This window comes from Lepidochelys kempii, chromosome 20 (genome assembly GCF_965140265.1).
Source record: "Lepidochelys kempii isolate rLepKem1 chromosome 20, rLepKem1.hap2, whole genome shotgun sequence".
Classification (NCBI taxonomy): domain Eukaryota; kingdom Metazoa; phylum Chordata; order Testudines; family Cheloniidae; genus Lepidochelys; species Lepidochelys kempii.
Window position 1 is genome coordinate 20,651,883 of NC_133275.1, and position 126,986 is coordinate 20,778,868.

The following is a 126,986-nucleotide window of genomic DNA, read 5'->3' on the forward strand; positions in this document are numbered from 1 at the left end:
ACAAGCCCATTCTTTCTATCCCAGCATCCTGAACCGCTGTCGCTCCGTGACCCCGACCCAACCCGCACTGTACTGGCTCCAGCTCTATCCCTGGGGGGGCCATGTCTGGAGCTGGGGCTCTGCAGGGCACTGTCCCGTAACCTGCTGGTGCCACTGACTTGATCATCTCCCGCCCTGGGGGGCAGTAAGTAGGGTATTCTGAGGCTCTAAAAGCAGCCGAGCCCCCACCTCCGGGGGGCGGGGGGTGGAGGGGGGTGGGCCAGTGTCGCTCAGGGGGAGCTGGGATGGCTCCTGCACCAGTTTTGTATAGGAAAACTTCCTGCCGTACCTTGGGCCAGATCCCCAGCTGGTGTAAACTGGTGTCACTCCATTGGTGTCATTGGGGCCAGATCCCCAGGTGGTGAAAATCAGATGTTTGCAGTTGGCGCCTAGTTGATTTACACCAGCTGAGCTCTGGCCCATTTGTACAGCACCTCTTGTGGCTGCTGTCAGAGGCGCGGCTTGGCTCTAGTCTGTTTCCAGGTGAGGGAGGGGAGTGGGTTTAGCAGCTAGATGGGGGCTGGGAGTCAGGATGCCTGGGTTCTTTTTCCAGCTCTGGGAGGGGAGAGGGGTCTAGTGGTTAGAGTGGGGCGGGCTGGCAGTCAGGACACCTGGGTTATTTTCCTAGCTCTGGGAGGGGAGTGGGATCTAGTGCTTAGAGATGGAGGGGGAGGGCTGGGAGCAGGACTCCTGGGTTCCAGTATCCGTTTTGGCACAGTCTTGCTGCATGACCTCAGAACAGGTCTCTTCACCATCAGTTAACTGGGATACCCTGACCTGCCCCTCGCGGGGCCAGGCAGGAGTCATGACTAGCCCCTAGTGGTGTGAGGTAGCATCTGATTGTTCCTGGGGACAGACCCTTCAGCCCCATGGTTTATTGGGCGCCCTTGTGCATGGGGCTGTACAAACAGATGCAAAGCCTGGTCCTTGCACTCAGCACTGTCAGGTCCAGGGCAGGAAAGGGCATCTGGAGTTGTGAATTGAAGCACTTCACAGAGATTAATGAACAGATGGGGCAACTGAGGCACAGAGAGGGGAAGGGACTGGCTCAAGGTCACATAGCAAGTCAGAGACAGGCAGAACCCAGGAGTCCTGACCCCCAGTCCTTCCCCACACACACACACCCTCAAACCACTAGACCACACTCCCCGCCCAGAGCTGGGCACTGAGCCCAGGAGTCCTGACCCCCATTCCTGTCTGCAGAGAATGACTGAGGGGCAGGAGACGGGAGGGGTTGCTTAGTGACTTGCCCCTACTGGGACCCACTACAGACCAGCGACCGGTTAGGCCTGACCGGGCCATTCTCAACTGGCTCAGTGCCCCCGACAGGCTCCAAGGGGTAGTGGCTGGGCCAGCCACATAGTGACTCTCCCCATCCCGCAGCTGCCAGGATGCCGCGCTCTTTCCTGGTGAGAAGCAAGAGGGGCCCAAACCACTCAGGGCAGCGACCGGAGGGGCTTGGCGGTGAGTGGGAGCAGGGGGAAGGGGTGAGCTGGGGCAGCAGGTGAGGGGAACGAGTTCCCTCAAAGGGAGAATGCGCGGGAGGGGGCAGGGGAATGGAAGGGGGCAGGCAAGGGAAGAAGGGCACCCGCTACTGGAGAGCAAGGGAGGGGCAGGGAATGGGAAGGGTGGGGCTGGGTGAATGTGGCGAGAACCCCCAAACCTCCCCACCCCATGAGCTCACCTGGAGGCCGGGGGTTTGCCTGCCCTGCCCTGCCCAGCCCAGGGTTGGGGGTGGAGGGGAGGCTTAGAGAATCTCACCAGCAAATCCTCCTTCCAGACCCAGCCTGGGGAGCACCCCGAGCAGGGCCGGCGCTGGCCTGGCCCCCCGAGTTGGGGCAGGGGGCAGAGGAAGGGAGCAGAGCCCATCCCAGGACCTTGGCAAACTGGGGGGTGCAGGATAGGGATGGGGCAACCAGCCAGGCACGGCGCAGCCCCCCCTCCGAAATGGACTTCAGCCAGAGCTGGGCCTGTCGGCCCCTGCCAGGTAACCCCACAACCAGCCCCATCCTCCCCTGGGGGAGCCTCTCCCAATCCCACACCAGCCCATCACCCCCAGCCTCCCAGCTTCCCTCTCCAGGTGCAATTCCCATCCCCCTCTCAGCCCCATCTGGCCTTGCTCTGGGGGGCCGTGGCAGGCAGGTGGCCAGCTCTGCGATGGGGCCACCTGCCCCACTGGGAACTGGACTGAGACCCACCTAACCTCATCTTACATAACAGCAACTACCCATGTCCCATTCCCCACCCTCTGAGCCAGCCAGTCCCCTACCCTGGGGCCGGAGTGGAGCCGGCGCCCCCTGGAGGGGAAAGGCCCCATGTCCCAATCACTGGCCCACTGAGCCAGCTGGAGCCGGCGCCCCCTGGAGGAGAAAGGCCCCATGTCCCAATCACTGGCCCACTGAGCCAGCTGGAGCCGGCGCCCCCTGGAGGGGAAAGGCCCCATGTCCCAATCACTGGCCCACTGAGCCAGCTGGAGCCGGCGCCCCCTGGAGGGGAAAGGCCCCATGTCCCAATCACTGGCCCACTGAGCCAGCTGGAGCCGGCGCCCCCTGGAGGGGAAAGGCCCCATGTCCCAATCACTGGCCCACTGAGCCAGCTGGAGCCGGCGCCCCCTGGAGGGGAAAGGCTGCATGGCCCAGTCCCTCACTTGCTGTTTCCCCGTAGGCGTGAGCAGCCCCCCAGATGTGTCATTCAAGCCCTTCTGGAGCAGCTATCGCAGCCCTGAGCTGAAGCAGCTGGTGCAGAGCGTCCTGCCGCCGGCTCTGTGCTCCAGGAGGGAGCTGGGAGGGGACGCCGAGGAGCCCTCTGGCCTCTTGGGATCTCTCCTGCTCCTCTCCAAGCCACCACACAGGTGCAGCTGCTGTGACAAGGTAACGGCCCCCCCACCCCCAAAGGACTGGGCTGAGGCCTTCGCCCTGCTGACCCTGGGAGCTAAGGCCTCCCCGCGTGCTCCAGCCCCGGAGCTCCAACCCTCTCCAGCGCTTGGCCTCCCCTCAGGGCTGCCAGCAATGGGGCTGTTTGGAGGCTCCTGCCCCTGGGAACTGGGTGAAGAACCCTTCCCACCTCACTTCATGCGGGCACCACTCCCTGCCACTGCCAGCTCGGGCGGGATCAGATCCAGCGCCCCCTAGAGGGGAAAGGCCCCATGTCCCATTCCCTGCCCCCTGAGCCAACTAGTCCCACCCTGGGGCAAGATGGGAGCTGGCACCCCCTAGAGGGGAAAGGCCCCATGTCCCATTCACAACCCCCACCTTTAAACAGAGCTGAGTGAAGCCCCCTCCCCATGCCCAGCCTGGTGCTGCCCAGCATGGGGCTACGCTTCCCCTGTGCAGCTGGGCGGGGGTCTCTGGGGCAGGCACAAGTGGCAGAGTGGCCTAGTGGACAAAACACCAGACTGGGACTTGGGGACCAGGGTTCTCTGATCTGCTTGGGTAAGTTCCTCCCCCCCCCACTCTGTGCCTCAGTTTACCCTTCCACCCTGTGTCTGTTTAGGGTGTGACCAGGGAGTGTAGCACTCTGTGCAGGCCTAGTGTGATGCCGGCTCTGTCCCTGTAGGGGGTGCTAGGTGCTGCCACGCTGTGTGGTGGAAACTCGCCCTGCTTGGGTGGAGGGGGCTGGTAGGTAAGCGAGCCCCGTCCCTGCCAGGGGCTGCCCCGTGGGCCCCTTTCCCCAGTGTCAGATCACAAAGCAGGTGGGAGGGGGGGAATTGTGAGGTTTCCGGGTCAGACTCATGAGAAGGTGGCTGTAGAACAAAGGCAGGTGAACCAGGCTGGCCCCAACAAATGTCCAGGCACTGGAGGGGCTAGGTTCAGTCACTGCCCGGATGAATTTGGGGTGGTCTCAGCCCCACCCTACATGGCCACCATCAATTCCAGCTTGTACATTTGGGGCAGGCTCCCCCTATTGACCCCCTTTCTCTCCCCACCCCCAGGGCCTCCCTGCAGCTCAGCGGCTAGGCAGCCACCTGAAATGCTCAACGCTCTGCAGCCCCATGGCCCCGTGGGGGATGTGTGGACACCCAGGCAGCCTGCAGCACCAGCCTGCCCCTCCCTGCCCGGGCAAAGGGAAGCCAGAGGTGGGTGAGGCCTGGGGGGGAGGGTGGATGGTGATATACAAATGGGGGTTTCGAGGTGGATCTTTTGCAGCAGTGGGAGGTGTTGGGGGCCTGGATGGGCATCCATTTGGGCAGGGGGCAGCCATGGGTCTAACATGGTGGGGGGTGAAGGCAGGGCTATACAGGGGAGGCCACTGGAGGAGACCGGGGGGTTGCTGCAGATCCCAAAAATCCCCCCCCCCCCCCGCTAGGCCCCAGCTGATGGGTTTCCCTGCAGGTGAGGAGTTTCCCCTGCCGGATCTGCGGGAAGCAGTTCAAGCGCTCATCCACACTCTCCACCCACTTGCTCATCCACTCGGACACGCGCCCCTTCCCCTGCCCCTTCTGCGGGAAACGCTTCCACCAGAAATCCGACATGAAGAAACACACCTTCATCCACACCGGTGAGGGGCAGCCGGCTTGGACTCCCCAGGACAGGGGGCATTGGCAGAGATTTGGGGGAGACCCTACAGCTGGGACAGCAGGGGCTGTGGGTCAGGACTGGGGGCCACCAGCAGAGCTGTTGGGGAGCCCAGGGCTGGGACAGCGGGGAGCTGTGGCTTGGGAATTAGGGGTACCAGCGCCCAGGAGTGGGACAGCAGTGGGCTGCGGGTGAGACTTGGGGGGCACCAGCAGAGCTGGTGGGAGCCCAGGGCTGGGACAGCAGGGGCTGCAGGCCGGGATCTGCAGCCGGACTGAACAGCGGGACATTTGATGCACTTGCCTCCATGTCCCGCCCTGCACAAACTGGTCCCTCCCGCCTGCTCCAGCTCCCACCCTCCGCAACTCCCTGGAGCAACAGCAGCACCTGGGGGCCTGATCAGGGAAGGGCAGGTGAAGGGGGTCACGGGGCTGCAAGCATCGACCCCATGCCCGTACTGCAGCCCAAGCAGGATCCAGGCTGTGCTGGGCCTGTGGCTGTATAGGGGGAGGGGGGTGCATGGGCCCGTGGCCGGCTGGGTAGGTGGGGGCCCTGCTACTCTAGGGTCCTTCCAGTCCTGCAGGACCCTGGGTGAGTTTTGGGGCTCTCTGCTGAGGCCTGAGGGATCCTGGCCCCTCCTGCAGCACCCACACCTAACCTCTCTCCCTCTCCCCGCAGGTGAGAAGCCTCACAAATGCCAGGTGTGTGGCAAAGCCTTCAGCCAGAGCTCCAACCTCATCACCCACAGCCGCAAGCACTCCGGGCACAAGCCCTTCGCCTGCTCCCTCTGCCCCAAGGGCTTCCAGCGCAAGGTGGACCTCCGGCGCCACCAGGAGACCCACGGGCTCTTCCACAGCCCCGGGGGTGGCCAGGCACTGGGTGCCCTCCGCTAGGGGCCAGACAGGTGGGGTCTGGGACACCCGGCCTGCAGGGGGAGCTGTAGAGGCCAGAGGAGAAAGCCCAGAGCTGAGGGGGGCTCCTAGATCATCCCCCAAGCTGCCATCGCACCCCACCCCCCCTCACCTGGCAGGTGCTGCTGGGCCCCACAGCCACCACGTGACGGAGCCGGCAGAAGGACTCAGTTGCCTGCCCTTCGTGACCCCCTCGTGCCAGCCAGACCTTCGGTCCCCCTATAGCTGAAGGTGGGCACAGTAGGACAGTCAGGGGCACTGTCTGGGGCAAGGGGGGAGCACCAGCCTGGTTTGGCTCCTGGCATGAGCATCTCCCCTGGGGGCTGGGATGGGAGAGAGGGAGGGCTGAGCTGTGGGGCTGTGGCCCCCGACGCAGGGGAGAGATGTGAGCCGGGCTCTGCCCTGCGCCCCAGTAAGCAGAGATGGCTCCTTGGCCCATCGCTGTAACCCTCCCCCGGCTGCCGGCGGAGAATTAAAGGACGTGAGTGGAAAGCAGCCTGCGTCCCAGCCCCTGGCAGCAGCGACGCCGCGAACAACACCACACGGGCAGCACCGGCCCATCCTCCACGGTCACGTTTATACCCAGAAAGCGTGAACGCTCCCCGCAGCCGGCAAAGAACCAGCCAGTGCCGCAGTCCCAATGCCGTGGGGCCTGCTGCTCACAGGGAGGGGGCCCTCCGGGCCAGGTGGAGAGGCCCTTCCCCCAGTGGCCACCCTGGCTGTGCTGAGCAGAGTCCGATTGGCTGCTGATCCTGGGAGCCACAGGGCCGGGTGCCTGCAGGAGGTGATGGTGATGGTGGGACCAGTGCCAGAGTGTCCCCACGAGCACGGACAGGGAGGCCCCTGTGAGCTGCCAGAGGGAGACAGATAGATGGGTCAGTGGGGGCGCCCCCCCCATCCACCCCCATGCTCCACCATTCACCACAGCTCAACTCATCCCCCACAGCTCAACAGCCCGCCCTGCGGCAGGGAATCCCACCCAGGCTGGGGGATCTCCAAACACCCGGCCCCACCCAGGGCTGGGGCCCCATCTCCGCACTGACGGTATCTCCTTCCTCCACGGGTGGGCGGGGGGGTATTTCCCAGGCAGCCCCCACAGGGGGGTTGAGCTGCAGCGTGCACTTTTCAGTCCCTAGTGCGTGCTCTGCCCCACTGCATTGCCTCCCCCCAGCTCTGCCCCCAGTGCATCCCCTGCTCCCAACCCTCCCCCGTGCTCCCATAACTGTGCCTCATTCACCATGAGTCACACTCGAGATCCTGGGAATTGGGGGGGGGGGGGGCTGAGAGTCCTGCCACCCCCCGTACCTGGGTCTCTGAGCGCCTAGAGCAGGGGGGCGCAGACCGCAGCAGCATCAGGTGCCGGCAACGCGGGGGGCACAGCTGGGGCTGAGGGACTTGGAGGTGGCACTTCAGCAGGATCTGGAACAAGCCGGGTGTTAGAAACCCCGGCCTGGGAGTGCAACGGGGGGGCGGCTGGTGGGACACCACCCAGCCCAGCCCCGGGCAGGAACGGCCAGGGATCACCGTACAAGGGAGCCACAGCTTGGGGATCCCTATCAGGGCAGCCCACCCCTGCACCCTGGATAATACTGGGCACTAGCTAGGTGGCCACTTGGCGCCTGCTGCTGCCCCCTGCTGGGCAGAGAGGGGCCTGCTGGCAGTGGCAGCTCTAGAATAATTGCCCATCTCCAGCACCTAGCTGCCTCCATTACTGTAGTAGCTGCCCCAGAACAATCTTTACCATATTTACCCTCATAACACCCCCCCCATACTATAGGGCATCTGCTATTAGCTTCCTAGTATAGATGGGGAAACTGAGGCACTTTTTTTTTTTAAAGTGACTTGCCCAAGCTCACCCAGGGAAGCTGTGCCAGAGCAGTGACTTGAACCCTAGCCTCTCACATCCAGGCTATTGCCCAGACTGCTGCACCACCCTGCCTAGCCCGCCATCACTGAGAAGGGAGAGTTAGCAAGGAAACCAGAGGGACTGCAGCCCTTCCCATGCCCCGGGGTCTGCCTGGCAGCCATGCTGGTGTCTCTGGATTGTTCTCATTCACTGTAGAACCATCAAATCCCTCCCTGAACCCTGCTAAACTCCCAGCTTCACAGCGCCCTTGTGGCAAGAAGTTCAACCAGCTCATAGCAAGGAACAAGGATTACCCCCCCCCCCATGTCAAGACTGAATCCCACCCTTCAAGTGTCATCTGCTGCCTGGATTCATCTCATGCTGCCTCTGCCACCCCCCCCATTAGCTACAGCCATCCAGTTTTATTTGACGCCAGCTAAACCTTTAGACCTTGTGGCAGGGAGTCCCGCAGGCTATCGGTGTAACTTGGCACAAGACAGAGCGCCTGGGGGAAGCTTCACTAGAAGGAAAGGCCCTGGTGTGAATCCTGTGGTCAGGACAAGGCCGTCAGAGCTTAGGAGAAAGGGCTGGGACTGGCAGTGTGCCAAGGGGAACATAACTTAAGGGTGTTTTAGGGAAGAGGGCTAGGAATCAGTAACCCTTTGACATGCTGACTCCCAGCCTGCTCTAACCATTAGCCCCACAGGAGTCCTGGCTCTCAGCCTCTCCCTGCTCTAACCCACTAGATGCCACTCCCCACCCAGGGCTGGAACAGAACCCAGGAGTTCTAGCTCCAAGACCCCCTCCCCCATCCCCTCCCAGAGTTAAGGGGCCTTTTCCCTGGGGCTCCAGGGATGCTGGTAGCTTTAGACTCCAGGATACAGAGAGGGATTCCCCTGGTTCCCCTCCACATGCATGTGACACATGACAAGCCCACCCCGACTCCTAAATGTATTGGTTAGGATATGGCCCAGCTGGGAGGGGGGGGTGGTACATGGATGGCAACTGGATCAATGGGGACACCATCCATCTGACCCCCACCTCAACCGACGGCCCCTCCTACCTGTTCTGGAGTGAATGAGCCAGAGCCCCCCAGTGAGAGAGACACCAATGACGAAAGCTGAGAAGACGATGCCCACCACAGTGGGCAGCTCCAGGCCCTGGGGCAGGGGGGCTGTGGGGAACGGGGAGAGTGAGCAGATGCAGAGCCAGTGCTGGGGGGGAGGGGGGGGTGGAACCCAGGAGTCCAGGCTCCCAGACTCCTCCTCCACCTGCTCTCACCCAGTAGACCCCAACCCCCTCCCAGAGCAGGGAATAGAACCCAGGAATCCTGATTCCCAGCATGCCCTCTGTTCCCACTGAAACCAAGGAGAACTATGTGCTCTCACCAGCTTGCAAGGCAAGTGGGACAGCAGGGGGCTTAGGGGGTGATATGAAGGGGGCATCTCTTACCAGGGGGTGTCTCTCCCTTCAGCACCTTCCCCCTCCTGCCAGCCGGAGGAAAGGGCACCAGAAAGGGATCTGCTGGGAGAGGACAAGGAAGCCAGAAACACTTTGAGAGAAGGATGGAGACAGCCCCTGATCTCCTCCAGGGGGTGCTCTCCCCTGGCTGTTAGTGTTGACCGTCCCCAATACCCCAGCATGGCACTAGGGGGTACTGTGCAGCTGGGAGCAGGAGTTCAGTGAGGAGCGCTCTCCCCTGGCTCAGTGCTCATCCCAATGCCCCAGCCCAATACTAGGGGGCGCTGTGCAGCAGGGAGCAGGGCAGGGGCTCAGTAGGGGGCGCTCTCCCCTCGCAGTCAAGTGCTGACCCCAATGCCCCAGCCCAGTGCTAGGGGGTGCTGCACTGCAGGGTGATTGCATCAGGGCCTTGGTGTGTTGCAGTCTCTCTGCCTGCTCCCATAACCAGCCCCCAACCCGTCCAGGTCTCACCTGTTCCTGGGGTGGGTTTGGTGGCTCTGCCCAGGCTCCCCGCTGTTACGATGATGGGCTTGGTGAAGGTGTGCTGGAACCGCCCGCTGCCCGGCTCCCCCACACGGCTGCTGGTGCATGCCCCGGCCTGGGGCCCACACTGAAACTGACAAGGCTCAGACAGGCACCTCCTCCCAGTACTGGATGCTCACCTCACCACCCTCACCCCCCAAACTTTCCCAGTCTCAGCACCAGCCCCTCCCTCCACCGCACGGTTCCTAGCCCTGGGATCCCACCCCCTTCTTGAGGCCAGCCACGCTTGTCTGAATTTTTATAGATTGACATTGATTTGTCAGAGAGAAAGTCAGACCCCGCAGCTGCCTGCCAGGGATCACAACTGTGACCTGGACCCCAAACTCCTCCCAGAGGCTGGGGATGGAAGCCAGGGGGCCTGACCCGGTAAACACTGGACTCCATTCTCCTCCCAGAGCAGCCCCTGCAGCGTTGAACCCACAGGCAGAGTTGGCCCCCTGTGGCACCCCCCCAGCAGGGACCATTGTATTGTCCTGGGGGACTCAGCCCCTCCCCTCCAGCCACCAGCCCATCCAGGTGTTTCCAGCATTGCCTGCAGCCCAGGGTAGAAATCCAGCCTGGGGGACAACCCCTGGAGGCCAGGGTAGAACTGGGGCCACTTCCCTCTGCCATCTGAGCTAAAGGAGACACTCCCCCGCCTTTGCTGCAGCAGTAGCTGGGCTTTTATCCTCCCCGTGGCCTGCAGGCTAGAGCCACATGCACTGGAGCAGGCTGGAGCAGGGGTGGCATCCGGCAGCACGGTACAGACCTGAGGGAGGGCGCCCCCATAGGCCCCAGCCTGGCCCTGGGGCTCCTGGGCGCAGAGGGCCAGGCGGCAGTGCAGGAATTGGATGGAGTCATTGTAGAGGGGCCGGAGCAGGAAGCTGAGGCGCTGTAGCTCCTGGGAGCCAGAGGGCGGTGCCTGGCCTGCAGCCCCCTTGTAGGGTGGGTGCAGGGAGACGTCGGGGTGAGCCGGGCAGCCCCCCCGCACCAGGATGTAGGGGGAGTCCAGCGAGGAGGAGGAGCTCGGCGAGAGGAAGCAGAGGCGGATGCTGAAGCTGAGCCAGGGGTCGAAGGCAGCCAGAGCAGCCTGCACAGAGGGTTGAGATCAGGAGGGGAGGGGACAGGACACCTCAGGCCAGCTGGGTCCCACTCCACAAACATGATCTCACCCCCAAGCATGGAACCCAGGAGTCCTGGCACCCATTCCCGGTCTAATCCCTGATCCTGCTCCCCTCCCAGAACTGGGGATAGAACCCAGGAGTCCTGACACCCAGACCCCCTGCTCTAACACCACCAATCTGACCTCCTGCCAGATTAATATTGTAACTTTCTCCACAGCTTCTGCCCCAGAGGCTGGAGCAACCCCCCTGTGGGTGTGGAAGGGGCCTGGGGAAGAGAACCCCACAGCTCCAGCAGGTTAACCAGCCTGGTGGGGCGGGGGGAGACCTGGCTAGCACAGCCCCTCAGAGCTCTGCCCTTCCCAAGGTGATGGGGCACTGGGCAAAGCCCCAGGCCTGCTGGGGCAGAGGGGAGGGAGATCCCAGTGCCATGGGGCTGGATGGTGCCTCCCTCCCCCTCAGTTACTTCCACAAAGACGCGGCTGTTGGCCGACACCGTGCAGGGTCCCTGGGCCTTGGTGAAGGCCTCCGAGCTGTAGACCTCCAGGCTGAGCAGGACACGGCCCAGGTGGAAGGGAAGATCCAGGATGGGCTTGGCAGAGCGGGACGGCTGGCTCAGGCTTGGGGAGGAGCAGGAGAACTGTGGGAAAGGAGCGGAGGGTGTGAGGGATGTAGGGGACATGGGGACCAGCCCCCAGAACTCCAGCCCTAGAGACTCCCCAGTTAGCCCTGTCTTCCCAAGCCCTAGGACACCTCTCCTACCAAGGCCCTCCATCTCCCCACAGCTGCTGCCTGGTCCCCACTGAGCCAGGAGCCGTTGGGAGCCAGAAAGCCCCATCCCAGCTCAAGGGGGCTCAGAGTGGGCCCAGCATGCTTCCCCACTTTGAGCTGCTCCCAATAGTTTTGGACGGAATCCGCCAATCCCAGGTCCTCCCCCACTGAAAGGGCCTGAGGGACCTGCCCCACAGCAGCACCAGAACTGCCCAGCCAAAGACGCCTCCCCTCCCCCCTTGCCCACCTCAATGGACTCCGAGCTATCTTCAGCCTGTCTCGCCGGGAGTGGGGAACCCCCAAGCGCTACCCCTGGCCCGCTGCCCCGGAGCACCACCTGGGGGGAGGGGTGGGGAGCAATTGGCACAATCAGAAACATGAGAGCGTCAGACGAGGCCCCATTAACCCCAGCCTTCCCGTTCCCAGTCGTCCACACTTCTCCCGCTCCTCCAGCCCCATCCAGCCCCCATTGACCCTGTCCTGGTCCCCTCGACTCCCTTAACACACTATCCCCTTTGCAGACCCCCAGACACTTTCACTTCACATCTACCCCCTCCCATTCACACTCAGCCCCTCATTGTCCCCTCTATACCACAGCTCACCGCGTTCTGGTACCGCACGATGCCCGAGGTGGGGCCTAGGGCTGGGATGCGCAGGGCGCCGCAGCCGGCCAGGGAGGACTCCAGCAGGAAGTGGGTGCCATTGGACTGGGCGGCACAGCTGGGGTCCCGCAGGGTCACTCGGGCTGGGGAGAGTCTGGCAGCCTGGCCGAGGCAGGTGAGGGAGACTATGAGACTGATACAGCCGGCACTGACTGCGAGCGGTGAGCGCCCCCTGCTGAGCCCCCACCTGACTCCCAGCAGCACAGCGCCCCCTAGTGCCGCACTGGGGCCAGCACTGATTGTGAGGTGAGAGCGCCCCCTGCTGAGCCCCCACGGAACTCCCTGCAGCACAGCGCCCCCTAGCACTGCACTGGGGCCAGCACTGATTGTGAGGGCAGAGCACCCCCTACTGAGCCCCCACCTGACTCCCTGCAGCACAGCGCCCCCTAGCACTGCACTGGGGCCAGCACTGATTGTGAGGTGAGCGCGCCCCCTGCTGAGCCGCACCTACACTCCCTGCAGCACAGCGCCCCCTAGTGCCACTCTGGGGCCAGCACTGATTGTGAGGGCAGAGCGCCCCCTGCTGAGCCCCCACGGAACTCACTGCAGCACAGCGCCCCCTAGTGCCGCACTGAAGGAATTGTTTACACAAGGGAATTCCTCACCTGGAGCATGTCCTTGTTGACATGAGCTACCACCCTCTCGCTCAGACACGCCACAGACAGAGCTCCCGCCAGCCCCACAGCGCTCCTGCCTCCTGGCGCCGCTCGGCTCCTTTCCCAGATCATTGGGGAGATCTTGGCTGGTCTAGGGGGTGGAATGGAGGGGTGGGGAGCCTTGGGGTCCCCTAGCAGGAGAAAACAGAGTGAGGGGGTAGAGGGGAAGAAGGAAACAGGGCCAATGTGGGTTGAATAGGGCTGAAGAACAGGGTGAGGGGATGTGTGTGAGAGAGAGAGAGCGAGCGAGCGAGCAACTCTGCCTCCTGCTGGCTGGATTGAGAACTGCCCAGCTCTATGTCCTAGTCCCCCATATTTCTCCCCTTTCACCATGGCACTGGGGATTGGGATGTGACGGTGCCCTGGGAAGGACAGACATGCCAGGCGTGAGGGCATCATCTGGGGCATGAGCCTCTCCAACCACTGGGGGCCACCAAGGGTCTGGCTGTGCCTCGGGAGCGGGGGCCACAGGGCAGAACTGCAGCTCCCCCTGCACTGGGGGCAGGGCAGGGTCTGAGTCAGGAGGGCCCCCTAATGGCCCTCTCGTGGCATTGCACCCTGTGCCCATTCCCTGCCCCCGAAGGAGTCACCTACCATCCAGCCCCACGATGACCAGGAACCTATTCACCTGCTCGGCCTCCGTGTAAGATGTGACCCCAGGCAGCCCCTGCTCCATTGCCCAGGCCATGGGGTCGCTGGCATAGGCCAGGCCCAGGGACATGCTGCTGCTCAGAGCCAGGTCTGGTTCTGGTTCTGTGCAGCTGACCGAGACCTTGTGGGATGCCTGTAAGGAAAGGGAGGGCAGGGCAGAGTGACAGAGCCCAAGGCCAACCCGGACCGTGCTCCACCTCAGGGTGATCAGGCTGAGGCTGGAGCAGGGCATCATGGGCAATGCTATACCAAGGAGCAACTCCAGGTGAACAAGGTGTCGGCACAAGGAGGGGCTGGGGAGTTCCAGAGGGGGGCAACTCCACCCCAGCCACGGAGTCAGGAGTTAGAGGGCTCGGAACCAGCGGAGCCGGGCTGGGCACCAGGACTCCTGGGTTCACCATGGCAACAGGGGGGCACCAGGCCAGAGGGGGTTGAGGCCGGGAGGAGAAGCCGTATCAGAGGTTAAAGGTCATGAGGGCTCAGAAGATGTCGGGGGGGGGGGCATCAGGCCAAAGGGTCAGGGTCATGGGGGAGAGACTGATGGTGGGGAGGGGTCAGGGGGAGCAGCCTCTGTGCATGGGGGGGCTGTTCCTGGCCCCTGTAACCCCTCTCCCATCCCCAGGGAGCCCCTCTCTTACCAGGACTCGCAGTCGCCCAGCCACGTGGTGGATTCGGACCAGCCAGCTGATGGCGCCCTCGCTCTTCAGCACCACGATCAGCTCCAGCCGGGGGGAGCAGCAGCCTTGGGGCGCTTGGAGCTCCACAGTGAGATGTGCTGGGGGCCTGGAGACACGGCAGGACCCCCCGACCCCAACATCAGCTAGGCTGGGCATTTCCTGCCATGGGGCTGAGCAGCAACAGGGGTGGAGAGCCCTCCAGCTCTGCCAGTGGCCCTCTATTTTGACCCAAAGCCCCCTCTGTCCTTGTTGTGGGCTCCCCCCCACCCCCCAGCTTTGCTGGTGCCCCTCAATCCTGATGCGCAGCTGCCCTCCCCTCCCCCGCTATCCCAGCCCTGGGCTCCCCACTGCCCCCCAGCTCTGTTGGTGCCCCTCAATCCCGACCCACAGCCCCCCACTATTCCAGCCCCGGAAGATGCTCTGATATACGGTTCATACCGGGGCCTGGTTCCTTTGGAGAGGATGACGTGAACTTCGGGGTCCCATGGGGGGTCAGAGGTCAGGCAGCCCCGCAAGGGCCGTGGTTGGACGTCAGAGGCAAAGTGGGTCGGGGAGAGGAAGTTCCTGAGAGGTTTGCAGGCACCTGGCGAGACCCCATCTGGTAGCGAGAATGCAGAGGGGCTGGGGAGGTTGCAGGGTTAACCCCGGAGGTCCCTTAAGGAATGCAGGATTCCTAGGGTAGATCCCCCAATATCTCCCTGGGATTCCCTCCCTCAGGTACATGGGGCTGAGGTCCAATCCCCAAGGTCCCCTCCCGCACTGACATGGAGTCCAATCCCCAGCCCCCTGGGTCCCCTCCCCCCATGGACATGAGGATCAGAGTCCAAGCTCCCCAGGGTCCCCTCCCCCCATTGACACAGGGGTCCAATCCCCAGCCACCCTGAATCCCTCCCCCCATTGACACGGGGGTTCAATCCCCAGCCCCCCTGGGTTTCCTCCCGCTATTGACACAGGGGTCCAATCCCCAGCCCCCCTGGGTTTCTTCCCGCTATTGACATGAGGATCTGATCCCCAGCCACCCTGAATCCCTCCCCCCATTGACACAGGGGTCCAATCCCCAGCCCCCCTGGGTTTCCTCCCGCTATTGACATGAGGATCTGATCCCCAGCCACCCTGAATCCCTCCCCACACTGACACGGGGGTTCAATCCCCAGCCCCCCATACCATCTCCCAGCCGCACATAGACCGTGTTGACGCCCCAATACGCAGCCAGGGAGCTGACCCCGCCGTGCTCCTCATGCGCCCAGCGCAGGAGCCCTCGGGGGGTCTGGGGCAGCCGGGTCTCAATGACAGAGACACCCCCCAGGGCCGAGACTCTGGAGCCCGGGGAGACCTGTAGGGGGGGCATAAAGGTAAGAGGTCACCTGGGGAATGGACATCCCATCCCCCAGTGGGGTGCCACATACCCCCCACTCCCACCACAGCTCCCCATCGCTCCCAGCCCCCACAGGACTCCTGGGTTCCTCACACCTCCTAGCCCCAGGGCTAACTGTCGAGGGGAGGATCCTCCAACCATCAATACCTCGGCCTCCCAACCTGGGCCCCTATCCCCACTGCCCCTGGCCAGAACCCCCCAACCCCTGCTGCTCCTGGGCCTGAGAGCCCCTCTCCCACCCAGCCCTGCTCCACCCACCCCACTCCTCTCGCTGCCCCTGGGCCCAAACTCCTCTGCCTCCAAATGCTCCCAGGTCCCCAGCCCCCACCCTGCCCTTCTGCACCCACTGTCCCATCCAGGGACCCTGCTCCAGCTCCAGTAAAGAGAAGTGACCTCCAGCCCCCCCTTCCCACCCCTCCACCACTCCCACTGCCTGCCTCCACCCCCACTGCTCACCTGCCCCTGCCACAGCTACCTCCAGCCCCCCACCATCCACCACAGCCCTCCCCATTTTCAATTGCTGGCCCCACACTTCCCCCCACACCTGTGCCAGCTCCACTCCCCACCTGCCCCAAGCCTCCCAGGCTTCCTCCACTCTCACTGCTTGCCCCACCCTCCCCCAGCTGCCCCGATGTCCCTGCCCTCCCCTCCCAGCCCTCCTACCCCCCTTCCCCTCCCACAGGCACCCTCACCCAAGCCCCATAGCTGCCCCTACCCTCACCTGGAAGGTCCATTGCTCCCCAAGAGCCACTTGGGCCGTTTGGAGGCTCCAGACCACGGGCGCTTGGGAGCTGAGCACAAAGATAGGGGCTCTGCCGTGGGGCGCTGGGCCCAGTTCTAGGCTCACCTAGGAGGGAGCAAAGGACCCTGCATTAGGAGCTTCAGACACATAGGGGAGGGGGCAAGGCCATGGGGCTGGGGGTGCAGGGAAAGGTGTGGGGGCTGTGGGGAAGGGGAGGTGTGGGAGGCACAGGGCAGGCATGTGGCCGGCTGAGGGGCTGGGGCACCAAAAAGAGTGGGAGGGGTGGCTATAGGGAGGCACAGTGTGGTGGGGGCAGGGGGTGAGGCAGTGGGGTTGGGGGAAGGGGCGTGGTGGGAGCACAGGCCATGGGGTTGGGATGGGGATGGCAGGGACAGGAAGCAGGACTATGTAGCTGGGGGCTGGGGACAGGATTGGGGCAGGGGGCATGGAGCACAGACTGGAGGGGAGGCATGTGGGATGCAGGGCAGGGGACAAGGCTGTGGGGTACAGAGTGGAGGGGCAGGAGGCAGGGTGGGAGTACAAGATGAAGGGCAGGAAGTGAGAGGGTAGGGCAGAGGGAACGGGGCAGGGTGGGGGTACAGGGTGGGGGCAGGAGGCACAAGTTGGAGGGAAGGGGGCCAGGGGGTGGAGCGGAGGGCAGGAGTGAGAGTTGTGGGAGAGGCAGGGTGGAGAGCAGAGTGAGGGGGTGGGGCAGAGAAAAGGGGCAGGTTGGGGGGCACAGGGTGGAGGGCTGGGAGTGAGGAGGTGTGAGAGGGCCAAGGTAGAGAGTGAGGGGGTGGGGCAGAGGGAAGGGGCAACTTGGGGCACACAGGGTGAAGGACAGAGACCAGGAAGATGGACGGAAGGGGGCAGGGTGGAGCGCAGGGGGTGAGACGGTGGAATTGGGGGAGGGAGCAGGAAGAGGGCACAGGATGGAGGGCAGGGGGTAAGGGGGATGAGGTGGGGGGCCCAGGGTGAAGCTGGAAGACGACAGGGAAGGGACACTCCCTCCCACCTACCTGCTTGGCCCCCATCCTCCCCGCTAGCCCCCGCAGGATGAGCACGTGCACCTCCCGGCCCGAGGCCGAGCGCCCCCGGCTGGCACAACCCGTGCCTGCACGGATCCGCTCCCAGAAGCCCAGCACAGGGTGGTGAGCGGACAGCGGGCGAGCCTGGCACAGGGCCCAGTGCCAGGCGGCTGTAGAGGAGAGAGAAAGGGCCCTGGTCAGCAGGAGCCAGACAAAGGAGTGCAGTTCCCAAAGTGGGGGCAGCTGGTCTGTGCCTGGAAGGGGAACCTCCTGCCCGCCCAGAAATGGCAGGGTGGTCTAATGGTTAGAGGATGGGGGCTCGCAGCCAGGACTCCTGGGTTCTATCCTTGGCTTTGGGAGTGGAGTGGGGGCTAGTGCAGGGGTTCTCAAACTGGGGGACCGTGAGCCCTCAGAAGGTTACAGGGAGGTTGCAAGCTGTCAGTTCCATAGGGCTCACAACCCCTACTAAATTACCCTCCTTTTTAATGCATAAGGGGGGGGGGGTCACACTCGGAGGCTTGCTGTGTGAAAGGGATCACCAATACAGAGTTTGAAAACCACTGGTCTAGTGGTTAGGGTGGAAGTAGGGCACTGGGACACACATTGACCATTTGATGACACCCCCTCTCCCTCCATCCATCTCCCAGTGGGGGCCTGACTGGCCTCCCCATTCCCCCGGCACCCACCTGCCGACTGGCCCCACAGCAGCAGCAGCAGGATCGGGCTCCAAGCTGCCATCCCCTGCAATCCCGGTGTGCAGGACTTCCCGATCTGACCAGGGGATGCGGCGGGGTGATCCTAGGCAGAGAGAAAGAGAAAACTGTAGTGAGTGCCGGGGGTGCTCCAGGGTGAGGGAGGGGTTTCTGGGACCCAGAATAGAGGGGGCTGTGGTGGTGGGGGGCCATGGGGTTTCAGGGCAAGAGAAGGGGAAGTCCAGGGGCCCAGTCATTCAGTGTCTGGGATGCAGCATGTACCTCCTCCATCCTCACACGACTTGGTCAGTGTTACTCCCTGGCTGAGACTAGGGATCCTCCTCACCCAAGAATCCAGACAGGGGATGGGGAAGTATGTGACACAAGGACGGACACACCCCAGGAGTGCTCCCCCCAAGTAGCATGGGGGGGCTGCTTCAGGGCAATAATGAGATTTCCCTCCTAGTATTTAGACACCTCCCCCTAGGAAGGGTGTCCCACTATCCTCCCCCCTACCTCTTCCTGCTTAGCAGGAGACCTGTATCCCCTGCTCCCAGACTCCTTCCCCCTCCTGCCAGGTTACCCAGTTTGGGATGGGGTGGGGTGGGGAAGGTTTACCTACAAGATTGATGCATCTCAGAGCATTTTAAAGAGATTAATTTTGCCTCCCAACTCCCCAGGTTTGCCTTTATTGCTATTTTATAGATAGGGAAACTGAGGCACAAGAGGGTAAGATATGCCCACGGTCCCACTGATTTCCAGCCTCCTGCTCTAACCACTGGACTCCATCTCCCTTTCCAGAGGATGGTAAAGAACCAAGGAATCTGGACTCCCACGCCCCCCTGCTCTAACCACTATACCCCACTCCCCTCCCAGAGCCCAGAATAGAACCCAGGAGTCCTGGCTCCCAGTGCCTCTTCAGGCTTGTTCCATATAGAAACATTCCCCACTCCTTCCTCCCCATTCCCAGCTACCCCTGCCCCTCACTGACATGCCAAGGGACTGACTTGTCCCTGGGGTACCTCTTCTGGGACTGCCACACAGTCTGATCCGGTGTCAGCTGGATCCAGGACAGACGCAAAGTTGGGAGGGGATCAGACTCCAATCCAGCCCCCGCTCACATCCAGCCAGATCCCCATGGAACAGGGTCATGGCAAACCCTACTCACGAGCAGGCTGCCAGGGCACCTTTACCTTGCAGCAGCGTTGATTGCAGAACAGCAAAGAGGCTTGGGAGGGGGGGGCGGTTCTGGGAGCCAGGACTCTTGGGTTCCAGGTGGTTGTGGGCGCAGGCTGCAAAGGGATCTTGGCTCTTTTATGCCAGTCCAGAAAGCAGTGGGTCCCTGGGGCTTAGAGGCCCATGGCCATCGGGTCCCTTTGCTCTGGCTGGATTCATTGCTCCCTGCAGGGAAGTTAAAAATAATTGGAAGAATACAAATAATCTGGGTCAATGGGAGGTTTAAAAATAACAACTCCTCAGGGTCAGGTTACCAGAGAGCAGGGGAGGGGAGAGATTAGACTCCCAACGGTTTTTAAGGGAATCGCACCCAAGAATCCTGCATCCCAACCCTCTCCTCCCAGAAATGGGCACAAAACCCAGGAGTCCTGCATCCCAGCCCCCTCCCCACCACTCAAAAAGATGCCAGTCCCTGGTAGGGCACAGACAGAGAGATGCTCTTTATCAACAAAGTGAACCCCCTCCCGTTGTTGATGTGCCGTACCCCAGAGCTGGACGCAACCTCCCACCTTTGGTCTCCCCGGCGTTACTCCGCCCATCTGTAACCAGGCAAGCAGGGGGTGAACGTCTGGCAGGGCTGAGCCCTGTTGCACTCATGTGGCCCTAGCTGTTGAGCGCCAGGAGGTGGGAGATACCGATCTCCTCCCATGGGGGCCAGGAAGAAAAGAAAACCAGCTGCCCAAGGGGGGAGTTTGGGTCGCCCCAGAGATGGATGGATTTATGATTAATGCAGGCAGGGTGGGAGAGGCGCTGGGTTCTAGGCCTTGCGCTAACCCCCAGGCAGCCAAACCCTGGGTCGCTGTGACTCGCTGCCACCCACACGGCAGGGGTGAGGGGAAGGGCTGCAAGGTGGAACACAGGTAATTTGCAGCTGCTTTCATGGATCACTGGCTAGGACAATGAAACAACAGCTGGACTGGAGAGTGGAGATACCCACACCCCTTCCCAGCAGCCTGGGCCTAACATGTCTGCTTCACCCGCCCAGGGCATCCTCCAGGGCTTGCTCACTGACACCAGCCCAACAAGGCAGAGATGTGTTACCCCCAGAAGAGGAAAATGAGGCACAGGGTTCAAAGGCCTTGGTCGAGGTCACACAGCCAGTCCTGGCTCAATCCCTGTCTCACGGTTGTTGTGTTAATCTAGATGGAATAGAAGGTCCCAAAGAATGAAAGATGTTAACGTGACCCTGTCCCTATTTGACATTAAGGTTTGGGGTTTGGTAACCAGAGCCATCAGCCTGCTTAGTCCCCCAGCAAACAGCCCATTAAACACCCCTTTGCCCTCTTATTAAAGACGCAGAAGAGAAAGAAAAGTGGGTAATGCATTTGCACATTAAACACATGCAAGAGGGGAGAGAAGATGCAAGGGATGCAGCTTCTCCTTCTGCCGTTGACTCTCACTTGCCACCTCCCTGCTGGAGAAACAGCGGCACACAGGGACTGATCAGCCACTCTGAGACCTGGCAAACTTGTACCAGCGCTGGGCTGTTTAGGGCATTGCAAAATATACAGTCTTTGCCGGCTCTGCCAGAAGGCATCAGGAGGGAAGAGAAGAAGGTAGGGAAGGAAAAGGACCCATGGAGGGGAGGGGGGGCAGGTGAAGAAATAGTCTCACATCCCAGGTGGGGTCGGGCTTTAGCCGGAGTCAGTGCAGGTGGTGATGTTGTCTGGGTCACTCTCTCTGGCCCTCTTTGGAGCAGGACAAGGAAGGCCCAGTCGTGTCCCGGTGCATCTCAGGCAGGGGTGGTAGCCATGATGATGAAGTTTGCTCCTTCCCCTCAGCACTTGTTGCACTCTGACTCCCACTTCCACAACCGTATTTCCCCCCAAAATCGCTTTTTTTAAGGACCCCCAAAGGGAGACAGCCCATCCCTTCAGGATTTTGTTCCCCAACTAAGCCTCATTTCTGACATACCAATTTTTACTTCATTGACATCTGGTCCCACACTCCCGTAGTTTACTGGGCATGATCATAACACAGTCCTTGAGTGGTATCAGGAGGTTTTTTTGTTTGGACTAATTCTGTCTGTCTGTCTCCCTTTTGCATCTTTTCCCACCAGCCTTTGTTGTTATAGGTTGTTGTGACACTTTATGAACTTTTATCCACTTCCCAGTTAGACTCCCAAGAGCGGTAGGCCCAATTATTACTACACTGTTAGGACCCCGCCCCCACTCAGAGCTGGAAATAGGACCCAGGAGTCCTGGTTCAATCTCCTCACTACTAGACCACACTGCCCTCCCAGAGTCCTCTCTGCTAGCCTATTCCCCCCTGCTCTAAACACTAGATCCCCCCACCCACCCAGAGCAGAGAGTAGAACTCAGGAGTTCTGACCCCCAGCCCTGTGCTTTAGCGTCGACTGTCCCCTGCTGCTCTCCAGACCCTGTTGCTTCTAATTTTTGGCCCCAGAAGTTGTTTTGTTAAAGACAGGGATTTTCAAACCTGGCAGGAACAATAATAAAACTCGGATTTTTATTAAAAGCTTCCCTGCAGTGTCAGGAACCCAATCACTAACCATTCTATCCTCAGTAACCCCTGTGCTGCGGCCCTACCCCCAACACTCCACACAGCCTCACCCCCCCCCCACGATACCCCCCGTAACCCCTGCATGGCCCCATTGCTATCAAGGGTAATGCACAAGGGCAACTGACAGGAGTGGACTCCAGCTCACTCTCCTGTAGCTACACTGGCTCCGCAGTTTGTTTGTCACTCTAAGCAGCAGATTTGGCTCCAATGCACGCATGGGCAGGAGCCCAGTTGGGTGTTAGAAAGGGTCATTTCTGCTGTCTCATTTGTGCACAGAACCACATTGACACAGAGGTTAAAACTAGATGGGAGAGAAGGAAATGAGCCGGCCTCTCCCTCTGGAGCCTGGATTGACCAGTAACACCCTTCTGTTGTGCGTCCCTCTGCCAAAGCCAGTCCAGTCCCGCTGCATCTAGAACAAGTCTGGGGGTGTCAAGCTTCAGCTACTGTCAGTTGGGCAAATCTCAAATTCGGGGCATTCAGTATCTCAGGGAAGCAGGAGGGGAAAAGAACTATCCAGTACAGGGAGCAAGGGCTCCATCCATCTCTGTTCGCAGCACCTAGGGGATGAGGCGGGGTTCTGTTTCCTGCATCAGGATAGATGCTGAAGCCTCTGGAATAGGAAATCATTTACCAGGGTAATGCAGGAGGTAGAATTCACAGAGGTTAAAGCCAGAAAGGACGGTTACATTATCTGGTCTGACCTCCTGTATAGCAGAAGCCATTGCGTTTCACGCATTTACCGCTGAACCCAAGAACTTGTTTGGCTAATGCACCTGACAGCAAGGCAGCCAGTCTGGATTTGAAAGCTTTGGGAGCTGGAGAATCCACCTCTTCCCTAGGAGTTTGTAATACTGATCAATCTCCCTCCCCGTTAAAAACCTGCCTTATTTCTATTTGGAATTTGACCGGCTTTAACTTCCAGCCATTGGTTCTTGTTTGATCTTTCAGCACTAGACTAACGGGCCCATTACAGCCCAGGAGGTTATGCCATAAACAAGACACTGTTTGCTTTTCTTTTTGGTGAGCTAACCGGGCTCTTAAACCGTTTCACCGAACAGCATTATTTTCCACTCCTCAGATCGCTTTGGGGGCTCTTCTCTGCACCCCCTCCAATTTTAAGATGTAGACACCAGCATTGAAGCCTGCAGCTACGGAGGAAGACAGTTTGGGACAATTTTAAAATTATGGATGTTTTCCCAGGGCTGTTTAAGGACCCAATCCTGATTGGGACTAAGTGCTGGATCGGGCCCCGATGAACAGACTGCATTTAACTCCTCCAGCAAAACAAGCCTTTGCAAAAAAGCAATTCAGCTAAACCCCTCTCAAGGCTGCTCCACCCACCTCTGCTGCTCAGCAGCTGCTGCCACTGACTAAAAGCTTAGGGCTCTTGACAACTGAAACCCTGCTGTCACACTGTCTGCACAACACGGACATTTTTCCCGCTCCGATGCTGCCTGACAAGGGAGGCCTCGGCCGACAGCACAGCGAGAGGCAGACACCCAGGAAAATCTTAAAAGAATCTGTTTGCGAAGGGCTTTTCGTAGGATAGATGTGGCTTGTTCAGGGCACGGCTCCCCTTTGGGAATGTAAAGAATTTTCAAAAGTACACAAGCCCCCAGCAGCTTCCACTGTGACACTTCTGGGTGCCCCCACTTGTGGGGGAAACTGGCCCCAACTGTGGATGCTTTTTGAAGTGCCAAGCAACTCCCTTTAACAAGAATGATCAGCATCATTCCCTGCACACGCCCAATTTGGCAAGAGAGAAATTGAGGCACACTTACCTAGAACCACACAGCGATGCACAGCCAGGAGTCTTACCTCAAAATCTTGGGCTCTATCAACTGACCCATCCATCCCTTCGGAGAGACCCAAACAAGCTAAAACCTGTAGTGCTGAAACTCTCAGGATTTTGTCAGGATCCTTGCAATATCTGGTGCTTTTCTTAAAGCCCCAGCTCCAGCAGTCAGGTGATTTGAGTGAGAATCTGAGTTTTCATTTAAAAAAAAAACGTTTCTGGTCCTTGTGATTGAGGAGAAAAAGCTTGAAAATGTGACCTCCTGCTGGCTCAAAACCCAGAAGGCAAATCCCCCCACCCCCTTTTATTATTAAACACAACCAACCCCTCTTGATTTTTAAACCAATCGCCTCATTTTTCAAGCCTGACTCATGCTTTTTGAACTCTTGAGGTTGGTAAGACTGAAACTGAGGACAGAGCAGCCAAGTGACTTACCTACAGTGGCACTGTGATGCAGACCCTGGAATAGAACCCAGGAGTCCTGGCTCTCAATCCCATGCCCTAGCAACTGGCTCCTCCATTCCTTTAGGAAGAGGCGTGAGAATGGTAAAAATTGTACATTTAAATCCATCGAATCACAGACACCCACACAAACAAAAAACCCCAACCAAACAAAAAAGTCACTGGAAAGGTAAATTCTAAATGATTATTTTTGCACAAATTTCTGTGTTAATTAGCATGTAATTATTTTTTAAACAAATCAGTTGGAAGCCCCACTCTCACAGGTAACAGAAAATTATTTTGTTTCATGAACAGAGCTGTCATTTTAATAGACAACGGGGGTCCTCGGAAAGAGAACAATTTCTGAAAATGTAGCAAAAAACTATGTACCTGCCTCAGACATTGTGTAAAAATGGTTTCCTGTTTTAGCACTTTATCAGATCTGACCTTTAATTCAACTCACCTCTCCAGATATAGTTTTATTTTTAAACCCAGAGGAAGAACATTATCAATTCCCTGGTGAATAGGCTTTAGTCTTTCCAAAGAAACATAAAACCAAGGTCCTTGCTTAGGGTCAGTAAGGAGCTCCTGGCGCTATCCTACTCAAGATTCAGTTAATCCTGATGTCTGGGTTAATTCCAATATGAGTAAATTACCTTCTGTCACCCTAATCCCCACCCCCTTCCATTTTCAAATCAAGCCATGATTCTTCACCTTTTGACTTGCATACAGTTGCTATGCAACTGTTAAACAGCTGCAGCACCCCACACAGAGGGGGCTGCATTTCAGCACTGCATGAGTGATTCCTGTGTGCCATTGAACAGCTGCTGTATCTCAGCTGAGAGGTGGCTGCATTTCAGGGCTGCCCATTGTGCGGCATTGCCGTGTGCCATTAAAAAGTTGTGGTATCTCACCCAGACGTGGCTGCATTTCACTGCTGGGCAAGGAGATCACTATGGATTCAGAGTAACAGCCGTGGGAAGAAAGCGGTTGTAGAAACAGAAGGTTTCATACTGGAGACATTTGCTGAGTGGAAAGAGACAACCATTTAGGGAAAAGAATTTTTTATTTTCAAGCTTCTAAGAGGGTTTCTACAAACAACAGAGTAAAAAAAAAAACTATTAAAATATGCAACAATTTCCTTTTAAAATATTTTGTGGGTTTTTTGTTCTCTCTCTCTTTTTATTTTAAATCCAAGAAACCCACTGAGATTAACAAGACCAGCTTGGTTGGTAGCAGAGGGACAACAAGCTTGACATGTCGTCTGGATTACGACTGAGGGAGAAAAGGGGACTAAGAACCAGTAAAGTTACTACAGGCAACTTGGGAGAGCCAAGTAAGATGCCCATGCTCAGGAATAACACACACAATTCGTGAAAATGTCAACATGATTCCTGAATTTGGAAGGGAGAGAGCGCTCCTTCCAAGCTTGGGACTGGTGTTCCACAGGTCTATTAACCCAACGGGCTCCATCAGTTAAGAACATAAGAACAGCCATACTAGGTCAGATCAATGGTCCATCTAGCCCAGTACCCTGTCTTCTGACAGTGGGCCGTGTCTTCAGTAAGAAACAAGGTGTGTTCTTAATCCATGTTAGGTAAGATTCCCAGGGAAGACAAAGCACTGTGTAGTTTTCACACAAACCAGAAGATCGAGGTGACCCCTCAATCTGCCAACAAGTGTGAAAACTATAAACTGCTGGCACCTTATTTAACATGGGTTAAGACACCTGGTTTCCTAGGGAAGATGCAGCCTTCCAGAGGGAAGTTTAGCAAAAGATACTTTTTTAACAAAATCTGCGCAGGAAACTCCTCCCTTCCACTGCTCCTTTGACGCAGATTCGCCCTTTTGAAAGTCACGAAGCACACTTAAAAGTTGCAAAAAGGGGAATGAACGTTGCACAACCCAATGCTGCAGGCTCAGAGTTTGCCTCCTTCAAGATAATGGGATTTAGGAAAGAATTCAGCGTCGCATAAATAGCAAGCCATCATAACCCCCCCCCCCCCCGACACACACACACACACACACAGAAACTGATCTCGTCACAAGGCCTAGGCTCCTTGTAAGAATGGAACCCAGTCATCCTGACTCCCAATCATCCTGCTCTAACCACTAGATGCCATTTTCCTCCCAGAGCTGGGAACAGAACCCAGGAATCCTGACTCCTAGTCACCCCTACTGCAATCACTACAGCCCAGACCTGGGGATAGAAGCCAAGAGTCCTGACTCCAGACACCCCCTGCTCTAACCAGTAGACCCCATTATCCTCCCAAAACTCAAAACAGAACCCAGGAGTCCTGACTCCTAGTGCTCCCTTGCTCTACCCACTAGACCCCACTCCCCACCCAGAGCTGGGAACAGAACCTAGGAGTCCTGACTCCTAGTTCACATAGGGGTCAAGTGTGACTTTTGTGATTCTGAGGCCTTACGCCAGCACTGTGAGCGGAGATCAGCTTCATACCTGAGAACATTCCTCTACTCAGCCAACAGGAGGCGCAGTTTAACTTTCCTTACCCTGTCAAGGGGGTGGGGGGTGGAGGGGAAGCGGGTGGAGAAATTTACACTGGACAAAATCCAAGGCAGCTTTAATAAACCAGGCGATGCCTTGAAAATGCCATGGTGCCCCTTTCTTTGCCCCACCCCATTAAAATCTTTAAATGCTTTGGCATTGCTAACACATTTAGCTGCTACAAAATGAAACAAAACAAAACCAAAAAACCCACCCCAACCCCTATTTTAATGGCTTTTTTTCAAACACTGGTGTAATATTAAATCGCAGTGTAAAAAACCCAGCATTATTAATACACTACCAAAAAAGCCCTGAACATATGCTGGGCTTGCCAGAGAATGGAAGTGGGAGCCGGTGTTTCCTGCCTCAAGTAAAGATGGGGGAAACCCATCACAACCCCTAGCCCCCTCTCCCATGGCCTAAATGCTGGATTCTGGCTCTCAGCATTCATTACAATCCCAACTTGGGGACGTAATTCTCCCTGCTTAGATACCCTTCTCATTGATTGCACTGTTTGCTAAAGGTGATGGCTCCTCCTCTGGCCCCTCCCACACATCCTGGCCACACCCACACACCCCAGCTACTTCTACTTCCACACTCTTGCTCCTCCCACTCAGTGCTAATCCCTGCTGTCCTCTATACCTGCTACCACTGTCTCCTGGCCCTCATTCGCCGCAAGCCAGACCCAGAGCCCATCACACTCAGTGGGAGGCTGGCTCCCCGATAACTCCCCTCCCCCTTCTTCTGAGCTGTCAGCCTGTAAGCCTCTCAGAGAGTTTCCAAGGTGGGAAGCAGATCCCACGTTGCATTCAAGCGCCCCCACATCCATTCATGGCACTCTAGGAAAATCTTTTAAGAGGCAAAGATTTTTGGCTCCCAGCTATGATAATCGTTTCTTTAAAATGTCACTGCAGAGTGAGAGAATAAAAGGAAACCATCTGACTTTATTTGTAGAGCTGCCAAATCACATGAGAGGAAATCTCTCTCCCGAGTTTATGGATGGCTCAATTCTCCCCAATAAAATGCCACCGCCTACTCCTCACTCCACATACCAGCTCTAAGCAGAGAGAGAGAGAGAGAGAGAGCGAGCGCGCGGTAGATAAATATCAATATATCCCACAGAAAGGAAAGGAAAGGGGGAAGATTTAAAAAAAAAAATACAATACATTTAAAGGACACACAAAACGCACGCAAAAAGTTTCTGCTGGCCAATAAATAATTTGTAAGGTTTGGATTTCCTGCAATTACTGAGAGTGAAGAGGGAAGGGCAAAGGGATATTTGAGCAAACTTAAAGCTAAACAGCTGGCCAGTGAGAATCCTGGTGTAGCTGTAACATTAATGGTAAAGGGTGGATTTCGATGCAAGAATCAGCCAGCTCTGCAAGAAACTTAAAGACACAGATTGGTGGTGCCCCCTGTACCCTGAATTGATTTTTGCTGTCGTGATCTAGGACTGCCAGTCACTCTGCTTCCAGACCTCTCTATTCAACTTTGGCCAAATGACACCTTTTTAAAAGACAACGGATTCAATTTTCAAAAGTGCCTAAACTCCATTTTCAAATGTGCCCAAGGAGCCCATTTACCTTCAATGATGACGAGGCCTCCAAGTGCCTAAATCACTTTTGAAAATAAGACTTAGGTTCCTGGGTTATTTAGGGGCTTTTGAAAATTAGACCCAAGGTTTTTTCTTTTCAATTTTTTTGGTGGCTACTAAAAGGTATAAAGCCAGTAGCCCCACCTTGGGGAAACTACTAAAGCTTATTAGATTCAAGTCAGCTCTCCAAGAATCAAGACAGATGAGTGACCGAATGTACAAGCGATCAAAAGCTAAAGTCTCTTTCCATATAAGATAGAAGTTACGCCTATTAGGTTTTAACATGCGAATTTATAATAATAATATAATATAATATATAGATAATATAGTGAAATGCTAATACCTAGAATATAATTGTCTATCCAGCTATTCTCTGCCCTACCTTTGGCATGAATTTTTTTGTTTGTTTTTTGTTTTCTTTAAAATCCCCAGTTGAATGCATGCACACACCTGCACACACCCACACACCCACACCCTCCCACACGCACACACAGAAAAAATATAATAAAATAAGAGCAGATGTCAGATCTGCGATTAAAAAACACGTAACCACCCGAATTAAAATAATATTAACAGAGATTTGTTCTAAATTAAAACATAAAAAAATAATTTAAAAAAATGCAATAAAACTGCATTTTTCCACCCTCCCCCCAATCCTGGCAATTCTTCTTCTCCTTGAAAAAACATCCCAACGTTTAAACTATTGAAAAAGCCTTTGTCGTCCACCCACCCACCCCATCCCTACCCATGGGGTCTGTGTTCAATTTAGGTTATATCACTGTGGGAATGTCAGAAACACTGAGTGAAAAGTGGGGCTGTTTCCCCTTAAGAGGCAGGGCCTGATCTCAGCTGAAGTGAAAGGGACTGGGACTGTGCCCCCTACCGGTCAGAGATTCTAAGATGACTGGAAGCAATTTTGCAAACTCTTAAAAAGAAAAGGAGGACTTGTGGCACCTTAGAGACTAACCAATTTATTTGAGCATAAGCTTTCGTGAGCTACAGCTCACTTCATACTCCTTTTCTTTTTGCGAATACAGACTAACGCGGTTGTTACTCTGTAACTTGCAAACTCTTAGGTTACAACCCCTCATTGGAAGCCAGTACTTTCGCAAACCCCTGCCCGCTACCAAACTGTGATGCCTTTCCAAAATCCTGGATCCGATCCAGTCTCAGCACTTAGCCGATAACTGCTTTGATCTAGCAACCCTCACTCAAGACACCAGTTCAGCACGGCCCTGCACAAAACCAGCAAGAGCCAAGCATGCAGTGAACTGCTCTGCGGAAGAGAGGCCCATATTAACAGCCCAGTTGAAATCACACACATTAATGAGGCAGGGTCAGCCCCAATGGTAGAGTTGGAAGGATCAGATTCTAACTGGGGCATTGGAGTGGGGTTCAGGAGGCCTGGGTTCTACTCCTGGCTCTGCCACTGGCCCTCAGTTTCCCCACCCACCTTTTGGCTATTTAGACTGTGAGATCTTCAGGACAGGGACCGTCTCTCGCTGTGTGTCTGTGCAGCATCCAGCAAACAGGCCCCTGAACCTGAGAGCCAAGGGACTCCTTTGAAAAGACCTGCCTTAAAGGCCACATTTCCTTAAAGGGCTCAGCTCTCATGTCAGCACTGAAGTGAAACATCTGGGTTTTCAGAAGGTCTCAGCACCCAACAGCATCCACGGAACAAGTGGTCATGTCAGGTAAGTGCCTACACAGGTGCACTGATGAAGACTTGGCCCTGGTTTTGGGGAGCTGAGCACATGAAAAAATCTGACTCTGAGTAGTTAAAAATCAAAGACAGATTCCACCAGATCCTGGCTGGTGTAAATTGGTGTCACTCCACTGCAGTCAATGAGGAAAATCTCCAGCTGGTGTAAATGGCCATCATTCCATTAGAGTCAATGGGAACAGATCCCCCACTGGTGTAAATCAGCATCACTCCACTGAAGTCAATAGAGTGACGCTGATTTTCAGTAGCTGAGGATCAGGTCAGTGTTGTCAAGCCTGTATTTTTATTGCAATATTTGGTATCTTAAAGCTCTCAGCTCCTGGAGTCCTGTGATTACAGGAGAATCTCCGCTTTCCTTTAGTTATTAGCCCTAGAAAAGCTTGAAAGTGAGACCCCTGCTAAAGGCTCAAAAGCCAGAAGGTAAATGAAAAGAAACCCAAAATGATCAGCTGATTTTTAAGCTAATCTCATGATTTTGAAGGGCCTGATTCATGTCTTTTGAACATTAGGGGTTGAGACAATAGTGGACTCTGGCTCTCTGTCGGCTGAAATTCACATTCAATCAAATCCTTGCACGTCTAATGTCACTAGGTTGAAGACTTCTTGGGCTACCTGGTAAATACTGACCATCAGCATCTGTCGGGTGGAGCCAACCCACTGCTGTGGCTGTTAATCAAACAGAGCAAGAGGGGTTTGAACAGCAACAAGAATCCAACCTGAAAACTTCTGCCTCTTCGGATCTGGCGGCTGTTTTCCGGGTGGTCATCAAATTCGAAGCGCACCTGGGGAGTGATTTACAGCCTCTTAAGGCAACTGCACCAGTTCCTCGAGAGATGATCTTGCAGCACGGGCAGCATTTGCTGCTCTGCTGTTCATGGTCCTGCTCGGATCCCGCCGAAAAGCTCTCTCTGCCATAGGATCAGCCTAGATGCTTCATTGGATACACAGGCACAGAATTCCTAAATGCTGGATCTGGAGACGATCAGCCACGCCAGAGGGTATCACCAGTTGGATACGCCAAAGAGCCAGATTCCTTGCGCTGACACTGCTCTGTGGCAGCTTCCTGCTAATGCATTTTAAACCATTTCCCCAAGAGTCAATCGCAATTACTTCTCCACTAATCCCTTCTCTGCTTCTGCTCACCATCTCCACTTTATCCTACCATCCAAAGGCACATTCCCCCACATTCCGTCCCCGCTGCTCTGCCCTGCACGGGCTGCATTTCACTTGGCGCTCTAACCCGAACCTCTGATTCTCGCCTCTGCTCTCCACCCATCCCAACGTGCCTTGCCAAGCTGCCGGAAACCCCCACTGAACCAGTAGAAGGCTGCGTGCTGGGCCTCCCGATCCTTACCCACTTGCAATCTACTTCCCTTTTGGCTACTCGTAGACTATTGGGCAAGATGGGACTATCAGGCCACCTGGCAGAGCCTAACCCAGGGATTCCTGCATCCAGCCCACTGACTTGTGGTTGGGCTTGAGGGCGTTGTTTAGATGGACGTGCAGCCTGCAATTAGAAACTCCAAGGGGTGGAGCTCTTACCTCAGCCCTTGGCAAACTGTTCTACTGGTTAATCCCCATCCCCGTTAAAAAGGTGGGCCTTGAGTTCCAGGTGGAATTTGTCAGCTCCCAGCCGTTCTATCCCGTTCTGCCTTTGTCTGCTAGATTAAAGAGCCCTCTGGTTTGAGAAATCTGCTCCCTGAATAGGTACTTATAGACCATGGTCAACCACCTCTTAAATCTTCTTTTCATTAAGTTAATGAGACTCAGCTGTTTACGCCTTCCCTTCAGTGTGGATAACATGCTGGATTCTCCAGAGGATATTTGCATTGTAAAATTCCACCTCTTCTGCTACAAAGGGCCCATCCAGGGCACTCCAGTTCCACAGTAGATGGACCTCCAGCCAACATGTCCTGTCTGGTCCATGAAAATCCTCTTCCCTCCTTTTAATGCTCTCCTACTAGGCAACACCCTCAACAGCTTTCTCTTGACATCAAAAACAAATGCATCCCCTTGGCGGAGCGGCCTTTGCTTGGGTCTCTTGGGAACATGTGGCAAATGGCATGGAAGAGGTTATGTGCATCATAGGGAAAGGTAGCTCCAGGGGCAGGTACAACCAGTGTCCAATAACCTTCCTGGGAGTCCCTGCAACATGCTAGTGCCAGGGAGTGACGGATACTGGCCAAATTGCTGTACTGAGTACCCCACTTAACTCTCTCTTCCGTCACTCAAACCCACAACTTGAAATATCAGCTGCCATGGTAAGTGGTTTGATTGTCACTGACTGACACTGGGCCAAGAGTTAGAGCAAGGCACAAGCGCCTCCCAACCCGTGGAGGGTAAAACATGGCTTTACATTCCACAGCTTCCTACGGGGGTCCTGCTGGGTTCCCCTATAAAACTCTGCTCCCTGCCCCGGTTTAATCTCCCTTTTGCACAGTCCTCTCTGGCCTAGTTTGCACTTCAACTTTTGAAACTTCTTCACTAAGCCGAGACTGCAGGCCCAGCGCTACCTGTTCGGCCTCCAAACCGAAGCATCCCTAAAACTCACCGCCATCCCCAACATACTTTGCTTCCAAGTTCACCAACAGCCTCCCCGCACTTTCCTAGTTACAGTAACAAATCCCTCCGACCTTCTGTGCCAGAAATCCTCTCTCTCGTTTTCCCTCAACAATGCTCCCTCCAGGCCCGCCTTTCGCTGTCATCCCAATCTCTCTTGTCTGCCTGAGACTTCAAGTCCTTGAGGCTAGAGAACTAGTTCCCTTTATGTCTTGTAACGCATCACCACACCAATCAGCAGCAGCTTCTGAAAGGGCCACCAGAAGGCTCTCTCCTTTCGCCCTGGGCCTAGCACAGGGCAGTAGAGTTGGGACCCTGCTGAGTCTATTCTGTATCCACACTGGAACAAAGTTCTCACTGTTCAGACTGAGGGCCTCTTCCACATTTAAAAACAGAACAAGCCAAAATCTATAGCTCTTAGGACTTAGATTCCTGAGGATACAGCTGGTCCCATAATTTCCACCTGCAGCTAGGAAATTCTATGCCAACTGCATTGTGAGGATGAGTTAAACTGTATTGATCTAACTGCAGGATGCGCTTGCAAATGTCCACTCCAGTGATTGCCGGCAATGGTGACTCTTAGCAGGAGAGATGTGAGGGGAAATAGACTGGCAGGACCAGATTCAACACCAACAACTCCTTAATGCCTCCCAAGGGCTATTTTCTTTGCAAGGATGGAGCAGCGCAGGCTTGGAAGTGCTGTGCTTTTCTGCAGTGCCATGCCAGAGGCTTCAGATCCTCAGAGCGGTGGAATGGCTGTGGCTGATGGGTTCTGCGGGAAGTCTTCGCTAAGTCCTCTGTGAAGAGATGGGAGGCGGTAGCAAAGGAGGGCTTGGGCGAGGGCTAATCTTCAGGGCATCTAGAAAGCCACCTGGAAATGGCCACATGTGGTATCCTGCACTGCGTTTACAGCTTCTTTGACAACCTTTCTGATTTAGCTTCATGTGTCGGAAGCTGAGGGCTCCCTTCGTTCCCTGTGCCAGCTGCTCTGAGCTCCTCCTCTGTTTTTTTAACAGCTATCCACCACTGAGGAACCAAACAGCTGTAAGCTCTCCCTGGAGACCCAAGGAGGAGACATGTCCCCCACCCCCGCCCCCGCCATAAGGCAGAGGGGCACCTCTTCCTCCCACCCCAACAGTCTGACAGGTTTCCTTGCTGCCACGTTAGTGCGGGGGTGTCTCTCCCATCCAGCTCCCATTTGTGGGGAAAGAGGGGCTCTGCGATGTATTGTGCCAGAACTTGCATTTGGGTTTGAAGATCCTTCCTACCTCCCTATCCTGCTGACCTTGTGGGGACAGCAGAATGCTCTGTTCCTGATGCCCGAGATAAAGCAGGCACTTTGCTGGTCTCTGCTCATCCTCCTGCCCTGGATGCTCTCTGGATCCTCCCCTTGCAGAGCCAGGCCAGCAATCCCATACCCACCCAATATACACACTTTCCTTTACCCCGATACTTAACTACTGTCCCCGGTCCGCCCCACCCAGAGCAGAACAGAGCACTGTGCAAGGCACTGCCAGGCAGCTGTGTTCATGTTTCCACCCACCCAGGCTCCACCTCCCTTTCTGAGAACCATGGGCACTAAGTGGTTTCAGTGTGCTGGACAAAAAAGACCAGGCAGGGCAAGATGAGTGGTGCCAACCTGCAGCCTGTGGGACCCCTTGCTAGGAGGTTTCTGTCTATCGCTGGACTGGAGGAATGGGGCCAACAGTGCAATATGGTTCTCGGCTGCGAGCTGGACTCAGGATCTCAAGGAACCTTGCAGCCCAAATCTGCTTGGCACCTGACCTTCTCCATGTCACTATTTTTTGGCTGGGATTTGTAAAAAAACTTGCCCATCATCATCGGATCTGAGCACCTGGGGCACTGTCAGAGCGACGTACAGCTCTCCCAGTCAGCAGCAAGGGCTGTGCAGAGCCCAATCCTGCTTGGAGCTGGGAAATGGTGAGCCTAACCCAAACCTGCTGGAGGGGAGCCCATGCCACGTTCCAGTCGGAAGCTGGGAAAGGAAGCAAACCCAAGTCTTTCTGGAGGCAAAAAGCCAAGATCTCTGCTAAAAATGGGCTGAAAGTCAACCGCAGCCCCTGTGAGCTACACGGTCTTGTTCGGAGGCTGGGTCAAGGGAGGTTGGAGACCGGAGCTCATCCCACAGGCTTTCAGGATTAATCTCCTCACCTCCTGCTTCCCAAAGCTGATGAGGGCACCTGCCTTCCCCAGCAAATCAGAATGAAAGTGAAAAACGAAACAATCAACAGCCCCCCAAAAAGCTCTGACCGGAGCCCCCTTCCCCAAGACACCCCCCAGGCTTCCAAAGAGGTGACATGCAACCAATTATCAGCCAAATCCTCAGCAAACGTCAACCGGGGAGACTGGTGGAGCCAGGCTGACCTCCGGCCTATGTCAACCAGCGTAGCTCTGCTGTTGTCACGGCTGCACTGATTCACATCTGCTGGCACACACCTGCAGAGCTCCGGAGAAGCCAAACGGGAGGGGCTGTCTTACAGCAGCTGTGCTGAACGAGCACCATTCCACTGCTGGCCACTACGCCCTTCACACCAGCTGAGGACAAGCCTGAATAAACCCAGGGCTCTGACAAGATTTAAAGGAAGGAGGTGGTGGGAAAAGAACAACTTCAAGTTTCATTAGTGTCTTTGATTTTTACAACTCCGCAGCTGCCGCGGTGGGAGGAGATTGCAGACTGCAAACACTTGTTTCTACCCCCTAGAATTAATTTTTTTTTTTTTTTGCACTTTCACTCCCTCCTTTTAAATAGCAAAAGAAAAACAACATGCAGCCGTGTTCTCCCAATGCTCAGCAGCGCAGCAATCACTTTGGTAAATACAAAGCCGCGGACAGAAGAAAAACAAAAAACTTTTGTTCGCACTCCAAGAAAGAAAAAAGGAAACAGGAAAACCCCTGAGATCAAAAACAGAACTAAAAAAAAAAAAATCATCAGCATAAATCACTTCAGCTGAGCTGCTTCCGGCAAGAATAATCCCAAAACCCACCCCAGCCCCACCCACAAGGCAAAATAAAATGAAATGAGCAGAGGGCAAGGGCTGAGCTCCTAGGTGAAGTCTGAAGCCGCACGCCCCGTGTGCTCCTCCCTCACCCTTTCCCCTCCCCCAATACAATCCCAAACCACGAGAGAAAAGTAAGAGACATACAACAATGCAGCTGGCTGGCAGACGGGCATGGCAGGGAGCCCGCAGCACTGCAGAGTCCAAACTTAATAAATAAGGAGTAAAAAATTGTCATGTGTCTTTGTTCACAGTGCGTGAGTGAGGGTCCCAGCCTCCCTTCCCCATTCCCCTAGTCTCTTGGGCGGCAGGAGGGGTGAAGAGAGGCATAAACCGGTGATGCGCCACCGCTCCGGGCCAAGGGAAGTATGAGGTTCCCAGCAGAGCCTTCTTGTCTGAAGGAGGTTGCGGGACAGGGTTGGAAAGAGCCCTCTCTTCTCCAGCTGGAGAAGCAAGCCAGGGCTGGAAATAGCCTTCTCTCGTCCAGCCAGTGATGCAGGGCCAGGACTGGAACAGGTCTTCTCTCATCTGGCTCGATACACAGGACACGGCTGGAAGGGGCCATCTCTCATCCAGCTGGAGATGCAGAGCCAGGCTGGAAAGGGCCTTCTCTCATCCGCCTGGGATGCAGGCTGCAGGCTCCCAAACAGCTGGAGATGCAGGGCCAGGCTGGAAAGGGGCCTTCTCTCACCCAGCTGGAGATGCAGAGCCAAGTTGGAAAGAGGCTTCCCATCCAGGGAACATGGGACAGAGATGGAGAGGGACTTGTCTTCTTCGGCTCGCTGGTGCCCGAGACACAAGGACTCTAGCGGAAGGGAAGCAATAAACCCACACTCCAGAGAAAACAACCAAGCCCCCCCACTTCCCCTGACGACACTGGAGGAGAGAGCGAGGAGGGCAGGTGAAATGAATGGTTCAACCAAGCCTCAGAAGAGTTGCTTTTGCAAAGGTGTGGGGGGGGGCAGCTGCCATGGGTCTCCTCCCCGTCCCCACCCTGTGGCGGTGACCGGCCGTAAGCTCTCGCTGGCATGGCCCCCTCCCCGGCTCGTCGTTTTGGCCGCGTGGCTACCTGGTGAAGAAAGGCAGGTGGTGCTGGCTGAGAATGCTGCTCGTACGGGGCGACTCTGTCTTGGCCATGACGTCTTTGAACCAAGACGCCACGTCCACTTCCAGTGTCTCATAACGCTTGATGAAGTTGTGTTCCTGGAAAGGAAGCCAGAGGGACCCTGAGCATAAACGCCCATAGGAATGGGAGATGGTGGGGAGTTGGGGGGAACATAGCATCTTGGGGGGAATAGGGCTGGAGGGATACAGCCCGCTAGCAATGTGGGAACACACACATCCCGTGGGGGGGAGGAAGGAGTGAGGGACACACATATACCCCCCCCATGGGGGAATGGACTCACGGAGACACACACATGCACGCCATGGGGGAGATGGACTCACAGAGACACATACCGCATGGGAGAGATGGAGTCAAAAACACACAAGTACCCCTTAGGGGAGATGGAATCAGGGGGACAAACACAGACACACACACACCCCTTAGAGACATGTAATCAGGGACACAGCCACACACACCGCTTGAGGACATGTAGAATACACTGCCAGCTGCCAGCGCTCCTCTCTGCAACGACTTTTGCAACACTGCAGCAGGCAGCAGCTCTGAGTGAGTATGTGGGAGTAGGGGGGTTCTACTGCACAGTGGACAGAGGAGGGGGACTCATATTAAAGAAAAAGGACTAAAATAGGAGTAAAACCAAGGCAAAGAGAACAGGCTTACCCAAGGCATTACAGAAACTCAGTGGCGGAAGTGGGAACAGAACCCAGGACTCTCAGCCCTCTCCCTGCTCTAACCACTAGACACCACTCCCTTCCCAGAGCTGGGGACAGAACCCAGGAGTCCCAATTCCCAGGCCCCCCATCCCTAACTGCACTCCTCTCCCCTCATCAGGAATAGAACCCAGGAATCCTGACTTCCCATCCCCCCATCTTTAACTGCTAGACCCTACTCCCCTGCCAGAGCTGGGATTGGAACCCAGGAGTCCTGACTCCCAACCGCTGACTCTAACCATTAGACCCCACTCTCTCGAAGTGGAAAATACAAAATTTCATATTTGCTGCTTATTTGGCTTGATGTAGAAGAGCTGCAGCGGTTTTTCAATAGACCGACTGATTCACTGCAGCATGACTGCTGATAGAGATCTCTCTGCAACCCAGAGGGCCTCCCCCAACCTTAAGTGCAGTATCACACCAAGGCTTTCGGTATACCTGCTGCTAGGCTCACCCTGGTACAGCATGAAAATGGAGCAGGGGGATTGCAGCTGGGGCCGTATTTGAGGCGTTTCCACCAGCAGCTTGGGGAGACAGGAGGTCGGATTTCTGTGTCAGATACTCACAAGTAGCTTGTTGTACTTTGGTCTCTTCCTGTGATCTTTAGTAAGGCTAAAAAGAGAGAAAACACATACAGAGTCTTGGACATCTCCACACACAACCCTCTGGGCTTAGGTTCATCAATACCCCCAGCCACTAGGGGTCAATCAAGCTCAAGAAACTTGTTTTGTCCCTTATCACGGGAGTGATTGTTTGAGAGCTCCCTAGCACACAGGCCTTTCCCACCAGTGCAGAATTGTCCCAAGCACTTAGGTTTCTGCTGCTTCCCTTGGGAGGTGCCTCCTCGACGGCCAGCGAGGCAGTGCAGGTTGGACTGCTCAGTGGCACGAGAACAAAGGCCCGGTGGTAGATGGGGACCGAGCAGCTTGCGAGGCTGAGTGCCCAAGAACTGGGAATTAGGGAAGCTAACAGCGTCCTGCAAACAGGACAGGCCGGGGTTCAGTGCAGATGTACAGAAACATCAGCTGCTCCAGGTCCAGTGCTTAGCTGGCTCTCATCACCGTAGTAGCTGGGCACCTCACAATCCTTTTAACACATTTATCCTCACACTCCCGCAGGAGGAAGGAAGTGTTCTTACCCCATCACGCAGGGCAGGCCCAGAGCCTCACTCAAGGTCACCCAGGGGGGCTGGGACAGAGCAGGGATTTGAACCTGGGTTTTCTAGGGCCTAGGGAAGTGCTCTAACCCCGGACCAAGCATCTGGCTAGGAAGAGTCACTGCCAAGGGCAGAGATGGGGATTGATCTGTTGCCGAACCAGCCCCCGCAGCTGTCTGGCCCTTGCGTACACAGCCAGGCTGTCTGACCAGATGTACCAGCCCCAGGCCCCATGTGTGCTGTAGCCTGTGCTGAGGGGGCTGGGCCCTCCCAGACCCTAGTGCTAAGCATGCCCAGTCTCCTGGAAGGCAATCACGCAGGAGGCCTGAACGTTAAGGCAAGGAGGGGGGAGCCTAGAGCGTCTAGTGACCAGGGGCATCATTTCAGATTTGGGCGGGGAACGACAACTTTAACCATGATTCCAAGGGCTGCCTAGGCTCTCTAGTTTTTTTGCAGATGATAACTTAGAAATGAGTGGACAGGAGCACTGCATCGAATTCCTACATCAAGAAAGAAAACACATATACAAACACCAAATAAAGCCGTATTTTCAACATGTAAGTGTAAAACAATCAGGGGATAATACAGCAAGATATTCCCAATCCAAGCCTTGGGGTGGAGTCAGAACTGTTCAGATGTGTCCTACCATTAAACCATTCAGACCTTTGTCCAGCTCAGCTGGTGGTGGGGAGGAGCCCATTTCAATCCCCGTGAATAAAGTCCCATATGAGGAGGGGGTGCCGCAGCCTGTTGCTTCCGGGGGGAGAATTCTGGATTTGGGAATGACAGGTCCCAAGATCCCACCTCAGACAAGCCCGAGCAAAGACTGTGAAAGTTACAGGGTGGAAGCACTTGGTGCACAGGGATGTCTTACGTTGATGCCAAAAGTAAGAGCTGAACGGCTGGTTCTGAAGGCCAGCTTTGTTTATCTCAGCAAGTGGGTTATGCACAGGCTGGTGTGTATGTGTACCATGTACCTCTTGTGGTTCCCCCGGCTGTCCTGGGCCCTACACTGCTAACAAATAGCAGAGATTCTCCATTAGCTCAGACATCACGGCCAAGTGCTTTGGTGCAGGAGATGGGGGTTCTGCCCCAGCTGAGCAGCTCTCCAAGGCCGTTGTGTGCAGCACAGTGGCACCTGGCAGTGGAAGTGTTACAACAGAGCAGAACATCCCTGAGTTACTCCTTCATGATCCTAGTGCCCAGTGAGCTGTTCAGTGCAGCGAAAGGTTGTTACAGAATAGAAGCTGGCCACTGTCGTTTGAAATCCATGTGTGAGTGACAGGGGCTGTGAAAGACTTGCGTCTCCAGACCCCTCCACTGGAATTCCAGCCTGGGACTCCCCAGTTCCCACGGGAGTGCCAGTGGGGGTTCACTGCCATGTGGGGCTCTAAGAGGCTTTTCCTCCTTGCCACCACCATGCAGTTGTGTCAGGGTCAAAGGTTTGTCAACAGTCGAGGGGCAGAGGTCAGTGCTGCGTGACCCTGGGAGTGGCCTGAGCAGTGCCCCGTGGGTGTGTGTCCGTGTGATGGTCAGTCAGGCCTCTCAAGAGCCAGAGCTGTGCAGCTCAGCACGCTGGCTTCTCAGAGAAACCCTTACAATCCAAACCCCCTCTAGTGCAGCCGTTCTCCACCAGGGGTGCGCGTACCCCGGGGGTTGCACAGGTCTTCTAGATATTTGCCTCGTTTTACAACAGGCAACATAGAGAGCACTAGCAAAGCCAGTACCAACTAAAATTTCAAACACACAATACGTTTATACTGCTCAATATACTATACACTGAAATGTAAGGACCATATTTCTCGGTCAATCGGTTTATTTTATAATTATATGGGGGAAATGGGAAAACGAGCAGTTTTTCAGTAGTAGCGCGGCTGTGACACTTTGTATTTTTATGTCTGATTTTGTAAGCAAGTAGTTTTTAAGTGAGGTGAAACTTGGGGTACGCAAGACAAATCACTCCTAAAAGGGGTATGGTAGTCTGGAAAGGTTGAGAGCCTTGCTCTAGTGGGCACAACTTTTGATTAGCAACTTAACCCCAGGTGCCCTCTCCCCCAGTGCTGAGAAGGGCCAAGCCCCAGGCTGGCGATAGCGTTCTGCCAGGGTTCAGCCCTGCACACAGGTTAGGGAGCGTGAGCAGCCAGACATCAGGTCTGGGGAAGGCAACAGCTCCATACTGAGCTAAGACCCTTACAGCACAGATCCATACAGCACTTCGCACATCACATGGCCCTATTCGTGCACCCCTTATCTTCCTAGCACTTATGCTGATGCTCATGTAACCTCTTCTCCGCTGCACTCCCTCGTGGCCCTAGCCCCTGCACTCCCTCCCTATGCCCCCCGCCCTCCAGGCATTCAGTGCAGCCAGTCTCCTACCTCCAGCTGCTTCACATAGCTCGCCAGGAACCAGCCGTGCAGCCCATTCTCCTGCCCTTCCCACCAGCTGCCATCTGGCACTTGCAGCACCGTTACCAGCTCCCCCGCCATGAAGCGCAGCCCCAGCCGGAGCCACTCCTTGGAGAAGGGGCACAGGGTCTGACAGCGCGAGCCTTACACGCTGCACCAACGGAGCTGGCCTGCAGAGGTGCCTTTTAGGGAGGGCATGGGGGGACCCCAACCAAAATTTGAAATGGCGCCCCTGCTCTGCCATAGTACAAAACAAAGGGGGAGCAGGTCCCCCAGCTCCCTAAATGGCGCCCCTTGCCAGGGTATGGGGGCCCCTGTGCCATCTACTTAGGACATCACTCATTGAGTCACATCTATTGAACATCTATTGATGATTTAATTGGGGATTGGTCCTGCTTTTGAGCAGGGGGTTGGACTAGATGACCTCCTGAGGTCCCTTCCAACCCTGATATTCTATAATTCTATGAAGTAGTAAAGGCTCATGGGCAGTTTAAGCTCTGACCATGGCATGGCCCCTCAGCAGCTGACACTGTGCCCCACAGATGCAGCAGATCGGTTCTCCCGCACTGGACTCGGGGGCCCACGAACGGGGACTTGGCTCCCCAGCAGCGTGGCGGTCACTCACCAGTCTTTAACGAAGGACTGAAAGTCCACGGAGAAGCCCATGTTGTTTGGGAGCAGGGGAGGATCTTCCTGCAATACCTTGGTGAGCACCTCAAAGTCCGTTTTACAGTTCTTGTAGGGAAACTGACCGGTAGCCAGTTCAACCTGCAGTGGGGAGAGCAAGGGTTAAAATGGAATCAGGGAGCTTAGAGACAGTCCATGTGCTCTATCCACAATGCTGTGCCACTTCCATCACCTGCAATGAGATTTGTGGGGGCTCAGACTTCTGGAAATTAGGGGCCTAGTCATTATGAAATTACAAAGGTATCCAAGTGCCTAAAGATGCAGACAGGGGCCTAGTGTAATTCATAGATGTATAGATTCCCAGGCCAGAAGGAAACTAGTCTGACCTTCTGCATAACACAGGCCATTGGACTTCCTCAGAGTAAACCCTGTTGGAACTAGAGCAGGACAATCCAACGCAGATCCAAGGAACACCCAATATAGAATCCACCATAGCCCTTAGTAAGTTGTTCCCTTGGTTAACCACCCTGTTAAATATTTGGGCCTTCCCAGTCTGACTTTGTCCAGCTTCAACTTCCAGCCAGTGGATCTTGTTAGAACTTTGTTCAACAGAAGAGCTCATTATTGTCAAATTTCTGTGCCCCACATAGGTACTTACAGACTCTGATCAAGTCACCCCTTCTCTTTGTTATGCTGAACAGATGTTTGGCATTAGCTTACTTATTCCTCTGGATTTAGAAGGCTGATCTGGCTCCCACTGAAATAGGAGAAGCCTTCCTACCAGGCGAACTTCAAGCACCCTGGTGTGAAAGTTTTGGTTCATGTTTTTGACCCCTGAGATGATCTGAATATCTGTTTTTTTTCCTACAAATGGATTTGTCCTGTTGCATTTCACTTAGCTTAGGCACTGGCCCTAGCCAGGTCTGTTTCGCTTGATTTCTCGTCAGTTTCGCTCTCTGGTCCTAAGGCCCTAGTGACAAAGGCATTATGTGTCCTGGTTTCACTGATGCAAGGGGAACTTTTTATCTTGAAAACATATTAACACTTCCAAAAGTAGGTTAGTACGAACATTATGGTGGTGCCTAGAGGCCCCACTGAAACTAGGGCCCCATTATGCCAGACACTGCACAGACACAGAGTGAGAGACAGTGTCTGCCTCAAAGAGCTCCCACGCTAAACAGGCAAGGCAGACAACAGGAAGGATCATTATCCCCATTTTGTGGGTGGGAAACTGGGGCACAGAGGGATGACGTGATTTGCTCAAGGTCACAGAGGGAGTAAGTGGCAGAGCTGGAATGTGAACCCAGGACTCTTGAGCCCCACAGCGATGCTCTAGCCACAAGACCAGCCTATCTTCTGCATTCCTTTTGCTGAGGCAATTCCTTTTAAGAACAGGAGTGCCCAAAGTTTATGACACATCGCAGGGCTGCCCCAGAACCTGCATGCCTCACCCACACAAACCGGCTATTGGTTTGTCCTTGTATCTTCCTCAACAGACAAAGAGACACCGAGTTGGCCAAGGGTAAAAGCAGAGCTGGTTGGGCTAGAATTTCCTGTACCAACATTTAGAATAGTTTTCTGAACCTGAATCGGTAAAAAAAGCCAAAAATGGAAAAAAAATTCACAAACTGAAAAGCTGAAAAAAAAATAATTTTGGGTCAATCGAAAAGTTTCACTTCGATAACTGAAATGTTTCACTTTGGTTAGGACCTTTTAAAAAAATTTTTAAAATAATATATAACAACAAGTTTAGAAACAAAAAGTCATTTGGACTGAAAGATCAAAATGGGACGTTTTGCCATTTTCAAAACTTTTTGTCGTCTTTTGGGGGGGTAGGTGCTGATCCCAACATGTGTGGGCAGTTTCCATTTTGATGAATCAGTTATTTTCTGACAGAAAAAACATGCTGGTGAAACCTTGCCAACCAGCTGGAGATAAAAATTCAGCAGCTAATCAGCCCTACCCTTACTCTGCCATGAGCGGGAGAATGGCCAAGGGACACATCTTAGGACTTTCGCTATCTCAAGATCACTGAGCCCCTAGTGGCAAATCTCGGCACTGGGTTCAAAGCAGGGTTTTGCATGAGAAAGTAAAGAAGGGACTTCACTAACCAGGGAGATGCCCAGGCTCCACACATCTGCTCGGATATCATAGTCTGGTTTGGTGGGATCAGGAGGGTCTATCCTTTCAGGCTGGAAAAAAAAGTCAGTACACACTCAGTCCCATGGCGCTCACCTGGAGGCTAGGATCTTACATTCACCAAGCACAACACATGCCTATTAGAGACTGAGATTATGAAATCACGCCATTCTCTACTGATATACAGTCAGCTCTGGAGTGGAGGAGGGCAGCTGCGTAACAGCCACACAGCAATGCTGCAATGTAGCCCGGGAAGTGAATCTATCTACAGATTTCTAATGTGCATATCAGTGAAGTCAAGAGGACTCATTTAACCGGTTTAAAGTTTGGGCTAAGGGGTGGAATTACCTGGCTGAAATTAGGCCAAGCACACTGGGGCAAGCAAAGGGGGCCAGATCCCCAGCTGGTAAAATGGACCATAGAGTCATTAAAGACAGATCCCTGGCTCACCTAAATCAGCACAGATTCACTGAAATCACCAGAGCTGCATCCATTCTTTGAGTTATCTTTGAAAGCTCATGGCAATCTGGGGAGCTCCTGGATGACTGGAAAAAAGCTAATGTAGTGCCCATCTTTAAAAAAGGGAAAGAGGAGGATCCGGGGAACTACAGGCCAGTCAGCCTCACCTCAGTCCCTGGAAAAATCATGGAGCAGGTCCTCAAAGAATCAATTCTGAAGCACTTAGAGGAGGGGGAAGTGATCAGGAACAGTCAGCATGGATTCACCAAGGGCAAGTCATGCCTGACTAATCTAATTGCTTTCTTTGACGAGATAACTGGCTCTGTGGATGAGGGTAAAGCAGTGGAGCTGTTATTCCTTGACTTTAACAAAGCTTTTGATACGGTCTCCCACAGTATTCTTGCCAGCAAGTTAAAGAAGTATGGGCTGGATGAATGAACTATAAGGTGGACAGAAAGCTGGCCAGATAGTCAGGCTTAATGGGTAGTGATTAATGGCTCCATGTCTAGTTAGCAGCTGGTATCAAGCAAAGTGCCCCAAGGGTCGGTCTGAGGCTGGTTTTGTTCAATATCTTCATTAATGATCTGGAGGATGGTGTGGACTGCACCCTCAGCAAGTTTGCAGATGACACTAAACTGGGAGGAGTGGAAGATACGCTGGAGGGGAGGGATAGGACACAGAGGAACCTAGACAAATTAGAGGATTGGGCCAAAAGAAATCTGATGAAGCTCAACAAGGACAAGTGCAGAGTCCTGCACTTAGGACGGAAGAATCCCATGCACCGCTACAGACTAGGGACTGAATGGCTAGGCAGTAGTCCTGCAGAAAAGGACCTAGGGGTTACAGTGGATGAGAAGCTGGATATGAGTCAACAGTGTGCCCTTGTTGCCAAGAAGGCTAACGGCATTTTGGGCTGTATAAGTAGGGGCATTGCCAGAAGATCAAGGGACATGATCGTTCCCCTCTATTTGACATTGGTGAGGCCTCATCTGGAGTACTGTGTCCAGTTTTGGGCGCCACACTACAAGAAGGATGTGCAAAAATTGGAAAGAGTCCAGTGGAGAGCAACAAAAATGATTAGGGGGCTGGAACACATGACTTATGAGGAGAGGCTGAGGGAACTGGGATTGTTTAGTCGCGGAAGAGAAGAATGAGGGGGGATTTGATAGCTGCTTTCAACTACCTGAAAGGGGGTTCCAAGAGGATGGCTCTAGACTGTTCTCAGTGGTAGCAGATGACAGAACAAGGAGTAATGGTCTCAAGTTCCAGTGTGGGAGGTTCAGGTTGGATATTAGGAAAAGCTTTTTCACTAGGAGGGTGGTGAAGCACTGGAATGGGTTACCTAGGGAGGTAGTGGAATCTCCTTCCTTAGAGGTTTTTAAGGTCAGGCTTGACAAAGCCCTGGCTGGGATGATTTAGTTGGGGTTGGTCCTGCTTTGAGCAGGGGGTTAGACTAGATGACCTCCTGAGGTCCCTTCCAACCCTGATATTCTATGATTCATTCACACCAGCTGAGGATCCAGGGCAGGAGTCTTTAGATCTTGGCTCACTTATGTCATCTCAAGCATCACAGCTCCCCCTAGAGCCACCCTGGAGAGCTGCTTCAGCTGGCCATTCTTCAGAGGTCTCCCATCTCAGTACTGACCAAGCCTCACCCTACATAGCTGGCAAGATCAAAGGGCACCCCATCCCAAGAAACCACCCATCCCTGGGGCTCAGGCACCCGCAGCTGCCAATTAGCGCACAGGCAGCCTGAGGCCCAGCAGCACCCTCTCTGAGCCTCCTGTGGGTTATGACACGGCCCAGCCCTCACCGCCATGTACGCCGCGCAGCCTGCACTCCGGGTCTTGGCCTTCGAGTCCACCAGCCTCCCGCTGATCCCGAAGTCACACAGCTTTATCTGCCCCCTCTCGTCTAGCAGAATGTTGGAGGGTTTGACGTCTCGGTGGATGACGCCATGCTTCTCCTTCAGGTAGTAGAGCGCCTTGACGATCTGAAAGGACACGGCATTTCCCAGAGTCATCCCACTGCACCCACCTGACCCCCAGGCTCACCTCAGGAGGATCAGCAAAAGGAGGGGCCAGCTAGAAAAGACAAAGAGATCCCAGGCTCTGTATGCAGCAGGGAGGGGTTAGCCCCTCTGTACACAGCTCTGCAGAGAGCTCAGTTCTAGGCCCATCAATCCCAGACTTCCTGTCCTGGAGAAGGGAGGAGCCAGCCCCCCTCAATCTGATGAGATCGGATTGCAGGATCAAGGCCCCAGGCATGCATGGGGTGTTGTGCAGAGATCAGTGGGAACCAACCTGAGGCGAGAGATCTCTCTCTCCAGGAGCCCTCTTCCCAGCACAGACCCTGTCAGCACAAAGCCAACCCAGCTACCAAATGGGAAAGTCCGCTGGTGTGTCGGGTCCCTCCCAGCTGCTCACGTGGAAGAAAGGTTTGGCAGGTGCCCATCATGCTGCATCCAGCCCCACTTGCCCTTCCCCGACCTCCCTCCACCAGAACTCACTGCCACCGTCATCTTCCCCAGGATCCTCTCGGGGATGGGCCCCTGGATGCGTTTCTTGAGCTTCTCCGCACATGTGCCCATCAGCTCCATGGCAATGAAGACGTCTGTCTGTGTGGGAGGGAGACCAAGGCCAGGTTACCATGGGGTGCGACGTGTGCTTGGCTTTCCAGACAATTTTGCGGAAAGAAGGTGGAGGCTTTGAGTAACGTCACACCACACTGGGGGCGGGCGTCAGAAATCGAACCCGGGACCTCTCTACAAGCACAAGCCTCGGCTACCTGAACTGGAAGAACCAGCTCTGACAGCTCAAGGCTGTAGCCAGGGCGTGCAGCCACAAGGGGGAGATGGAGAGCTGCAGCGGGAGCGCAGGGGGCTCTTACATTGGTGATGAAGGTCCCGAAGCACTGGACAATATAGGGGCAGTCGTGGCTTTTCAGCACCACATCCAGGTCCATCAGGATCCTCTTGTTCTCCTCCTTGTTACCTGAGCGACGCATTTGCTGTGGGGACCAGACAACAGGAGGGGATTACAGAGCGGTTCTATGAGCGGAGAGCTGACTGCAGGGGTGAACAGTGACACCTGCTCTGCCCCGCCATGCAGGGGACCGTATAACCCCTTGTTAATTAACGCGGATGATTCCCCACCCACGTAGGGCAGCGTTATCTCCAGTTCGGAGGTGGGGAAACTGAGGCACAGACATGAGGCATGACTTGCTCATGGTCACACGGAGTCAGTGGCAGAGCTGGGAACAGAACCCAGGAGTCCTGGCTTCAAGGCCCCCCCTATTCCAACTTCTAGACATCACTCCCCAATCAGAGGCAAGAATAGAACCCAGAAGGCCAGCCCTTGCCCCCCATGATCTAACTACCAGACTCCACTCCTCTCCCAGTGCTGGAAATAGGACCCAGGAGTCCTGACGTGTAGTACCGCCCTGCTCTAACCACTAGACACCACTCCCCTTTCAAAGCTAGGAATAGAGCCCAGGAGTCCTGATCCTTTCCTCTCCCCATTCAACAACACCCCCTCCCTTCCTGATGGAACTATTCACCCCTTGCTTGGTCTGTTTTTAAAGCCCTGCCCCCGATGCTCACCTTCACGGCTATGATGTGTCCTGTTTTCTTGAATCGCATCTTCCACACCTGACCACAGGTCCCACTGCCAATCTCGCCCAGGTTCTCCAGGTCATTGATCTCTGCTTGGTACCGCTGCACAGAGACACATACACACAGGGCTACAGGAGGGGCCATACAACGGAGCCCATGTCTATACGCAGGGGCCCAGCAGACAACCCTAAGCTAGGACAACTCCCAGTGGTAAACTCCATGGTAAGTATGCCAGCCAGTGGGGTACCAGGCTTCACTGACTGGCACACTAGGTTCCCCCTGGCCTCACATTGCACCCACCTGCCAGTTCTCTAACCCACAATGGAGATCGAAAGGGCAGGGAATCCTCAGTTCCGCTCTCCCTGGAGGATGGGCATCCCAACAAGGGGCAGCATATGCATGTGGTGAGGGGCGCTTGCCCTCATGCAGCCTGTCCTGGGGCAGAGGATTTTGTCTCAAGCCAGAACCACACTGGGATCACTCACCCAGCCGTGAAATGCAGCCACCTCGGAGTGGGATTTGGCAGCTGTTTAAAAGCACAATGCCACACAACAGCGTAGGAGAGGAAACCTGATACCAATCAGGGATACTCTGCAATAGTTGGCACCTACAGTTCTACTGACAGAGCAGCACTGAGAATATGATCCCTTTGCACTTCTTCCAACTCACCTGCCCTCCTATGGTCAGGTAACCCGTTTGCTTCATGATTTCCTGCAGCTTCTGATCTATCTCTATACTAGAGAGAGACATGGAGAAAGTTTGGATGGAGACAACATACCAAATCAAGTGACTCTGGCTCCGAGGAGGAGGAGGAGCTCTCCTGCCAGGTCAGAGTCCAAACTAGGCACTGGCTGAGGACCCCAGCCCACCTGTAACAGCAGGCCCATCAAGTCTAGTGGTCCCTCCGCCCTGTGGCACTGGATTAGCTCAGTGATCTGTCTAGCCCACCAGAATAAGGTGGGGAAAATCTCACTGGCTGAGCCAGGTGGCCCCGCTCGACCTCTTTGGCCGAGCCAGGTGGCCCGCTCCACCTCATTAGCCAGGCCAGGCAGCCCGCAATGCCAGTTTACAGGACTCGACACAAAATAGGTGATTGGTGCAGCAGCTGCATTACACGCAGTACCCTGTAGAGGGAGCCAGCTAGCCAGGCCAAGAACAGCGGCCCCAGGGGTTTCCTTAGCTCAGCCCCATCACCACCACTTGGGAGGTGGTGTCCTTTCCCCACCACTTACCTCTCCATGCTCCTGGGTATAGGGAAGGGTGGCTGGGGCAGGCCCAGCATGTGGCGGGGACGTGGCTGGTGCGTTTGATGCTGGGGAGAGTTCTCCGAAGAAGAGGAGCGGCTGCTGCCATCGTTCGCCAGGGGGAGCTGCAGGGCTGTGGGAGCGAGCGAGAGTCAGGCCCTCAGATGCCTGGGTCCCTTTCCACACTCTGCTCCAGAGAACCCCTCCTCCCCCCGCATCTTATAGCCCCAGATCCCTATCTGTGTTGCATGGGGTTGTGAAGGCCTCGCTGAAGGGGGGATGCGATACCCACAGCCATGCTGCTTACTGTCCAGCATCCCGACTTCCAACACGTCCCATCGCTGACACTGTGCCCATCAGAGAGCAGAGCCCTGTGTGGATGCCACTAGCTGCTGGAATGCACAGCACCAACCCTTCCCCTCACCCTGGGCCATGCCACCCTGGAGCAGATTGTAGGGACCTATGTGGACCTGGCCTCCATGGGGCGACAGACCAGGTAAGACATAATGGGTCTTCTCTGCATTTAAGTCCCATGATTCGATAAAGCAGATTTTCCGACCTGGGCTGCAAAAGCCTGTTTTCCTCTCATACTAGGGTTGCTCACCCCAGGCCTCAGCAAAGTGGTTAACAGCTGTTGGGAGCGACTGTGCTGTGCTGGAATCCCAAGTGCTAGATGTACACGGACCCACAGGATACAGCTGGGTTTGGCCTGCAGACTGGTCACCGCAAACGATCCTGACCCTTCCGAGCAGCTAATCCTGGTGGGTTTTATAGATGGCACTTGAAGCAGAGACAGAGGCAGCTGGGTGATTTGTCCGAGGCCACCCCAAGTTAAGGCGGGGAACCCAGGCATCCTAGCTTGAGATTTAACCACACAATGGGCGTTGTGTAGCTAAATCCTCCTAGCTGCTTTTGCAATTCTCAGTCCTGACTCCCAGCTGGCTGCCCACACTCCCTGCTATACCACTGCTGTAATTCAGCCAACTGGCAAAGACTGGCAGCATGCCTTAAATATAAGGAGTCCATCAGGTGAGATTTAAGGAAGTGGTCAGTGATGGAGCCTCTTCAGGTGTGTCAGTTTCCTGGATCAGTTTCAACATAAACCGATCGTCCCCATGTTAACAAGGGAGGCAGCTCTGCCACCAAAAGACTGGGAACCTGCCAGAATGAGAAGAGGAGAAAGCAAGGCCCACTGTTTGCCCCTGGAAGTTTGAGGCAAAGTTTTACTGGGGCAAGTCCATGAATGAGCAGGGAGGTCGTTGCAGTTGTTACCCGGCCTTACCACATTCTATACCACACTGGTAACGGGGAAGAGGGGAAGGACTGAATCTTCCCACAGGCTTGAAATAAAACAACCCCTCCCGCATACTGGGGCAGGGAACCACGTGAAGAACAGAGCTTAGCTGGGGCACACACTCAACAGCTCAGAGCACAAGTGGGACGCCCCTCCTGAACTTCTTCCCGCGCACGGGCCAGAAACACAGAGCTATGGCCTCTGCTTGCAGGTGCGCACCTGTAGTTCACATCCAGACCTCACCGCCCAAGTGGAGGAGCTGTCCTCAAGAGACTACAGATTCCAGCATACAGTGCTGCCAGGTCTTGGAAGAAGGTGGAGCACAGCATGCTGGGACAGGTAGTCCCTCCTCCACCCACAGCCTGTGCCCCCTTGTTGAAGGTAGGGAGGCTGCCTGTAGAACTCGATGGGTTGTGCTTTGGCTAGAAAGTTGCTGTCACATTCTGGCCTCACTCTGCCCAAAGCATCACCCCAGAGGCCAGCGAAGTTACCGCAGGTCAGTGGAATCCGGCCCTCGGTATTTAATATTATGCAGCTGACCGCAAGCAGGAGCTTGCTAAAACCATCCCACCTCAAACAATGCCTAGAAACTCCCCAAGCCAGCTTTCAATGGCCAAGCCAAACTACCCTAGGCTGTTAACCTGGGCTGAAGGGAACACCCCTCACCCCAAGGGCAAGGCCACTTATGGAACTGTGGGGTCATTAGAAGAGAGTTCAAAGCATGTTGTACCCAGGAGGGAAGGGCTGCAGCTGCTGCGACAGGAGAGCTGGTGAAGGGACCTGATCCTTTCAGACAAAGACATCTAATGCCCATTGACTGAGCCAGAACTCAATTCCCACACACAGGTTAAAGAAGAACCATTTTCCCACACTGCCCCAAGCAGCTTGAATCTGGTCAATTTCAATAGCTTGAAGAGTCTTTTACCAAACAAAAATACTTTACCCTCCTAGCATCAGAGGATCTCAAAGCACACTGGCAAATAAGCTCTGACAAACCAAGCTATTATCCACCTCATACAGAAGGGTCACCAGTGAGAGACTTGCCCAGGGCAACCCCAGGAGAACCAGAAGTAGAACCCAGGAGTTCTGGCTCAGTCTCTTTTGCTGAATTTGTTCTTACCACAAGTCAATGCTCCCTTTATAAATTTGCTTCCACACTTGCTGGTGTATCCAAGTGCTGCAATACTGGAATGGATAACTGCCCAGGCCAGGACTTGAAACTGCAACTGCTCTACTCCCACATGAAGTGATCCAATTCCTCGTGGATTTTTTAAGATCACTCAAGGCTCACTTTGAAAGGTCCCACCTGACTAAAAATATGGGGCCAAACCCTCCAGCAGTGTAAATCAGGGCAGTGCTATTGACATTAGTGAAGCCATGCTGGTTTACACTGGCTGAGGACTCTGCCCATTGGTTTTTAATGATAAACTAAGTTGACATGTTCCCTCTGGCTTTAACTGCTGCTTGTCAAGGTGTGTGAAGTTCTCTCCCCATCCATGCACACAACCCCCTCCCCTGCCTGATTTGCTCCGTCATGTCATGATCCAAAGCGAACCACATCCCAAGGACTTCAATAGCATCCGATTCCAAGCCCATTTAAATCAACTTGAGTGGACTTTGGTTAGACAGGGTGGTGCAGTAGCTAGGGCAGCTGGAGATCTGAGTTCTGTTCCCGGCTCTGCCGCTGATTTACTGCAGGGTCCTAGACAAGTCACTTCCCCCTATCTGTGCTTCTGTTTTCCCTCCCACCCTTGGCCCGTCTTGTCTGATTAAACCGTAAGAGCTCTGTGGCATAGACCATCTGTCTCTGCATGCTGTGCCCAGCGTATGAGGGTCCTGATCTCAGCTGAAGCCTCTTGGCACTAACTGTAATATAAATATTTATAATTAATACTGAGCTCCACAGAAACTGCCCCTAGTTCCAAGCAGCTCACACTTAGCTCTTCCATTGCACTTTCCACCAGTAGATCACAAAGTGCTTTACAAGAGAGGGCAGTATTATACCCATTTTACATATGGGGAAACCGAGAGGGGACATGACATGCCCAAGGTCCCAAAGCAGATCACAGATGGGACTAGAACCTATACCCCTTCTACCCCAGCCCAGGATGTGCTGCAGTCAGCCACACTTCCCCCCTAACTCAGTAGGAGCGCTAGGTACTCGAAAAATCTGGCCCAAACTGAGCCTGGAAGGGACCTGGTTCCCAAATGCTGGGCTCTGAAACCACAGTGCAACGGGCAAAGGGAGCGCCAGTGCTTAGCACAGAAGATGGGCAGCCAGGACTCCTACCTGCTCCACCACTCACCTACTGGGTAACAGATGGCAACTCATAGCGGCTCACTGCCAGCGTTAAACACCTCACTTCAACTGAAGCAGGGAACGCCCTGGCTCACAAAATGCCACTGTCTGTTCTTTCTCATCTATTTGCTTGGTGCATCTGACATCACTTTCTACCTGCTTGGTTTCAGAGGAGTCAGTTTCCACCTTTGTTTGCCTGGGTTCTTCCAACACACAGCAGGGGAAGAGCCAGTGCTGACTGCTGCCAGACCCCAGTGAGATCAGGGTCCTATTGTGCCAGGTACACCTGTAGATCCCCCTTGTCCCCTGATCAAGCCTGGGGCCCCCATTATAATGGGTGCTACAGACACCTACTGAGACACCTGCCCCCAAAAGCGCACAGTCTAAATAGACAAAGGGGAAACTGAGGCACAGAGCAGGGAAGTGATTCACAGGAGGTCACACAGCAGTTCAGTGGCGGAGTCGGGAACAAAACCCAGGTGTCCTGAGTCCCAGGGCAGTGGCTGATCTGCTGAACTGCGTGCTGCAAAACCACAAAACTTGGCAGGAGGCCTCGGGGACAGGAATCTGCCAACGCCCTGTCTGCACAGTGGGTTTGCCCCAGTTACTGCACTACTGCGCTGACAGCCCGAGCCAGGTTCACACCAGGTCAACCCGGCCTGTCACTGAGGAAGTGTGGGCTGCGTCAGTGGTTTGCTGTGCTGCTGCCCCACCAATGGCTGAAATCCCCACTTGTGGAAAAGGCCTGAAAACCACGGCTTTTTAAACACAGACCAGGTCTGGAACTGTGTGCCTTTAACCTCATCTCACCCAGCTGTCCAAAGGGGAAATGATACATACCTCACAGGGGCGCTGGCTAGGAGATCTAATGTCTGAGGGGTGGCATGGGGTACCAGGCTAGGCCTGCTCTGAGCCCCACGGATGGTTGGAATCTCCATTTGTCCACCAGCCAGTTTTGGAAGAGCTGGCCTGACTGCAAGGCCATGGATAGATCGCAGTATCAGCGTCTTGGTTACCCACCAGCAAAACAAGGCTAACGCTGCCCTATAACCCAGCCTCCGAAGGAGGCAGTCTGAATATTTGCCAAGTGGCATTACTGCAAAAAACTTTTGAGCCCCTTGGTTATGCATCTGATGAAGTGAGCTGTAGCTCACGAAAGCTTATGTGCAAATAAATTTGTTAGTCTCTAAGGTGCCACAAGTATTCCTTTTCTTTTTGGTTATAAAGGAAACATAAGAGGAAGCTGCTGGACAAATCCCTCGAGAATCAGGCCATGATGGAAACCGAGACATCCCACTGCTTATACTATTTTAATGGGGCTTTAGCAAACAGGATTTGATGCACTCCCTGGATAATCTGGCTTCACAGCCTCCCCTGAACCTTTCGATATGCTCAAGAAATAGCTGCGCTATAGTGCAACTCCAGGACAGCGTTGGTTTCAATGGGATGCTTTCCATGGCTAGGTTTGTAAAGGAAACAGGAGTGGTATTCATTAACACAGAGGCAGGCTCTTTCTCCTGACACACGCGAACTGGCTGTATTGAACCCTGCAGGATTAGCATCCCTGAAAAAAGGCACCCATTTTTCTAAGCAGGGCAGTATTAGGAGTCCGAGGCTTGCCCCTTTAGCGGGTTTTCTCTCTCCAGGGTAAGCTGTATTCCTTCGTCTTTAATAATCTGTCTCCTTTTTCGGGGGAGAGGGGTAATGTGCTCCATTAACACCTTCTAATCAAGGCCACATTCTAATCAAGGCACAAGGTACCATTGTAGTGAATACGGTTACAAAACAGGATAGACCCACTGGGCCCGATCCTGCCTCCAAGGAACTTGTTGAGAATTTTCTGACAAAACGTTTTCTTGGCAAAACTGAAAGAGTGCATGGGAAAGGTTTGGTGTCACCGAATCTCTTGATTCAAAACATCTTTGGAAAAAATATCAAAATTGTTGAAAGGTCCCTTTTTACAGTTCAAAATGACTTTCTGGTTCAAAATTTTAGTTAATTTATACTACAAACAAAGATTTTAAAAGGCTAAAATCAAAATCAAGCATTTTGAATGGATCGAAACAAAACACTACAATCGACAAAAACCAAATTGTTTCCCCTGGATTACTGAACATTTGTGAAAATTTTCCTAATTTTGACTTTTCATCCTGCTTTGGATCATGGAAAAATGCCAAAATCTTGAAAACTCTCACAGGACAAGAAAATCACTTCCTGCCCAGCTCTAGGGCTGAGCACGTTGGATCTGATCCAGCAAAGCCGATGGAGGACCTCAACACCTTGTAGGACTGAGCGGCTGGACGACACAACAAATTGTCCTTAAAAGTACATAGATTTTAAGGTCACAAGGGACAAATGTGATCATCTAGTCTGGTTTCCTACATGACACAGGTCTCTTACATGTGTTTACTGTCACAAGATGACTGGTCCCTTTAAGGGGGGGTGAGGTCCAGTGCATCTGGACTGATTCTTGCTGCCCAACTGGGCATAAGGGAAGGCCCAGGGCCTTATAACAGGGCTGTGCAGGAGCCTTTATTCCCTGTAGTGTCTGTAGGCATCTGTCAACACCCACCTGCATTTATAATGCCCAGGTGCCTACCTTATGCCCAACTGAGAAGCAGGTATCAGTGCAGGTGCCTTGAAACCGGCCCCCTCTTCAAGGGGCCAGTAGCCCTATGACAGTTGCTAACAAGACACTGATTAGAACAAAGAATGTGTCAGTCTCATTTTGCTTTTCACCATTTAGTCCATGGTCCTTTTGGTGTCTCACAGACAGTGAAACTCGGCCAGTCAGTTTTATGTTGCATTTTTATTTTGTTTTATTTTATTTTCTGATTGGATAGAATCACAAGGCTGCTGTATTTCAGTCAGACATAGGGGAAGGTTTTAGAAGGTTTTCTAGTCCAACTTGCTGTATAAAACAGGCTAGCGAATTTCACCCAGTACAACTGGGTATCAAATCTAAACTTATTTAACACTTTAAGGAAAAAGAAACTCAGGTGAAATCAGCTGTTCGACCTCGGCTGGTAGAGCCAGTTTTTCCCACAAAACACAAATTTAAGACCTAAATTCTCTGAGAGACTTTCCAGGGCCCAAGACTCACACAATCACACAATGTAGCTAAAAGCTTGGTCCTGCCCCATTGGAATCATTCTGCCAGGGACTTCAAACGGAGACAGGTCTGGGGTCGCAATGCTCTGCAGGCAGCTATATTTGCTTGAGGGGGTCTCCACTACCAAATTGTAGGCAAGTATCCAGATCCTAAGCTGGTGTAAACTAGTATCTTTCCACTAGAGTCCATGTGGCCAGATCCCCAGTGGACATAAACTGGCATCTTTCCACTGATGTCAGTGGGTCCAGGTCCCCAGATGGTATTAACTGAAATCTTTCCACTGGAATCAATAAGGCTAGATTCCCAACTGGTGTAAAGCAGTCTCAACCAATTGGAGTCAATGGGGCCAAAACCCCAGCTGGTGTAAAATCAGTGTGTCTCCACTGAAATCAATGGGACCAGATCCCCAGCTGGGGTAAACTGGTGTTGCTCTACTGAAAGCAGTGGGCCAGCTGGTGTATCCTGGCCTAGCTAAACTGGGTACCTCCACTGGAATCAACAGAGCTTTATATAAGTCAAGAATCTGGACCAAAGACTCTTCAGCACTCGAGTCTGATATGTGCTCCCCCTCCATGCACAGCAGTGGGAACTCCGAGGACTCGAGTTCTGCTGTGCAGAGAGGAGAGGCAAATTCTGCCCCAGGGGCTCAATCCTGTCAGCTGCTGAGCCCCTCCTGTGCACTACTAAGTGCCCCCTGCTTCCAATGGCCTCAGCAGGGTCGCAGTCACTCTGCACAATGCAGGATCTGGCCCTAAGAAGGCAAGTTCCATATAAAACATAGCAAAGGCCTCTAGCCACACAAAGGGGGTTTCCAATCCAAGGCTACGAGGACGCACCTGTGCAATGGTTATTAGGGATTCTGGGTGAGACTTTCTGAACTGCCCAAGGAATTCAGGCGCACAGCTTCCACTTACTTTCCAGGGGGTTCACGCTCCTAAATCCCCCTGTGTGAATGGAGCATGGGAGTTCATACTGTATTATCCAAGGTGATTCCTGCACATACACTCGGGATTAAAATGATCACCAAGGGAGGGCTGGAGGGAGCTGCCCTCCATGCCAAGGACCATAGGCTGGGATGTGTCATATAGGGAGCACAAAGTGGGGATCGTTCTGGATCAGAGAGTCACCCCTCTAGTGACACGTTCCCTGCAACAGCAGAGGCAAGCAGGGCCGGGTGATGGGGGCTGGGGAAGGAGGAGTGGAAGTCCACACTCCTGCCCATTTAACAAACTCCAGAGTAACTGATGGATAGAAGAGCCACCAGGACGCTCCGATTTAAGAGCAGTTGGACATTTTCCTGATTAAGGCACCTGTGTTAAAACAGAGCATGGGCTGCCTACAGGATCTCCAACATTTAGCGACCGTACTGCCACAAGGGGCCACTGTAATCCTCCCGGCTGACCACCTGTGTTACACAGGCCAGACAATTTCACCCAGCCACCCCTGCACCCAGCCTGTATCTGGTGGTTGAGCAAAAGCCTATAATTCTGAACTCTGTGACCACAGGTTTTATTACCATCTGTATCTCTTCACGATGTAGTTCAGCATGCAAGACCCCAACCCCAATCCCATCCCCAGCCCCCAGTTGCTTCAGCCTCCCCACTCCCCACAATTCGAGATCAGACTCCTCCCACCTGCCCTTCCCCCATTCCATTTCTACAGCACACGCCTTGCTCATGCTCTCCATTCCAGAAGCCTGCATGCTACTCTACTGGTGGGGCATGCAATCTAACAGCTCCCGGGTTTGTCGGATGGAGAACCAACAAGGCAGGGAGGGGAAAACATGCTGCAGGCAGAGGTCAGCCACTCCAGTGTATGCTCGGAGGGGTTAAATTAAAGGGCAATGGGGTTGGGGTGGAAGAGAAAGAAGGCAGAGGGGGAGCAGAGAGGCTGCCAGTGAACATAAAACCAAGGGTGTGAGTAGGACAGGATGGCAGAGAGAAAACCACCATTTAGGCCTGGTCTACACGTAAAACTTATCCTGGAATAGCTGTCTCGGTCAAGGGTGTGAACCCCTCCACACCCCGCAGCAACAGAGCTGCGCTGACAAAGCCTCCAGTACGCATGCAGCCATGTTGAGGGAAGGGAGCTTCTGGCGGCAGAACTAACGTCGGTGGTCCTACAAGAGCAGACAGATTCCTTCTATCCGTGTGCACTGCATCCACACTAGGGGGCTACACCGGCACAGGCTCTGTAGTATAGACACAGCCTGTGACTGATCGCATGGGGGTGTGCAGCTGCAGGCAACTTGTGCTGTTGGGGACTCCCAGACCTGCAGGAATTGCTCGTGGGCTGGGCTAAGTGCCCAAAGCAGAGGATGGATGCTGCATACTGCTCCAACCAGACTTGGTCTCTGGGTGAGGACGGGCAGCCACGGGAGAAGCCACCTTCCCACAGGTCACTTGAGCATTACAATGATGGCCGAGGTCTTATCTATTTGTCCCAATCCCACTACTTGGGCATGCTGGCAAAGCCGTGGTTTGCACCAGTGCAGCATGAACACAGGTCAAACTGTGTCGAAGCCAACCAAGGCTTGCAGCAAGGGGCTTCCACCGGTGGCTGGCATCAGAGCAAATCCCCACCACTGGCAAAGCAGCACAGGGCATGGCCAGGGAGAGTAACAGGATGAAATGTATTCAGGAGGAATTTAGGCTGTTGATGAGAAAAATGGTTGCTGACAGTTTGACCTATTCAGTGTGGAATGGTACCTCCCGTTTCCCCCCCCCCCCCCCCACAAATCTTTGGTTGGGATATTTGAAACCAGACCGCCCAAAGGGCCCTGTAGGGAACAATCCTGCACTAGGCAAGGGGGAAGTAGGAATTAACCTGATGTCTCACACTAGGGATTCTGAGGCAGTTCCTCAAAGCATTCAGGCTCCTAACATCCAGTGATGGGGCCCGTTCCTTTCCTAGCAGACAGGGAAGACAATTCTTTGTAGGAGGGCACTGGGTGGAAATCCCAAGTTTATGACCCAATTATCAGTGAATTGTGGGGTATATTTTATCACGTCTATTGCAGTATCATCTAGAAGCCCCAGACATGGGCCAGGACTCCACTGTGCCAGGGGCTGTACCCATGCTCTGGCGGGGTTTAGACTAGGATTTCCAAAGCACCGAAGTGGCCAAATGCCACTGAAATTCAATGAAAGTTGGGTACCTATTTCCTTTAGGAACTTTCAAAACCCCAGCCTTCACCGCTGCCTGCTCTGCAGGTACAACCAGACAGACAGATGAGTGCTGGGAGACGCCCCCACTGCTCTCAGGGGAACAAAAATCAGTCTGCTTTTGAAACAAAAACATCAGGGGCTAAAGGTTTTTCAAAGGTGATTTTAGTGCACAAAGGGAAGTGGGTGCTCAGCTTTTTGTGAAAAAAAAACAACTCAGGCCCTTTTAAGGTGATGCAGGTTGCTTTCCCCTTTCCCCCAAATGGGGTCACGCAAAATCAACAACCACTTTGGAAGATCTTGGCCAGGATCCCTCCCTACTGGACTGGAACGGAGAGGGTGATGATGGTCTATTCGCAACCCACCTGCATTGCTACTATTCTAGAGTCAGATGCTCTCCTGGTCCACTTTGTCAGTGATCTGGTTCCAGTCCTGGATGATCTGCCATGAGTTTCCTTAGAAATCGGGCAGTTTCTGAACCCATCACCAAATATCAGAGTTTAAGCACCAGGGAGATATGCTCCATGTGTTGTCTATTTGCTAGCTAGTTTTTAATTAGCTAAAAGATGGATTCTAATTAAAGAACATTGTTGGTACTTCAGACTCAATATCAGGGCCCCCATCTAAGGGCTGCTAGGCCTTGAGATCAACACGAAAAGGAAGGAACTGGCAAAAGGAATGAAAGAGAAACACACAGAGGAAAAAAAAAACTGAGGTCAAACAAGGAGTAAAAGGGGACATTAAAAAAAAAATATACCAGGATGAGGGCACCTCTCTCTGATGGAGTGAAGCTACAGAGAGCTGGGATCAGAGTTCTTGTGGGCTACATGGGCCCAGTAATCCCATAAGGACTACAACTGCACCTCGAGAGGCATCTCCTAGAAGCAACTGGCACCCTCCAAGCAGGCAGCAGAGGTCTCTGCAGCTACAGAGGTGCCATGAAAGTGACCAGAAGTTCCTACCTGCTTCAAGCAGAGGGAAAAGTGGGGGGTGACTGTGTATTGTGCCCATTGACTTCAGCAATTTCAGGAACATGGCAACAGGCAGAGCTACCTCCCCAGCAGGACTAGTGCAGTCTATGCACAAATAGAGCCATGCCCGCTGACATGGCTTAACTCCCATGGCAGCTCCTCCCAGGACTGGGTCTCTGGAAAGCCTGATCTGACCTTATATTGCAGATCTGCTCCAGCTGAAGGCATCTGATCATGCGTGAGTCAGTAGGGAGCAGAAAAAATAAACTAACTCTTCTCTCCACTCCTCACCCCACCACTTCTACACTAAGCCCAAACTTATGGCAGCTGAAAGTGTGCACAGAAGGGCTGGTCGGCATGGGAACTTAGATCAGCATAGCTCTGTCTCGGGGGTGTGGATGTAGATATGCCAACCTTACCCCAGGTGTAGACACCACTGGGTCGATGGAAGAATTCTTCATAAAACTAGCTACCACCTCTTGGGGAGGTGGATTACCTAAGCCTATGGGAGAACCCCTCCTGTCAGCGTAGGTAGCGTGTACACTGAAGCGCTACAGTGATTTAAGTGTAGACATACCCTAGGTCAGTGGAAAGGGTTAAGCTGCCTTTAGTTATGGGTGCATTATCAATTTAATCTGGAATTCCCAAATCAGTTGCGAAAATCCTCACCTCATGCCCAGATAGCGTGTAAGATATTTGGGCACAGGGACATTTACAAATGCATTAAAAAGCCCATTATGAAGTTGCACAAGAGTCAACTGTACCTTTTTAGGGCTTTTAAACAATTGGGCCTAGTATCCAAGGATCACAAAGTGCTTTGCAACAGTTACCCTGGTGAACTAAGGAAATAGCTACTATTTTCCAGGTGGGGAAACTGAAGCACAGGAAAGTGATGTGTCTAAGTCAGTGGCAGGGCTTGGAATAGAATCCAGGAGCTGAGACAGCAGGCCATATACAGAAATCAGTGGCACAGCTGGACACAGAACCCAGGAGTCCTGACTACATATCCCAGCCTGGTCAGATCATACCACCCCAGTCAGCAAGGATCAGTTCTGAGATCCCAGCTGATTGGGGTGGTCTAGGCTGATCAATCCGGGATATGTAGTGTGTGTATTATAAACATTTCTGCAGGACTCTGATAGTCTCTTAGACAAACTGGGCAATGACAAGAGTCACTGTGGGTCTAAACAGGACATATCTTGGCAGCCCTGATATTACCTTGTCTCTCACCATTTTGGAAACTCTTATTTGACGAATCAGAATTTCGGTACCCAATTACGTTCCCCCTCCTGCCAGTCAATCATCTTGCATGAATGACTTCCTGATTAAAGCTTTACGGGAAGTAACTGAGCTGCTCTGAAACAACAAGCCTGCAGCCAGCAAACAAACTTAGGTCAGGTCAGAATTTGGATGGGAGACCTTCAACAGAAGGCCCAGGGTGTGACAGGTGCTCAGTACCAATCCCAAAGCCACAGTGTGGGAGTGCTGTGCTGCAGAAGTTGCTATCATTTGAAAACATCCTGACCATTTGTACTCCTTAAAAATCCCCTGGCACTTCCCCTAGAAGGGAGGTTTTGTTTTAACTCTAGTGTCCTAGCAAAATTTCAATTCGAGTACTTGCAGATGGCCTACTTAAAAATCCTCCTCTTGAATTTTCAGCTGGATACAGTAATGTAATTTCTGCCTGCAAACAATTACGCTGTTAAAGAGCCGCAGTGTTCCAACCCAGACGTGGCAGCATTTCAATTCTGAGTGAAGCCATCCAAACACATCCATCACCTGCTTCCCAGAGGGGGCCTGGGAGAGTTAAATGGAGGAACGTTTATGAACCATGTTGAGATCCTTGGATGGAGAGCGCTAGAGGAGGGCCAAAACCCCTCTGTCTCTGTTTTCCCCTCTTTGTTTATTTCAATTGTAAGCTCTTAGGGGAAAGCACCTTCTCTTCCTCTGTGTTTCTACAGCACACATTGGGCCTTTGGTCTCTGCTGGGGGCCTGCAGGTGCTAGTATAATAAAAATAGGTCAGAATTTCCAAGAAGCCCAATGTAAGTGGGACCCATAGTCCACTGAATTTCAACAGCTGCCTAATTCCCAGCTAAAATAAATAACACTAAAATATTTTGGATTTAAAAGTGAACAGTAAAGCTTTCTAAAGATAGACTCCCCCCACCAAATCAGTGACAACATAAGGCGCAGACATGCTGTCTATAAATCTACCTAAGTGTCTGACTCTGCTGCCCATCCCCCTAGAATCTGGGTGCCCTCCATAGCTCAAAAGCAATAGCAATGGGGAGTCTTTGGAACTTGTTTGCAGAGTCAAAACTGCTCATGTTTCTGATCTGTTTATTTTTAAACATTATTAATTTCTTCTTTTTCTTGGTGGGAGGGTTATGAATGTCATTTTTAATTCATCACCATACAGCTGTTGTTGAAAGTTTAGGTTCTTACAGACTTGCCAAGACCCAAGTCTGGTATTCCCGTGACCACAGTAATCCCTCCAGCAATACCAGGAATTAAACTGTTTCCCTGTCTTAAGGGCACATGATGGCTTTATGTTTTTCTGCAACGGATGTTATGAACTCTGCCCCTGGCAGACTGAAAAGCTTTTCAGTTCCCCCTTTAACTGTGAACATGGTGGGTTTGAGTGTGACCCTCACAGGCACGAAGCACATGGCATTGCTTCCCATGGCAAAAAGCTACATGACAAGTGCATAGAGACCTGGGTTTTAAAGGATCATTTTTGAGCCTCAGTCTTACCACGGTCCAAGGCTCTGGGCATGCTCTTGGAGCGAGGAACTTTCTGATCCCCAGCTCTGAGAGGAGAGTGTGGCCTAATGCTTAGAGCAGGCCACAGGGAGTCAGGATTCTTGAGTTCTATTTCCATTACTAAGGTTTTAATAAAGGCTCATCTACTGGGCTACTGAGCACCCTGGTGGCAGGGGAGCATTCTAAAAAAAAAAAATAAGAGATAGCTGTATAAATAATACAATCAATAGCCACTGGAGAATCTCAAAGCACTTCACAGTGAATACTTATCTACCTAACAAAAGAGGGTAGCCCCACCTCCATTTGAGAGCTGGGAAAAGAAAGGTACAGGGAGGTGAGGGACTTGGCCAATGTCACCCCAGAGGCCAGGAGCGGAGCCAGGAACAGAACCTCGGTGTCTGGATTCCTGGTCTGCCGTCGTAATGGGGGCAAATGGATACCTTCTATACAGATGCTTCGAAAAGACCGTGTCAAAGGTAGGGTGGTCACCAACAGGAGGCTCAGAAATGCTGGCGGGAATCGCCATGGCATCTGAATTTCTGATTACGGCAATGAAACCATGTGTTCATTGCACTGTTTCAGGAGAGGGCAGTTCAATGCAATACGTTCAAGGCTGGGAATCAACAAATACGGTATTATTTTTCTGGCCTAGAAAAGAGACAATTCAACTTTTTAAATAAAAAGAAATACTATTTCATAGTTCACTGTCTGGGAAATTCTGCAGGGCATAGTCTATCAGCACAGTGTTACAATTTGACATCGATGTGTGGGAGAGATATAAAAGCACAGGAGAAAAAGCTGTCAGATCATTGTACATTTAAACTAAACCTTTCATCCTGAAGGATCCCAGAACACTAGACTAAGCAGCTACAAAACAAACCCAGCATTGGGATTGCTTCACCTGCAGCTGACTCTGGGATCAGCAACACAGCTGCTTAACAGTGCACAGCAATGCAAAATCACTGCAAAACAAGCCAGTGTTGGGACTGCTTCACAGATGACAGTCAAATGCAGCTGCAGGGGGAATTTAGGCAGACTGGAGGTAATAAACAAAACTGGCCTCTGGAAACCAGGACTACCCCGCAAATCTCAAAGAGCACAGTGAGATCTTTAATGATCATAAGACGTCACAAACGCCTTTCTGCGTGGTCAAGCACTAGTGTTCAAATATCCATGAGTCTGGTCCCAAAAATTATGAGACTGGCTTTAAAAAAAAAACTTTTTTTTAAACAAAATTTTATTCAAAATTTTATTTGCTTTCTGATTTATGAGCCTTTAGGATTCATGTTTCTCAGCTTCTCTCTGCAGCCATGAAGGCTGAAAAATTATTTGAAAAAAAGAAAGCGGAGATCCTTATGGAATCACATGACTCCAAGAGCTGAGGCTTTAAGCAGAGAATTCTCTCCATTTCACAGATCAGACAGGGAGTCCCAGTCTAATGCCTTAACCACAAGATGACTCTCCAGCTGTATGGGCAGCCGTATCTCACAATATTGGGTGTGAACACTCAATATTGTGAGACTCAGGATAAGAGCGTAAGAACTGGGGACACGGCCAGATAGCCATTCATCCAGAAGATGGCCCCTCTAGCAGCACATCACCTGCAGAGAGCACACAGTCTTCAGAACTGACTCAGTGAGAAGAGTACCCCCGAATAAGCCACTAACACCACTTCTTGGGTTGCCCATCCAAGTACTGACCTGGTTTGGCTCGGTTTACCTTAGGAGATACAAAAGACTCTCAGCCCAGGATGGTAAAAATTGGGAAGGGCCACTTCACTCCTCAAAGTTGGACTCTCGGGGAAGCTCTCTGCTCCAGCCAAGGAGATACGGCTGCCCATGCAGCTGGAGAGTCATCTTGTGGTTAAGGCATTAGACTGGGACTCCCTGTCTGATCTGTGAAATGGAGAGAATAACTCTTCCTTTCACACACACTCAGCTACTTAGACTAAATTCTTCAGGGAAGGGACTCTCGCACCTGTGTGTATGTATCTCCTGACACAGTGTGACCTGGATCTCAGTTGGAAGTCTCTAATACAGACAATAATCACACTTTAAGATTCCTCCAGAGGTCCCAGGTGGTTCTTCAAATGGGAATGTAGATGTTCTGGGTTTTCTATGTGCAAGACAAATAAAAATACCTCCCACTATTGTGCTAAGCCATGTGGTGGCCATCCACCATATTTAATTCACGGCTGTGCCATCGACACAGTATCTAAGCCTTCCTCAGAAATCCAGGCCCTCGTGGCTATCAAGGAGTGCACAGCACTCGGAGAACAGGGATGTCAGCCCAAATGTCCTGACAAAATTCTAACATGGAAAAATTACATTTTGCCTTCCTAAAATTGCTGCGGTGGTTTCAATTGGACATGGGATTCTTCTTCACTTGCTAGCTTACAATGCTGAGAGCACACTGCTGGTGTGTGCTGGTCAATGGCTGCTGCATTCCAGCCCAGAAGTGGTTGTGTATCAGTGGAGGAGGTGAGGATTGCCTCTCTATAGTCTGGGATTGTTTAATACTTACCTGCTTCTGGAATGTGCTTTGAGAGCCTCAGATGGCAGGTGCGGTGGTCAAAGCTATTCCAGTGGTGGAGGGACAGGAAAGCATGTGGGCAAGCAGAGCCATGATCCTACGGGAGGCCTTATCTAATGCTGTTCCTAGCTGTAAATGGTCATGTATGCTCGATCAATGGTGGTGGTAACAGGTGGATATGGGAAAGATTGGGGATGGGAGGGGGAGACAGACAGGAGGGAAGTCAGACAGGTGGCATTTCTATGCAGTTGAAGGAAGCGTTAAGTAAATGATGCAGGAAATCCAAGCTGCGATGATAAAAAGTTTGGTACCTGCTCGTTGGGACGGAGCGGGAGCAGGGCTTAGAGTGATCACAATAACTGGATTGGGAAAAGGAAGAAAAAAACAACACGATAAATCACAACAGAAACAATCGAGTCATCAAAAGAAATCAAATCATATTCCGGGCGGGGAGCGAACTGATTCCAGGGTGAGGGATGGAGAATGGTGAAAAACCAACAGATGGTGACAGACAAGGTGAAAAATGGGATGCACCATACAGTGAAGTTCCTGGGAGCCCTGGGCAGCCATTCCCCAAGTGTCTCAAATATGCAGGCAGCAGCTGTTCCCTTCCCATCTCCTTCCACTGCAGCAAATTCTCCGTAGGCCATTCATCCTTGCTGGTACCCCAGCCTCCCAGCTAACCTACCTGGGCCATGTCCCTGTTACCTCCCTCCCATTAAGTCAGGCATGTTCTGCCCCATCACAGTGCTTGGGCTGCTTACAATTTGGAGAGGCTCATGTTTCTACCTCCTTCCCAACATAGTCTGCAGGATTAATCCAAGTCCAGAAAGAACCACTGTGATCATCTGTCTGACCCCCTGAACAACAGAGGCCACATTTCACCCACTCAACCCTGCATCTGGTTAAGCTCAACTTCTGGTTAAACCAGGGCAGGATCTTTTAGAAAGACGTCAAATCTTGGAATTATAGACTTCAAGTGACAGAGAACCCACAACAGCCTCCGGTAAATTGTTCCAGTGGTTAATTCCTCTGCACCTTATTCCTAGTCTGAATTTATCTTTCAACCACTGGATCAAGCAATGCCTTTGTGTGATAGATTAAAGAGCCCTCTACTATCAGAGCTTATCTCCCCACATACAGACCACGATCAAGCCAACTCCTAACTTTTCTGACGATCTCGGAGAGATTGCGCTCCTTATGTCTCTTCTAGACCCTCTTCCCTATTCTGAATCTTTTCCAATTTTCAACATTCTTTTTGAAGTGTGGACATCAGAACTGGATGCAGTATCTGTTGATGCTCTCACTAATACTGTATACCAAGGTTTACAGTAATACAGTAATACACTAATACTGTATACCGAGGTTTACAGTAATACAGTAATACTGTATACCGAGTCCCCCATACCATTACGATGACCTACATTCTTTGTTCCTAGGTTTATGATCTTCCGCTGTACTAAAAACACATGTTGCTCAAATGAGTCCAGCTCACCAAGCAATCCTGAGTACTCGGTATAACTTACCTGTCCTTATCACTACTCACCATTAAACCAACCCTTGTGTCAGTTGCAAATTTTACCACCACATTTTATCTTCTAGACCACTGACAAATATACTGAATAGTATTGGGCCAGGAACAATTGGGACTAATCGCACTGGGCCAGGAACATTGGGACAATTACTTTTGGAGATCTAGCAATTAGCCAGTTTCCAATCTATTTAATACTGGCTGCACTGATTTCATACAGTACCAACATTTTACTTACACAAAGCACAGCAGGGGTATCACAGATTCCAAGGCCAGACAGGACCGTTGTGATCATCTAGTCTGGCCTCCTGTATAACAGAGGCCTGAGACCTGCCCCAAAATAATTCTTAGAGCCGATCTTTTAGAAGACTGTCCAATCTTGATTTTAAAAATGGGCAGTGATGAAGAATGCACCACCACACTTGGTAAATTGTTCCAATGGTTAGCTACTCTCATTGTGTAAAAATATACACCTTACTTCCAATCTGAATTGTCTAGCTTCAACTTTGTTCCTGGCTGCTTAAAGTGGTACAGTTGCCTGATAGGATTAAGAGACAGTAGCTCATCACTGAGTTCACCAGGTCTGGAAATTCTGCTTGAGACTCTTTCCCACGGATGTAGGCAGGCATCTGTCAAATCATTCACTATAATTACAACCCCAGAAGGCATACAACAGCCGACTTTTCCACCCCTCCCCCAACCTGAACAGAAGTGGCCACCCCTACCTCACATCACCTTTCACTTCCCAGCTCAGTGAGCATCTTGTAAAAGGAGAATTAAATGAAGCACAGAGAACTGTACAGAATCCAAAACTGGTAGCAGATGCACACATTGGCACAAAGCACAGCTCTGCTCCGAAGAGCAACTTCACTTACTCCTCAGGCCTGCCTCTGTTTATGTGCTGGAGTCCGATCTGCTGACTGAAATAACTAGAAGACAATTTCCCTGCTTTTTACTCCTCCTAGACCATGGGGAGAGCTGGATTCGCTTTCTTCTTGTCCATCACCAGGATTGTTTAAGTTCCAATCAGTTATGCCTCGACAAACGCACTAAGGGGACAGGAATCACCAAGGGTCACTTGCCTTGTGTATCTGCAGATGATGCCCAAGAAGAAATAGAGCCAGCTTGACTCTCAGAACCCAGGTTTAGTTTCCAGCACTGGAAATTAAGGGAAGGGCACACCCATCTGATTGGGGACCACTGAGACACAATGAACATATAGCCCCTTCCCCCGGGGGCCGTTTGGACAGCCACCTCTCAGTTGTACTCCAAGTGGATGTGAATACGTTTTCAAATAAGAAGTGAATGTCAACAGCTCTTTCAGGTCTCTGCCAAAATCATAGTTCATGGGCAGCAGAAGCCTATGAGGTAGTGGAAACACCCCTCCTTAGCCTCTGATGCTCCCACACAGTGAAACTGACATGCTCATCAGAGTTGCAGCAGAGCAACTATGGCTACTGCTAAATTCCAGCAGCAGCTAGAGCTCTCAGTCAGGTTTAAAGCCCCATTCTGCTGGGTGCTGTACTAAGAAAGTAAAAATCATCCCTGCGCCAAGGGGCTTACAGTCCAAGATGCAACAAACACAGCCTTGCCAACCCATTTAACTGCTTTGTAATGTTCCTTCAGGCCCCACTCCTGGAGTCATGGAGTCTCCTCTTTCATTTTTAGAAAAGAAAATAAGTTTGGGGGCAGGGGACTGAAAAACATGACCCCCAACAACTCAAAAAACAGAAGGCAAAAACATCAAATTCATATTTTTTTTCCAAATCTTACGTTTTTTATGTCAATCTCACGACTGGGGGTGGGGCTGGCCTATGATTTTTATGGTAGGTGGTACCACAAACCACAAGCTCAAAAATGTGAATAAGAACAAAGGTTAACATAGGCAGATGTGGACACAGCTGGAAAGCTCTGTCGGTTTGATTTCTTTTATATGTAAATAAGAAATATACAAGAACAAGAGCAAAAATCTCTGCTGGCTTTCTATCTACTGGTTCCAAGGCCGGAAAGCACCACTATGATCATGTAGTCTGACCTCCTATATAACACAGGCCACAGAACTTCCACAAAATAATTCCTTTTGAAGTAGAACTGATCTTTTAAACAAGCATCCAAACCGGATTTTAAAATTGCCAGTGATGGAGAAATACAAAAAGAAAGAAAATAAATGGAATGAAAGAAAATAATGCAAAACCAAGCAAGATTAGTCTGACCTAGAGGCCATCCACCCACTAGATGGCAGGGATGTCATGGCCAGGCTTGGCTTACAGGAAGAACAAGCCATGGACAGGAATGAATGGTGATGCTGTACTGCTCCCAGTGTCTGCTAAGATGCTCTGGAATTAAAAGAGGAAAGTGATGGAGAATCCACCACAGCCCTTGATAAACTGTTGCAATGGTTAATTACCCTCTCTGTTAAAAAATCTACACCTTATGCATGTTATACCTTTGTCTGCTAGACTGAAGAGCCCATTATAAAATATTTGTTCCCGGTGTCCATACTTACAGACTGTGATCAAGTCATCCCTTAGCTCTATATTTGTTACACTAAACAGATTGAGCTCCTTGAATCTATCAGCTGGCATTTTCCTGTAGGCATCTCCGAATCTCAAGGAGGGATCTGAAGCAAAACAGGATTTGCAGACAAGTTTGGAGGGGATGTCCCATGCCTAGGAGGATCAAAAATGTTTGTGGGAGAAGTGTCCACATCAACCATTTAAGTGCCTCCTTTCATTTCCCTTCCCCCCCCATTTCTTCACTCATAGCGTCTAGTAACAGACATGCCACTTTCAATCTATTAGAAGGAGTATATCCCCAGGGCAAATTGCTTCAATCATTTCCTTGAACTGTTCATTCTGTGTGTAGTATTACGAGCACAAAAGAAGGTTCTCTGCCATTGGATGGCTGTTATGCCACAATCACCCACTGATCTTCGACCTTGTCCCAGATGGCACACTAAGACCACCTGTGAATGAAGAGAGCAGGGACTTACACCATCATTGTGGCTACGTCTTGACAACAGCAACCTCAAAAAATGCCTTGCTTCAGGATCAAGCTCACCTATGTTTTGTTCATCCATTTCAATAGCAAGAGTTTCATTCAATGGGGCCTTTGATCTTAAAACCAAAGAAACCAATCTTCTAGTCTTTTAGAGATGGGCACAAATCCCTTCTCTCTTGTCGCTCAACAACTCTTGGCAATGTTCACACTTTACTTCAGAAGAATGATCTGATTTTGTTATTTCAGCCCATTTTGATTGCTTGCTTTCTACTCTTTCCATCAACATTAGGCAGGTCCAGTCAGAAAAACTCGCGGTGATGGCTGGAGCGTCCATTTGCAGCACTGATCAGTAGCTTTCACATTTATGACAGAATAAGAACAGCTTGGAACAGTCTTCCAAGAGTAGTAGAGAGAGCTAACTACCTCATTCGTTTTAAGATGCAGCTTGATGAATTTATGAACAGGATGATACGCTGGGGTTGCTTGCGACAGTAGGAGACTGGACTTCTCAAACCAGGAGGACCCTTCCAATCCTATACTCCCAAACAACCCTCAACCCGAATTCAGCACTGGCGACAAAGAAAGTAAGATGAGCTGGCCAGCTTCATACAGAACCACATCAACAGATCCACCTCCCCACAGTTCCTAGAATCTAATAAACCAAAACCCACTAACAGTTCACTCCCATCTCTTCAATATCCCCTGATTCCACCACGAGGCCCACACCCCTTTCAACCCATTCTCCTTTCCCCTGTATGCTTCTTGACAGCTAATTCTCCACTGGTTTCTTAACAGACCTAATAAGACTCTTAATGTCCTCACAGCTTCCCTTTAAAATAGCTCCATTTTTCCTTTACAGAAAGCAATCTGAGCCTGATGTTTCAAAATATCTTCCTCACTGATGTTAGGTTCAGAAAAATACTGCACAGGAAAAATGCTGTCTATAAAAAAAATGAAAAAAAACTAAATCACCCAAGAAATTCACTGGGCTGAATTGGTTTTTCTTTTCTGGTTTCTACACCAGAGCACATTTCTCTCTCGTTTACTCAATTTAACCCAACAGCAGAAGGGAATATCCCAGTGGCGAATCTGTTTTAGATTGTGAAGTTACATGGGAGGGGTGGGTCTCTAGTGTGCTCCACCCACCACCTGCAAACTGGTCACAGAATTCAGGCCCTGCGGCTTTAAGAAAGATCTCAGCTGAGGAAGGAGAAATAGAAATCCGAACTCAGCACTGGGTGGTTTAATAAGTCCTTCGACACTGGATTCAGTTAAAATGCAGCAATCTACACATCCTTCCGTTAAGATCTGAGCTTGATCCTATAAGCCTCCCTTTACTGAAGTGTGCAGACCTGCTGTCTTCAATGGGATTACCCACCCGAGTGAAGGCTGCAGGATTAGGCCCAGCAAGTTACTTTTGTTCACCTTCAAGCACAGACCATGCTCCACCGGCATCAAAGCTTAGCTGCCCAACAGGCTGGCTCTGGAAAGACATACCAGCCGCAGCTATAGCAACTAGCCTCCTATTCTGTCCCTCACCACAGTGCATGCAGTTAAATCCATCACTTCTTCAAGAGCTCAAGGCTAGAAGAAAGACAACACAAACAGAGCAACCAAAAAGCCCAGTCACCTCTGGGGGAGTCTCTCATAAGACTGATCAGCATTGTGCAAACTATCCCACGCAACACTGCTCTGAGGGGAGGCAGACATTCCAACAGTCACATACGAGCTGTTCACAACTCTCTCCGATTCGTTTAGCCCGAATATTAAGGTGCGGCTAGGGTCAATGGGGCAACTGTGTACCAAGAGCCCCTCTACAGTCACCATAAGGTTCACCTCACTCTTACCACCGGCTCCCCCAGACAGTCCTTTGCTGTGCCACATCTGTCAGAAGATCCTTGGGGCTGGTCCCTAAAGCACTGTGTGTGTTGATGCCATAGTAGATATAGGATGTTCCTCTGAGTCACAGATTCATAAGACCACAAGGGACCATTGAGATCATCAAGCCTGACCTCCTACCTAACGCAGGCCAGAGAATTCCACCCTGTGATTTCTGCACTGACTCTGCCTCTTGCAAATAAGCTTGTGCACCTTTGTGTAGAAAGACATGTAGTCTTGATCTAAGATACTCTTTCTACTGCCCCAAGAAACCGTCAACCCCACTAACTCTGCAGAGCTATGGAGCAAAAGCTGGATTCTCTTTGAACGCTATCTATTTATTATAGGCGGCAAGACCTGGTGGCAGAAAGAACCCAGCTGATTTTCCCACATCTAGTTCGGTGCTCACATGGTCCTTGTACTTGTAATATCCGACAGCAGGACTGGCTGAGAAGGGGAAAAGTCTCTTCTGACTTTAAACTGATCCCATTCAATTTGGATATGGTACAGGGTGAAACAGCTGCAGCATTTCTGCCAGAAGCTATTTGTGCACAGCCTGCACGAGTCACCAGAAGGCAATGCCGATGTTCGAAACATCTCTCAATCCTGGTTTCACAGCATGGAATCTCAGTGATTGCTGTGGACAACATCAGGATCCCGAAGCCTTCTAACTGGAGCGGACAGATTCCCTTAGGTTGTTATTCCCTGGACCCTACTTTCACAGAGTTTAAGGCCAGAAAAGACCAATTCGATCCTCTAGTCTGATCTCTTTGCCTATCACAGGCCATTAAATTCCAACCAGTTACTTCCTGTAATGAACTTGATACCTTGGGTTAGACTAAAGCATTTCAGTCCTCAGGTTGTGTACCATAGGCAGAGAACAGGCAAGACCAAGGTGCCACCAGGAAATGAGGTAAGACATGCCCAGATGATCCCAGCAGACAATCCACACTCTGTACAGCAGAGAAAGGTGAAAAAAAAACCCAAGACCCCTATCAGAGGACTCAATTGTGTAGCCTGGTTACAAGACAATGAAGGGGGAAAGAGGGTTTGCCTGCCAGAGGGGAGGAGGAATTCAAGTGGTACATAGAAGCCAGGAGGTGAAACAGAAGATTTAGCTTGATTGATGGGGAGACAACTTCACAACAAGAAGAGCTATTAGATTGCAGAAGGGTCCTGAGGAAAGCAGCAGAAGCCCCAAACTTGGGACATTTAAAACGAAAATGAGTGAAATACCACAAGGAACAATCCTCCACTGGACTCCTTAGGGAGTTGGAAATTTTTCCATCTTTAAGGCACTGATCCATTCAAGGGACTCCATACAGGCGTAAGAGTTTAAATTTATGGAGAAGACGGTATGACAGGATAACATGATTTTGGAAATTAATTAATCTTTAAATATTCATGGTAAATAGGCCTAATGGCCTGTGAGGGGATGTTAGATGGGGTGGGATCTGATTTACTACAGAGAATTCTTTCCTGGGTATCTGGCTGGTGAATATTGCCCATATGCTCAGGGTTCAGCTGATCGCCATATTTGGGGTCAGGAAGGAATTTTCCTCCAGGGCAGATTGGAAGAGGCCCTGGAGGTTTTTCGCCTTCCTCTGTAGCATGGGGCACGGGTCACTTGCTGGAGGATTCTCTGCTCCTTGAAGTCTTTAAACTATGATTTGAGGACTTCAATAGCTCAGACATAGGTGAGAGGTTTATCGCAGGAGTGGGTGGGTGAGATTCTATGGCCTGCGTTGTGCAGGAGGTCAGACTAGATGATCATAATTATCCCTTCTGACCTTAATATCTATGAATCTTTTTAAGAACATAAGAATAGCCATACTGGGTCAGACCAGTGGTCCATCTAACCCAGTATCCTGTCTTCTGACAATCATAGAATATTAGGGTTGGAAGAGACCTCAGGAGCTCATCTAGTCCAATCCCCTGCTCAAAGCAGGAGCAATCCAACTAAACGGCTGGTGCAAAATCCTTCAGAGGTAATGAACAGAACAGGGTAATTACTGAGTGATCCACCCCTGTCATTCTGTCCCAGTTTCTAAGAGTCAGAGGCTTAGGGACACCCAAAGCGTGGGGTTTTGTCCCTGACCATCTTGGCTAATAGCCATTCATGGACCTATCCTCCATGAACTTACGGAACTCTTTTTTGACCCCAGTTATACTTTTGGCCTTCAAAACAGCCCCTGGAAATGAGTTTCACAGTCTGACTGTACGTTGTGTGAAGAAATACTTCCTTATGTTTGTTTTAAGCCTGCTGCCTATTAATTTCATTGGGAGACCCCTGGTTCTTGTGTTATGTGAAAGGGTAAATAACACTTCCTTGGTCACTTTCTCCGCACCAGTCCTCTATCAGATCCCTCTTTACTTATCTCTTTTATAAGCTGAACAGTCCCCAGTCTTTTTTAATCTCTCCCATACAGAAGCTGTTTATACCCCTAATAACTTTTCTTGCCCTTCTTTTGATGGGTCAGGTTGTAAGATACCACAGGCAATGTGTTCATTACAAAAGAGGACTGTCATTTGTTCAGATTTAAAGGGACAACAGCAGGACAAGAGTCATCCAGTCATTCTGGCTTCCTGACAAACACCTGAGATCATTAAAGGCTATTTTTGCTTTCCAAGACTTGTGCCTCTGCAATTTGGCACTAAACTGAACTTCAGACTGGTCAGTTTCACTTTTGTTTGTAGTTGGTTTCACTTTTCGTTCTTAGGTGTGTTGTTGGGCTTGCATACAGAGAGATACTTACCATCCAAAGGGAGAAAAATATCCGTTTTCTTTTATTTAAAACTAAACCACAACAACACTTAATAGCAGATTTCGTATCTTTTTTGTTATAATCACCGAAAATACTTCTAGACCAGTACTGACAAGTGTTTCTAAAGACTGTTTGCAGTAGAAGAGTTTAGTGTATAGACAAAGCCCATCTGAACCTTGGTGGTTGTTGTTGTTTACTGTATTTTACCCTCAGATACCACATCAGGGTGTTCTCTAGGCAGCATGGTCCAGCCAGGCAGTGTGGTGCAGTGGACAGCAGACGGACTAGCACTTGGGAGACCTAGGTTCTATTCCTGGCTCTGCCACTGACCTGCGTGGTAATCTTGGACCTGTCACTTACCCTTTACATGTTTCTGTTTCACCTCCCACCCTTTGCTGTTTAGATGATAAACTCTTCAGGGCAGTGACTGTCCCTCACTATGTGTATGAACAGAAACCAACACAATGAGGCCCCCTTCTGGATTAGGGCATGTAGGTACCACTGGAATATAAATAATAACCAAATGACAGTTTTTAGGGTAATAATCTAGTTTCTTTCTTTGTCACTAATGCTACCAGAGCTTATAACAAGTGAGATGATTTTTAAAGTCCAATTTACTTGTCACTATTTATACTGATTGTTTTTGTATTTAACTCAACCTGGGCAATGAAAAGACAACTACAGTCTGTGTCACTCGCAGATTCTCAGCCGTGGGTTGCAGACACTCCATGTTTAGACATGAGAGTCCCCACTGCAATTTTAAGCCAAACACTGTGCTGTTTTTACAAAACTGAATTAGAAGCCTAATCAGTTCTCTTTATTCCTTCAGACTCTCCCTCATTATTGTACCAGCTCAATGCACTAGCATGGCTGTCATCCAGAACCAATCCAGAAAATCGTTCTGGATACTAACCCTTCAGTGGGCAGATTAGAATTCTGGCAGGGTTCTAGAATTCCCAGGATATGAATGAACCCGTCTTGAACTGTGAATCAATAGTGGCAAATCAACAGTGCCCAGAAATGGATGCACCCATTGCCTGTGTTAAGTGGGCTTCCTGAGAGCCCTTTAGACATTTCCAAGAAAACCCCCTTTGCTAAGCTTCTCGAATAAGCACAACTGTGATTCCCTATCTTGGCATTTCCAGCTCCCTCACATAACAAGCCAAGAGAGTTGAGACAAGCACCAACTGGCCAGCACCAGCCTGCCCACCCCTGTTACTGATTTTCAATACCAGAGAAGCAACATGCCAATGAGCTTCAAAAAGGCAGGACACAGCAAAGCCTTCCTGCTCTTCCAGCCCAACAGATGAATTAAAGGAAGGTAGGCGGCCTGGGCAGCAAGGCCAGAGATCTCTGAGGAGGCAGTTGGTGCGTTGTTTTTGGGCGGGGCAACAGAATGGTGGGAGCAAGGAGGAAGTGAGCAGCTAAAACAAGCACAGATTTCACTAAAGGATTTGGTCCTTTCTCCAAGCAAATTAAAAGCCCCAATGGGATGCTTCTCATCTATACTCACTGGGGCCCAAATGCAAGATTGCTTCCTACAGTACATTCTCCAAGGCTCTGTCCAACCTAGTGTAAATGTCCAGGGGACTTCTACCATCTTTCCTGGGTGAGACCATTGCACAGGCTAGTACACTGGTTCTCAACGAGGGTTCCGTGTAGCCCTGAGGGTATGCAGACATCTTCCAGGGGGTAGAATCATAGAATACCAGGGTTGGAAGGGACCTCAGAAGGTCATCTAGTCCAACCCCCTGGTCAAAGCAGCACCAATCCCCAATTTTTGCCCCAGATCCCTAAATGGCCCCCTCGAGGATTGAAGTCACAACCCTGGGTTTAGCAGGCCAATGCTCAAACTACTGAGCTATCCCTCTCCCTGCTCATCAAGATATTTGCCTAGGCTTACAACAGGCTACATAAAAAGCACTAGCAAAGTCAGGACAAACTAAAATTTCATACAATGACTTGTTTATACTGCACTACGTACACTATACACTGAACTGTAAGTACAATATTTATATTCCAATTGATTTATGTTACAATTATATTGTAGAAATGAGAAAGTCAATTTGTCAGTAATAGCGTGCTGTGCTACTTTTGTATTTTTGTGTGTGATTTTGTAAGCAAGTAGTTTTTAAGTGTGGTGAAACTTGGGGGTACACAAGACAAATCAGACTCCTGAAAGGAGTCCAGTAGTCTGGAAAGGTTGCGAGCCACTGGGCTAGTAGATCTCACAGGCAGGAAGTCTTCCCTTAACATTCAGCCTATTCCGCCAAGATATGCCCAGTTGAAGCATCCTAAATAATTCCTCTTCTTGGTACCTATGCCCTTCAAGTCCTTACAGACTCACGAGCCCACCCCTTAACTGTGGTCTTTCAAAAAATGAGCAGTACTTTCTACTGAGCATTCTGGCTTCTATAGATGTCAGAAGTCTTGACAAAAAGGATTATTTTCATCCTCATTTTACAGCTGGGGTAACTGAAGTATGGAGAAATGACTTGCCCAGCGTAACACAATAAACCAGGTTTAGAACCCAGGAGTCCTCAACTGTTGGAACCTAGGTCTAAGCGTCTAGACATCAGTGCCTCCATTAGGTGTTCATCTTAGATATCATCTCATTTATCACCTCACCACAGCATGGATCTTTTATACAAGAGCTGAACTGGCCCTGGTTCAACTCGAGTTGGATGGAATCATTTTTGACCAAATGAACTTTCATCAAAGCTCAAACATTTTGCGGAGATGTACTGGTTTTGACAATCACCTGGAAGGTTTTTTTGTCCAGGACTTGAAAGACAGAAACCCTCTCCCTCTATAGCCTGATGGCTAGAGCACCAGCCCGGAAAACCCAAGTTCAAGTCCTCACTCTGCCTGATTTAGAATGATCTGGGATGAAGAACTCTGCTCTGTATCAGGTAGAGCAGGAATTAGAACATGGGTCTCCCACATTCCAGCCCAGTGCCCTAACCACCAGGCTATATAACATGAGACACCCCCATGCTTCTCCCCTGCCCCTCCACCTACCTGGGCCCAAAAATCTCCCTGAATAGAAAACCTCAACTTTTGACCCAATATCAGCAATTTCACATTCATAAAGATGTTGGAAAGCCTGTTTGTGTTCCAACATGGAACAAAAATAAGTTTCCGCCACAACACGGAATCATCGTCCTCCTGACACTAGAGCCATCTACACTCCAACCTATGCTGACTGCTGACAGAGAGCCTGCTGTTCCAAAGTAACAAGTTTCAGAGTAACAGCCGTGTTAGTCTGTATTCGCAAAAAGAAAAGGAGTACTTGTGGCACCTCAGAGACTAACCAATTTATTTGAGCATAAGCTTCCGTGAGCTACAGCTCACTTCAACGGATGCATCCGATGAAGTGAGCTGTAGCTCACAAAAGCTTATGCTCAAATAAATTGGTTAGTCTCTAAAGTAACAAGTGTCTTCAGTTGCAACAGGAATCCAGGATGCTCACCACCTTTCTCTGCCTCACAGTCACGAAGAGAAAGCATTAAAATCTCTCCCTCAAACACAGTCCATATTTAGTGCATACAGATCAGCCTTTGAAAATTCTACTTGTCCTTGGCAAGTAGAGAGTTTATTTTTCATCATCACCATGGTAAAGCTAAGCAAGTAGATTGGGTTACTAGACAGTAAATTCCTAAGATGATTTTCTGAGGCTGGTATCAATCAGCTTACAGTTAATTTATTCATCTTTTGGCTTAAAACAAAGCACACTCAGGACAAGCACCCAGCCACAGCACAGTCTCAAGGTGGTAACTACACAACTAATTGGGGAGATGAGACACCAATTCTGTGCCGTGGAGGAAAAGAAGCGAAACAGCTACTAAGAGCCTGCTTGATGAGTAGCTTTTGAAAACTCATCACCTTGTAATCGCTCTCCAGAAATTATTGCCTGATAGGTAACTGGGCCAGCAGGAGAATCTAGCACTCCCAAGGCTTGTTGTGAGCATATAATTACATGATCATGTAACCATCATTTAATTACACAATCCTCTTTCTAATAATTTAAAAAGCCCACATCACAATAATATCTGAGCTGCTCACACTCATTAAGGAACTTTACCCTCATGGAAGCCCTGTCAAATAGGGTGGTATTATCCACATATTACAGATGGGATACTGAGGCACTGGCTAGATTAAGTGACTCAAGGTCTGTGCCTAAGGCAGTAACTGAACTCAGGTCTCCCAAGTCCTAGTCCCACCGCCTTACTCACGATTAGAACATGTTTCCTACCCTCATTCAGCCACACAAAGCTTCAGAAGTAAAAGCACTGTTCTTCCTCTCTGACTGACTAGCCTGAACCCAAGGCAGAAAGGACACACAAACCTTTCCACATCTAACTATCTCGCACAATTATGCAACTGACTGACATTTGCTTTTTGGTAGCCTCAAGTGTGCTACAAGTCAGTTTGCACATGTGCACACACACATGTTCGCCACATGCTCCAAGCCTGGCTGAGGTGCCAGTTGACAGGATAAGAAGAGACTGGCATTTCCACCCAAATCACTGCATGCTCAGAACATTAAAAATATCATCTACCTTATTCCCACATCCACCAATTTAGAGTCTTGCACATGTACCCTCTCCTAAGGCCTCAGTAGATGACCACCCCAAAAGCACTTTCACCATTAATATTGACAGGTCACCTATGGGGAAGCCCTCATCCTGTCTCCAAACAAATGGAGTGTTACATACCAGGCAACCTGATCAGCTCACTCTCTCCTCCCTCACTCTGCATAGCCAATGGTCTCTCCCTTCTCCTCCTCATATAGGCCTGGTGGTAAGGGGCAACCCCGGTTCTTATCATCTCTACCTGAACATCCCTCTCCCACATATACAGCAAGCAGCAATCCCTGCTGTACTGTCCCCATGTCCCTTGGGGAGATCCTTATTCACTTCCCCATTCCCTCTTCTCCCAGAATATGGAGAGACTCCCAATCATCCTTCCACCCCTCATCCCCCCAACACCATTATGATCCCAGTCCCATCTATTCTCCTCCTCCCATCACAAACAAAACTGTCACAAAGAGTGGCAGAGTCCCCTCTGCTGGTCGCACACCCTTCTCCCCTCCATCATGGCCCACTGCGCTGGGCCAACTCCAAAAACCAACCTCTTCAGCCTGGATCCCTTCTTTCCCCCAGAACAGTCCCTCCCTCCCCCCCCCCCGCCCCAACTGCAAGCCCACCTGCCTCAGATTCCTGTCTCCCTCCCCACTCAGGGCCCTCCCTATCCCCCTTCTCCAACCCCCCAACTCCTCCCCCCAGAGGCCCACCTCGCCCTCTTTCCCCGCACAGATCCCTGTGGCCAATGGCTCCTCTCTCACCCCCACCCCACCTATCATCCCAGAGGCCCCTCACAGCCTTTACTCACAGGCCTCAATCCCCTTCCCCTCACTCCCCAAGTCCCGCCCCTCCCTGCCCAAACCCCCTTAGGCCCCTCCTCCCCTCCAGGGCCCCAGTCTTCAAGCACCCCCTCCCACGGGGACCCCCCCACCCCCAGAGCTCAGACCCCTCCCCTCGCGCTCCTGCCATGCCGGGGCCCCTCCCACTCCAAGACCCCCAGAGCTCAGACCCTTCCCCTGCCAAGCTCGTCCCCCCAGGCCCCGCCCCGGGGCCCCTGTCACCCCCGGGGCCCCTCCTCTCGCGGCCCCCCCCCTTACTGGGCCGGGCCCGGGCTGGGCTGATCTCCAGGTTCAGGTCGATCTTCCGCCGGGCCTCCCGATTCTCCTGCTTCAGCTTGGCCTCCAGGCGGGACAGTTTCTGCTCCAGCGAGGACGCCGCCATCTTCCCCCCGGAGCCAGCGCCGCCTCGCAGCCAGAATACACAAACACCACGCTGCGCAGGCGCCCCATGAGCCCGCCGAGCCGCCGTAGCTCCTGGCGAGCCACGCTGCGCAGGCGCGGGATTGAACCAGTTGCGCCGCCGTAATCGCGCCACACACCCACTACCGACGAGGGGCATTTGTACGCATGCGTCCGTGCCGAGCTCTCCGACCGCGCCCCCTGCCGGTTGAGATGAGCTCCTCGGACTGAAAAGGGACCGCTGTGCGTGCGATTCTGGTGCCCTCTTGTGGTTGTTCGTGGGTATTTCAGCCTGCTCATCCTGTGTCGGACAACTCTTAATGCGCATGCGCCCCGAGCCAGCTTGTTGGAGGCTTCAGGGCCTGGGTTTTAGAGAAACTCTCCTACGGGATTCAGAGACCTCCCCCTCCCCGGGGACCCTGCCCCTCCCCCTCCCCCCTCAGCCTAGGGCCCCTCCCCCTCCCCGGGGACCCTGCCCCTCCCCCTCCCCCCTCAGCCTAGGGCCCCTCCCCCTCCCCGGGGACCCTGCCCCTCCCCCTCCCCCTCCCCGGGGACCCTGCCCCTCCCCCTCCTCTCTCAGCCTAGGGCCCCTCCCCCTCCCCGGGGACCCTGCCCCTCCCCCTCCCCCTCCCCCTCCCCGGGGACCCTGCCCCTCCCCCTCCCCCCTCAGCCTAGGGCCCCTCCCCCTCCCCGGGGACCCTGCCCCTCCCCCTCCCCCCTCAGCCTAGGGCCCCTCCCCCTCCCCGGGGACCCTGCCCCTCCCCCTCCCCCTCCCCGGGGACCCTGCCCCTCCCCCTCCTCTCTCAGCCTAGGGCCCCTCCCCCTCCCCGGGGACCCTGCCCCTGCCCCTCCCCCCTCACCCTAGGGCCCCTCCCCCTCCCCCCTCAGCCTAGGGCCCCTCCCCCTCCCCGGGGACCCTGCCCCTCCCCCTCCCCCCTCAGCCTAGGGCCCCTCCCCCTCCCCGGGGACCCTGCCCCTCCCCCTCCCCCTCCCCGGGGACCCTGCCCCTCCCCCTCCTCTCTCAGCCTAGGGCCCCTCCCCCTCCCCCCTCAGCCTAGGGCCCCTCCCCCTCCCCGGGGACCCTGCCCCTCCCCCTCCCCCCTCAGCCTAGGGCCCCTCCCCGGGGACCCTGCCCCTCCCCCTCCTCTCTCAGCCTAGGGACCCTCCCCCTCCCCAGGGACTCTGCCCCTCCCCCTCCCCCCTCAGCCTAGGGCCCCTCCCCCTCCCCCTCCCCCTCCCCGGGGACCCTGCCCCTCCCCCTCCCCCCTCAGCCTAGGGACCCTCCCCCTCCCCAGGGACGCTGCCTCTCCCCCTCCTCTCTCAGCCTAGGGACCCTCCCCCTCCCCGGGGACCCTGCCCCTCCCCCTCCCCCCTCAGCCTAGGGCCCCTCCCCCTCCCCGGGGACCCTGCCCCTCCCCCTCCTCTCTCAGCCTAGGGCCCCTCCCCCTCCCCGGGGACCCTGCCCCTGCCCCTCCCCCCTCAGCCTAGGGCCCCTCCCCCTCCCCGGGGACCCTGCCCCTCCCCCTCCCCCCTTAGCCTAGGGACCCTCCTCCTCCCCGGGGACCCTGCCCCTCCCCGTCCTCTCTCAGCCTAGGGACCCTCCCGGGGGACCCAGACCCTCCCCCTCCCCCCTCAGCCTAGGGCCCCTCCCCCTCCCCGGGGACCCTGCCCCTCCCCCTCCTCTCTCAGCCTAGGGACCCTCCTCCTCCCCGGGGACCCTGCCCCTCCCCCTCCTCTCTCAGCCTAGGGCCCCTCCCCCTCCCCGGGGACCCTGCCCCTCCCCCTCCCCCCTCAGCCTAGGGACCCAGCCCCTTCCACTGCACTCCCCCCATCTTCCTCCTCCCCCCACTCTTGCCTGGGGACCCTTCCAGTCCCTCTGCCACTCCCCACCACCTTCCTCCTCACCCAGCCTCTCACCCTGCTACCACCCCCCCCACTAGAGACCCTCCCCCCGACTCTCCCTCCTCCCCCAGCGTGGGAAACCTGCCTCTCCCCCAACACTCCCTAGTCTAGCAGTTGTGCCTCCCCCTTAAACCCTTCTGGCCTGGGAGTCCTGGGGACTCCCCATCCCCAGTCTGCTGACTCCTGGGGAAACCCTGTGAAATCCCCCCCATTCAGGGGCCACCCAGCTCCTCTGAGGCGGGGAGCTGGGCTCCAAATAAACCTCATGTCCCGCCAGCAGAATGGAGAGAGAGCCACAGTGCACCTCACAGCCTTGCACAATAGCGGGACAGGTTGTGGCTCAGGGCCCCAAAGCCAGGGCCGGGCTGGAGCAGACCAGGCTAAGAGGGGCTGGGGCACCAGACTGGGGATGTGCTCACCCCTGGGGCGTGCTATGGTGCTTTTATCCGACAGAGAGATGGACGTGATTGCAGAGGGGGGAAGAAGTGGATCCAGAAGTCCCAGCAGGATAGGAATGGGGCATCTGCTCTGGGCGTGACAGCCCACCTGGCTGCCTGAGGCTTCCAGTGCACCCGGGTGTGGGCCCGGTGGCGTCTGATTGGGCTAGTTAAAAACGTGGCATCTCCCCCAAAGGAGCCACAAAAAGTTCTAGCTGGGGCTGGTTGTCACATCAAAAGCCAGATTTTCAGAAGAACTCGGGGCCAGATTTCACTGCTCCTTCACCCAAATGGATTTTTCCCCACCCCCCTTGTGGGGCTCACCCCCTGCATAGGGGCCACATTCTCCCCTGGAGCCTACTCCCCACCCATTAGGACCCAGATTCCGCCCTATGGCTCACCCCCCAAAACAGAGAGCCCAGATTCTCCCTGCCCAGAATGGGGGGCCCTGTCTGTCCCCACCCCACCCTGCTCAGTGCCCAGCAGCTCCCATTGCGGCACGTGACAGCCATCTTTTCAAATGAGCTCAAAACGCCAGTGTTCAAGGGCGCTTGAAAATCTGACCGTGCATCCCTCAAGCCCCGAACCTGCACAAGTTTTGTGGGACAGGATCCTGGTGCAGGATTTGGGCCTGGGCCCCTGGGCTGCTCGCCTCACTCAGAGGAGAGCTCCAAAAATGCACTAAAACAGGGGTTCTCACAACCAATTTTTGGTGGCCTCAGAGTGTGGCCACCAACTCTTGCTGGTGGCTGCACCTGCACTTTTTCCTAAAATTATTTATTTTTCCTAAAGTTAATTAAGTCATACGCATATATATCAATCCAAATCATTGTCCTTTATTTATGTCAGGGTTGGGTTTTTTTTGCAGACCCAACAATAAAAACATGCACAGTTATCTCTATTCTTTACTGGACCTAACAGAACAGAAACACAAAGAAGGTGCTTTGCACGTTCTTGTCTTTTTTATTATTGTTTCTTTTGCTTTTTTTGGTAAAAGTGGTTGTATAACAATTCTGAAGTAAATTTTAAAATGCTTTTACATAATAGAAGTCCAAATAATAATTAAAAACATATCTGGGTGGCTTGGTCTGGGGAGGAGAGGGGAGGGGAGAGGAAGGGAGGCACGGCTGCGGCTGGCCAGGGGCTCCTTCCGGCAGGTGCGGGGGCTCGGGTCTTCGGCCAGCCCAGAGCTCCTCTGGATGAGGGAGCGGGAGGCACTTCGGGCTTCGGTGAGCCCAGGGCTCCTCCGGGCAGGTGCGGGGGGGTGGGTCTCATGGCTGCGGCCAGCCCAGGGCTTCCCCGCTCACCTCCCGCCTCCTCACTCCACCCTCGCCACCTCTCTGCACCCCTGCTCGCCTCCTCACTTCACCCCCAGCACCTCTCTCCACCTCTCTCCACCCCCACCGCCTCTCTCCACCCCCGCTAGCCTCCCACCACCTCTCTCCACCCCCTCTCGCCTCCCACCACCTCTCTCCACCCCACCACCTCTCTCCACCCCCGCTCGCCTCCCACCACCTCTCTCCACCCCCACCACCTCTCTGCACTCCCGCTCGCCTCCCGCCTCCTCACTCCACCCCACCACCTCTCTCCACCCCCACTCGCCTCCCACCACCTCTCTGCACTCCCGCTCGCCTCCCGCCTCCTCACTCCACCCCACCACCTCTCTCCACCCCCGCTCGCCTCCCACCATCTCTCCCCACCCCACCACCTCTCTCCACCCCCACTCGCCTCCCACCACCTCTCTGCACTCCCGCTCGCCTCCCGCCTCCTCACTCCACCTCCACTCACCTCCTCACTCCACCCCCGCTCGCCTCCCAGCACCTCTCTCCACCCCACCACCTCTCTCCACCCCCGCTCGCCTCCCACCACCTCTCTGCACTCCCGCTCGCCTCCCGCCTCCTCACTCCACCCCACCACCTCTCTCCACCCCCGCTCGCCTCCCAGCACCTCTCTCCACCCCACCACCTCTCTGCACTCCCGCTCGCCTCCCACCACCTCTCTGCACTCCCGCTCGCCTCCCACCACCTCTCTGCACTCCCGCTCGCCTCCCGCCTCCTCACTCCACCCCACCACCTCTCTCCACCCCCGCTCGCCTCCCACCATCTCTCCCCACCCCACCACCTCTCTCCACCCCCACTCGCCTCCCACCACCTCTCTGCACTCCCGCTCGCCTCCCGCCTCCTCACTCCACCCCACCACCTCTCTCCACCCCCGCTCGCCTCCCACCACCTCTCTGCACTCCCGCTCGCCTCCCGCCTCCTCACTCCACCCCACCACCTCTCTCCACCCCCGCTCGCCTCCCACCACCTCTCTGCACTCCCGCTCGCCTCCCACCACCTCTCTGCACTCCCGCTCGCCTCCCACCACCTCTCTGCACTCCCGCTCGCCTCCCACCACCTCTCTCCACCCCCGCTCGCCTCCCAGCACCTCTCTCCACCCCACCACCTCTCTCCACCCCCGCTCGCCTCCCACCACCTCTCTCCACCCCACCACCTCTCCCCACCCCCACTCGCCTCCCACCACCTCTCTGCACTCCCGCTCGCCTCCCGCCTCCTCACTCCACCCCACCACCTCTCTCCACCCCCGCTCGCCTCCCACCACCTCTCTGCACTCCCGCTCGCCTCCCACCACCTCTCTGCACTCCCGCTCGCCTCCCGCCTCCTCACTCCACCTCCACTCACCTCCTCACTCCACCCCCACTAGCCTCCCACCACCTCTCTCCACCCCCGCTTGCTTTCCTCCTCCTCACTCCACCCCCGCTCACCTCCCACCACCTCACCCCCCCCCCGCCCGGCTTGCCTCCTCACTCCACCGCCACTCTCCTCCCACCTCCTCAGCCCCCCTCCCCCCGCTCGCAGCCAGATTCCCACCCGCCCCCCTCACCCTGCTGCTGGCTGGCCGCTCGCCTCCTTACTCCTCCGCCAGGGCCCCCCACCCGCCACTGGCCTCATCACCCCCCCCCCGCTGCCGCCTCCTCACCTGCCCCTTAAGCGTTGTGTGTCCCCCCTATGTCTCCAGAGAGGCAGCACATGCCGGAGCAACAGGGCGGACGGGGAGGGGCTGATGCTGCACAGGAAACTGCCTTGGCCGCAGGGAAACCCCCTGGTGGCCACAGGCGGCCACGGTGGCCGCATCGGAGAAACGGTGCACGGACACATGACTCGTTTTGTTTTTAGTTTGGCTAAGAGATTCCCTCCCTTGTCCTCGTCCCCCTCTCCCTTGCATTTGAAATGTGTGCCTTGTGGGGCTCTAAGCTCTTGCTGCTCCCTAATAAGCCAGTGGAACTCACTGCCACAAGGTACCACTGAAGCCAGGAACAAGGCAGGTTTGGATGTTTCCACGGGTAACGGAAACGTCCAGAGTTAGAATGGCAAATACTACAACACAGTGGAGTTTAGGGACAGATTTGCTGCTCCAGGGCATGGGCTGTTGGGGGCTAGGAGGAATCTTCCCCTGGGTCCAGGTTACTCCATTGCTGTCCACTGGGTGCCTCCTTCCACCTTCTTCTGAAGTCGCTGGTGTCGGCCACCGTAGGAGTCTGGGCTAGATGCGCCCCCTGCTGCAATCCAGTCTGGCTATTCCAGTGTTTCATGTGAGGATTTCAAGGGGCTGGTGTCCACACTGATTAATGGAGCCCCCTCTAGCCCAGTGTCCCATGGTGTGAGAGGAGGTAAGGAGCTTATCTGTGCTGACTTGGGTCATATCCTCCTTGCTGCCTCATATCCAGGGGGGAAGCACTGGGTATTTTGGGGAAGGTGTCGTTCCTCCTCTAGGCCATAGGGTGGCCCTGTAGCCCCTCCACAGCAGATCTCCTGGTTCTGCAGGTGTAACAGGCTATGGATCCACAGGGCAGCTGATCTTCCAGCTGCTGTGGCTTCCCTGACCCTTCTCCTAAGCCCGGTTGTCCAGGGAGACACCATCCAGCTGGGCTGTGCAGGGAGAGCCCATCCCCCCAACCTGGGCTGCCCCCCTTCAGTTGCCACCCCAGATTCAGCTGCACCCAAGCCCCTTTGTGAGCAAGGAGCATGGGCCAGGGTTGCCCTACTTGGGTGGGGGCTAGATTTTGCTCTGTGGTTATGATGCAGCAGGTGCTGTACTTGGTACAGATGCAGCCACCTGGACAAGGGGGCTCCATGACCAGCAAGGTCTCCGGAGACCCGGTGCCTGGGCTCTGTCCACTTGCTGCTGCTAACCAAGATCTCCTCCCTGTGCCCCGGAGCTACAGACCAGCCACATAACAGGCTCCCCAGCTGTCCACCCCCCAGGGACGTTTCTGGAGCAGCCAAAGGCCTCTCGGGGGAGAGAGCAGAGACGGGTGTGGCGAGCACCTGATTCACATGAGACGGCAGGGTCTCGAAGAGGATGTTGTCCACACTCAGCCCAGTCTGCTTAAGCAGGGAGCAGCAGCCTAGCTTAAGTGGGAGTGACTCCGAGGGGTTCCCTGTCAGCTCCAGCCTGGAGAGTAGCACCAACCTCCCGATCTCAGCCGGCACCGTGGTCAAAGCGTTGTCCGCCAGCTGCAAAGATGTTAGCTCCAGACAGGCAAAGAGCTGGCTGGGCAGTGCCCTGATCCTGTTGCCGGTGATGGAGAGGTGCTGCAGCGTCCCCAGCTGGCCAATCTCCGCGGGGAGGAGACGAAGGAGGTTGTGGCTGAGGTCCAGGTGCCTGAGTCTCTTCAGGGTGAAGAAGGCATGGGGCAGAGACTCCAGCTCGTTGTGGGATAGCACCAGCTCCTCCAGGCTGCCCGCTGCCCCAGTGGAAGCGGACAGGGTGGCGATGCAGTTGTGCCGCAGCTTCAGGCTGGTGAGCTGTGCCAGATGCTGGAAGCCAGTCCCCTCCTCAAGGCTGCGGATGCCGCTGGAACGCAGACCCAGCCTCTGCAGGCCGGTTACGTGCCAGACCAGCGGTGGGATCCTCTCCAGCTGCTGGGGGCTGCTTGTCTTCTTCAGGACCGCCCAGTGCCTCCAGCTTGGTCCCGTCGTTCTGGATGCAGAGATGGCGGAGGTGGGTGGACATAGAGCAAGGAAGCTTGGTCAGCTTGGTCTGGAGCAGCAAAATCTCCAGGCTCTGGAGCTCCCAGAGAACCTCCAGGGCCAGCACATTGGAGCAGAGGTGACTGGAGAGATGCAGCTGATGCAAGTTCTTCAAGGAGTAAAGCCAGGAGGGGATCTTGGTGATGTCAGTGAACTGGACGTGCAGCCCCCTGAGCCGTTCCTGCAGGAAAGCCAAGGCCATGGGCTCCATCGTGGCTGGGCAGCGGTACAGCTGCAGCTCAGACAGCGCCCCCATCTGGGCCACCTTGGCAGAGAGCTTCACCTCCACCATGCACTCCAGCCGCAGCACCTCCAGGTCTGCCTTCTTATTGACAGCCTGGGGCAGAGCCGGAAGGGCACAGAGCCTCAGCTCCAGCCGGCCCCAAGGCGTCCCTCCCCACCTGCCGCCGCAGCTCCTCATAGTCCCTGCGGTGCTCCTGTCCGATCTCCAGCAGTTGGCTCTCGCTGATGGTGGAGAGGAAGATGGCAATCCTCTTGGAGCAGAGCGGGTCATATTGGTCAGCCATGTGCAGCAGGAAGGCCAAGTCATTGCAGACATTGGGGACAGACCTGAAGCTGCTCTCCTCGCTGGCTCGCCCAAAGGAATACTCCCTGAGCGGCCTCCGGAGGAGCCAGTAGAGGGTGTAGACCCCCACCAGCCCACTGAGCAGCACCAGGGCCAGGTAGCTCAGCAGCAGCTTCTGCAGGATGTAGGCCAGGCTGTGGGTGCAGGAGAAGGTGGCGTGGCCAGCGAGGTCCTCCAGGCCCGGCCGGCACATGTGCCTGAAAGCAATGGTGCCGGCAGAGCTGGAGGTGTAGCCCAGCACGGCCAAGAGCTTTGCCACCTTGAACACCGTCTGCCCCACGTAGACCCAGTAGAGGAGGCTGGCAGCTTCAGTGTGCGCCCGGAAGGTGCGGATCTTCTCAAAGAGTGCCTTGGCCTGCTCCCTGTCCTTCCGGTCCAGGATGGTGGCGCTAGGGAAGGAGGATGCCTGCTCCGCCTGAGAGCCAGCGCCAACCTGAGAGATCTGGGCAGAGCAGGGTTTCATCCGGCCAAGCTTGCCTTCCGAGGGCTGGCAGGCTGTCTCCGAGAGAGCCTTGGTTGTCCAGGGTGAGTGGAAGCACTTCCGGAGGATGGAGAGGAACAGCTCGATCCTGGAGGACGTCTTGGGGTATATGAACCAGAAGTTGTTACAGACCATCAAGAGCAGCGCGTGCAGGAGGGCCAGGTATGGGGAGTACTTGGAGTGCCACGGCAGCGCCTGGTGGTAGCAGACCTGGCCAATGTACAGGTACTGCTGGTAGTCAAGGTTGGTTGGGTGTCCACTGTGGGCAGCAGGAAGTTTCCTCCTGGTGCCGACCGGAGAAGCCTCGGGTTCTGGGCCATCCAGAGGCCCTAAGGCAGGTCTGGGAGCTGGGGACCCACTTGCAGCCATGCTGGTCCTGCCGACAGGCAGGCACACCACCTGATCTGTGGAGATCAGCAGGGTCCCTGCGATGATGGAGATGGCCAACATTGCCAGGACCAAGTAGTCGGTGAAAACGTCCCACCAGGGCTTCAGAGTACTGAACGGGGCCCGGCCGTCACTCAGGCAGGCCACTTCCGTCAGGGAAAACATGGCTGGTGGGAGGGAAAGGATAAGGGTCAGTGGCTTAGAGGTGTTCTGAGCCTGGGTTGGTCCTTGGGAGATCCTGGCTCTGCCACAGACTCCCTCTGGGATCTTGGTCACATCACTTTGTCTCCCTGTGCCTCAGTTTCTCCATCTGTAGAATGGGATAATGATCCTTCCTTTGCCCATTTAATCTGTGAGCTCTTTGGACCAGGGACTGTCTCTGACTGGGTATCTGTGCAGCACCCTGCACAGGGGGCCCTGATCTCAGCTGGGACAGGGACTGTCTCTCACTGTGTGTCTGTGCAACACCTGACACAATGGAACCTCTAAGTGCTACCATAATACACCTAACAGAGAAACAGTTAATGGCATAGAAAGCCTTGAATGTGGAGGTTCAAAGATAGTGAAGAGACATGAGGGGTGGGTGCTGGGCGTTCCCCAGGGTCCCCTGCCCTCTTGCCACCCCGCGAAAGGGCCAGCACACATGCTGCTTCCATGTTTGCTCAGTGATGAGGTTCCGCCCTTCTCCTCTTGCCTCTGTCTTCTAGGGGACATTTGAGGGCCTGCTGGTCAAAGAAGCTGAGAACCCAGAGCTCAGCTGGGGCCCTGTGATGAAGTGGGAATTTTTTTGCTGTGTGTGCCTCAGTTTCCCTCCGTACTTTGCATCGCTAACCAGTGGGGGAAAGGGCCAGGACACGAGCCCTGAGGCATGTGTCTCACCTGGCTGTCTGGGGTGGACTGAATGGCTCACTGAAGGACTGGCTGGAAACCAAAAAGATAGTGGGAACCCCAGCGGCCAGCACATCCACAGCTAGCAACCAGGGGGAGTTCCCCACTTCTCCACTTGCCAGTCCAAGGCCCCAGCTCAAGAACAAAGGGAAGAAGTGGCAGGGGAAGTGCTGTAGCCAGGGCTCTCACCTGGGTCTGACAGAGAGAGAGCCTGAAATGGAGCCCACGGCTGCTTGGCTGGGTGGGGTGCTGGCTTGGCGAGGTGGATATGTCTTAACCTTTGCTTCTCTGTGCTCGCCTAAGGACTTCCCGTGCTGTTGTAATAGACCCGACTGTTTGTAAAGGCTGCTTGGTGTCACTGCAAATCTTTCCCAGGGTGCGTTGGACCCTGAGGAGTGAGCAAGTCTCTGGCCCGGCATATGTCCCAGTTGGACTCTCTGGGCAAAGCTCCATGGGGTGAAGCAGTACGGCTGGAGCCCAGCGGCTCAGTCTCAGAGACGGGGAGGTTGCGTGGGCTAACCTAAAGGAAGAGTGGGACCCCTTGGGGATTGTTTAAAAGCGGGGGTGTAGCAGTACCAGCCTGCAGTCCCTCTGGCCACCCACTCCTGGGGTTGGTAGATTCAGAGGTCTGGACCAGGTGATCCCCTTAATAACCATCTTGCCACTGTAGCCCTTTGCTCTGCCACCTCCCCACAGGATCCTGCCCAACAGAGAGAGCGAGAAACTTGGCAGAAGGGCTGCCCTGCAGTTTGAATGCACAGGAGTGGGCGAGAGGAGGCGAACCAGCACTGAAATGATGTAGCAGAGGAGGGGTTAAATGTTGCACTCTGCCTATGGAGTGGTATCCTGACTTTGTGTCTCAGGGAGGGCCTAGCACCTTCCCATGATGCTCTCACCAAAGGGACAAAGGACTTACTGCTGCTGCTGGCTCTGGGAGTGGCTCCCTTAGCTTATGAGGCAGCTGCCTGGCTTCCTGATGCTGTCGGGCAAGAGGTGCAGTCCTGGCTCTGCATATGAATCGCTGCTCTGTTCACAGGAGGTGGATGTGCAAAGTGCCCAGCTCCTCCTGGCAGAACCAGCCCCCTCTCACGTGGGGCACCTGAATCCAGGCATCTCGTCTCTTGGGAGCCCAAGCCAGCATCAGGCGCCAATGGAGGAAGGTATTTCACCTCCCAGAGTCTGAGCTCATGCACACCCCATCCCTCCCTAGCAGGGCTGAGAAGGACCAATGGAGCCTTGACAGTCTCCCTGTTAGGCCTTAGACTTACGAGCCTTCTCCTCTCCTCCCACGAAGGACATCGCTCACTTCGTCCCCTGATTTCCCTCCACCCTGCTCAGATCCACCCTGATCTCATGCCAGGAGAGTGAACCACTGACATCCGAAAGGCTAGACCTTAAATGGAGTGGTGTGGCCTAGAGTCAGGACTCCTGGGCTCTCTCCCCAGCTCTGGCAGGGGAGTGGGGTCTGACGGTTACAGCAGCGGGGGCTGAGTGTCAGGACCGTTGCTGGGACGGTTATTGTTCCAAACCATATGAAGTGCAGTTGGGGTGAGAGAATTAAATGCAATTCTAACAATTCTTTGCCTTCTCATTAGAAAGAATTGACAATGTCCCAGCCAGGGGACGAATCCCCGCACCTGTCTCACCACGGGCAGCCCGGAGCGATGCCGTGATGTGTCCAGCCTCACACAGGGAGTGGCTGGCAGAGCCAGGACTCCAGAACCACAGGCCAATGCGCTAACCACACAGCTGCCCTTGGCCACCTGCTTACCTGGGGCAAGGCATGTAAACCGGCTCGGATCCCTGCCCCCTCCAGTGCTCTGAATGAGACCGTTTTCCCCAACCAGCCAGCTGCTCCTACCAGCTGGATTTATCACCAGCACCCTCCCCCCTCCGAAACCTTTCCCAGCACCCAGGGTGGTGCAGGTACCTCCTCCCAGCTACAGAAGTAGCTCGCGCCCTCCCCACTCCTGCGGAAACAGAACCAGATCCCCGTCTCCATGGGGCCGGATCCCTGTCGCCGTGGGACACCCTCTTGAACAGCTGGCTCTGGCTCTGGCCCCCTTTGGGGTTAGTCCAGGGATGTTTTTTGGGGGGAGAAAAGGGAACGAGAGAGAAAGACTGGAAGAAGGAGAGAGAAAGAGGGAGAGGAATGGCCCATGACCCAGAAGAGAACAAAGTTTTCTCTCCCTGCAACTAACTAACTTGAGTTCTTTATTGCCCCTCAGCTCTGCTAACCGCTCCCTGCCCCACACCAATCCCAGGGGGAGCCCCTTACTCATACCCAGCAGCCTCCCCACCTGCTCAGGCCCGATCCTGCCCGGCAGCAGGGGGTCTGGCCCCCCTCTCTGGCCCGGGGAACAGCCCCAGAGAACCTCGAACCCTTTCCTTCCCACCTCCTGCCTCTCCTCATCCAGGCCCCTTCCGCTCACCTGCTGCTGAGCCTGGGGCTGCCGCTTGCCCTAGATCCTTGCTCCACCAAGTCTCTTCTCTACAGGGAAGAGTCTCCTCCAGCACCCCCGAGTCTTGGCTGGGGGCCTGGATTGTCCACATCCGGCCCATTGGAGTGGCTCTCTCTCTCCTGTCTCTATGGCAGCTCCAGGGAGCAGCGGAAGGATTGTGGAAGGAGGGAGCGTGACTTCCTCATTTGTTTCATGGGCCGGCTGGGAAGAGCTGTGTTAGCAAAAGGATCCAGCCAACTCTAACCCAAAGCACTTCCCTCATTAGACCCACTGCTGGGGTAATGACCACCCCTCCCCTTGGACAGATGGGGAAATTGAGGCACAGAAGGCTGAAGGTCACAAAGCATGTCAGCAACAGAGCTGGCAACAGGATGCAGGCAGTCCTGAATCTCAGCTCCCCACTCTCCAGCCACCAGACCAAGGCCTGAGAGGCAGAACTCCTGGTGGATTCTGTTCCCAGCTGTAGGCCGTCAGTGGGGCTCAGTGGTCAGTGCAGGGAGAATCAGGACACCTGGGTTCTATCCCTAACGCTGGAAGAGGAGTGGGATCCAGTGGTTAGAGCGGAGGGAGGGGGGAAGGCTGGGAATCAGGACTCCTGGGTTCTCTCCTTAACTGGGTTGTGGGGATGGATCCAAGGGTCTCTTCTGGAATATTTTTATTTCCCCCTGTTTATAATACAACAGACACAGGCAGTGGCTTCCCACCTTCAGCTCCCGGTAGATCCAAAGGGTAACGATTCTCTGCCGAGGCCAGCAGTAGGACTGAGGGACTGTAGAAAGTGCTTTGGGGTGAGGCGCTGCCGGGATCATGAGCCCAGTCCTTTGTCTAATGGAAAAAGGACTCCAATCCCTGAATGCGCTCCAACGCAAACCCAGGGGATGGGATCCAGAGCGGTGGAGAGATCCTGCTGCTGAGCTCTGATCCACAGACGCCACAGAACAGGAGACAGGGGCTCTGGGTGCAGCTCGCACAGCGTTGGCCAGCAGATGGCAATGGATAGCCATTCCCAGGGCACCCCAGTACATGGAGGAGGTAGTGGGGGGCACGGTCTATTAGGCAGGGGTGGGTGTGAGGTGGTATGTGTTGAGATGGATGTGTGGTGTGTAAGGGCTGTTGGGGGGATGGGAGGCTTGTGTGTCTATAAGGCAGAGATGGGGGTGGGAATAGGTTGTGTTTGGGGGGGTTAGCACCTCAATTCCTAACCCCCTGTGGCAAAGCCCCCCCCCGAGCAGCCACCGTGGGCCTAGGTTGAGATGCACTCTCAACCCCGGCCCTAAAGTTCCAGTCTGCCCCCATCTGCCCCCAGCTCCTTCCTGCCAGTGACTTGGAGCCAGGGCAGGAGGTGATGGGGCCAGGCCCCGTCCCCAAGTGTTCCCTGGCCGGCTGCCACGTGGGTGGGGTGTGGCTGGCTCCTGTCAGATCTGCAGCCTGGCCTGGGACCCACGTACAGCATGGGGGAGGGAGCGGCTAAGCCCCCTGCCCCCCAGTCAGATGCCCGCTGAAGGGAATTCGGGATGCAGATAGGGCTGGATGGTGGCAGGAGGAGGAGGGTGTAATGCCCCCTGTTGGGTATCCTATGGGATCAGGGAGGAAGACTGGAGGAGAAGGGCTGGGATTAGGGGTGAGCAGCAGGATAACTGAAGGGAGGCTGGGGGTGGAGGGAGGTCACAGGGGCTGAGATGAGTTGGTTTTAAGAGGGAGCTGGACACACTGATCATAGAATCATTAACATAGAATCATAGAAGATCAGGGTTGGAAGGGACCTCAGGAGGTCATCTAGTCCAACCCCCTGCTCAAAGCAGGACCAATCCCCAGTTTTTGCCCCAGACCCCTAAATGGTCCCCTCAAGGATTGAACTCACAACCCTGGGTTTAGCAGGCCAATGCTCAAACCACTGAGTTGTGTGATGGGGTTGCTGGGGAGCAGGACTCAGCACCCCTGGGTCTTATGTTCCTAATAGCATGTGCCCCAGGGTTTCAGCCAGCCAGCGGCAGGGCTCAGGAAGGGATTCCCTCCCCCACAACCTCCCCATGTATTCTGGGAGGGGTTTGTTTTAATCTCCCTCTTCTGACACATCAGGGCTGGAGACAGGCTAGTGGGCAGGGATCTGAGCAGGTACCAAGCGTTCTCCCTTTGTCAGGCACTTGTCTGGTGGTTCTCGTGCACATGCTCTGGGTCCCAGTGATGGCCATATGTGGGGACAGGGGGGAGGAATTTTCCCCCAAGTCAGATTGGCAGGGACCTTGTGAGGCTTCCACCTGCTTCTGCAGCATGTGGGTGTAGGGCACTTGCCAGGATTATCTGGGCATAGCTCACTTAAACATCTCCCTGCCATCATGGAGGCCTCGGGCTCTGGTGCACCTCGGTCCCTCCTCTCCTCTGCCTGTGGCACGTAATAGTCTCCAGTCTGTTTTCCTGGGGTACGCCGGTCTCATTATGCAGTTGGGTTTGTTGTGTGGGTGCTGGTAGCCTGCGATAGACAGGAAGTCAGACTAGATGGTCCCCTCTGGCCTGAAACTCTGTGCCTCTCTGTGGCAGGGCAGGGAGGTTGGTAACACGGGGTCTGTGCAGTACCCAGCATGATGGGGGCCCCAGTCATGGTTGGGGAAGGGGTTTGTGCAGTGCCTGGTGCCAAGGGGGCCCCGCTCGCATTGTGGGGGAGATGTTTGTGCAGCAGCCAGCACAATGGAGACGCTGCTCCGTTGAGACCTTTACCCGTCACTATGATAATACTGACGTTGGATCCGGCCCATATGTCCTCTGGTTCCAGGACATAGCTAAGGGGGGGTTCTCCCGTAACTGGAGGGTGCCTTGCCGCTGGCTACCACTCGAGAAGGGTCCAATGTTGGAGTTCTTAGGAGTGCTCCCGCCGTCCTGGGAGCGACGGCCGAGGTGGCTGGGGCGTTGCTAAGACTGGGGTTTCTTGAAGCGCTACACCCAGCCCGGTGAAGAGATAAAGGCTGTTTGCACTGTTCACATTTCCAACTTCTCCCCTCCAGCTGCACAGAGCCAGGGCTCTGGTTCAGGCCCACTGCTATTACCAGGTGTGTGTGGATTGCCACCCCTCCTGTCCCCTATACATCCTTGAATATAAAAGAAGGGCTCACTCCTGAAATCCTTCCATGACCTTTGCCTGAGTAAGGGCTCTAGACTCAGCTAGCTGCAGCGCAGGAGAAATCAGTGCCTGTAACCCAGACCCATCTAGGATCCTGCTACAGAGAGGTGGGACTAAGGGGAGGAACCCCTGAGAGCCAGGTCATTGGTGGAAAAAGCCATGCTTCAAGGAGGAGGAGGCATGTCACAAGCAGAAGCCACATCCAACAGGGGAGGGTCAATGGGAGCCACACCCACCTCTTTAAATTTGTATGATAAGCACATACCACACCAAGTGGAAAAACCAGTTTCTCTTGGTACTGTAAATCCATTAGATGCTTCAACCAGGTAACTCTCCTTCCCCTCTCCAGGCAGATGACCTACAAAGCCAGCTGCAACCTTCCTTGGGAATGTGGTTACATCACAGTGGGTGTGGACTGCCAAAACTGAGACATGACCAAACACTAATGAAATTCAATCCTGCTGAGATCTTGGCCTCTTGTGACAGTGAGTTCCACTGGCTAAGGATGCCAGAAAAGCATCCCTTTGAATCAGTGGAGTAGGTGGAGCTGTGGAATGAGGAAAGACTTTCCCATGGGTAAAGCCACAGCAAAATTTCAATTGAACACCACATTTGCCTCCTCTCTAGATTACCCATCAGATTGGCCTGGAAATTCATAGGATAGACTGTGGGCTGGGGTACAGTTTATGGGGCAGTGACCAAGGTGTGCCGGAGATCTAGCACTTTAAAACATGAGCTATTTACACACACACAAAAATTGTCCTTTTTTAAAAGCAATAAACGCTGCTTGTTAATAACACTAAAAAAATAAGTATAAATAGAGTAATTTCTCCCCGGCAATCCAGGATACAACGTGGCAGCTCTGCCACACAGGATCACCGACTGTCCGACTGGGATGAAATGTTGAGCCCCTCCATAGCCATGGCTGGGGGGATGATTCTTTGGTAAGACTCTTGGTGGGAGATCTCCCAGGTGCCTTTGCAGCTCTGGCCTGGGAGCAACACCTGCACCGGAGAGGAGCACACGAGGCACTTCCCAGCTCTAGTCACCGTGACAGTCTTTCTGCAGGTGGCCAAAGAGCCTGCCCCTGCTGCTGACTGTCCCCTCTTCTCATTCACTCTCCAGCCTCTCCCGGATGTCCACGGGCAGCATCTCATAGAGAGTGCTCTCCACCACCAAGCCACTGCGCTTGAGTGCCGGGCACCGCCCAATCTGAGGCGGCAAGGCCTCCAGGCGGTTCCCCTTCAATTCCAGCTTGCTGAGCAAGGAGAGGTTGCCCAGGCGGTGGGAGAGGGTGGAGAGCTTGTTGTGTCCCACCATCAGAGTCTTCAGCTTCTTGCAGAAGAAGAGCTCATCGGGCAAGGTCTCCACTGAGTTGGAGGAGATGGCGAAGTACTGGAGATTCTGGAGCACACCTACCTCCGGGGGGATAACCTGGATGCCATTGTTGGAGAGGTCAAGGCAGCGGAGCTTGGTGCAGAGGAAGAGCTGGGAGGGCAGGGTCTCTATTTTGTTGCGATTGAGGTAGAGCTGCTCCAGGCCCTTGAGCTTCCGGATGTGCTCGGGGATATAGGCAATGTGGTTGCTCCAGAGCTTAAGGCAGACAAGCTTGCGGCAGTGCTGGAAGCTGAGGATCTCCTCGATGGAGCGTAGCTGGTTGTCTTTTAGGTCCAGCTCCTGCAGGCTGACCAGGCTGAAGACGGCATGGGGGATACGCTCCAGGTTGCAGTTGACCAGCTCCAGCTCCCGCACGTTGACCAGCTTCTTGAGGTTGTTGAGGGTCACCAGCTTGGTGCCGTCGTTGAGAATGCACAGACGCTGCAGGTGAGTCGAGACGTCGGTCACGCTGGGCGGCACCTTGGAGATGTTGCTGTGCAACGAGAGCACCTTGAGGTTCCTCAGCTCCCGGAGGCTCTCCAAGCCGGACGCCCTCCCCAGTTCCTGGCTGAAGAGGCCGGAGAGGTGGAGCTCCTCCAGCCCGCGCAGGCTGTAGACCCACAGTGGCACTTCCTTGATTTCGTCAAAGGTGGCCTGCATCACCTTGAGGTGGTCCCGCAGGAAGACCAGGGAGGCAAATGGCAGCTTGACAGGGCAGTTCAACAGGGAGAGCTCCTGGAGGTGGACGAGCTGGGCCACCAGCGGTGGGAAGGTCACATCCTTGAGCATCTCCAGCTTCAGGGCCTCCACCTCAGACAGCTCAAAGACTGTGTCAGGCAAGCCAGACAGCATGAAGAGGTGGAGCTCCAGGCGGCCCAGGGCATTCCGCTGCAGCTTCTGCCGCAACTTCTCCTCTGTCCATTCGTGGTTGAGGTTGAGCTGCTTGAGCTTGCTTTCGCTGACCTCGGAGAGGAAGACGGCAAAGCGCTTGGAGTAGAGGGAGTCATACTCGTCGATCAGATAAAGCATGAAGGCAAAATCATTCTTGACATCAGGGATGTCGCTGATGCCCGTCTCCTCTCGCACGTAGCGGAACGAGTACTCCTTCAAGGGCCGGTGAAAGAGCCAGTACAGTGTGTATAGGCAGGTGAGGCCGTAGACGCCCAAGAAGCAGATGTAGCAGATGGCCAGCTTGGAGAAGAGGTGGGCCTTGGTGTGGTTGCAGCAGAAGTGGTCGTAGCCTGTCATGTCCTCCATCTCCATGCTGCAGGGCACAATGAAGTGGATGTTCTGCACCAGGGCAGCATTGTAGGCCGTGATGATCAGGAACTTGAAGACCTTGAGAACAGACTGTCGGACGTACATGGTATAGAGGATGTCTCCCTCCTCCACGTGCAGCCGGAACTTCTTCACCTTCTCAAACAAAGCCTTGGCCTGCTCCCCTTCCTTCTTGTCCAGCAGGCTGACTGCAGGAGTCTCTGCTACCTTCTTCTCAGAGATGGACTGGACGGGCTGTAGAGCAGGGTGGGGCTCGGGCATTTCATCCTTGATGCTCTTCCTCCGCCCGTCTTCCTTCTTTGAGGTCGTCCCATCTTGGTTCTCCCCAGAGACCTCAGAGAGGGCCCGGGTAGTCCAGGGTGAGTCAAAGCACTTGCTCAGGATGGAAATGAAGTGCTCAATCTTTGAGCTGGTGCCTGGAAACTTGAACCAGAAGTTGGCACAGACCATGAAGATGAGGGTGTGGATGACCACGAGGTAGGGGAAGTACTTGGCGTACCAGTGCAGGGCTGTCTCATAGCACATCTGGTTGATGAAGCTGTACTGCTGGATGTCCAGGTTGTTGCGCAGGCCGCTCATCTCCCGGGAGGACAGAGGTGTGTCTGGCTCCGAGGCGTTGAGTCTCTTCCTGGTGAAATTCTGGCATGTTTCAGAGAGTGGGGCACCAGCAGGGACATGGTTGGGGAGGCAAATGATTTTGTCCTGTGTCACCTGGGGATATGGCCACAGAGGGGAACAGGTGAGGAAACCATGGGGGATACTGATTCACACCAGCTGGGGGTCTGGCCCCATTGACTCCAATGGAGCTATGGCCAATTGACACCTGCTGGGGGTCTGGCCCTGTATGTCATGCAATGGTCCATGTACAGTTCTGCCCCCTGAGCACCGACTGCAGACTGCATTCACGCATATTTCAGGACAATAGTGATAACGGGCACCGAAGCCTTGCCCAACCCAGGAGCCCCGAGGGTAGCTTAGACACGCCAGCACACCCTCAGTGCAGAGGTGCACCCTGGGAACGCTATAGGCTCCGTGACACGCGGTGTGCTGGGAGTTGCAGTCTCAGTGGGCTGCGCCGCTGGAGCACGACCCATTCTGGCCCCACTTCGGCTGCCCCTGGGACAAAGGAGACTGTCCAAGAAGCACAGTTGGTGGTGATGAAGCATGTCTAGTAGTTAGAGCTCAGGTGCTTGGAGTTAGGTTCTATCCCTGGCTCTGGGAGGGGGGTGGGGTCGAGTGGTTAGAGCAGGGGGGGGCTGTGAGCCAGGTCTTCTGGATTCTCTCCCCAGCTCTGGGAGGGCAGTGGGGTCTACTGGGTTAGACCAGTGGGGTGGGGAGTCAGGACTCTTGGGTACCATCCCCGGCTCTACCGCTGACTCTCTGTATTACCTTGGGCTCCTCCCTTCTCTCTGTGCCTCCATTTCCACCTCCATAAAATGGGCATTATACCAACTCCAGGGAGGTAGCAAGTTTCTAAAGCACCTGGTGAGGCTGAGACAAATGAGACTAGAGAAGGTCAATGAGCTGCTAGTTCACGCCAGCATCTTACCCCACAGCTAGAGAGCAGCAAGAGCGTCCCATGAGCTTAGACTGTGAATGTGTGCACTGCACACGGCACACACCAACCCCACGAGGAGCTCCTGTGATTCAGTGCCCATGCTAAGCCAGGCCATTGCTAATCACAACCCAGGAGTCCTGACACTGAAGGGAACAGGACCCGCCGTGATGTTGTTAGGTAGGAGAGCACGGGAGGGCGGGTGGCAGGAAACAGAGACGAGCTGATCAGGGTACTGTAAAGAATTATTGCCCCTCGTTCTGCAGAGCCTGAGCTGGCCCAGTGGCATGCAAAATAAAATCCCCCAGCTCCTGGTTACTGCAACCCCAGGGCCACGTGACTTCCTTTTACAGAAACTGTCTTTCAGCCCCTGGCTCTAAGCAAGCCAGACCCACCTGTGCAGTGTGGGTGACATTCCCCATCTATGGGTGACCAACCTCCTACTGTGCCAGCTGATGGAGCTGCTCCTTCAGCTCAAGCAATAGAGTGCTGTGCTGATGGTCCCAGTGTCAGCAGGGTCTGAATGTGCGCGTACTGGGGATTTGCCTGAGGTCACCCCAAAAGTCAGTGGCAGAGCCGGGAATGAAACCCAGGAGTCCTGCCTGCCACTACTGCCGCTCCTCTGCCTTCACCATGACTAGATCCCATTCCTCTCCCCGAGCTGGGGATAGAACCCAGGAGTCCTGACTCCCAGCCCCCTGCTCCGGCCACCATCTCAAGGGGGTTTCTCTTTACTTCCCTGGCAGATCCCACCATCCCCTGGCATCTCATTGGTTGGCAGTGTGGCAGGTGCCTGAATGGTTAACTCAAAAGGGGGCCAGCGGGGAGCTAATCTCACTCCTGTCCTCCTCCCGAGTGGCCCTGGGGTTTTGCCTATGGGACTTGTTGCCACAGATATTCTCCCTGGTGCCACAAGAGATGGCTATTGTAACAGGGCTGCTGCCTTGTGCACCTGCTGCTTGGCTTCTGTATGGACACTCTCCTCCCCCCAGTATTGGGGGGACCTTCATCTGGGGATGACCGAGCACCCCCCATCCCAATGGGGATGACAGACCAGCCTAAAACAGGGCTAGGTGGAGGAGGGGTAGCTCATTCAGGGGACAGAGATGGGGGGAGGGTGATTCTCCCATCTCCCCCCGTTCCACCCCAGAATGCAAAGCTTGCTGACCCATCAGCTAACCACTAAAATTCAAATCTGACATTTATGAAGTGGAGTCTAGTGGTTAGAGCTGCAGGCAGGGCAGGTACAAGGATGTTTTGCACCCTAGGCGAAACTTCCACCTTGCACCTGCCCAACCCCCCCCCCCCACCGCCCCCGACGGTCCAGGGAGCCGTGCGGCAGCTCCCCACCCCAGCTCACCTCTGCTTCGCCTCCTCCCCGAGCACACCACCGCCGTTCCGCTTCTCCTGCCTCCCAGGCTTGCAGCGCCAATCAGCTGTTTGGCGCTGCAAGCCTGGGAGGGAGAGAAGCAGAGTGGGGCGGTGTGCTCAGGGGAGGAGGCGGAGCAGAGGGGCGGGGTAGGAGTCAGGGTTTTGTTCCCAGCTCTTGGAAGGGAGTAAGAATAAGGGGGAGGGGCTGGGAATCAGGACTCCTGGGTTCTAGTCTCAGCTCTCTTTTCCCCCACATGGATCAGCCCAGTGGGCCCATCTAGCTCAGCAGCCTGTCTCTGATCAGGCTCACAAGAGACGGGCTGAGCTGAGCTCAGCCCCTTTCATTCCTGTTGCTGAGCCACAGCCTTCGCTCCCCACCTTCATCCCATTCACCAGGGCAGCCCGTGATCCAGCCGCACCCCAGACATGCTGGGGCAAGCTTCCTGCCTGGGCACGAATCCCCTGCACGGATACAATACGTCCTGGGAGGACTGGCAGCTCCAGGGGAGGCAGACACCTCCGGATCAGGGGGGCAACTCCATCGTAGGGCCTGTATTGATGGCCCTCGCCCTTCCCCCTGCTCCCCTTTCCCTCGAGCCCTGGGCCCACCCTCTCCTCTCCTAGCAGGAGGGTGGCATTCACCCACCCAGCCGTTTGAGCTCCAGGGAGGTTCTGATCCAAAGTTCCCAGTTCCCCAGGGGTGTGTCTTCCAGCCGCCTTGCGTCATGGCAGAGTGCTTGCTGGGATGTCCCTCCCACAATGCAACAGGGCGTCCATTGTGGACAAAGGACTCCATTTGCCCCAGCAGCGATTTGATGGGCAGGAGGGGACAGGATAAGGGGTGTTCTTCCCAGCCGGCTGCCTTCTCCTCCGTTTCCACTCTTGCTTCCGGCTGGTTTGTGGGGTCTGCATCCTGCTATTATGGGCACCACTGCCACTTACTGACCGGCATGAGCACATCACCTTCTAGTGGCTGCTGGGGATAGAACTTTCTACTGCTGCTGCTGCTGGAGATTCTTCTTCAGCTCCAGAGGGAGGAGGATCCAGAGGCCCCAGGTCCTATCCCTGCTGCTGCATGGGTGGCGTCTCACAGAGGGTGGTCCCAGCCCACCCCCCCAGCCCGGTACCCACCTGCAGGGTGCAGCCAAAAACCCCGATCATGAGCATGGCCACCGTGATGTATTCAGCCAGCACATCCCACCAGGGCTTGAGCACCTTGAAGGCCGGCTGCTGGTCCGTGAACTGCTTGAACTCAGCTACAGGGATCATCCTGTCTGCAGGGAGAGGGTGGGGTTAGGCTGGTGGAGGCCTCTCCTCCCTAGTGACCCCCAGTTCAAATCCCAGCTCAGGTCCAGTGAGCTTGATGGATCCTTGGTCAATCTGGAGGAGTGAAGGGGGCCCAATTATGAAAACAAGAGGCAGCACTGTGTAACCTGACTGCAAGAGGGCCATTGGGAGGGAGCTGGCCCCGGGAAGAGGGCAGGATCCCAGCCCAAGAGAGAGAATTGTCCTACCCTGAATCTCTTTCACCTCCATAACTCCAACCATCCCAGAGATCATTACACACTGTACATGGGGATGGATCGTTTGCCCAGTCCTGACATGCAGCCAGCTCTGGGGTGGGGCACAGCCACTGGTTAACAGCCCCCCCAACAGCCTGAGACAGGAGAGCCCTGTTCTGAAAGCGAAAGTTCCAGGGCAGGATGTCGGGAGGCAGAAGGCGATTACTCATGTCAGAAATTGGGCAGGACACCAGGGGTCACACCCTGACTCCTGGGAAGAATGGCTCATCTGATAACCACAAAAGGTCAGTGGTTCGGTCTCATGCTGCAGTGCAGCTTTGGGACCAGAGCTGACTGCGAGGGGAGAGCGCCCCACACTGAGCCACTGCCCCGCGCCCTGCAGAATAGCTCCCCCAGCGCAGCTCTGAGACATCAGGGTCAGCACTGACTCCAAGGAGAACCTCCCTCCCTGCAGCACAGCGCTCCCTGCTGGTCACCCACACCGGTCTCGTTGAGCCACCTTTCCCCTCCTGCCTGGCTTTGTTCCCTGCAGACATGGGATGGGGGCTACCCACAGAGTCATTGGGAAGGTTGATCCAGGACATCAATACGGGCAGGGAGTGGGATCCTGGAGAAGGCCAAGGGGAGACACTGGGGTCCCATTTCCCCTCTACCAGTCCCAGCATCCCTTTGAAAACTGATCCAGCCAGCTGTAGATTTCACCCCTCTGCTGGCTTGGGATGAGCCCAACCACCTGGCACAAAGGGCACTGGGTGGGGCTTTAATGGCCCAGCGATGGGGGAGCCCTACCCAGCCCAGGCCCTGGAACCCCCCCACCTTGGAGCAGGGTTCCAAGCACCATAGCAACGCCCTGTGGCCTCCCTCAGACAACAGAGATGGGGTGACCCTCGCTGAGGGTCACAGAAGGCAGATGGGTCGACTCTGATCCCAGTGCTGGGCTTTACCTAGCCCGGCCCAGTAACCCAGATTTGGGGGGGCGTAATCCAGACTCCAGCCTCAGTGTTGTGCAGCAGGAAAAAATTCTTCATTTATCCCAGGAACCCTGACTTCCAGCCTCTGCCCCCCCTCTAATGAATCCACCAGATCCTGTTCCACCCTCCCCCTGCCAAGCTGGGAATAGAAGCCAGGAGTCCTGGCTCCCAGTCCAGCCTGCTCTAATCACTCGATCCCACTCCCCTCCCAGAGTGGGAATAGAACCCAGGAATCCTGGCTCCCAGCCTCCTCTGCTTTAAGCACTAGATCCCACTTCCCTGCCCAACTGGGAATAGAAGACGTGAGTCCTGGTTCCTGGTCCCCCCTGCTCTGATGCTAAACCCCACGCCACTCCTGGAGATGGGAAGTTTAACAGCCGCCCCCCCCACCCCTCAATCACACTGGCCCTGCACTCCCCCGAGTGCTCTCAGGTGTGTCCTGCACCCCCCATCCTGCCACCTTCTGGTTGCTGTGCAGAGAACACCTCCAAGTCTCCGGATACAGGGTCTGCAGCTCAGATTTATCTCTGGTGGGAATGGAGCCAGAGTTTGCTCAATTGGCGCCCTACATGATTCTTAATCATTTAGCTCTTGTGAAAGTGTACCCAATTGCCCCAGATGGGGAGGCTCTTTATGCTCCACCCCCGCAAGCAGCTACGCCCAGGAAGCAGTTCTGTGAGCTCATGTACACAGCCCATCCTCCTGCCAATGTGTGCCACCCCTCCCCTCAGGGTACACCCTTAGGGAGGAGTCTTTGTGGCCTATTCAATCTTTGTTTTTTCCATCCACATTCCTGGATTCTATTCCCATCATTGGGAGGGGAGCAGGGTCTAGTGGTTAGAGCAGGGGAGCTGGGAGTCAAAGCTCCTGGGTTCCAGACTCTGACAGTGTGTGATCTTGGGCAATTTCTTTCTCTCCTTTGTGCCTCAGTTTCCCCAACTCTAGGAGACAAACTTCTCCTTGCCGTTACACCTTGCAAGGCTTGTGTGGCTTAATGACCTTTGCACAGTGCTGTGACCCATAGGCAGGACGAGGAGCATGATCATTTTTATTGCACTGACCAATGTTATGTGGGGACCGCTGACCAGCAGGAAAGTCCATGGCTTTGCCTAGACATTTCCCCTCCAACCCAGTCGGGTGCTACTCCTGCTCCCCAGAGGAAATGCCTTTCCCTTTGCTCATGGTGGAGAAACCCCCAAGCCAGCTCTTATACAAGGGATGTCGTCCCTGCAGCTGCTTCCCTGTGGTTTGTATGTTGTGCCAGCCTGGCAGAGCAGAGTAAATATTTCCATGGACAGTGCTGGGAGGCAGGCAGCGGGGGAAGCAGCAAAGAAAGCTGAAGGCAGTTTGGGGCAATCTGGGGAATTCAGACACTTACAGGACTTTTCAGAGCAGAGAGAATTTTTAAAGGCAGGGTTGGAACTTTCCAGGGAAAGCCAGAGTTCGAGCGGGAGAAACTCTCTGCTCGACTGCTGGTCTACACTCCCCATGCAGAGCTGCAGATAGAAGCCAGGTCCTGAGAGCCATTGAACCAGACTGAAACCTTGCATACGATGGAAACCACTTCAAGCCAGGGGGTGTGGCAGGACCCCTAGTTCCAGCACCTATGGGGGCAGTCCTGGAACCCTTGTCCAGCATGGGCAGCTGTGAGTATAAGATCCCCGCTCCAGCCTCTGGGGGGCAGTTCAGGGGGCCCAGTTAGCATCTGCTAGACCCTGTGCAGATCAGGACTCATCCAGCACCCCCTTCTCACTGAAGCCCTTAGAGCATCCCTCAGACCATCCCAAAATCCATCAAAGGGCAGAACCCAATGGATTTGGGGGGGATTTCAGAAAACCAGAAAGGGAGGACCCTGCCATCTCTGCAGCACACCCACAGCCTCCAGCACCTCTGTGATTGTCTGTGGCTCAGCGAGCTGGCTGATGGCCCGGTCCTGAGGATGGTTTTGTTTAATATCTTCATTAATGATCTGGAGGATGGTGTGGATTGCACCCTCAGCAAGTTTGCAGATGACACTAAACTGGGAGGTGTGGTAGATATGCTGGAGGGTAGGTATAGGATACAGAGGGACCTAGACAAATTAGAGGATTGGGCCAAAAGAAATCTGATGAGGTTCAACAAGGACAAGTGCAGAGTTCTGCATTTAGAAAGGAAGAATCCCATGCACCACTACAGACTAGGGACAGAGTGGCTAGGCAGCAGTTCTGCAGAAAGGACCTAGGGGTTACTGTGGACGAGAAGCTGGATATGAGTCAGCAGTGTGCCCTTGTTGCCAAGAAGGCTAACGGCATTTTGGGCTGTATAAGTAGGAGCATTGTTAGCGGATCGAGGGAAGTGATCATTCCCATATATTCGGCATTGGTGAGGCCTCATCTGGAGTACTGTGTCCAGTTTTGGAGCCCACACTACAAGAAGGATGTGGAAAAATTGGAAAGAGTCCAGCAGAGGGCAACAAAAATGATTAGCAAAAAGAAAAGGAGGACTTGCAGCACCTTAGAGACTAACAAATTTATTTGAGCATAAGCTTTCGTGAGCTACAGCTCACTTCATCGGATACAAAAAGCTTACCCTCAAATATATTTGTTAGTCTCTAAGGTGCCACAAGTACTCCTGTTCTTTTTGTGGATACAAACTAACACAGCTGAAAAATGAAAAACTCTGAAAAATGATTAGGGGGCTGGAACACATGACTTATGAGGAGAGGCTGAGGGAACTGGGGTTGTTTAGTCGCGGAAGAGAAGGATGAGGGGGGATTTGATAGCTGCTTTCAACTACCTGAGAGGGGGTTCCAAAGAGGATGGATCTAGACTGTTCTCAGTGGTACCAGATGACAGAACAAGGAGTAATGGTCTCAAGTTGCAGTGGGGGAGGTTTAGGTTGGATATTAGGAAAAACTTTTTCACTAGGAGGGTGGTGAAACACTGGAATGCGTTACCTAGGGAGGTGGTGGAATCTCCTTCCTTAGAGGTTTTTAAGGTCAGGCTTGACAAAGCCCTGGCTGGGATGATTTAGCTGGGGATTGGTCCTGCTTTGAGCAGGGGGTTGGACTAGATGACCTCCTGAGGTCCCTTCCAACCCTGATATTCTATGCTTCAATGATTAACGCCTTCCCCTCGAACACCTCAACTCATCTCTGCTCATCCTCCCCACAGGTACCCAGTTGGCATCCCAAATGCCTAATCTCCCAGACAGAAAGGAGGTGGGGGGATGGATGCACACTGCCCCTGGCCTCAGAGCAAGGGGAGAAGGGGATACACACAGAGCCTCTGGCATGGGGGGGGGGGGCCTGGTATCGGGTCCAGAGTAGGAGGCCCCATGGCCCAAGCTGCTCCTGGCATGCAAGAGCCAAGAGGTTCATTCTGTGAGCAACCAGGGGCATCGCTGCCCAGGAGGAGCCTCCCCCACTGTCACCTGTATCGGCCCCATTGCAGCAGGGGTGATCAGTGAGTCCCACAGGCTACCTGAGGGCACACCCGCCCCGTGTCCCCCTCTCAGCCTGGCCTGGAGAGCAAGCACTTGGGGACTTCCAGAAGAGAGTTCTTCTTCCTTCCTTCCTCGCCCTCCGCTCAGCCCAGGTCCCTCATCCTCCCAGGCTCCATGCAAATTATTCCCATTCCCCCTCCCACCCATTGCTGGTCACCTCCAGCCATACCCAGCCCCTAGGCACCCCCTAACCATCCCCAGTCCCCCCCATTCCTGGGCCTAGACAGTTAAGCCAAGTGCTCAGGCAACACCGAGTGCCTGTCATCCCCAGGCACCCCCTACGCATCCCCATGCTCCACATTTCGGGGGACCCCCAGCCGTACTCAGGGCCCCTACCCCTACCCATGACCCACCTCCCCAGCCATGCTCGACCTGAAGGCACTCCAGCCTCTGCGCTCACCCCCGCCCCCTTTTCACACATGCTCCGGGATGTGGTTTGGGGCCTGCTCCTCTCTGGGGGTGCTGGCTGGGATGAGGGGAAGTGCAAGTGGGGTCCCACCGAACAGGCCACAGGGGGCAGGATGCATTTCCTGTGGATGTGCCACCCCTGAGGAAAATCTGCACCCCCAAAACTCTCTCCCCTGAGGCAAACAAGCACTTGCTTACCCCACCTACAGGTGCCAACCCTTCCAGCCCCTCCCTAGTAAATCTGGATTCCCCCCACCCCCCAAAAATGGTCCCCTTTCTCCTAAGGACAAATTCCCCTCTCCCCCTTCCTTGGGGATCCAAGACCCCTCTCCCCTTTTCTGGGACCAACCCCAACTCACCCAGGGGCAAAGCCAGGTCATAGAATATCAGGGTTTGAAGGGACCTCAGGAGGTCATCTAGTCCAACCCCCTGTTCAAAGCAGGACTAATCCCCAATATTTGCCCCAGATCCCTAAACGGCCCCCCTCAAGAATTGAACTCACAACACTGGGTTTAGCAGGCCAAAGCTCAAACCACTGAGCTATCCCTCCCCCAGATCCCACTTAAGCTCCCTTCCTGCCCCCAGTAGTCCTCCTCCCTTCCTGGGGAGTAAATCTGGATTCTCACTCTCCCGCCAGGTGTAAATTCACATTCCCCCTTTCCTCCTGCGGGAGGGGGGGATCCGGATCCCCCCCCCCCCTTTTCCTCCTCCCATCCTGGGTGGGTGGAATCTGGATTCTCACTACGCGGGGGGGGGGGGGCGACCACTCCCCCTACCCGCTTTGCCCGTGTAACTTACCAGCTCTCCGTTCCCACTGCCCAGCCGGCTGCCTTGCCCGGGGCTCAGCGGGGCGCAGTCAGGGTGATTCCGCTGCGCCCCCCGCGGCGGTGACGGGCTCCTCCAGCGCTGCCTGCTGCCGCGGCTCCCGGGCACCCCCCGCCGGTGCGGGAGTGACTCACCCTGCCTGACGAGCTCCGGCCCAGCCCCGCCGCTGGGCTGGGTTTGGGGAGGGAGGAGACCCGGGGCAGAGCAAACACGCGGCGCCCCCACCGCCACCAGCCACAAAGCGGCAGCGACCCGCACAGCGGGGACCCGAGACTCACGGGTCCCTCCCCGGCTCCGCGAGGGGAGTGGGAGCCAGGACTCCTGCATCGCTGCCAGAGTCTCACCAGGCACCCTGAGGGGCATCCCTTCTGCTCTCTCCGCCTCCGATTCGGGGGGTGGGCAGCGGCCCTCCCTTTCCTAAAGGGTTTGGGCCGGTCAGGTGACAGGAACGGTAATTGCACATTACAATTATCTGATTATTTAATCTCTCACCGGAATTGTGGTCTGAAGTCAGCCCATGGCTGTTGCTCATGGACCGGAGAAGGTTTCAGCCTCTGCGATAACAATCTAACGTTTCTGCAGCTTCTGTCCATGCCAGGTACTTTGCAAACTACTTATAAGGATCACTTCGTTCCCTGCAAATGAAAGGCCGCCACTTCTGGGGTGGGAAGCAGCAGGTGTTTAACAGCGCGTCAGTGACTCGATGCAGGGATCATTCACACAGCAATAGAAATGCAGCCAGCTCTGGGGTGGAACATGGCAGCTGTTTAACAGCACACAGCAACACGCCACAAGAACAATTGTGCAACCAATCATTGCATTGAAAAATGTTCCCCAAGGTGGGTTAGAAGCCCTCCGGGAGCTGTGCTAAATGCTGGGTTTTGTCATGGGAGGAAAAGGGCTTATGAAAAAGCTCTTGTTTATGTTCTCAAGGAAGTGGATCATTGCAGCAGGCAGAAGCTGTAATGGTCTCAAAGCCTGTCATTGTCTGGGTGAAATTCGACCCCCTAGCTACTCCGCACAACCCATCTTGGAGACAATCAGATGGGGCGTGTGAGCTGGGATTCATTCAACAGGGATGTTTGGATGTGAATCAGTGGAGCGGGTGTTTGGGAAGGAAAATCTCCCCCTTTGCTACTCAAACATCACAGCCCAGTGCTGGGACCTGAGATTCTGGGATTGAAAGTGACGAGGGACAAAAAGCCCAATCTGCTACCCCTTGCTCCAGGGATCTGGGAAACTACAGCAAGGAAATGAACTATTAACTATCACGTACTATCGGGACCCATGGGGGCGGAGGGCATGTGGGGGGACAGGTGCCTGGTACCCACAGCCGTGGCTGCTGGGATGTGGCTCCCTGCTCATCTCACTCCCCCAGTGCACAGAGGAAGTGGATGGGGCTGCGTGACAGGGCCAGGATCAGGATGGAGGGGAGTGAAAGCTGCACCCTGTGTGTTCTGGCCCCCTGCCCAGCATTGCATCTATATCTCAGAGCCTGCAATCAGATCCTAGATCTGGAAGGGAAGTGGGGTCTAGTAGTTAGGGCAGGGTAGTTGGGAGTCAGGACTCCTTGTTTCTGTTCCTGGTAGGCCCATCAAGAGAAACTGGGGCTCCAATATATCATGTTCACTGGGGCCCCACCCCCTCCCATTTCAGCCCAGTTACAGGTGTTTGAGGGGGGCCCAGTACAGTTGTCTCCCACTTTCCACTGCTCTCATCAGCCCTGGATCTGGGAGGGGAGTGTTCAGAGCAAGGGGGCTGGGAGTCAGGACTCCTGGGTTCTAGTCCCAGCTCTGGGCAGAGAGTGGTGTGTCTAGTGGTTAGAGCCGGGGTGTTGGGAGTCAGGACCCCCAAAGGGTACATCGACACAGCCGCTGGGAGCGTATATTCAGGCGGCTACGCCAGACCGCAGCCTCCGCTGCAACGTCCACACTGCTGTTTCCAGTGCACGTCTGCCTGGGGTCACTTGGTGTCCCTCACTGAAGGTCTCTCTCTGGCGGGATCCCAGGCCAACCTTCAGCAGGTGCCTAGTACCAGCCTCTCCAAGCAGGGCACACTGGAAACACCACAGATAGGAGCTGGGTGCGCCAGCTGAGACAGGGCCAGTGGAATCTACTCAGGGCTGCAGAGGGATCATAGTACCTAACCGCTGGACCCCGCCCCTGCCCAGAGCTGGGAATACAACCCAGCCCTGGCCTCCCCCACTCTAACCACTAGACTCCACTCCCCCCTTCAAGTTGGAATAGAACCCATGAGTCCTGACTCACTTCTCTGCCCCTCTCCCCGACTCCTTTGCCCTCTCCAGGCCCTGTCCCCCCAAGTCCTGCCTACATGCCTATATCTAGGGGTGAGTGAGCTCACCCGGCCGCAGCAGGCAGGGCCCAGCACAGCCCATAATTATCTGGAAATAGTCATTTCCTGAGGTGCCCACAGGTCCTGTGCCAGGGCTGGCAAGGATATTTAAAGGGCCAGTGTACCCATTCCAGGGGGGACAGTGCGGGGTGTGTGTGTCAGAGACCATGAGCGCCTGGGAGAGCCCAGGGGAAGTGCAGGGAGTGGGGGTGGGGCCTCAGCTTGGGGCAGTCCTTCCGGTTGTTGCTGCTGAACCTAGAGCCCCTGTGTGGCACTAGGGGTCGCTGTGCTGCAGGGAGCATGGTCGGGGCTCAGTGGGGGATGATCTCCACTCTGCATTTTAATTTCATTTTAAATGAAGCTTCTGAAACATTTTTAAAACCTTATTTACTTTCCAGACAACAACAGTTTAGCTATATATTATAGACTTATAGAAAGAGACCTTCTAAAAACGTTAAAATGCATGACTGTCACGCAAAACCTCAAATTAGAGTGAATAAATGAAGACTCGGCCCACCACTTCTGAAAGGCTGCCGACCCCTGGACAACAGGATTCTTCACTAAACTCTTGTTCAGTGTTGGTACCCCAGAGATGACTGCATCTCAGCACCCTCCGAGAGATTCCCACATCCCTCTGCGCCCCACACGGGAGATGGCTGCATTTCAGCCCCAGGTGAGGGTTCCCTATATAAATTCCTCTGTGCCCCACCCCAGAGGTGGCTGCATCTCAGTGCCTGAGCATTCACAGGCTGTACAGACCTTGGGTCCCCAGATATGGAAGGAGCTAGTGAGAACCCACTTTTTCTTAATGCAGGCTATGAATTGGTAGAGGCCGTGTTGTCTGGGGTGAGGAGTGGGAGGTTCCTGGCTCCGAGGCAGCTGGACTGGGAGGTTGTTGGTCTCTCAGACCCTTTGGGGGGTCCCAATGCTGGGTGTGAAGTCCTCATGGATGGGTCTGGTCCCCAACCCCTGTGCTTCTGCCCCCATTCACTCCTCACTTCGCTCCAGAACATCTTGCCCCAGGAATCCCCCAACAGTGTGGGGGAAGAGGGAATGGAATTTTTGGGGTGGCTGGGGGTGCATTATTGGGGTAACCATTGAGGATGCTAGAACTTAATTCATAAGCACAGTCCTGGTCAGCCCCTCCTCCCCAGGCACTCCAGCTGGAGGCTGCGCTCTTCCCTTCAGCAGTGGTGCCCTGGGCCTTAGAGGCAGCAAGGAGGGTGTGATCTTGGGGAGGGGTGGAGGTTCGTCCCCCGCTTCCACCCATCTCTGGCTGCCCAGTGGTGGCTAGAAGCAGAGTCATGAGCCCAAAGGCAGTGTGGGGCCACTTGAGCTTCAAACTGGTCCAGTCACCCCAGCCCTCTCAGGAGCCCCCGGAGCCAGGATTCCTTGAGCTACCAGCTAGTCCCTTCCTGTAAGAAGCCTCTTGTCCCCCCTCCACCCACTCTACCAACTGAGGGGGAAGGGAGGCCCCTCCCAGTTCACACACAGGCGGGAGAGGGCTGTGGCTGGCAGAGGTCACCCCGGGGCACTGGCCGAGAGGGGAGACAATGCTGGGAAGGGAAGAAGGGGATCACATCAGAGACCAGGGGAAGAGCAATATATGGATAGATAGATAGATAGAGGGGGTGGATGGGGATAGATAGAGGGGGGCGGTGGATGGCGATAGATAGACAGACAGGGTGTATGGGGATGGCTGGATGTTCAGGGAGCACTCCATATGGTCCAGAGACTTTGAGGTTCATGGCTCCCCATCCCCCATGCTTCAACCTATTTCCAGCAGCACAGAGTCAGCCCCGCCCCTGTTGAGGATCTGGATCGTCAGAGTGTGATCCAACAAAGACAAACAGAACAGGAGGACTTGTGGCACCTTAGAGACTGACCAATTTATTAGAGCATAAGCATGCAGCATCCGATGAAGTGAGCCGTAGCTCACGAAAGCTCATGCTCTAATAAATTGGTTCGTCTCTAAGGTGCCCCAAGTCCTCCTGTTCTTTTTGCGAATACAGACTAACACGGCTGCTACTCTGAAACCAACAAAGACAGAGGACTCTGTTGGGAACCCCCACGAGGGGGCGCAGCCCCCACGTGGTTACAGGCCTTATCCCAGACACATGAGCTCAGGAAGGGGTCAAAGCACCCAGCGTCCTGGTTTGCCTGGGACAGGCCTGGTTGTTCACCCAATGTCCCAGCCCCTGACCCCCACCCGCCAGGAACTCCACATCCCGGTCTGCCCTTTCCTCAAGCAAACTGCAGCATCGCCAACCCCAGTCATTCAAAGATCATGAGTAAAGCTAAGATTTTGTCATGGATATTGTTAGTAAAAGTCACAGACAGGTCACAGGCAATAAAGAAAATTTCATGGAAGCCCATGACCTGTCCTTGACTTTTACTAACAATATCCATGACAAAATGGGAAGCTAGGCAGCTGCGGTGGCCCACTCGGAGCTCCAGGGTCCCCCACCACCTGCGGCGACTTGGAGCTCCGGGGTCCCCCCTCCGGCCACTATAGGTGATGGGGGTCCCTGCAGCTCCTGGCTGCTGCGGGCTGAAGTCATGGAGGTCATTGAAAGTCACAGATTCCGTGACTTCTGCTACCGCCATGGAAAAATAATATCCTTAATCATGAATCACGAGATCAGCTTCAAAAATCACTAGATTCTTTTAAATTCACCTTCAGTTTGTTCACCCTCTGGGGGGTTTTGAGCTGTTAGGGGTGGGGTGGGGTGGGGTCCCTGTCTCTTTAAGGATTTTGTCAGACCAATGTAGGCCTGCTGAATTGAACTGAGGGCTAGAAGCTGGCTTTTTTCAACGGAAGCTGAGAGATTCTCCCTTAATCCTGGCGCTCCAGGACTTGAGAGGCTTGGAGGAGAGCACCACGTTTTGCGTGATTTGTGATAAAACCCCCATTGTTGGCAACACTGAAAATATTTGGATTTTAAAAGGAAAAGTGATACAATCGAGCCTGGTTTAAAAATGGTTAAACGTTTGCATTTAAAACCTGCAGGCTCCAAACCAAGCTTCGTTCTGTTGGTTTCAAAACAAGTGGTTTTCATTTTATCGGAAGTGCTTACAAAAATCAATTTGTGCCCCTTCCCCTCCCAGAGCTGTGGCTAGAGCCCAGGAATCCTAAATTCCAGGTCCTCCTCCTTGCTCTAACCACTAGACACCACTCTCTTCCCAAAGGCAGGAATAGACTCCAGGAGTCCTGTCTCGCAGACCTCCCCTGTTCTAACCACTAGACCCCACTCCCTTCCCAGAACTAGGGTCCAGTTGCAGGCTCTGGTCTATAGATGGTGTGCAGGGCAGGGGGCTGTGCCCAATTCTGGGTGTGGGTCAGCACCCCCTGTCTACCCTGAGCCATCTATGTGCTTCAATGCCACTCACAGCATGGCAGTGCCCTGGCGCCAGACACATAACACCACCTTCGTTCATTTCCTTGCTGCAATTCCATGGGAGGGGAAGATAGAAAATAGGGAAAAGGTCAAAACGTTCATGTTCAGGCTTGATTAAGGGGGGAAAGAAACATTTTGAACTAAAAAAAAAGACAATTTTTGTGAGCAGTTTCCATCGAAAAAGGCCATTTTGCTATGGCAGCATTTCACTGATAACATCCCTAAGAGCTCGGGTACAAACTGCTGGAGTCAAGCTGTCTTGCTCAGCGTTTGCTAGCACAGCCCAGCAGAGTGTTCAGCCCGAGGGGCAGCGTCCAGACTGGAGGAGACCTGGAATGGGCACCGGTACCATCAGCATTATGATTATTATGATTTATTGGATGTATTACAGTAGCGCCTAGGCCCGGTCATGGCCAAGGCCCCCCAGAGTGCTCGGTATTGTACAAACAGCCAGGCCCTGCCCAAAGAGCTGGTGACCTGGGTATAAGACAAGAGACCCCGGGTGCAGACAGACAGGGGAGCACAAGGAGACTGTCACCAGAGCTGACCCTTTGCAGGGTAAATCTGAACTCCGGGTTTCATGATCGGCTCATTCAGACACTAGGTACTGGCTGAAATCTTCTCCCCTTGGAAATTTGTCCACCCTAAATCCCAGCTACTAAAGGGCGTTTTAATCTAGCAGAGAAAGGCAGAACACGAGCCCACGGCTGGATGCTGAAGCCCGCCCAGTTCTAACTGGAAATAAGGCACAAATGTATGACAGCGCGGGCGACTGACCATTGGCTCTCACGCCCAAGGGACGGGTGGAGTCACCATCTGCAAATCCAGCCTGGCTGTCTTTCTGGAAGACACGTTAGGTGGAGACGAGTTATCGGGCTCAGTACGGGGGAGCTGGCCTGGGTGACGTACTCTGGCCTGGGTTGTACAGGAGGGCAGATGATCGAATGGCCCATGCAGGCCTTGAAATCTGTAACTCTCCAAGACCAGCTCTGAGGCAGCAGCTGGGAGCAGTGACACCTGTACACCGTGAGTGGAGGTGTGTCTGGGGGGGAGGGGGGTCTTGTCTTTTGTATTAATATTTCAGACCCCTAAAAAATGTCCCAGCAATAGCCCACTTTCAGATGTTGAGAGTCACAGGGGGATCTCTCACCCCTTCCACTGAAATGCAGCCAGCTCTGGGGTGATTAAAGCTGCATCACGCTGGGGGAAGCATGGATTCTCAGCCCCTACTGATCCCCCAACCCACTCCCTGCAGCACAGCGCCCCCTAGCACTGCACTGGGGCAGTAGCGCCGGCAGTGACGGCAAGAAGAGAACACCCCCTTCTGAGCACCCTGCCCCCCCAGGAGCACCCAGTCTCCCATCCAAGCACTAACCCAGCCCTGCCTAGCTTAGCTGGAGTGCTCAGGGAAGCACATGAGGCGCCAGAAGGAAGCCCTGCCAACTGGGGAGGAGCGAGCCTGGACCCCAGAGCCCCTTGCAAACCCTGCCTGGGCCCTCCTGAGAGCCAGAGCCCTGAGGGCATCGTCTCTCCAAGGGCTCTTGGCAGCTGTAACCCAGTAGCACCCCCTGGCGGGCTCCGTATCTAATAACACCCTAGCCCTAATTTCTTTGGATTGCTGCACAACCAAGTTGGACCATCATGGATCCGGGAGGGTCAAGAGACAGAAGTCAGGGAATGAGACACGGGGCCTTTCCCCTCCAGGGGGTGCTGGCTCCAGTCCATCTGGCTCAGGGAGTGGGGAATGGGGCACAGGGCCTTTCCCCTATAGGGAGCGCCAGCTCTGATCCAGCCCCAGAGTAGGGGCTGTCTGGCTTGGGGAATGGGGAATGGTTCATGGGGCGTTTCCAATCTAGGGGGCACTGGGTCTTAATCCAGTTCTCATCAGGGCAGGGGCATGTTGGGGGACAGAGAACGGGGGTGGGGGAGAAAGCTTGCCTGGCTGCTATCTGGGTTATACCTGGGGGAGGGGAGCTCTTGGCTGGGGCCTGTTAAGGGCATGAATCCTTCCAGCGAGGGCCCCTCTGGGGCATTAAATCCCCTGGGGAGGGGAGCGCAGGCTGAGCAGGGTGGGGGTCTCTACCCTCTAATCAATGGGACTTAATTGGCCTGATCAACTTGGCAAAGGACCAGGCCCCAGGGATTGTGACCTTCCTGGCCAGGGGACCCGGGGGTGGACTCCCTGGGTTTGTGCCCCTCCCCCACCTGGTCAGGGGGCCCTATAGCATGGTACCTGCTCTGTCCCGTCCCACCCCCTTCCCCGGGCCTGAGCCACCCCTGTGGCTGGGTCCCTCACACTCTGCTCAGAGTGGGAGCAGCCACGAGGTGGGGCCCAAGGGACGGGTTGGGAGGACATGTCACCCCCCCTCACCCTCCAGCCACAGGGAGCTCGCCAGGCCACCAAAACTGTCCAGTAGCCCTCTCCCATCCCATACTGGCGGGGCTTCCCCTCCCCTTCCTCCCCCTAACCGCCCTGCCCCATACTGGGAGGGGCTGTACCGCCCACTCCTCCCCTCTGCCCCATACCAGGAGGAGCTGTACCTCCCCCTCTTGGTTTGAGCATTGGCCTGCTAAACCCAGGGTTGTGAGTTCAATCCTTGAGGGGGCCATTTAGGGATCTGGGGCAAAAATTGGGGATTGGCCCTGCTTTGAGCAGGAGGTTGGACTAGATGACCTCCTGAGGTCCCTTCCAACCCTGATATTCTATGATTCACAAGTACTCTTCCCCCTTGCCCCATACTGGGAGGAGTTGTCCCTCCCGCTCACTCCCTCCCAGGCTCCCACCAGCCCCACACTGAGAAGGGCTCTCTCTCTCTATCCCTCTGCCCGACAGACTCTTCTGCTCTTTACTGGGAGGAGGGGGCTTCTTTTCTCTGGCCAAAGGATGGACTTTCCAAGAGGCAGCACTGGCTAGCTGGGGCTGGGTTCTCCTGGGTTCTGTCCCGCCTCTGGGTGGGGAGTGGGGTCTAGACGGGTAGATCCAGGGTCAGGGGAGTCAGGACTCCTGGGTTCTGTCCCCTCCTGGGGGGGCTGTTGTGCCCTAGGCAGACTCTCCCTGCTGTTATTAATAGGCACCATGTTTGTCGGGGCTGTTGATGCGGGGGGATCGGGTGTCGCGCCAGCGAGGGTAATCTGAGCTGGTAATGGGATCCCAGCGCACCCCATTTATCCCGTTCGTAGGAACCCCCCGAACACAAATACTGCAGGGGCTTTTTTATAATGGGGGGGGGGAGCTGGAACACTAGGTGCACGCAGGGGACTGCCCCCCAAACTCTGCTGGTGCCCCTCAATCCTGACCTGCAGCTGCCTGCTGTCCTGGCCCTGTGCCTTCCCACCAAACACAGCTCTGCTGGTGCCCCTCAATCCCGACCCGCAGCCCCTGCTAACCCTGGGGGGGGGGGGCGCTGCTTGCACACACCCCATGGCAGAGGTGTGCGGGGGAAGAGGGGGGAGCACACAGGACTCTTTGTCCAGCCGGGGCCAGAGGAAGCTGCCTGAAGCTTCCACAAACATCCCTGGAATCCCTGCTGGGCCGGGCCACTCCAGCTGCTGGGGGTGGAGGTGGGGGTGGGTGTCTCTCCCCTTCTCCTGGGCAGAATCCAGGGGGGGCCATCACAGGACTGTATGAGGCCCCCCGACCTCTCCCCCCACCACTACTGAGGGTTTGGGACCCTTCGCTTTTTTGGAGTCTGGATCCAAATGGCAGGGGGGCAGGGTCCAGATCCCAGATTCACAGCTGGCTCTGTCTGCAGAGGAAAAGGGAGAGCAGCCCCCCCACCCCCCGCCTTTGTGGCTGAGCCAACCCCCCTCAACACTGGGGGCTCGGACAGTCCGAACCAGAGCTTCTCTCTAGGGTTAGCTACACGGACAGAGGCTGGGCTAGAACCCCGGAATCCTGACTCCCAGCCCCCCATTCTAACCACTAGACCCTATTCCCTCTCCTAAACTGGGACTAGAACCCAGGAGTCCGGGACTCCTCATCCCCCTGCTCTAACCTGCTCGACTCCAGAAGAGCTCAGGAATGCTGAGTTACAACCCCCCTGACTAACTGTGGGGCTGTTTTCATCTTCCCCCATCACCTCCCCAGGGCTGCGGCTCCCAGTGGCTGCATTTATGGGGCTGGCTCCCTCCTCAGCCAGATGGGGTGCCTGGTGCCCCTCTGCCCCCCTCCCTGCAGGGTGTGTGGGGAGGGGGTTAGCTCAGGTGGCTGCAGGGCAGTCAGGCCGGGAGTGGGGGGCATGCGGGGTGCACATGGGGGTGGGGGGAGGGGTCAGCAGCCTGGGCTGCAGGTTTAACATGCCCAGACTGGCTGGAACCAGCAACCCCCCTCCATCGCATGCCGCCAGCTGTGCCCAGCTCGTCCTCTGGCACCGTCACGCCGGATTCCCTGGCCAGCGCTGACCCGACCCACCGGGACAGGTTCCAGGGAAGCTGGCGGTGCAGTGGGGAGGGCAAATCCAGCAGGGCAGCCCTGCCCCTGGCTTGGGGTGCGAGGGAGGGGATTAAGCACCAGTGGTTCCCATCAGTCTGGGTTCCCACAGCAGGAGGCTGCCCGGGGGCCTCCAGAGGGTCCCTGCCCAAGTTCCTGGGGCGTCCCATGGGGCTGGACCGCTCCCTGGTACCAGCATGTACCTATGGACCCAGCCAGCTCTGTATCTGCCCCTCCCTAGACTGGACCCATGTGCCCAGAGAGGGTAGGGGAGAGGAGAGGGGGTGGGGGTGCCCAATGGGGACAGGGGAGGGGAGCAGGGGTGGGGGTACCCACAGGGGCCGGGGCCTGGGAAGATACCAAGGATATTTCTCATTCCCAGGGCGCAATGCTCCCTTGTTAGGCCCTTCCCCACACCCAGCTGCCTCCCCTCCCCCCCCTTCTCCTCCTTTTGGGGTTGTGGCTTTTTTAACTCTGATCCTGCTTTTCCCTCCTCGGGGAGGGGGAGCAGTGGGAAGCGTCCAGAGCCTGGATGGGGATGGGGATGGGGATGGCTCAGTCACAGTGCACAGGAGGTGCCTGTCAGGGGCCTTCAGCTCCAGGGAGCCGAGTATGGGGCAGAGCTTGGCTCCCCAGCTGCTCAGCTCTCCCAAGAGCGCGGAGCTCACCCCCCTGGTGCTCCCCCCCCCCCCCGCACATCTGATTCTCCCATAGGCCCAGACCTTTTAGATTTTTGGGGGGTGGGATTGGGAGTCAGGACTCCTGGGTTCTATCCCTGATTGTGGGAATGCTGCGGGGGGGGGGGGAAGAGGGGGAATGGAATTGTGTCGTACCCAGGGCACTGTTCTGTTCCTGCCCCCTCCTCTGTCCGTGCTCCACCCCCACTCCCTGCACCAGGTGGGGAAGGCTCAGGATTCAGGACCTGGGTAGGGTTCCCCCCAGGGACAGATTGACGGGGGGGGAGGGGCAAGGGGCAACATCACCCCCTTGCCCCAGGCAAAATCAATCCCAGCACTGCCCCCACCCTCTGGGTGAGCTAACGGAAGGAGTGAGTCCAGCCCAGACTCAGTCCCAATTTCAGGGAGGGGAGGAGTGGGGAGCTGGTCCCAGGCCAGAATCACAGGGTCAAGATTCCTTTCACCCCTTCCCCCCATCTCCTTCCCTCCCACCCGGAAGCCATCCACCTCCCTTCCCCTGTCTGACTCATTCCCTCTTCTCCATCTCTCTTCCGCTCCCCCCACCCATTCTCTTCCCCTGGCCTCAGTCCATGGGCCTGAGCCCACCAGATCCCTGCCAAGGGGCGTGGCTGGTGGGTGTGGGCTCTGATGGTTTGCAGGGGAGGGGAGAGTCAGGACTCCTGGGTTCTATTCCCAGCTCTGGGGAGGAGAGTGGGGTCTAATGGGTCAGGGAAGGGGCTGGAAGCCAGCACTCGGGGAGTAGGGAGCAGAATTCTGTCCATATGTCTGTCTTATCTAGGCCACTGCTCTGTTCCTCCCCTCTGGCCATGCAGCACCCCACCCACGGCCCAGGAGGGGAAGGCTCTGGGATTCAGGGCCTGGGTAGGGGGATGCCATTGAGTTCAGTGGGTTCCCCCCAGGGGCAGATCTGATTGGGGGGAGGAATGAGAAAAGGCGGGGAGAGGGGCTCCAGCTTGGAGGGGAGTGGGCTCTAGTGGTTAGAGCAGAGGGCAGTTGATTCCCATTATCCCCACAGAAACAAGGAAATGGAAGTGTGAAAAAATAAGAGCTGGGCTTTCCCCTGCCTGTCCTGCCTCCTCCTCCCCAGTCCCATCCCGCTATAAATCTCCTCTCCATGCCTTCCACATCCCCCACTCCTCTGCCCCCCAACACCTCCAGGAACAATGTCTGATCCCAGCGCCCTCCCCGGTGCGGTGACTTCACCCATGTGCCCAGGCCCTGCTCCCAGCACCCCTGGGCACAGCAGTGTGGGGTGGGGAAGACTGTGGGTGTGTTTCCCCTGCTTGGGAGCAGAGAGACAGCATAGACCCCTTGGGTCACCACACCCTTTCGGGGGGGGCGTGTCCGGGGAATAGGGTGTGGCCAGAGCACCCCTGTGCTGTGGCTATTCCTGGCTGCTGCAAAGGCCCCAGAGCACTAGAGGGGACCAGCCCCAAAACAGGGGCGGCACAAAGCATAGAGCACCCACTGCCACCGCTCAGGTGCATGGATGAATCCAGGCTAAGAAATCCAGTTCAGGATTTGCTGGTGACCGGTCCACGTGGGACCTATACAGTGGGACAGGGCTGGAAGAGCCATTGATCAGCGGAGTCTGGTTAGCACCAGGAGAAAACGTGGACTGGAATTATGGCCCCCTGGAACGGAGTCTTGGAGCAGCACCCGCAGGAAGAGGGGAACTTGGGCTGGTTTTCTGTGCCTCTGGAATGGACCTCGATGTGAGCCATTCCTTTCCAGAGGTGGACAGATTCTTCAGCACAGAGGTTCCAGTTAGGGACAGATTCTGGTGGGGCTGTTGGCTGGATCAGGGCATGGCTTGGGGATAATCAGAATCTCCGGGTTGATCCAGGAAAAAAAACAGGGGTGAGCTCCAAATGCAGAAGAAGGGGCAGCAGGGTGGCCTACAGTGATGCCCTCTGACCCATGTGTGTCCTGCCAGGCCTGGGGGCAGGGCTCCCCATGGGCAGAAGAGCAGTATAACACCTGAGACACAGAGAAAGGGGGGCGTGCCTAGAGGAACTTAGGAAGAGATCCGGATAGAGGGATAGATTTGTAGGTTTTATGGCGAGAAGCCATTTGATCACCTCATCTGACCTTCTGTATAACCCATGGCAGAGAAATCATCTAGTTCCCCTACACTGAGCGCAGTAACTTGGCTTTGCCTAAAAGCTTCTTCCAAAAAGGCATACAGTCTGGACGTGAAGACTTCAAGAGATGGCGAATCCATCATGTCTCTTGGGAGTTTGTTCCAATGGTCAGTGAGGGCGACATCTGGGCCTCATTTCCAGTTGGAATTTGTCTGGTGCCAGCTTCCAGCCATTGGGACTTGTTCTGCTTTTTCGCTGCTAGACTAAAGAGCCATTCAGTACCTGCAATTTTCTCTCTGCGAAGGTACAGATACACTGCAATCAAGTCAATAGAGGACTATGGATAGAGGGATGGACAGATTGGTAGCAAAGGAGTTCAGAGGGAACGATAGATAAATAGAAGTGTGGATGAGTGGATGGATGGATAGGGTGTGGATCTAGGAATAGATAGAGGGAAAGAGGTGGGTGGATGGATGGATGGATGGATGGATAGGTAGTTAGAGAGATTTAGATGTGGGGTATGCATGGCTGATAGAGGGATTGGGACAGGGTGGATGGACAGGGGGTGGGATGGATAGAGGGATATGGATGGATAGATAGAGGGATAGATAGAGAGGTGTGGATGAATGGACAGGGTGTGAGGGTGGATAGAGGGGTAGGTGGAGGGGTGTGGATGACTGGTTGGATGTGTGGGTGGATGGCTACAGAGGTGTGGGTGAATAGAGAGGTACGGGTTGATGTGACACTCTGTACCTCAAAGCAGCACCCTGGAATCCCCATGCCCACTCTGTCATATAATTAGGGTATATTTCATATAAAACATGCCATGTAAGATATGTAAAAGGTCATGATTTGCTGAAACCCACTGTTCTGTCAAAATATGTATATCACTAAGTGTGTATGAAGTTATGAGATTTTGCTGTATGGTTGTTACTGAAATATGCTGTAAATTTGTAAATGACATACAAAGGAGGGTGAACCACTCCCAGGAGGGTGTTTAACAACCATTAATCAGTACAATCAATGACAGTTGCACAAGACCACCCCGGGGGATTGCTCAACTCTGTGACTCAGCAAAGCCCACCAGGACTTGTCTCGGCTAGTATTTTCGAGGCACACAGACTGAGGGTATTAACTAAGAGATAGTGGGATCATGCTTTTGTCTTTCTCCTCCCCTACCTATGCCTGAAGCATCAAGAATGCTGGAAAGACAAAGACTTCAACTGAGGGCACTGGTCCCGGGCTTAAGGGAGAAGCCAAGAAAGGGACCGAGAGACTTTGTCCGTTGGACCATATGAACTGGAACCATAAACTCACTGAACATTAAATCTCACCAAATGAGGGTCAATCCATCCTCATCATCGTATCCACTCATTATACTCCACAACTGAACATAGCCATTATATGGACAACATACCCTCATACCTCAATGTCTCTACTTGGACCCGTTAACCTTTTACCCCCAATAGGGGATATTGCAGATTATGTATTCTTTATGCCATCCAATCTTAAACCAAACTTTGCACTCCTTGATAATCTGTACGTTATTCCCTGATAACCAGAAACTTTGACGCTTAAACTCTGTACCATTCACTTTTTTTTTAAAACATCTTAATAAAACTTTTGAACTGTAACATCCAGTGGGGAGTGAGAAAACTGCTTGATCTAAATACTCCCTAGTGTAATTGTGTTTAAGATTTAGACCTTGGTAATTATCTCTGACCTTTTATGCCTGCCACTTATAATCACTTAAAATCTAGCTGTCTGCAGTTAATAAAACTGTTTTATGTTTTACCTAAACAGCGTGTTTTGTTTGAAGTGCTTGGGAAATCTCAGCTCAGTTTACACAGGCAGGTAGGTGCATGTTCTCTCCACTTGAGGGAAGGGTGGACTGGTTAATAAACTTACACTGGTCAGGCTGCTGACCAGAGCAAGATGGTATAGCTCTAGAGAGCTGGTGGGGAATCGACCGGTGCTTGTCTCTGTGTGATTCGTGAGTGGCTCTGGGAGCATTCATGCAATCTAGCTGGGTGTGGGTCTCCATATGCTGTTGTGATGAGTAATAACAGCACCTGGAGGGGTTTGCTGCTGGTCAGTAGTAAAGCATTGTGAGAGACAGCCCAGACTGGAGAGTTAAGGGGGCACAGCAGTACCCCATTTCCAGGTTGTATCCCGGGGACTCCATCACAGTGGATAGAGGGATAGATAGAGAGATGTGGATGGATAGACAGAGGGGTGGGGTAGGTAGAGGGGTGTGGATGGGTGGATGGACAGAGGGGTGAGGGTGGACAGAGGGGTAGATAGAGGGGTGTGGATGGACAGAGGGGTGAGGGTGGATGGAGGGGTAGGTAGAGGGATGTGGATGCAAGGACAGAAAGGTGAGGGTGGATGGAGGGGTCGGTAGAGGGGTGTGGACGGATGGATGGAGGGGTCGGTAGAGGGGTGTGGACGGGAAGACAGAGAGGTGGGGTTGGATGGAGGGGTCGGTAGAGGGGTGTGGACGGGAGGACAGAGAGGTGAGGGTGGATGGAGGGGTCGGTAGAGGGGTGTGGACGGGAGGACAGAGAGGTGAGGGTGGATGGAGGGGTTGGTAGAGGGGTGTGGACGGGTGGATAGAGAGGTGAGGGTGGATGGAGGGGTCGGTAGAGGGGTGTGGACGGAAGGACAGAGAGGTGAGGGTGGATGGAGGGGTCGGTAGAGGGGTGTGGATGGGAGGACAGAGAGGTGAGGGTGGATGGAGGGGTCGGTAGAGGGGTGCGGATGGGTGGATAGAGAGGTGAGGGTGGATGGAGGGGTCGGTAGAGGGGTGTGGACAGGAGGACAGAGAGGTGAGGGTGGATGGAGGGGTTGGTAGAGGGGTGCGGATGGGTGGATAGAGAGGTGAGGGTGGATGGAGGGGTCGGTAGAGGGGTGCGGACGGGTGGATAGAGAGGTGAGGGTGGATGGAGGGGTCGGTAGAGGGGTGCGGACGGGTGGATAGAGAGGTGAGGGTGGATGGAGGGGTCGGTAGAGGGGTGCGGACGGGTGGATAGAGAGGTGAGGGTGGATGGAGGGGTCGGTAGAGGGGTGCGGACGGGTGGATAGAGAGGTGAGGGTGGATGGAGGGGTCGGTAGAGGGGTGCGGACGGGTGGATAGAGAGGTGAGGGTGGATGGAGGGGTCGGTAGAGGGGTGCGGACGGGTGGATAGAGAGGTGAGGGTGGATGGAGGGGTTGGTAGAGGGGTGCGGACGGGTGGATAGAGAGGTGAGGGTGGATGGAGGGGTTGGTAGAGGGGTGTGGACGGGTGGATAGAGAGGTGAGGGTGGATGGAGGGGTCGGTAGAGGGGTGTGGACGGGAAGACAGAGAGGTGAGGGTGGATGGAGGGGTTGGTAGAGGGGTGTGGGTGGGTAGAAGGGTAGGTAGGCAGAGAAAGGGGTTGCACTAGACACACAGCATGTGTGGGGCACATCCATGCAGGAGATCAGTAATGGGGAGTCATTTCCATCACCCACGCTGGGTCACCCCCCTGCAGGAGCACATTCACTCCAGGGTGAGCAGGTCCTTCCTGGGCTCACCCGCCTGTGTGGTGAGCAATGCCCATGGCCCCAGCTCCGCTTGCAGGCTGCCAGAGGGGCTGAGTCATGGACCCGGCAGCTTTTGCTCATAGGTGTGGGAGGATACAGACCTGTCTGTGCACCCCCCCACCCCACCCCACCCCACCCCACCCCGCTGCTCCTGAGCCATCTGGGGCAGAAGGAAATAATTGTGTTGTGACCTCAACTGCCTCCTGACCAAGGGAGAGAAGGCGGCTATGCAGTGTGTGTGTGGGGGGGGGAGGCGGAAGCTCCCTGAGCTGCCCCCCGTCTGTACTTAGCCCCCTCACCTCACCCTGGCTAATGTGTGGGGAGGCCATGCAGAGGGTGGCCCAGGTGAGTTGTGTCTCCAACGTGTGTTACACCCAGGGAGGAGGAATGGGTCAGTGAAGGACATGCCACCTGGCAGAGAGCTCAGGGCACAAGGGCCAGCAGCACACGGGGTCCTTTCTGCTTGAGCCTCTCGGGCTAGGAGCGTGCAGTGGGCTGGAGAGGGACTCTAGTGGTAGTGGGGATTGGGAGTGTCTGAGTGTGAACACCTGGGCTCTCGCCCCAGTTCCGAGAGGGGAGGGGGGTCTAGTGGTAGAGCCAGGGCAGCCGGGAGCCAGGGGTCCTATTCCTAGCTCCAGGGTGTGTCATTAAGAGCTGGGCACTTGGGAGTTGCATTTGTACCAGCCCACTTGTCCCCTGGTGCGCAGGCCCAGCACTACACTTGGCAGCAGGGTCTTCTGGGTAAAGTACTGCATTGTGGGATAGATTTGGGCAAGCCAGCTAGAACCAAATCAGCTGCTGCCACACTCACTGGGAAGCAACTCTTGTCACCCTCAGCAATACAGGCCGGGAACCTGCCGGCTATCGCCAAAGTGGCTAGACCCAAGGGGCCACTCTGGCAGCGTAAAGTGGGTGCGAACCTCCCTCCTGCAGAGGGTCCTTCCTGGCTGGCATAGGGACTCTGCACCCACCCTGCTCCCAGCACAGGCATGGGGTGGATCGGAGGGATGGCCAGAGCACACTGAGCTGTGGCTGATCTCTGAGCCCCAGGAGCCATAGGAGGAAGAGCATGAGTTAGAGCCGCCACAAGGCGGCTCTAACTTATGCACAGCTGCCAAGTTTTGTGCAGCTCCACATGTGACATTTTATGCAAATGATCCCCTGAGCTCATCGGCATGTCTTCAATGAATTTGCAGGTGCTAATACTCCCTGGGGGCGTGTGCATAGAGCTAAACCTCACTGGGCAGGTATACAAGGCTGGGGCAGGGAGGGAGAGTCCTGGCTCCTCAGTGGCATCTAGTGGCTGACAGAAGGTACAGCAGCTGAGACAATGTGTGTGAGATTTCAGGCAGAACAGTGGGCACGTGTGATAGGGACATATGTGCCATATGGGGAGGCACTGAGAGGCAGGGCCCCAATTATGGGGGGTTTAAAGCTACCTTAACCCCAGTGAGGGCCCCAGTATACAGGGCTTGCAAACCCCTATCTGCAGCTTGGGGGTCTGGTTTCCAATGGGAGCCCAGAGACCCCCAATGTCAGGTCCCTTCACAGCTAGCGCAGGGTCTGCCGGCCAGCTAGCACCTGGTCCCAGTCCGAGCCACACTGGCGCCTGTCCCTGGGGCTGGCTGGGGTATTAGCAAGGTCTCCTCTTCCTCCCGCCCAGTCAGGGTGAAAAACAAATCAAGGTGAAAACCCAGCCCAGCCCCCGCTAACCAAAGAAGCCGCTGCAGGAAATAACAGCCAGGAATGTCAAGCTATAAATCGAGTCACCGGCAGATCACAGCTATGAAGTTGGCACAGCAGGAAATCCCTGCTGTGGGTTATTGCCCTCTCTGGATGCTGCCTTTATACACAGGGGACTTATCTAGCTGGGAGGAACAGAGAGTTATTTAGCTACCTTTGGAATGAGCCAGGCAGCAGCTGATTAAGTCTCCTAGCCTAGGAGTGGGGTAGAACTGGCCAACCCTGGCAGTAAGAACCTCCCCCTCCAAAAATTACTGGGCCAGATCCTCAGTTGGTGCAAATTAGTGTCACTCCACTGAATGGGGATCTGGCCCATTGATTCCAATGGAGCAAGGGCCATTTACCCCATGTGGCCCTTTGCATCTGGACCTCTGAGTACAGACCTAATACCCGCTAGATGATCCTTGGTGTGATTGCACTGGGGATGACTGTCCTCTCATTCACACCTGGTGTCAATCAGGAGCCACTCTGCTGGGGTTTGTCAAGTGTTAAGCTGGAGTAAGTGAGATGAGAATGGGGCCCCTTGATTTCACTGGAGCTGCTCCTGATTCCTCAACCCAGTGAGGAAGTGGGATGGATTCTTCTCTCAGTTCGACGGATGTAAATCTTGAGGAACTCCCAAAACACTGATGGAGTTACTCCAGATCCACACCAGCATAGCTCAGAGCAGACTCTAATCCAGCGGGAGGAGAAACAGTCCCTTTTGTTTGTAGAGCCTCGCCTCTCCTTGCTCACCCTGGTGTGAGTCCAGAGTGACCCCACTGGAGCGGATTTTCCTCCTGCGCCAGTGTGTATCTGGAGTAACTCCATGGATTCTGATTTCCCTTTCATTCACTCCACTGTAAATCCGGAGTAACTCCAGGGGGTCTGATTCTCCTCTCCCCTTGTGTAAATTGGGAATAACCTTATTGCTCCCAGTTCTTTGTCTGGTGGATCCAGAATAACGGTTCGGGCT

The 126,986-nt window shown here is 54.3% G+C and overlaps 5 protein-coding genes across 13 annotated transcripts; 1 reads left to right on the top strand and 4 right to left on the bottom strand.

The window, feature by feature from the left end:
* The first annotated feature begins 1,300 nt into the window (after positions 1-1,300).
* Positions 1,301-5,956, top strand: LOC140900982 (uncharacterized). Its single transcript, XM_073319090.1, has 6 exons — positions 1,301-1,503; positions 1,820-2,026; positions 2,704-2,909; positions 3,971-4,114; positions 4,371-4,536; positions 5,232-5,956. The coding sequence occupies exons 1-6, from the start codon at positions 1,431-1,433 to the stop codon at positions 5,444-5,446; spliced, it is 1,011 nt and encodes a 336-aa protein (XP_073175191.1). The 5' UTR covers positions 1,301-1,430; the 3' UTR covers positions 5,447-5,956.
* A 271-nt stretch (positions 5,957-6,227) lies between these two features.
* On the bottom strand, positions 6,228-18,741 carry LOC140900978 (transforming growth factor beta receptor type 3-like). The gene is given in 18 exon segments (XM_073319064.1): positions 6,228-6,314; positions 6,770-6,883; positions 8,374-8,484; positions 8,763-8,834; positions 9,243-9,381; positions 10,063-10,383; positions 10,881-11,054; positions 11,433-11,522; positions 11,788-11,949; positions 12,453-12,634; positions 13,098-13,287; positions 13,793-14,097; positions 14,100-14,429; positions 14,996-15,164; positions 15,928-16,053; positions 16,968-17,146; positions 17,663-17,774; positions 18,691-18,741. Coding segments are annotated over 16 exon segments (2,700 nt in total). The 5' UTR covers positions 17,715-17,774; positions 18,691-18,741; the 3' UTR covers positions 6,228-6,314; positions 6,770-6,785.
* A 127-nt stretch (positions 18,742-18,868) lies between these two features.
* On the bottom strand, positions 18,869-79,737 carry MAP2K7 (mitogen-activated protein kinase kinase 7). Of its 8 annotated transcripts, none has more exons than XM_073319082.1 (14): positions 79,540-79,736; positions 64,994-65,041; positions 48,534-48,678; positions 47,971-48,037; positions 47,290-47,403; positions 46,578-46,697; positions 46,198-46,305; positions 45,502-45,681; positions 43,202-43,282; positions 41,089-41,231; positions 37,468-37,513; positions 36,138-36,271; positions 24,581-24,692; positions 21,547-23,748 (listed from the first exon to the last, which is right to left on the bottom strand). In XM_073319082.1, exons 1-13 carry the CDS (start codon positions 79,661-79,663, stop codon positions 24,620-24,622), a joined length of 1,383 nt encoding a protein of 460 aa, XP_073175183.1. In that variant the 5' UTR covers positions 79,664-79,736; the 3' UTR covers positions 21,547-23,748; positions 24,581-24,619. The 8 variants fall into 8 exon arrangements, 7 of the variants coding, with proteins under 7 accessions (XP_073175186.1, XP_073175182.1, XP_073175183.1 ...); XR_012155757.1 differs by lacking the exons at positions 21,547-23,748; positions 24,581-24,692 and adding exons at positions 27,100-28,219; positions 28,262-35,873 and having other exon boundaries at positions 79,540-79,737; XM_073319085.1 differs by lacking the exons at positions 21,547-23,748; positions 24,581-24,692 and adding an exon at positions 18,869-19,069.
* Positions 79,738-85,007: 5,270 nt separating this feature from the next.
* On the bottom strand, positions 85,008-107,808 carry LOC140900857 (volume-regulated anion channel subunit LRRC8D-like). Its single transcript, XM_073318764.1, is given in 4 exon segments — positions 85,008-86,968; positions 86,970-87,437; positions 87,439-88,673; positions 107,736-107,808. Coding segments are annotated over 3 exon segments (2,952 nt in total). The 5' UTR covers positions 88,672-88,673; positions 107,736-107,808; the 3' UTR covers positions 85,008-85,717.
* Positions 95,653-107,816, bottom strand: LOC140900858 (volume-regulated anion channel subunit LRRC8E-like). Of its 2 annotated transcripts, none has more exons than XM_073318765.1 (3): positions 107,736-107,816; positions 101,684-101,826; positions 95,653-98,337 (listed from the first exon to the last, which is right to left on the bottom strand). In XM_073318765.1, the coding sequence occupies exons 2-3, from the start codon at positions 101,819-101,821 to the stop codon at positions 96,082-96,084; spliced, it is 2,394 nt and encodes a 797-aa protein (XP_073174866.1). In that variant the 5' UTR covers positions 101,822-101,826; positions 107,736-107,816; the 3' UTR covers positions 95,653-96,081. The 2 variants fall into 2 exon arrangements, with proteins under 2 accessions (XP_073174866.1, XP_073174867.1); XM_073318766.1 differs by having other exon boundaries at positions 101,684-101,932; positions 107,736-107,810.
* Positions 107,817-126,986: the final 19,170 nt, after the last annotated feature.

Bases quoted from the DNA above. Each gene is read 5' to 3' on its own strand.
- LOC140900982 (XM_073319090.1), top strand. From the start codon at position 1,431: ATGCCGCGCTCTTTCCTGGTGAGAAGCAAGAGGGGCCCAAACCACTCA. The intron at 1,504-1,819 runs GTGAGTGGGAGC...TCCTCCTTCCAG, and splicing joins GCGACCGGAGGGGCTTGGCG to ACCCAGCCTGGGGAGCACCC. The intron at 4,537-5,231 runs GTGAGGGGCAGC...CTCTCCCCGCAG, and splicing joins ACACACCTTCATCCACACCG to GTGAGAAGCCTCACAAATGC.
- MAP2K7 (XM_073319080.1), bottom strand. From the start codon at position 79,663: ATGGCGGCGTCCTCGCTGGAGCAGAAACTGTCCCGCCTGGAGGCCAAG. The intron at 45,682-46,197 runs GTGAGTTCTGGT...GTGTCCTTTCAG, and splicing joins TGGGGAAGATGACGGTGGCA to ATCGTCAAGGCGCTCTACTA. The intron at 41,232-43,201 runs GTTAGTGAAGTC...TCCCCACTGCAG, and splicing joins GGAGCCTGGGCATCTCCCTG to GTTGAACTGGCTACCGGTCA.
- LOC140900858 (XM_073318765.1), bottom strand. From the start codon at position 101,821: ATGATCCCTGTAGCTGAGTTCAAGCAGTTCACGGACCAGCAGCCGGCC. The intron at 98,338-101,683 runs GTGGGTACCGGG...CCATATCCCCAG, and splicing joins TTTTTGGCTGCACCCTGCAG to GTGACACAGGACAAAATCAT.